At 51.9% G+C, this 144,179-nt stretch overlaps 2 protein-coding genes across 2 annotated transcripts in view; both read left to right on the forward strand.

Moving 5' to 3' along the window:
• Window positions 1-21,136: 21,136 nt before the first annotated feature.
• On the forward strand, window positions 21,137-114,290 carry MYRF (myelin regulatory factor). The gene is given in 29 exon segments (XM_061552506.1): window positions 21,137-21,365; window positions 46,965-47,222; window positions 84,804-84,885; window positions 86,568-86,975; window positions 87,628-87,689; window positions 88,203-88,740; window positions 89,718-89,821; window positions 91,538-91,688; window positions 92,126-92,321; window positions 92,606-92,682; window positions 93,639-93,749; window positions 95,813-95,903; window positions 96,423-96,623; window positions 99,325-99,433; window positions 101,043-101,152; window positions 101,762-101,791; window positions 101,793-101,920; window positions 102,652-102,778; window positions 103,549-103,637; window positions 104,065-104,139; window positions 105,404-105,483; window positions 105,621-105,815; window positions 106,515-106,688; window positions 106,999-107,211; window positions 107,890-107,977; window positions 108,359-108,433; window positions 108,845-108,941; window positions 110,125-110,199; window positions 111,776-114,290. Coding segments are annotated over 28 exon segments (3,831 nt in total). The 5' UTR covers window positions 21,137-21,365; window positions 46,965-47,164; the 3' UTR covers window positions 111,863-114,290.
• Window positions 114,291-138,040: 23,750 nt separating this feature from the next.
• Window positions 138,041-144,179, forward strand: part of LOC133343773 (charged multivesicular body protein 2a) — a 13,484-nt gene continuing 7,345 nt past the window's right edge. Inside the window, exons 1-4 of the mRNA XM_061553595.1 lie at window positions 138,041-138,271; window positions 141,923-142,100; window positions 142,960-143,139; window positions 143,738-143,868. Coding sequence (XP_061409579.1) covers window positions 141,933-142,100; window positions 142,960-143,139; window positions 143,738-143,868 — 479 coding nt within the window. The 5' untranslated portion in view covers window positions 138,041-138,271; window positions 141,923-141,932. The remainder of the gene's footprint in view (window positions 138,272-141,922; window positions 142,101-142,959; window positions 143,140-143,737; window positions 143,869-144,179) is intronic.

The raw sequence follows: 144,179 nt of genomic DNA on the forward strand, positions 1-144,179 counted from the left end.
ACGATGATACAATGGCACGTAGAATGGAAATAATACAATAATAAAAAACACCCCATCCGAAATTTCGATTTAAAGCTTTCGTGACTGCAGGGATTCATCTTCTTGGTTCTTTCGGTAAAGTCACGTAGAATGGAAATAATAAAATAATAAAAATAAAACATAATAAAATAATTCTCACGACGTTTCGGCCACAACGCAAAGCAGCCGTCCTCAGGTGGAGAACAGGCCTGTCCAAATTTAACGGGCAGAGCGTCACGTGCTGCGAAGAGCACGTGGGCTCGTAACGATGATAACAATGGCACCGGTATTGTTCGTAGGCGTCTGTTGTGTTACGTTGTGTGCTCATGTTGTGTTAAATAAACAACACAGAACGTGAATTGTTGACGATGGCCAGGTACCGTCAGCAGTGGATGAGCGAAACGGACTGTAAAATAATGTGAACGTTTGACGTTCACTTTTTAAATGTTTGCATCGTTTTAATAATCCCACTTGCAACTCATCACAGAAACCGTTTGCAAGCGAAACAGACTCCTCTGGTTTAAATGAAGTTAATCTTATTACTGTACTGGGAAAATGTGTGTCCACACGTGTGGCCACATGTGCCACTGGGGAGACAAAGGCGGCCGGGCGTGGTGTTGGCCACCCACCCCCTCGTGTGACGTGGCCGGCCTTCATAGGTGCTCGCTAACAGCACTTGCCCCAGCAGTCTGTTAAGGCTATACGGAGGGATCTTTACCCTTGTCCACACATAGGGGCCGTCCATAAATGACGTCACGCACCTAGGGGGGGGGGGGCAAACATTTGTGACGATGTGTAACGAGGAGGGGGGGTGAGAAATGTGACGTCACATCAAAATACGCAACTTTAAAAAATACAGACAACACGTTCTACTTAATTAAATAGACTTTTTAATAAATGTTTTCTCCTACAACATCAGAGTACAGCGGCTCATTAAATACGCACTACAATAACAATAGTTTAAAGCGATTTGAAGCATGTTTTATTTTGGGGGGGCAGAGCTTTGTGACGTCATGTTTGAGGGGGGGGTCTGACTTTTTGTGACGCCGTGTGACGAGAGGGGGGGGGGGTCAAAAATCGTCCAAAATCGCGTGACGTCATTTATGGACGGCCCCTAACAGCAGCAGCACAATGATGATGATGATGGCGGGTTCTTTCCCCATCTGCGTATTGTCAGGGGCGCCAATGAAGAACATCGCAACAGAGCAAAAAAAAAATAAACCCGCAAATGTAACAAAAAAAATGACACAACATAACAGCCTCAAAAACATCTCGTGCAACGCATTACGGCGAATTGACACTTGACAAGAGTTGTAGCACCAGTTTAGCGAGCTCGGCTTCACTATACGGTCCACGGCTCGGGCATCTCTTCCTTACTGTACGTCATCGTAAAACAAATAAAACTTTGAAGAGCGGTCCATTTAGGGGGGCCTTGAGGTTAGACAATATACCACGTTTCTGGGCCACCCACCCACCCACCAAACACACACTCATTCAGTTTCCTGAAATCCGAGTGTGACGACGAAGAGATGCCTGTGCGCAGTTCGAGATGTTGTTAGAGGAGAGAAATGTAAGAGGGGGAGACTCAGTTGTAGAAAGACGTGAGGAGAGAGAGATGCGGAGCAGATGCAGTAGAGAGAGAGTTCATTGATTAGGTAGAGCCCTGTGAGCCATTCGGCTCTTGAATCGGGTGCAACTGCAACAAACAAAAAACTAAAAATTTCGATTTAAAGCTTTCGTGACTGCAGGGATTCATCTTCTTGGTTCTATCGGTAAAGTCACGTAGAAGAAAACATCTTAAAGTGACTATGTGACTAAGTGCAAACAGAAAATCCAAGAAAAGACAGATAAATATTGCATAAAAAGCACCGTACACCAACGCTGTGTGCAAAAATGCCAGTGGGATGCAAGTCAAACAACAACAACCACAAGACAACTTAGATTAAGGCCATCAGTTTTACTCCGTACTACAACAAACAAACATGGCCAAACCAAAAAACTTTTCGAAATCACCAAAATAAAGCCATGAAAGCAATGAAACAGTGATCATAGAGAGAGAGAGATCACGTGGCTGGCGATGTTTAATTCGCTGGCCACGTCTGCTGGGTTTTGAATTCGTGCTGACGATGATATTTGACGCACATCCACGGCACTGTATTATCCATAATTGAGCGAGAGGGGGGTGGGTTTCTTTGAGATCAGATCGTGTAAATATATAAAATGTGAAACACAGCCAACTAGTAAGGGTTGTAACGTAAACAAAGCCTGTCAATTCGTTACCAGTACAGCCACACCGGTGTGTTGGAGAGTGAGCCCACGACATTAACATTTACAATTCCGAGTGCTGGGTTTACTCTCCAACACACCGGTGTGGCTGTACTCGTAACGATTTTGCATGTTTTGATTACTTTGCGGGCAGGTAGCTTCTAAGAAAAGAGCTACACGGCTCGGCGGGTCTTACCTGGTAACAGGAAATCAGTTTAGTTTGAGTCAATTTATAATCTCCTCCTCGCCGCGAGGGCTGGCTGGCTACGAAAATAACACTGGTCAACAAAAGAAAAACATTTTTTTCTGGCCTGGACTTTTGCAGCTGTTCTCGACTAATTTCAGGGTGCCGATTCCAAATCTGATCTCAGATTTGCTCTATCACATCTCATTTTGATGCTATCGGCATACCCCATTTTCATTGATTTTACCCGAAATTAACTCTGTCACTTATGATTGCAAGTTGTTGCGAGTCGGTGACTGCTTTAGTGTTAAAATATGGTGCTGTATTTTTAGGATAGTGTATTTATAATATAATTTTATGTCGATATCCACATTTATTTAATATTTTTCTTCTGCAGTTTTTATTGAAAATGCAATATTTGATATCTCAAAAACCTGATGTGATAGACAAAACTGATGCCAGATTTGGAATCGGCACCCCAAAATTACCTTAAAACCGTTGGAATACCTTATGCCAGAAAGAAGTGTGTTGACCAGTGTAATCGGCACAAGGCACTGGCCCTAGAGCACGAGGTACGGCTACCCGTGGCCCTGCGTTATTGGCACGGCCCATCGATATCCCTGTAACCGGAGCCGTCTCTACGTTACTGCGACAGGCGTTGATGTGGTCACAGGGTTGCCACTTTTTTTTTTCAAAAGATTTCCCCGGACAGTCTTTGCATTTGGGCATCTTCTGTGTTTCCCAGGTGGCAACAGCGATTGGTTTCTACCCAGCTGTGGGTGGGTGGCGGGGCGTGTTGTATTGACCTGTCAGACGATCCCTGTATAAAGGCAGAGCCGTCGCGAGGGTGCACGGCGAATCGGGGCGACCGCCCCGGGCCCCGCGCTTTGGGGGGGGGGGGGGCGCGAATCAACGTCACGATGTCAGGTGGGAAGCGTCGGGGAGGGGGCGGGGGCACAGTGTAAGTCGCCCCGGGCCCCGCACCCCCCTATGGGCGGACCTGTACAATGGGCACGACCATTAGAAAGAAAATATTTCCTACACAGCCATCTGGAGCCACTGTCAGCTGATTTATGTTGTTATTGATAATCTTCCCAACGACGCTGGTGGTTACTTTGAGTTATTCATACTGTCCCACACAATTGTTTGTTGTAGACTGCGGTCTGCGTTTTACCTGGGAGGACTGACACACACACGTGTACAAACCTACCAACATACATTGTAATCTAGCTGTCCCATCTTCCAGGGGAAATTCTGAATGTAAACCAGTGGCTCTGAACATCTACGGGAGCCTTGTACCCCTTGGGCTCTCAGCCGTTAACACAAATTGTCATGTTAATAAACACGTAGGATGTCATGCTCTTTGGTTCTTTCGGTAAAGTCACGTAGGTAGAAAAATAAAACTAAATGAAAAAAAAATAATACATCACGACGTTTCGATCGCAACACAAGCGGTCGTCCTCAGGTGGAAAGAATAATTCAGAAAAAAAACACAAAGTATGAATCCTTGCAGTCACGAAAGCTTTAAATCTAGAAATAATCCAGCAGTGGAACTGCTGAATCAGCGAGAGAGCTGTTGATTAAATAAAGTAGTTGTACGTACGTGGCCGTGCGTGCACCCCGGGTTAAGAACCACGGGTCTAAAACAAAGGACTGGTTCGGCTCAGGGATTAAGTGCGTACCTGTTAACTCATGAGTGCCAACCTTGTTACAGACAAATTCAAACCTTATGGGTCATCCCCGTGCCTCTTATAAATCTCAACGTTCATCCTACAAAATGCCATCACAAGGGAGAAACACAAACAAATACACAAAATAGATTTTTTTTTGCCCGTATTGAAACGGCTGTATGCCGTATGGACCTGAAAACTCAATTTCCCTGTACGAGAATATGCGCTTAAACCGCGTGGCTTGACACGGTATATAATTGGCAAAAGGAATAGGAATCGACGGCGAGATATGAGCGGCACAAACAACACGGCTCGCAACGACCCAATGTTTTTTTTTTAAATGACCCCGCCAATGTTAAAGGAAACATTCTCTGACAACAACAACAAGAAGGCTGCAGGCAATTCGAACAACACCAGAGCGGCCCGCGCGCGCTGTCCAATGTCGGGAGTGTAAGTTAACAACAACAATAACAACAACAATAACAACAACAAAAAACCCAACACAATGCACCGGGGGGTGGGGTGGGGCGAATCTCTGGGATGGTAGCACGTGGCCGAGACCACGTGACGTGTCAGGGTCAGGAACGGGGGGGGGGGGGGCAGGTGACGGCGGTGCTGAGTTCGGCGATAAGAAAGGCACAACAACAACAACAAAAAACAACCCCACAAAATTATTTTGCAAAAAAAACCCATGGGGATTCCAAGATTATTCAGTGGGTCCCCCACCCAAAGTTCAAAGTTCATTGATTAAGGAGAGCCCTGTGAGCCATTCGGCTCTTGAATCGGGTTCAACCGCAACAAACAAAAACATTAACAAGAAAACATCTTAAAGTGACTATGTGACTAAGTGCAAACAGAAAATCGAAGAAAAGACAGCAAAATATTGCAGAAAAAAATCACCGTACACCAACCCTGTGCAAATATCCCAGTGGGATGCAAGTCAAACAACAACAACAACCACAAGACAACTTAGATTAAGGCCATCAATCTAACTCCGTACTACAACAAACAAACATGGCCAAACCAAAAAACTTTTCGAAAATCACCAAAATAAAGCCATAAAAGCGATGCAACAGTGATCATAGGAACTGTGACCGAATTTTCACAATAAACTACGTAAACAACATGTACTACCAAACTCTGCAGCCATAGGAGCATCAGTGGGAGTATCACCACTTATCCGTGATGCAAATATGAGGGTGCCCTAAATAGAACTCGCGTCCACATATATGATGACTTGATAAAAAAGTTAATTCTCAGAGCACGATTTAAAACTACTGCAAAGTCTAAGTAGTCTATTAACCGAATTATATTCGGTACAACTGTGTATATAATCTTGAGTTGAAGCTTTCGTGAGTGCAGGAATCCATACTCTTTGGTTCTTTCGGTAAAGTCACGTGGGTAGAAAAATAATAGATCACGACATTTCGATCGCAACACAAGCAACCGTCTTCAGGTGGGACAAAGATCCCCCGTATAGTCTTAACAGACTGTTGGGGCAAGTGCTGTTGGCGAGCACCTATGAAGGCCGGCACGGCACACGAGGGGGTGGGTTGCCAGCGCCACGCCCGGCCGCCTTTGTCTCCCTAGTGGCGATGTTTACGCATCGCACCAGCTACTCATTTGAGGCTGAGTAGGATATGCCCAGGAACGGTTCAGACAATCGTCACCGATGTTGCGCCGTGAGCGGGAATCGAACTCGGGCAGGCCCGGATCGTAGCGCGGCGCGCTGACCGCTGCACTACCGCTCGTTGGTTTTGGTGGTGGCCATCCCACCACCAAAATCAACCACCAACCACTTTGTTTCGTGGCAGCGCATACCACAATCGCGTGTTTCAAATGGCACCGTTTGCTCGGCAAAAAGCCGAGACAATGCCGTGGCTGTAATAGGTTGTTCCAATTCACCAGTTTTTGTGGGACAATACCTGCCCTTGCCTCGATCGGAAGAGTTGTTTGATTATTTTGATAAAATTATCGATTGGATGGTTACAAAGTGCGCGCGCGTGTGTGTGTGTGTATATATGCCCAGTGAACATGCCAACGATGGGTCCCGATCCAATCAATGGTTTACTGGGAGGGGGGAGTTCAGTCTGGATAACACTTTCATGAGTGGCCCCCATGCATGGCAGGTGCTATAGGCTGCTTCGGTGCTTCGCGGTGAGCAGCAGATCGAGGGCAAGGTTAGGAACATCCATTGCCCCGTACTTCCATGCTCTCTCCGGCTTCACCAGCGCGGTGAAGTATGCTTGATTAAACCGGCCCTCCCTCGCCACCACGACGACTCACAGAGGCGTGGGTAACCCCTCATCCAGCAGTGGAGTGGCTCTACAGATCCTGTACGCGGTGTACGGGCAGCACATTGAATCGCTTGTCTTGAACTAATTAATTATTTGGCGATGCTGCCGCTACGACTGACTCCGTGAAGCTACGTTTAGCGCAAAGGAAACTCGACACACTCGTAAATATACTCTGTTATAGGTGTCGCTTCGGGCAAAGGGCCTTCATTATTTGAGTCACGGGATGTCAGACCAAATTGCCGGCACGTCGCGGTAATGTGCTTTGTTGTTGTGCGTGTACCCGAGACTTTTATTTATATATATTTTTTTCTTTGCGCTGGGACATTCAGTAGTATTCGATGACAAACAGCTCCGCTACAGGGGTAATGGTGTGTGCGTGTGACTAACACACATCTTGCAGCGAACATCAACTCACTCTTTCACTTCTTGTGACCCTATTCGCCGGATTACAAGGCGCTTCGGGTGAAGTTATACATTGTCCGTGAAGCTATAAGAGACAAAGATCCCCCGTATAGCCTCACCAGACTGTTGGGGCAAGTGCTGTTAGCGAGCAGCATCTGTGAAGGCTCGCACGGACACAGAGACAAAGATACCCCGTATAGCCTTAACAGACTGTTGGGGCAAGTGCTGTTAGGGGCGCAGCACCAATGAAGACCGGCACGGACACACAGAGACAAAGATCCCCCGTATAGCCTCACCAGACTGTTGGGGCAAGTGCTGTTAGGGGAGCATCACCAATGAAGGCCCGTACGGACACACAAAGACAAAGATCCCCCGTATAGCCTCACCAGACTGTTGGGTCAAGTGCTGTTAGCGAGCAGCACCAATGAAGGCCCGCACGGACACACAGAGACAAAGATACCCCGTATAGCCTTAACAGACTGTTGGGGCAAGTGCTGTTAGCGAGCAGCACCAATGAAGACCCGTACGGACACAGAGACAAATATCCCCCGTATAGCCTTACCAGACTGTTGGGGCAAGTGATGTGGCCAGCACCACGCCCGGTCAAGTTTTTCTCTCCAGCGGTGTTGTGGTGTTTGAAACACACCGCACACCCGGTACTCATTGGAGGCTGAGTCGACCTAGGGGAGGTCCCCTGCGCCAGTTCAGATAATCGTCACTTGGTGTTGTCCTTGAGAGGGAATCGAACTCGGGTCGCCGGGGGTTCCTCGATCTGGTCTCGGCAGATTTTGATCGAAACCACAGAACGTAAAGTTGCTTCTTTTATTTTAACCGCAGGAAATCGTTTATTTCCACATATACATCTACGGCATTTTGTCACGTGATCATTCCTGCATTGTGTTATTGCGCCAGAGTAAAAAAACGTGGTGAGCCATTGATTGACACCCCCACTAAATCATAGGTAGACATTGGTGTGTCGAGACAACTACCATTGCGTCTCCTACGCCTCGACACGTCTCCTTTAGCGATCTCAATGAAGCTCGTGAATTATTTTCGCACTCTCCCCCCATCCGCAAGCTGTAGAGCCATCGCATCAACAATACAATATGTTAACGCGCCTGTTGAGAATTAAGGGGGGGGGGGGGAGGGGGGGAATTAGTGGGCCATCTACATCTGGATCACTCTGTACGTTTATATTTTAAGTGGTTACCGACCACAACACTGATTGCTGCTTTCAGCGAATGTTCGCATGCAGAGAGACGCGGCGCTGACGTTTATTCCCCCGCGCACAATTTTTTTTCTCCCGCACGGTATCCATGCCGCAGTCTGCTCAGTCGCGCACAATTTTTAAACCCTTTATATTAAGTTCACTTGCTTGCGCGCTTACGACCGTGCAAATCTTTCGGTCGTTTTTTTTAACCCACTTCCCGTGATCCAATCGAGCTGACATTTTGCACACAGACTCGTTGTGCGTGACAATTTATTTTCGTGAAAATTTTTTCCATAACTTTACACTTTTTAGGAATTTATTTATTTACCAATTGCTTAATGGTGGCAGACAATCATCTGACCCATAGGTGGCAGTCATCTCAAGCCAGAGGACGAGAGGACTCTAGCCGCCACGCATATAAAGGATTTATAGTGAAAAACTTTATTTTTACGGGTTAATTTTTTTTTCTCCCGCACGGTATCCATGCCACAGTCTGCTCAGTCTGCTTCCCTGCCGCTACTCGCAGGTGAAGATTCGCTGGGTCACGGCGCTGTGTTGTGTCGGTCCGAGCGTAGTCGACACTGGATGTGTCGAAACTGGTCCTTGCCTATAAACCATCCGGCAGTTCGCCCTGCTGATGAGACACTGAGTGTCGAAACCGCACCAGAGTTTGTGCTCGCTTTGAATAAATGAGGCTGGAATGTTTCTTGTTGATATCCCAGAAAGGTCGTGCAGCGGATGGGATCATGTGTGTGCATAACAGCTGTAATATTCACATTACACCCACACAACCTCACCGAGTACACACATGATGAATCACCCATACTGCCTTAAGCCAACTGCACTGCAGGTCACAGCAACACACTCACCAAGCCACCCACACACTCACCAACTCACCCACTCACTCACCCACCCACACACTCACCAATCCACTCACCCACTCACTCACCCACTCACTCACTCACTCACCCACTCACTCACCCACTCACCCACCCACACACTCACCAATCCACTCACCCACTCACTCACCCACTCACTCACCCACTCACTCACTCACCCACTCACTCACCCACTCACCCACTCACTCACTCACTCACCCACTCACTCACCCACTCACTCACCCACTCACTCACTCACTCACCCACTCACTCACCCACTCACTCACCCACCCACACTCTCACCAATCCACTCACCCACTCACTCACCCACTCACACACTCACCCACTCACCACTACACTCACCCACTCACTCACTCACTCACCCACTCACTCACTCACTCACCCACTCACTCACTCACTCACCCACTCACCACTACACTCACCACTACACTCACCCACTCACTCACCCACCCACCGATGTAACGCGTACACCACCGCTCCCCAACCCACTCACCCACCCACTCACCACCACTCACCCACTCACTCACCCACTCACCACTACACTCACCACCACTCACCCACTCACTCACTCACCCACTCACCACTACACTCACTCACACACTCACCAATCCACTCACCCACTCACTCACTCACCCACTCACTCACTCACCCACTCACTCACTCACTCACCCACTCACTCACCCACTCACTCACCCACTCACTCACCCACTCACTCACCCACCCACACACCCACACACTCACCAATCCACTCACCCACTCACTCACCCACTCACTCACCACTACACTCACCCCTACACTCACCCACTCACTCACTCACCCACTCACTCACCCACTCACTCACTCACTCACCCACTCACCACTACACTCACCACTACACTCACCCACTCACTCACCCACCCACCAATGTAACGCGTACACCACCGCTCCCCAACCCACTCACCCACTCACTCACTCACCCACTCACTCACTCACCCACTACACTCACCCACTCACTCACGCACTCACTCACCCACTCACTCACCCACTCACTCACCCACCCACCGATGTAACGCGTACACCACCGCTCCCCAACCCACTGACCCACTCACCACCACTGCAGGTCACACACACACACTCACCTCTATGCTTCTTCACTTTGCAATTCGCTCCTCTAATTATCATCATCCATTACACAACAACCGCCATTCGCCACTAAGTGGCGGTGACGTCACCACGGCGCTTGTGCCAGGCTAGGTTCACGTTGAGGCCACGTGAAGTGTTGAACGCCCGCTGGCAGGAGGTCACGGGGCAGACCCAGCAGGTGCCACGGGTCGACTGATTGAGATGACTGGCTGATGCACCACCTGTGCCCCCCACTGTCGCAACTTGCTGTGCTTTAGCCACCCGGCGCTCTGCTCGTTGTTGTGAGCGTCGCTCCTCTGCCCTCCGTTGTTGCTGGAGGGCGACTGCCTCCAACTGCCCAGTATCACCACCACCACCATTACCATCACCACCATCACCATCATCACCATCATCACCATCATCACCACCATCACCACCATGACCACCATCATCACCACTACCACCATCACCACCATTACCATCATCACCACCAGCACCACCATCATCACCACCACCACCATCACCACCACCATCACCACCACCATCACCACCACCACCATCACCACCACCATCACCACCACCACCATCACCACCACCATCACCACCACCATCACCACCATCACCATCACCACCACCATCACCACCATTGTCTCTTGTCCTCCAGCGCGTATCTACAACAACTGGGACGGTGCTGTTTGTTACTGGCCGCTTGCCGTGTTGGACCTCTGGGCCTGTGCTCGGCAATTGTATTCATACAGAAGGGGGTTGGGATGGGAGGGGGCTCGTGTGGTCACGAAACCTCCCTCTTGTTCAAACGAAATGCAGATGTTGCCATCTGCTGTCAACATTCCAATAGTGCATCCATCCAGTTTCATGATAACCATATTCTTTGCTTCTTTAGGGAAAGTTACGTAGGTTCACACCTGATTATGATTGCTCGTGTTGCAATCGAAACGTCGTGATTTAATTTACTTATTTGCATTTTGTATTTTTATTTTATTTTTTCACCTACGTGACTTCGCCGAAAGAACCAAAGAATATGGATCATTTGCAGCCACGAAAACTTCAAATCTAAAATTAATGATAACCCTCCACAATTGTGACCTACGTAACTTTCCCTAACCCTAACCCTAACAAGAGAATATAAAAATGGCATTTCGCAATGTCGATTTCCAATTACTGCAGCTGTGGCAGCAGCGGTTGTGTCATGGAGAGACTCGCCCCCCCCCCGCCATAGGAATGTGGAATGTCCCACTATGGATAGTAATGTCGCCGATGAAACTCCTTGCGCGTGACGAATCGAGAATAGAACCGACGGGGGAGCGCCTGGCGGGGCTGCAAGGAACCTGCGGACAAAGTCGTGCAACGTTGTCAACGTTTTTGCCCGCTGTTCAACATCTTCCATCCCCCTCCTCCTGCCCCCCCCCCTCTCCTCCTGCCCCCCCCTCCTGCTCCCTCCATACTCCTGCCCCCCCCCTCCTGCTCCCCCCACCCCCTCCTCCCACCCCTTATCCTCCTCCACCTCCTTCTGTACCCCCTCCTCCTGCCCCTCCTGTCACCCCCCACCCCATCCTCCTCCTCCTCCCCCTCCTCTTGCTGCTCCGTTTTGTTGTTATCGTTGTTATTGTTGTTATTGTTGTTGTTAGTGTTGTTGTTAGTGTTGTTATTGTTGTTATTGATGTTGTTATTGTTGTTATTGTTGTTATTGCTGTTATTGGTATTGTTGTTATTGTTGTTATTGTTGTTGTTATTGTCGTTGTTATTGTTGTTGTTATTGATGCTGTTGTTATTGTTGTTATTGTTGTTATTGTTGTTATTGATGTTATTGATGTTGTTGTTGTTATTGTTGTTATTGTTGTTGTTATTGTTGTTGTTGCTGAAACCCCAACTCTATCGGCGCATTTGCCCGCGTGACGCGGCTGCTCGGTTTGCCTTCGTCTCAGTCGGGTGGCGGAGGGCTCCAGCGACATCATCACGCCTCACATTCATCACTCCTCACGCGACCTGACCCAACAAAAACAAATATATATGTAACATTTATAAATCGATGGCACCGGTCGCGAAAGCCTGCAAGTATTTTTTTAAAATTTAAAATTAACCTACGTGACTGCAGGAATTACGTTTCGATCGCAACACAAGCGACCGGCTCGTGGTTTTTTGTTAATTTTTTAAAAAAAACTAATTTTGAACCTATCCACGTGACTTTACCGAAAGACCCAAAGCATATAAACCTACGTGTTAAGTCGGAGTTCTCCGGTCGATTAATCGGCTTAATCGACAAATCGTCGTTTTATAGTTAAAGCCACGGGTAACTGAGACACAACATCGATGCTCAGATAAACACGCGAAGCGCATCCCGCAATTCCACTCGCGTCTTGCGCTGCTGATCATCCGTCGCTCGCGCGGACGAACCGCGCCGGGTCGGTGAACTCCACGTCCCCGCCGCTGAAGCCGCCCCCACGACAACGGCGGGCTACAGAGGGGCGCCTGAGATAAACCGATTCGAGTGCGTTGACACCGAACGGGCGATCTTACATTGAGGAAGCCGCGGGTGCCGTGCGCTTTTCAAATCGAGATGGGGAACTCGTTTCTCTACCACCGATTTTATTTTTGTGTTCAGGTGGCGGTTGGCTACGTACGGTGCGAAAGAAGTTCAGCACACATAAATCAATAACGCACGCGGCTTCGACAAGCCTGCGTTTAACCAGTGGACGCTGCCCGCCCATGACCCGTGGCTCAGAAACAGGGTCGTGGACGAGAGAGAGAGATATTTTTAGGGGCTACGCTAAATTTCGATTTAAAGCTTTCGTGACTGCAGGGATTCATCTTCTTGGTTCTTTCGGTAAAGTCACGTAGAAGGGAAATTATTAAATAATAAAAATACAAATAAAACATAATAAAATATTTTATTATGTTTTATTTTTATTATTTCCCTCCTACGTGACTTTACCGAAAGAACCAAGAAGATACCTCGCCTGGTGTGCAGGAGATCGTGGGTTCGATCCCGACCCTAACACCGGTGTGTTTGGAGTCTGCGCGTCTCTTATCCCCGTGGTCGCGTGGATTTTTCTCCCGGTTTCCCCACCACCACCCCCCCTTCACACATTTAGAATCAACATGAACGCGTTTAGAGTAAATTCGGCCGCTCGACATTTCCACGTGGCGATCAGCGCTTTCGTTAAAGCTGTCACTTGGGATGGCGAGGCCGCTTCTGAAAAAGAGCTGCCATAGAGCTCAGTGGCGCATTAGGGGCCGTCCATAAATGACGTCACGCACCTATGGGGGGGGGGAGTCAGACATTTGTGACGATGTGTGACGAGGGGGGGTGGTGAGAAATGTGACGTCACATCAACATGCGCAACTTTAAATAAATATAGACAACACGTTCTACTTAATTAAATATGCTTTTTAATAAATGTTTTCTCCTACAACATCAGAGTGCAGCGCCGCATTAAATACGCACTACAATGACAATAGTTTAAAGCGATTTGAAGCATGTTTTATTTGGGGGGGGGGTGGCAGAGCTTTGTGACGTCATATTTTAGGGGGGGGTCTGACTTTTTGTGACGCCGTGTGACGAGGGAAGCGGAGGGGGGGTCAAAAATCGTCCAAAATCGCGTGACGTCATTTATGAACGGCCCCTTACCTGGTAAAAAAAAAGAAAAAAAAATTAGTTTTAGTCTAATTTAGTCTCTCTGCTCCCCATCCCTTGCTCCGAATCTTCTGCTCCGGCGTCGATTGAGTTTCAATATGTGAGAGAGAGAGACTGAAGATTGCCGTGGAGGAGACGGTGGGAGTCAGAGGGGGCGGCTGGGCGGGCGGGCTGGGCCGGCGGGCTGGCGGCAGGGGCTGGCGGGGTGGGGTGACGGTGGCTTGCGGGGTCACGCGGAATCGCGGTCAATGACCGCACCGCCGAGACAACGTCCTGCGGGTGCTTGGTCGGGTGTGCACGACGCATGCGTCGAGCGGTCGAGAGGAAACGGGAGATGAAAGTGGGCGACCAACGAGGGAGGGAGGCGTGGAGGAGGAGGAGGGTGGGAGACGGAGCGGGGATGACATCGGCTGCTGTGCACGACCACCATCTCGAGGTGGTGGTGGGTGAGTGGTGGACAGGGGATGTCCTCATTCAGCGCTTGGATTTCTACTGCGCTCGTTTCACGCAGGAAAGCCTCGGTCGAGTCCATAATTTTTTGTTCATTTTTCAGGATGATCCTGACAATTTTTTTCGTAAGAGTTGGCGATGGTTGATGCGTCTAACACCCCCCCCCCCCCGCCGCCACTGAGTTCAAGTTTCATTTATTAGGTATAGCCCTGTGAGCCATTGGGCTCTTGAATCGGGTGCAACCGCAACAAGCAAAAAAGAAAAACATGAACAAGAAAACATCTTAAAGTGAATATGTGACTAAGTGCAAATAGAAAATCCAAGAAAAGACAGCAAAATATTGCAGAAAACGCAGCGTACACCAACGCTGTGTGCAAAAATTCCAGTGGGATGCAAGTCAAACAACAACATCAACAACAACCACAAGACAAGACTGAGTGACGGCCAAGACTCTTGCGGACCACATTAACGGGATCTTTAACTTTCAATTTCTCGACAGACCTGTTCTCCACCTGAAGACGGCTGCTTGCGTTGTGGCCGAAACGTCGTGAGAATTATTTTATTATGTTTTATTATTTATTATTTTATTATTCTCCTTCTACGTGACTTTACCGAAAGAACCAAGAAGAGGGATCGTTAACGTCCACTATGCAGCAGTCGGCACGTGGCGGCAGACGTGATGGTGTTGTTTTTATTACGGCTCATCGTACACCCGCAGTGATAACCAGGGCGGGCGTTGTAATCGAACCGCGAACGCCTGCAACGAGCGGTGAGCGCGCTACCACTAGAGGGCGTGTCACGAAGCAGTGGATTGACCATGGCAGCTGCCGCTGCTGTTGCTGCTGATGTTGTTGATGTTGTTGTTGATGTTGTTGATGTTGTTGTTGCGATCCAAACCTCGAGGGGTTGCCAATAAACTGCAACTTGAGTCACTACCTATGAGATCTTCACTTAAAACTGCTCTAGAGGAGTTGTACACCCCGAGCTGCCACTGCAATTTAGTGGCCTAAAATACTATGTTTCGCTCCGGATGATCGCTGCAAAGTATGCAAAGTATGATCTGTGTTTTGATTTAGTGTGCTGATCTTAAAGGTGCATTGAAAAATGTTGATACTCCGACTGATGCTCCTACTCTTGTGGAGTGACTCATGCAGCCAGCTATGGCTGCAGAGTTTGGTAGTACATGTTGTTAACGTCGTTTATTGTGAAAATTCGGTCACAGTTCCTATGATCACTGTTTCGTTGCTTTTATGGCTTTATTTTGGTGATTTTCAAAAAGTTTTTTGGTTTGGGCATGTTTGTTTGTTGTAGTACAGAGTTAGACTGTTGGCCTTAATCTAAATTGTCTTGTGGTTGTTGTTGTTTGACTTGCATCCCACTGGGATGTTTGTGCACAGCGTTGGTGTACGGTGCTTTTTCTACAATATTTTGCTGTCTTTTCTTGGATTTTCAGTTTGCACTTAGTCACATAGTCACTTAAAGATGTTTTCTTGTTCATGTTTTTGTTTTTTGTTTGTTGCGGTTGCACCCGATTCAAGAGCCGAATGGCTCACAGGGCTATACCTAATCAATTAACTTGAAACTTGAAACTCTAGGGGGGTGACAGGGCACGCGAATCTCGCGTAGACAACCCGGGCGTGCGCGCAACCCTCTGAATCGACGTTGCATCGAACTCACCGTGTTGGACACGTGGCCCCATGTTGCCTTCATAGTGCGAGGCGGTTTAATGAATAACTCAGAGGGAGCTGTTTCCTCAATAAAAAAAATGACACTGTTTGACTTTCCATCACACCCCCCCCCCCGAACCCCTGTCACTGTGTGCACAGAGATCCCACGCGGCTCCGACTCACCACCACCAGCCCTGTCCCCGTGTCGCCAAACAGATCTCCCAACTCTTCCCCCGGTGTGCCGAGTAGCATCGATTCGGGCAACAGCGTGGCCACAATCATCCCATTGTGCGTGGCGAAGCAAAAAATGTACAATGTTTGGGGGGTGGGGGTGGGTCTGTTTGCTGGGTTTGTTTGGGAGAAAGTATTTTAAAATATCTCCACGACACATTTTTACCTGTGTGGGCCTTTGCCTATTAAAACAAAAATATATATTAGACTCAGAATTTATCCTGTATTTATACTGTATATAGAATGTATTTGTATTTTATGTATACTGTATGCATACTGTGTATTCTGTCTTGATACAATATATACTGTATATATTGTCTTTACACTATGTATAGTGTTTTTATTTTGTAATTTTGACTATTTGTATTGGAGGAATCAGATGAGCTATGAAGCTCCAATAGGGGCGAGTAAGAAAGTTACAACAACAAACAGTCTAAAAACACAATAGGAGTGCAAAGTATAGGAAAGGTAATCACATCGCCCGAACACAAACAAATAAAACTCTAAACCATTCCCATCCTACCAGCCAAAGCCCACCGGGTTATTAACTTAATTTTCCAGAAGCAACCTGGCCACAAATGATAATAGCCCAACAAAAACGTGGCCTGTCATTTGGACATTTACAGCAGCAAAATAATCTAAAATAGTCTCAACGCATGTCTCTAAAAGTGGAGGTAAAAACCCAGAGGACCCGGAGAAAAAAAACCTCAACGCGACTACAGGGAGAGAGAGACACAGACAAACTCCAAATATACAGCAGCAGGCGTCGGGATCGAACCCACGACCTCCTGTATACCAGGCGAGGGAGTTAACATCTCCTAGCCACCGTGATGATGAGAGAGAGACACACACACACTCTAAATATACAGCAGCAGGCGTCAGGGTCGAGATCGAACCCACAACCTCCTGCATACCAGGCGAGGTAGTTAACATCTCCTAGCTACCGTGATGATGATGAGAGAGAGAGACACACACACTCCAAATATACAGCAGCAGGCGCCAGGGTCGGGATCGAACCCACGACCTCCTGCATACCAGGCGAGGTAGTTAACATCTCCTAGCCACCGTGATGATGATGAGAGAGAGAGAGACACACACACTCTAAATATACAGCAGCAGGCGTCAGGGTCGGGATCGGGATCGAACCCCCGACCTTCTGCATACCAAGCGAGGAAGATAGCGTCTGGCCGCCGCGGTGCCCCTGCAACAAATAGTGCCAGTTCACAGCGGTGATTCAAGCAAGGCTGACTCAGTGGACGACGACGACACACTGAATGTCGAAATCGGTTATTGTCTCGAAGCGCCCGGCAGCCTACCAGCATTGTTTCCAAGCGAACCTCTGACGATGCCCGCACCACCTTCGATGAGCTACGTACGGTACGAAATATAAGTCGAACATAAAAGATAGAGATACCCCGTGTAGCCTTAACATACTGTAGGGACAAGTGCTGTCAGCGAGTGGCACCTATGAAGGTTGGAACGGTACACGAGGGGGTGGGTGTGGCCAGCACCACGCCCGACCGCCTTTGTCTCCCCAGTGGCGATGTTTGCACACTGCACCGGGTCCTCAATTGAGGCTGAGTCAACCTAGGGGAGGCCCAGGACCGGTTCAAATAATCGTCACCAGTGTTGGTCCGTGAGCGGGAATCGAACGCGGGTCGCCAGGTGCGTAGCGCAGCACGCTAACCGCTGCGCCACCGCTCCCCACCGCTAAGTCGAACACGCAAACACACACATGCAAGCGATCCTGACTCTGCTGCCGATGAGATGCTGGATGTCAAACACCGGCGCAGGCCGTCCGTGTGTGACTGATAAGATGTGTAAACAATTGTTTTACGTGGAGGGACAGATGTGGGAAGGTGTACACTTTGCTTGTTTACGGGCGTGCTACGAAGAAAGGCGATTGCCCCACAACACCGCCAATGAAGTCTTCCTGCTAAGGCCACACACACAGTGTTGTTGTTTTTTTGACACGGAACGTGTTGGATTGTTGTTGAATGCGCATCGCTGCCAACGCAGCAGCAGCAGCAGCGAAACTACCTGAATCATTTAACGCAGAATGGGCAAATATATTTCGTTGCAACAAAAAGGGGTCATTTCGGAGGGCCAGTCGTTAACCTACTTGTTGTACTGCCTTCCCAAAGACGCCACTTTGCCCTGTTACATTCCTAGCCAAACGTGGCCCTTAGCCAGTGTCTTAAGACAACGTGCACATAGCCTGGCACAAGCGTCGTGGTGACGTCACCGCCACTTAGTGGCGAATGGCGGTTGTTGTAAGACAAACACATTCCTGCGGAGGGAGCTGGTAGGAACGTTGGGTTGCTCGGTCAATGGCCAGGGTCAACGGCGGCGTGGTGTATTCCGCAAATATGCCCAACTGTGAGGGCGGGCACAAGCCGGCGTGAGTAGGTTAAACGTTGAGTTTTATAAGGGCACCACGGGGTGACCAGCCCCTCCCCACCCAGCCCCACCCCTCCCACCGCCCACCCAGCTCCACTCTCCCCACCCAGCCCCTCCCCACCCTCCCCTCCACCCAGCCCCACCCCTCCCACCCCCCACCCAGCCCCACCCTCCCCACCCAGCCCCTCCCACCCTCCCCACCCAGCCCCTCCCCTCCCCACCCAGCCCCTCCCCACCCTCACCTCCCCACCCACCCAGCCCCTCCCCACCCTCCCCTCCATACCCTCCCCTCCCCACCCAGCCCCTTCCTGCACGATGGACGGACACAACAATCCCCTGTGGGCTGGTGTAACCAGGAGGTTCCTACCAGTACAACATTTCTAACCACTCTGATCGTCTCGCGACCAAAGGGAAAAGAAAGTAACAGGACTTTTCAAATCGAAAAAAAATCGCAGCCTTTGAGATTTCCTAATCGCATTGTTTCGAATTGCGATTTCGATTTGAAATCGATTAATCGTTCGGCCCGAGTCGACGCGCGTGCTCAACGTAGCAGGCTGCGTGGGAAATGCGCCCTCTGGCGGTCAGCTCACGGGCACTGCACAGACAACAACAGGGGGGGGAACAGCAGAGGTCGCAAACGGGTTTTGATTCCTTACCCGTACCCGGCCGCACCAGGGTCGCAAACGGGTACCCGTACCCGGCCGTACCCGTACCCTACCCGTACCCGGCCGGGTACGGGTATCGGGTACCCGATTGCGACCTCTGGGATGAAGCCATGTTGCAAGCGCGGGTGGGTTGATTCTAGGAACTTGAATTGTGAGAAGAGACAAGACGTTGAGAAATGAGTGACAAACGGTTTCTCACCAGTGACTCACGGCCCACCCGTACCCGGCCGCACCAGGGTCGAAAACGGCTACCGGGTATCGGGTAGGGTACGGGTATCGGGTACCCGGTTGCGACCTCTGGGGAGCAGTGGCGTGGCCACGATGGTTGTTGGCACATTGCGCTCAGACTGAACGAGGGCGACTCGTGTCCCGTGCCCGGTCACGGCAACGTCAGTGGCTCGGAGAGTGATGCCGGCTTCTCGGCCACTCAGCACTCCCGCCAGCCGGAGCAGTTAAAATTGGAACAGCTGGACATTTGAATGGTTAATTGTCAAATGCAGCGCAGCAGTTGAATTTCCAAACACCAGAATTTAATCGTTACCGCTTCTTGGTTATTTCGTTAAAGTCACGTAGAAGGGAAATAATAAAATAATAAAAATAAAACATAATAGAATACAATTCTTTCCGACAGACCTGTTCTTCACCTGAGGACGGCTGCTTGTGTTGTGGCCGAAACGTCGTGAGAATTGTATTTTATTATGTTTTATTTTTATTATTTTATTATTTACCTTCTACATGACTTTACCGAAAGAACCAAGAAGATGAATCCCTGCAGTCACGAAAGCTTTAAATCGAATTTTAATTGTTACCATTTCCGATTTGTATAATTTTGGAATGGTTGAATTTCAAGCGGTTGGATTTTTGATTGAGTTGCCATTTTCAATAGTTACGATTAACGAACGGCTGACATTTCCAGCAGTTGGATTTCGAATAGCTGGATTTTTCAATAGTCGCATTTCGATACAGTAGTTTGATGTATGAACAGTTACAATTTTAAAACTCGACATAATTAAAATCCTGACTTAATTGACAGTTGACTTCGACTCGTCGGAATTCCGAATTGTTCCAGTCTTCGAATCGACCAGTTGACTTCTCGGAAACGTTGAACATTTTAAAGCGGTGAAAATCCCGAATTAGTGTCTAAAAATAATAATAAAAAGTTTGGAGGGTCGTCATTTCCGACGAGTCGAACGTGTGAATGGATACGCGCATCGCGCGCTTTATTTACTGAGCTCACTCTGGACAGTCCGCACCTACCCCAGCCCAGCCCAGCCCACCCCAGCTCACCCCAGCCCACCCCAGCCCACCCCAGCCCACCCCAGCCCATCCCACCCAGCCCAGCCCAGCCCAGCCCACCCCAGCTCACCCCAGCCCAGCCCAGCCCACCCCACCCCACCCCACCCCAGCCCATCCCACCCAGCCCACCCCAGCCCACCCCAGCTCACCCCAGCTCACCCCAGCCCACCCCAGCCCAGCCCACCCCAGCCCACCCCAGCCCACCCCAGCTCACCCCAGCTCACCCCAGCTCACCCCAGCCCACCCCAGCCTACCCCAGCTCACCCCAGCTCACCCCAGCCCACCCCAGCCCACCCCAGCCCAGCCCAGCCCACCCCAGCCTACCCCACCCCACCCCAGCCCACCCCAGCTCACCCCAGCTCACCCCAGCCCAGCCCAGCCCACCCCAGCCTACCCCACCCCACCCCAGCCCACCCCAGCCCACCCCAGCCCACCCCAGCCCAGCCCACCCCAGCCCACCCAGCCCACCCCAGCCCACTACAGCCCAGCCCGCTCTGGTGGGGACGACGCCCGTGCGTGGGTGGTGGTGATGGTGGCAGGGCGCCCGGCACGCACCAACATTTGCGTCACGGGCAGAGAGAGAGAGAGGAGGGAGGAGGGAGGGAGGGGGGAGGGAGGGAGGGGGGAGGGAGCGGAGCGGAGAGAGCGGGAGGGGGTGGGAGGGAGGGGGGAGGGAGGAGAGGGAGGGAGGGTGGAGGGAGGGAGGGAGGGAGCGGGCAGCAGCGCACAGACTGATCGGGAGGCAGTCGAGGGAGCAAGCGACGGAGAGATTTCGAACAGCCACCAACCAACTCGTTTGATCGCTCGCCATCGTCGCCATCATCACCATCAACCCGACGCAAGCCCTGGGATTTAATCGTTGCGGTTATTCGCGTGGAGAAGAGGACCCTCCGTGGCTGTGCCGCTGAGTGGTGAATCCCGGACTCTTCTCGACAGAGCGCGCTCGACTGCGCTAGAGGTGATGCGTGCGCGCGCGCGTGGGTCCGTGGTGTCCGTAACCATGTCGTGAGTGATCGGGCGCAATAGGTGCTCGCTAACAGCGCATGCCCCCCCCTCCTCCCCTAAAAAGAGGTAAATGCGGGGTTTGTGTTGTGTAGGTTGTGTATCATGTATGTGGCGATGGGGGTCAATGATCTGTGTCGGGGGGGGAGCGGTGGCGCAGTGGTTAGCACTGCGCTACCAATCCGGCCACCCGACCAGTAACAAACGGCGTTGTTTTGAACCTCTCCTGCGACTCTCCTAGGTCGACTCAGCCTCAAATGAGTAGCCGGTGCGGTGTGTAAACGTCGGCGCTGGGGAGACAAAGGCGGTCGGGCGTGGTGCTAGCCACCCACCCCCTCGTGTGCCGTGCCGGCCTTGATAGGTGCTCGCTAACAGCACTGGCCCCAATAGTCTGTTGAAGGCTATACGGGTGATCTTCATATGTAGATATATGACTTTGGTTTTGTTAAACCGTGTACAGGTGGTAATGTGTATACGTGTGAATATGTATGTTGGTGTATGGGTGGGTGAATATGTAACTGTGTGTGTGCGCTACGAACCAATAGACCAAAGTTCTATTCCCCGGTTCACGGCCAACGTCAGTGGCACTCGGTAACGTAACTTGCCTTGGGGTCTCCTTTAGGTCGACTTAGCCTCAAATGAGTACCCGGTGGGGAAAGCATTGGCGCTGGGGGAGACAAAGGCGGTCGAGCGTGGTGCTGACTTACACCAACTCGCCTTAATAGGCGCTCGCTAACCGCACGTGGGGACTGTGCAGATGTGTGTATTGGTGGTGGTGGTGATTTTGCGGCATTGATAATATAATTAATCGTTTTAAAGCTTTCGTGACTGCAGGGATTCATCTTTTTGGTTCTTTCGGTAGAGTCACGTAGAAGGGAAATAATAAAATAATAAAAATGAAACATAATAAAATACAATTCTCACGACGTTTCGGCCACAACGCAAGCAGCCGTCCTCAGGTGAAGAACAGAGCTGTCGGAAAGACAGCGTCTGAATGTCTTTCCGACAGACCTATTCTTCACATGAGGACGGCTGCTTGCGTTGTGGCCGAAACGTCGTGAAAATGATTTTATTATGTTTTATTTTATTATTTTATTATTTCCCTTCTACGTGACTTTACCGAAAGAACCAAGAAGATAATTAATCGTATCGATCATTTGACACCTAACGTACGTTTGATTGTGATGATGATAATGATTATCACTCGATACGCGGCTGTGTTGCTGATGTGATGACGATGAAGCCATCGAATGTGATTCGGTGCAAAGGCTCGCCCCGTTGGAAACTCCCTTGAGATATGGGTCCAGTGTTGGTTCAATATACGCGACTTGATGTTGATAATTGATCGATAAAAATTGACGTCGGTCATGAGACTTGTCGATGATACTGATGGCGATATTTGACGACAAGTGGTACGGCAATTGAGTAATAATGATGGCGATTTTTGATGATTATGGTAATCTGGCTGCCGCCTGATGAAGCTGGTTGTAATTACTGGCGACACGTCGTACTCATATTGTAAATGTTGCGGCTTGGCTCTCCAACACGCCGGTGTGCTGTACTAGTATACTACACTATACACTACACTATACACTACTATACACTACACTACACACTACACTATACACTAGTGCTGTACTAGTGACGAATTGGCACGTTCTGTTTACGTGACAACCCTTACTCATGGGCTGTGTCGGGGTGGTGGCGGGTTTAACGACACATTTATATTTACGCGATCTAACCCAACAAAAACTTGTATTATGGTAATTGATTGATTGATGATAATAACGACGATACGTGATGATGACGTTTATTATCTGACATGATTGATATTGTTGTACGTAACATGTTATCGTCATGTATTCATTTAACACATTTACGTAGCGGAATAATTTCTATGTCCGCTTTACCCGTGAGGCCATAGTCATCACAGCATTATGTGTGTTGAACTTCTTTCACACCGTACGTAGCCAACCGTGCTAATCGGAGGTGCGGGGAAGGACAAGAAACGAAACACAAAAAGCATTTATAAGGAAATGCGTTTCCAAGTCGAGACTTAAAAGTTGCAAAGCTTCAACGGCGTCCTCATATCGGCAGGGAGGAGCGTTCCAGACGGCCACAGAAGCGCATCTGAAAGCGCCGCCGCCTTTTGTTCGACGGCTCAGCCAAATGGATTAAGTGATGCAAATGGATTAAGTGCACACCATTAGCAAGGCGAGTTAGCAACGTGTGTGGATATATACATAGACACACACGCACACAAAGATATCGACATAGGTAACAAAAAAGCAAAGGCACTCGCAATGAGTTGGCTGGGAAACGCGAAGATCGTGCAGACCGCGAACGGAAGACACAGAGGCGCGCGCGAGTAGATGCGTGGTCAAGCTCAACACGCAGCAGAGGAGTGAAGCAGTTGGCGGAGGAGAATTTCGCGACCGATACTCTCCATCATCACGGGACCTCCTTTTCCAGTACCAAAATGTGATAATAGGTTTTCCCCATTTTTTTCTGGCAACTAAACGTGTATATGCTTGGTTCTTTCGGTAAAGTCACGTAGAAGGGAAATTATAAAATAATAAAAATATAAAACAATACAATTCTCACGATGTTTCGACTGCAACACAAGCAATCATCATCAGGTGTGAAATCCACAGCAAGAAAATGTCAAATTTCACATTTTTCTTGTTTACACCCCCCCCCCCCCGAATCCTATAGAACGGCCAATATTTAATCCACGCAGAAACGATCACGGATTAATAATATTGACGTGTTTAAGCAAACAGATAGTCCACCGCCGGACTATCTAACTCAGTTGAAGGCCAATGTAGACACATTATTATCGAGGCTCCCCCCCCCCCGTTTCCTATGCGCACATTGTCAGTAGATCCCCCCATACGCAAGCACACGCATTTGGGTGAACCCCCCCTCCCCCCTTCCATGCGTAACGTACTAAGTGGATGGCCCTTAAGGCTACACGGGGGTGGGAGTCGTTGTCTGTGTTGTGTGAGTGCGTATGTGTGTCAGTGCGCGCGCGTGTGTGTGTGCGTGTCAGTGCGTGTGTCAGTGCGTGTGTCAGTGCGCGTGTGTGTGTCAGTGCGCGTGTTTGTGTGTGCGTGTGTGTGTCAGTGCGTGTAGCAGTGCGCGTGTTTGTGTGTGTCAGTGCGTGTGTGTGCGTGTCAATGTGTGTATCAGTGCGCGCGTGTGTGTGTGCGTGCGTGTGTGTGGGGAGCGGTGGTGTAGCGGTTAGCGCGCTGCGCTACGAACCTGGCGACCCGAGTTCGATTCCCGCTCACGGCCAACACCAGTCACGATTATCTGAATCGGTCCCGGGCATCCCCTAGGTCGACTCAGCCTCAAATGAGTACCCGGTGCGGTGTGTAAACATCGCCACTAGGGAGACAAAGGCGGTCGGGCGTGGTGCTGGCCACCCACCCCCTCGTGTACCGTACCGGCCTTCATAGGTGCTCGCTAACAGCACTTGCCCCTAAAGTCTGTTAAGGCTATATAGGGGATCTTTGTGTGTCCGTGCGCGTGTTTGTCGCGACTGAATGGGCTGCGGTTACTCCAGTAAATCCACTCGTACTGGCCGTATGTAAACATGGGTACCGTACTCACTAAAACGATTTACTATTTTTATTGGAACAGGTAAGACACCACTGAACGATTATAGCTCTTTGTCAAAAGCGAGCTGGCCACAAGTGACAGTTAAACGAAGTGGCTCATTTACAGCGGCAGCCAAACACTGAACGCGCGACGTTGATGCTAAATGCGGAGGGAAAATCCGGAGGACCCGGAGAAAAATCCACGCGACCACGTGGAGAGAGAGAGAAAAAGAGTGAGAGAGAGAAAGACACGCAAACTCCAAATATACAGCAGCAGCAGACGTCAAGGTCGGGATCGACCCCGCGACCTCCTGCACACCGGCGAGGTAATTAACATCTCCTAGCCACCGTGGTGATGATGATGATGAGAGAGAGAGGGAGACACGCAAACTCCAAATATGCAGCAGCAGCAGACGTCAAGGTCGGGATAGACCCCGCGACCTCCTGCATACTAGGCGAGGTAGTTAACATCTCCTAGCCACCGTGATGATGATGAGAGAGAGGGAGACACGCAAACTCAAAATATACAGCAGCAGCAGCAGGCGTCAGCGTCGGGATCGACCCCGCGACCTCCTGCACACCAGGCGAAGTAGTTAACATCTCCTAGCCACCGTGATGATGGGAGAGAGAGACACTTAGTGAGGGCGGCGGGGGGAGTGCGTCTTATAATCCAGATGAAATTATACGTCGTTAAATTTCGGCTTTCCCACCCCCACCCCCTTTACGATGATTGTAGAATGTTCGTATCGATTCCATAGATATATGTGTACACCGTAGAACGCACGGGTTACAGACGATTTTTTTTCGATTTAAAGCTTTCGTGACTGCAGGGATTCATCTTCTTGGTTCTTTCGGTAAAGTCACGTAGAAGGGAAATAATGAAATAATAAATATAGCGATGTTATTTAATTATAATAGTATATTAATTAATTATGTATTATTTTTATTATTTTATTATTTCTCTTCTACGTGACTTCACCGAAAGAACCAAGAATATTACAGACGATCTCTTAACACGTGCACCGCTATAGAGGTACATTCAGTATTCACGTTCGGGAAACGATTTCGCGATTAGCAATCATTGCGACGTCGTCGAATGAAAATCGTCGAGAGGCAAAGGGGGGATGGGGATTTGGGGGGTGGGGGGGGGCACGCAAAGTTGTTGTTACGAAGCGTTCCAGCTGAGCCTTCGAGCTGTGCGCGTGCTGCGTCCGTACGGAGGTGGTCGGCGGGTAGGCGGAGGGGAGTTCACAAACTCATTTGCCTATTTACAAATAGCCCGCGTGGCGCTGATGCTGATGATGCTACTTGTTGTTGTTGTTGTGGTTTGTAATCTGAGAGCGTTGAATAATCAGCGGATCAATCTGGCCGAGGTTTTTCGAGTCGCGAAACGAATTAGCTGGTGGTGGTGCTGCTGCTGCTGATGATGATGCTGATGATGCTGCTGCTGATGATGATGCTGCTGCTGCTGCTGATGCTGCTGCTGATGATGATGCTGATGATGCTGCTGCTGCTGATGATGCTGATGATGCTGCTGATGATGATAATGATGCTGCTGCTGCTGATGATGCTTCTGCTGCAATTGCTAAATTACTCGCTGTGGTGCACACGCACAATTATTGTTATCCATACTCGTTGGTTCTTTCGGTAAAGTCACGTAGATAGAAAAATAAAATTAAAAATATATCACGACGTTTCGAGCGCAACACAAGCGGTCGTCCTCAGGCATAATAAATAACACAAATATAACGCAAATATAACACAAATATAACACAAATAACACACAAATAACACAAATATAACGCAAATATAACGCAAATATAACACAAATAACACACAAGTAACACAAATATAACACAAAAATAACACATAAATAACACAACTATAACACAATTTTAACACAAACACAACACAAATATAACACAAAAATAACACAAACCGAACACAACAATGACACAAACATAACACGGAAACAACACAAAAACAACACAACAATAACACAAATATAACACAAAAAATAAAACAAAAATAACACAAATATAACACACAAATGTAACATTTTGTTGTAACAGCTCTCTCGCTGGTCCTGCAGCAGCTCCACTGCTAAATTATTTGTTTCCGCCTGAGGACGACCACTTGTGTTGCGATCGAAACGTCGTGATTTATTATTTTTTAATTTATTTTTATTTTTCTACCCACGTGACTTTACCCAAAGAAACCAACGAGTGTGGATGCCTGCAGTCGCGAAAGCTCCAAATCAAGCTTTTTTTTATTATTCGAATTATTATTCTGATAAATGATCTCCAGTGGCGCGCAATTAACAATCGAAACAAAAAACTCGATGCGTTAACGACACTGAACGTGGCTGAATGATGCCTATCAACAAGGATATTAATAATTCACATTTATTCGGCGCATTTGATTTTTAGATCCCCAAGCAATTCGGCTTAGGGGCCGTCCATAAATGACGTCACGCACCTAGGGCGGGGGGGGGGGGGTAAGACATTTGTGACGATGTGTGACAAGGGGGAGGGGGGTGAGAAATGTGACGTCACATCAAAATGCGCCACTTTAAATAAATATAGACAACACGTTCCACTTAATTAATAAATGTTTTATCCTACAACATCAGAGTGCAGCGCCACATTAAATACGCATTACAATGACAATAGTTTTAAGCGATTTGAAGCATGTTTTATTTTTTTTGGGGGGGGGGGGCAGAGTTGTTGTTTTTGTTTTTGTTGTTGTTGTTTTTAAATCGAAAAACAAATGGTCCATTGTTTCTAGAGCAGTGTCTCTTCTTAGCTTAGGGTGCACGCAACTACCTGGAAAGGGGGGGGGGGGGTCAGATTTTTTTTTAGAAGGTAAATCATCGAAAACACAAACTAGGCAACGGCACGTGAGTGCCAACTTTGTTTAATCAAACCCACGTATTGATTAACATTCCATACATTGTTTTAACGATTGAGAACCAAAGGGGTGCAAGGCTGCTGTAAAGGTTAAGAACCACTGCACTACATTATACACAACTATACACTACACTATACACTACGCTACTATACACTACACTATACACTACACTACTATACACTATGCTATACACTACACTATACACTACTATACACTACACTATACACTACGATACACTACGCTATACACTACTATACACTACATTATACACTACTATACACTACACTACGATACACTACTATACACTACACTACTATACACTACACTATACACTACTATACACTACGCTATACACTACACTACTATACACTACACTATACACTACACTATACACTACACTATACACTACTATACACTACACTATACACTACGCTATACACTACACTACTCTACACTACACTATACACTACACTACTATACACTACACTATACACTACATTATACACTACTATACACTACACTACGATACACTACACTATACACTACTATACACTACGCTATACACTACACTACTATACACTACACTATACACTACTATACACTACACTATACACTACGCTATACACTACACTACTATACACTACGCTATACACTACGCTATACACTACTATACACTACGCTATACACTACACTACTATACACTACACTATACACTACGCTATACACTACACTACTATACAATACAGTATATACTACGCTATACACTATACACTACACTATACACTACACTACTATACACTACACTACTATACACTACACCAGTGGTTCTTAACCTGGGGTGCACGCACCCCCTGTGGATGCACGATGCCCTTTCTGGGGGGGCGGGGGGGTAGCGAGACGTGGACAGATTTATTTTTTCGAAGATAAATAATCGAAAACACAAATGAAGCCACGGCCACATAAGCACCAACTTACTGTGTTTCATCAAACCTACGTACGCCATTTGATTAACATCCTACAATTTTATTTTACGATTGCTGCAGCAAAGGTGAAGAGCCCCTCGGTTTCGAACATCGCCAGAATGTTCTTTAAACGTCGGCGTGCATCACAGTGGCTCTGTTTCAAACTCGCACAGCGTGAACTCCACCGCTGGATGAGGGCCTCGCACATACCATGCGGGTCGTGATGGGTGCTAGTTTGACCATGCTTCACCACACACTGGCCAGTGCTGATTGGTTGAGGAGGTGGGGTGGGGGTGGGGGCATAGAAGTACAGACGTACCTCGCTTAGCGTGCGACACGCATGCCTGTGCGCAAGTCGAATCGCGCTGTGTGAAGTCGATTTTCCCATAGACCTTCATGTTATAAGGGGGGGTTGTGGTGCGTTACCAAAGACAATTAAGTTTCGTTTCGTAATAAAATTTTAGCCCTGGATTTGCAAAATACGTATACATGTAATACTTAATAATAAACATTTTTTTCTAACATTAAAAAACACTTCAGTGAGTAGTTTAATCACAATTAAGAATACTTAATATGAAAAGATTGCTACTAACAAAGACTACTTCTGACTTAAAACTTTCGTGAGTGCAGGAATTCATATTCTTGGTTATTTCGGTAAAGTCACGTAGATAGAAATGAAAATAAAAAAATGAAAAAACCCACGACGTTTGGATCGCAACACAAGCGGTCTTCATCAGGTGAAAGAATCAATAATATAAAGACGACTACTTCATCATCATCATGGGACCTCCCTTGCCAGTACCAAAATATGAGAATATCACTGGTCAACACGATTTTTCTGGCATAAGGTATTCCAACGGGTTTAAGGTAATTTTGGGGTGCTGTTTTTGTCTATCACATCAGGATTTTGAGATATCAAATATTGCATTTTCAATAAAAACTGCCGAAGAAAAATATTAACCCTAAATGTTGATATCTACATAAAATGATATTATAAACACACTATCCTAAAAATACAGCACCATATTTTAACACTAAAGCAGTCACTGATTCGCAACGACTTGCAATCATAAGTGAAATAGTTAATTTCGGGTAAAATCAATGAAAATGGGGTATGCCGATAGCATAAAAATGAGATGTGATAGAGCAAATCTGAGATCAGATTTGGAATCAGCACCCTGAAACAGCTGCAATAGTCCAGGCCAGAATGTTTGTTGTTGTTGACCAGTGTAGGTTTCCCCTTTTTTCTGGCAACAAAACAGCTGTGTTAAGTTGTTAAGACACCAAACTGAAACCTTTGTACGAGGAATCATGCCACTGCCTTAACCACAATACTTGTGGTCAAGAATGTAAACACTTCCACAGCTTCTCGATTTAAAGCTTTCGTGACTGCAGGGATTCATCTTCTTGATTCTTTCGGTAAAGTCACGTAGAATGGAAATAATAAAAATAAAACATAATAAAATAATTCTCACGACGTTTCGGCCACAATGCAAGCAGCCGTCCTCGGGTGAAGAACAGGTCTGTCGAGAAGACAGAGACATTCAGACTCGTCGTGAGAATAATTTTATTATGTTTAATTTTTATTATTTTATTATTTCCCTTCTACGTAACTTTACCGAAAGAACCAAGAAGATGAATCCCTGCAGTCACGAAAGCTTTAAATCGAAATTTAATCAGAGACTCTAACGAAAATTGAGGGAAATCAAAAAATAATTTTAACCGTTCGGATGGCTCCAGATTTAGTACCGCTAGTAAGCTAATCATCAAATGGCACATTGTTTAAATGCACGCTTTAAAAGGTCGCCACCCGTCAACGGGGATTACCTGTGAGCGGACAATCAACAGGTGCTGATATCTTGGTGCACACAGCAACCACAGGCGGTACAAAAACAATGTGCATGCATAATGCACGCTGATTACCTAATGAATAACCCAGCTGTAATGAATACGCATTGTCACTTATATGCATCCATATTCTTGGTTCTTTCGGTTAAAGTCACGTCGAAGGGAAATAATAAAATAATAAACATTTAACATAATAAAGTAAAATTCTCACGACGTTTCGGCCACAACGCAAGCAGCCGTCTGCAGGTGAAGAAACAGAGCTGTCAGAAAGACAGTGTGGACCACTTTGTGCGTCTTTCCGACAGACCTGTTCTTCACCTGAGGACGGCTGCTTGCGTTGTGGCTGAAACGTCGTGAGAATTTTATTTTATGATGTTCTATTTTGATTATTTTATTATTTCCCTTCTACGTGACTTTACCGAAAGAACCAAAAATATGAATCCCTGCAGTCACGAAAGCTTTAAATCGAAATTCCCCCCCCCCCCCACCACTTCGCACACGTGACGTCATCACATCTACCGCTCTGTTTATGGCTGTCGCCTGATGATGCCGGTTGTAATTATTACTGGCGAAACGTCACCGTGCGCTCACGTTGTAAACGTCGTGGATTTGCTTTGCAATGCACCGGTTGTGCCGTACCAGCAACGAATTGGCCACGTTCTGTTTCACGCGACAAACCTTACTAAATTGGCTGTGTTGTGCGGTGGCGGGTTTAACGACACATTTATATATTGATAGGAGTTTTCCCCTTTTTTCTGGCAACAAAACTGACACCTTTCGCAAGGAATCATGTTTACATTAACCACAATACTTGCGTTGTCTTTGAACTGTGCGCCTTTTGGCGTCATCTGGTCGAACACCATATGAGACTAGGCTCTAGAGAAAGCTGTCTCTGGTGTGGACCAATCAGTTTCAAGGACGATGCATAAATTATCAGAGTATTGTTTTTTGTTTGCATTTGACTGCAAGTATTGTGGTTAATGTAAACATGATTCCTTGCAAAATGTATCAGTTTTGTTGCCAGAAAAAAGGGGAAAAACCCCTATTAGTATATTTTGGTACTGGCAAAGGAGGTCCCATGATGATGACACATATATATATACAAAAAAATTAACCCGTAAAAACAAAGTTTTTCACTATAAATCTTTTATATGCGTGGCGGCTAGAGTCCTCTCGTCCTCTGGCTTGAGATGGCTGCCACCTAATGGGTCAGACGATTGCCTGGCACCATTAAGCAATTGGTAATTAAATTTAATTTATTTTTTCCTAAAAAGTGTAAAATTTTGGAATTTTTTTTTCACGAAAATAAATTGTCACGCACAACGAGTCTGTGTGCAAAATGTCAGCTCGATTGGATCACGGGAAGTGGGTTAAAAAACTACCGAAAGATTTGCACGGTCGTAAGCGCGCAAGCAAGCAAGCAAGTGAACTTAATATAAAGGGTTTAAAACCTGCATCATGAGTGTGACGCATGTCTCAGAGCGATGAATCTCGCTACTGTGAATCCGCACGATTTTGCCGGGTTGAGAGACACGTTATGGGAGGGACGCCTGTACATTGCCACGATATATTTAGTTTCTACTTAGTTACATATATATATGCATAGATGCAATATGTTTCTGATTTGCAATGCAATACATATCGGGTGGCACCTCCGATTTGCATGGCTGGCTACGTATTGTGGAAAATCATGACAAAACACACACACACACACACATGATGCTTGCCTTCTCTTTCGGCATGAATTTATGGACTTTACAAAGAAATAATTATTGCAGGTTAAATACGCAATGACAGACGCGCTGTGGTCGTTGCGATGTTGGTGGTGGTGATGTTGGTGGTGGTGGTGATGTTGGTGGTGGTGGTGGTGATGTTGGTGGTGGTGGTGATGTTGGTGGTGACGTCACCGCCACTTAGTGGCTAATGTCGGTTGTTGTTGTTGTTGATGTTGGTGGTGATGGTGGCAGTGACGACGACGACGGCGACGACGGTGTTGACGATGGTGATTGAGACTGTAAATGAGCGGTCTTTACAGGTCACCGCGTCTGGCGGAGGCGTTAGGCGTGGTGACCTCCTGACCCCCACCCCCTCCCCACCCCCCACTGACCTCGCTAAGTGGCCGAGGATAATGGGACGCATTGGCTTCGCTCGGGAGAGAGAGCACGCGCGCGCTGGGTGATCTGTACCACTCGCCGTGGCTTAGCGAGGAGCGTAAATCCGCGTAAACGAGGGGGGGGGGGGGGCTTTCACTCGCCGTCGAGCGAAACTGCGTTGCGCGCTCGCAACGCAGCCAGGTTCGGTTGCACAACGCCCGCGATGTACCTGTTGCGCAAGATGCTGCTGCGGCCGGGAGTTGATCTCATCGAAATGTTCACATTTTATTGGAGGGCATTCACTCAACGGCGGCTTGATGTCGTTCGAAAGGCGGTGGCGGCGGCGGAGGAAGAAAGATTTACGTGGCAGGGGCGTGCTTGCAAGGATTGATGATACGCGATACGCTCTTGGCTGCTACGGCTACGAAAATTGTTTTTATGTCGCCAGGTTAGATTTCGATTTAAAGCTTTCGTGACTGCAGGGATCCATCTTCTTGGTTCTTTCGGTAAAGTCACGTAGAAGGGAAGTAATAACTGAGCGGTGAGGCTCTGGTTTCGGAAGCGACTTGGTCACTAATGAGAGCTCAATGAAAGTGGCTCATATCATCGCGTGGACATTTATAGCAGCGATGTTGATTTTAAATGTGGAAGGGAAAAAGCCACACGACCACGGGAAGAGAGAGAGAGAGAGTGACACGGAAACTCCAAAATATGCAGGCATCGTCAAGGTTGAGATCGAACCTACGACCTCCCGCATACCAGACGAGGTAGTTAACACGAAGGGATGGGACGGAAAGGAGTGGAGGGGCGAGATATGAACAGCGTTTGTTCATCTTGTTGTTATCCCTCTTATTCTTAGTTTTTTTTCAGTAAAATTTATAAAAGTAAAATAAAAATAAAAATCACGACGTTTCGGAGGCAACACAAGCTTCCGTCTTCAGGTGGAACCGTCACAGCACGATAGCTGTGACGGTTCCTTGATACAGCAATCGTGCTGTGACGGTTCCACCTGAAGACGGAAGCTTATGTTGCCGCCGAAACGTCGTGATTTTTATTTTATTTTTTATTTTACTTTTATAAATTTTTATTTTTTACCTACGTGACTTTACCGAAAAAACCTAAGAATATGAATCATTGCAGTCACGAAAGCTTCAAATCTAGAGTTATCCGTCTCTCTGCGTGCCACGAATGTGGCTTAGGAATAGTTTACACTGTGGACAAACACGCGTGGAAATTCCACGCAGGACAGGAGTCTGCCCATAGAACAACCATTTGCTGACTTCCCAACAAAGTTGTACCTATTTTAGCGGCCCAGGATGGACGTATGGATGATGGGCTGAGTCAACCCCCAAGCCAATCAGAGTGTGAACTCGCGTCCCGCTGGTCGGAGTCGTCGATCACTGAGACAGAGAGAGAGAGGGAGACACAGATCTGTCGATCACTGAGACAGAGAGAGGGGAGAGACACAGATCTGTCGATCACTGAGACAGAGAGAGGGGAGAGACACAGATCTGTCGATCACTGAAACAGAGAGAGGGGAGAGACACAGATCTGTCGATCACTGAAACAGAGAGAGGGAGAGACACAGATCTGTCGATCACTGAGACAGAGAGAGGGGAGAGACACAGATCTGTCGATCACTGAAACAGAGAGAGGGGAGAGACACAGATCTGTCGATCACTGAAACAGAGACGGGGGGAGAGACACAGATCTGTCGATCACTGAAACAGAGAGGGGGGGAGAGACACAGATCTGTCGATCACTGAAACAGAGAGAAGGGGAGAGACACAGATCTGTCGATCACTGAAACAGAGAGAGAGGGAGAGAGACACAGATCTGTCGATCACTGAAACAGAGACGGGGGTAGACAGATCTGTCGATCACTGAAACAGAAAGAGGGAGAGAGACACAGATCTGTCGATCACTGAAACAGAGAGGGGGGAGAGACACAGATCTGTCGATCACTGAAACAGAGAGAGGGGGAGAGACACAGATCTGTCGATCACTGAAACAGAGAGAGAGGGAGAGACACAGATCTGTCGATCACTGAAACAGAGAGAGAGGGAGAGACACAGATCTGTCGATCACTGAAACAGAGAGAGAGGGGGAGACACAGATCTGTCGATCACTGAAACAGAGAGAGAGAGAGGGAGAGACACAGATCTGTCGATCACTGAAACAGAGACGGGGGAGAGACACAGATCTGTCGATCACTGAAACAGAGACGGGGGGGAAGACACAGATCTGTCGATCACTGAACGAGGACCGGGGGGGAGAGACACAGATCTGTCGATCACTGAAACAGAGAGAGAGGGAAAGACACAGATCTGTCGATCACTGAAACAGAGAGAGGGGAGAGACACAGATCTGTCGATCACTGAAACAGGAGAGAGGGAGAGACACAGATCTGTCGATCACTGAAACAGAGAGAGGGGGGAGACACAGATCTGTCGATCACTGAAACAGAGACGGGGGGAGAGACACAGATCTGTCGATCACTGAAACAGAGAGAGGGAAAGAGACACAGATCTGTCGATCACTGAAACAGAGAGAGAGGGGAGAGACACAGATCTGTCGATCACTGAAACAGAGAGAGAGGGAGAGACACAGATCTGTCGATCCTGAAACAGAGATGGGGGGAGAGACACAGATCTGTCGATCACTGAAACAGAGAGAGGGGAGAGACACAGATATGTCGATCACTGAAACAGAGAGAGGGGAGAGACACAGATCTGTCGATCACTGAAACAGAGAGAGGGGAGAGACACAGATCTGTCGATCACTGAAACAGAGATGGGGGGAGAGACACAGATCTGTCGATCACTGAAACAGAGAGGAGAGGCACAGATCTGTCGATCACTGAAACAGAGACGGGGGGAGAGACACAGATCTGTCGATCACTGAAACAGAGAGAGAGGGAGAGACACAGATCTGTCGATCACTGAAACAGAGAGGGGGGAGAGACACAGATCTGTCGATCACTGAGACAGAGAGAGAGGGAGAGACACAGATCTGTCGATCACTGAAACAGAGAGAGGGAGAGACACAGATCTGTCGATCACTGAAACAGAGAGAGAGGGAGAGACACAGATCTGTCGATCACTGAAACAGAGACGGGGGGAGAGACACAGATCTGTCGATCACTGAGACAGAGAGAGAGGGAGAGACACAGATCTGTCGATCACTGAAACAGAGACGGGGGGAGAGACACAGATCTGTCGATCACTGAGACAGGAGAGAGAGGGAGAGACACAGATCTGTCGATCACTGAAACAGAGAGAGGGAGAGACACAGATCTGTCGATCACTGAAACAGAGAGAGAGGGAGAGACACAGATCTGTCGATCACTGAAACAGAGAGAGTGAGGGAGAGACACAGATCTGTCGATCACTGAAACAGAGAGGGGGAGAGACACAGATCTGTCGATCACTGAAAACAGAGAGACAGGGAGAGACACAGATCTGTCGATCACTGAAACAGAGACGGGGGGAGAGACACAGATCTGTCGATCACTGAAACAGAGAGAGGGGAGAGACACAGATCTGTCGATCACTGAAACAGAGAGAGGGGAGAGAGACACAGATCTGTCGATCACTGAAACAGAGAGAGGGGAGAGACACAGATCTGTCGATCACTGAAACAGAGAGACGGGGGGAGAGACACAGATCTGTCGATCACTGAAACAGAGAGAGGGGGAGAGACACAGATCTGTCGATCACTGAAACAGAGATGGGGGGAGAGGCACAGATCTGTCGATCACTGAAACAGAGAGAGGGAGAGAGAGACATATATGTCGATCACTGAAACAGAGAGAGGGAGAGAGACACAGATCTGTCGATCACTGAAACAGAGAGAGGGGGAGAGACACAGATCTGTCGATCACGAAACAGAGAGAGGGAGAGACACAGATCTGTCGATCACTGAAACAGAGAGAGGGAGAGACACAGATCTGTCGATCACTGAAACAGAGAGAGGGGAGAGACACAGATCTGTCGATCACTGAAACAGAGAGAGGGGAGAGACACAGATCTGTCGATCACTGAAACAGAGAGAGGGAGAGACACAGATCTGTCGATCACTGAAACAGAGAGAGGGAGAGACACAGATCTGTCGATCACTGAAACAGAGAGAGGGAGAGACACAGATCTGTCGATCACTGAAACAGAGAGAGGGAGAGACACAGATCTGTCGATCACTGAAACAGAGAGAGGAGAGGGAGAGACACAGATCTGTCGATCACTGAAACAGAGAGGGGGGGGGGGGAGAGACACAGATCTGTCGATCACTGAAACAGAGAGAGGGGGGAGAGACACAGATCTGTCGATCAACTGAAACAGAGGAGAGGGAGAGACACAGATCTGTCGATCACTGAAAACAGAGAGAGAGGGAGAGACACAGATCTGTCGATCACTGAAACAGAGAGAGAGGGAGAGACACAGATCTGTCGATTCACTGGGAAACAGAGAGAGGGGAGAGACACAGATCTGTCGATCACTGAAACAGAGACGGGGGGGAAGGGGGGGAGAGACACAGATCTGTCGATCACTGAAACAGAGAGAGGGGGAGAGAGACAGATTTGTCGATCACTGAAACAGAGAGAGGGGGGGAGAGAGACACAGATCTGTCGAATCACTTGAACAGAGAGAGGGGGGAGAGACACCAGATCTGTCGATCCTGAAACAGAGAACGGGGGGAGAGACACAGATCGGTCGATCACTGAAACAGAGAGAGGGGAGAGAGAGCAGATTTGTCGATCACTGAAACAGAGAGGGGGGAGAGACACAGATCTGTCGATCACTGAAACAGAGAGGGGGGGAGAGACACAGATCTGTCGATCACTGAAACAGAGAGAAGGGGAGAGACACAGATCTGTCGATCACTGAAACAGAGGAGGGGAGAGAGGAGAGACCAGATCTGTCGATCACTGAAACAGAGACGGGGGGAGAGACACAGATCTGTCGATCACTGAAACAGAGAGGAGAGATGGAGAACCAGATCTGTCGATCACTGATGAAACAGAGACGGGGGAGAGACACAGATCTCGTCGATCACTGAACCAGAGAGAGAGTGGGAGACACAGATCTGTCGATCACTGAAAACAGAGAGAGAGAGGGAGAGACACAGATCCTGTCCGATCACCTGAAACAGAGAGCGAGAGGGAGAGGACAACAGATCTGTCGATCACTGAAACAGAGAAGAGGGAGAGACACAGATCTGTCGATCACGGAACAGAGAGAGAGAGGGGAGAGGAGAGAACAGATCTGTCGATCACTGGAAACAGACGAGGGGGAGAGACACAGATCTGTCGATCACTGGGACAGAGAGAGAGGGAGAGACACAGATCTGTCGATCACTGAAACAGAGAGAGGGGAGAGACACAGATCTGTCGATCACTGAAACAGAGAGAGGGGAGAGACACAGACTGTCGACACTGAAACGAGAGACGGGGGGGAGAGACACAGATCTGTCGATCACTGAACAGAGACGAGGGGGCATGAGCACAAGATCTGTCGATCACTGAACAGAGATGGGGGGAGAGGCAAAGATCTGTCGATCACTGAAACAGAGAGAGGAGAGAGAGACAGATATGTCGATCAGCTGAACAGAGAGAGGGAGAGAGACACAGATCTGTCGATCACTGAAACAGAGAGAGGGGGAGAGACACAGATCTGTCGATCACTGAAACAGAGAGAGGGAGAGACACAGATCTGTCGATCACTGAAACAGAGAGGGGGGGGGGGAGAGACACAGATCTGTCGATCACTGAAACAGAGAGAGAGGGGGAGAGACACAGATCTGTCGATCACTGAAACAGAGGAGAGAGGGAGAGACACAGATCTGTCGATCACTGAAACAGAGAGAGAGGGAGAGACACAGATCTGTCGATCACTGAAACAGAGAGAGAGGGAGAGACCACAGATCTGTCGATCACTGAAAACAGAGAGAGGGGGAGAGACACAGATCTGTCGATCACTGAAACAGAGACGGGGGGAGAGACACAGATCTGTCGATCACTGAACAGAGAGAGGGGAGAGAGACAGATTTGTCGATCACTGAAACAGAGAGAGGGGGGGAGAGAGACACAGATCTGTCAGATCACTGAAACAGAGAGAGGGGAGAGACACAGATCTGTCGATCACTGAAACAGAGACGGGGGGAGAGGGGAGAGACACAGATCTGTCGATCACTGAAACAGAGAGAGGGGAGAGAGGACGATTTGTCGATTCACTGAAACAGAGAGGGGGGAGAGACACAGATCTGTCGATCACTGAAACAGAGAGGGGGGGAGAGACACAGATCTGTCGATCACTGAACAGAGAGAAGGGGAGAGACACAGATCTGTCGATCACTGAAACAGAGAGAGGGGGAGAGACACAGATCTGTCGATCACTGAAACAGAGACGGGGGAGAGACACAGATCTGTCGATCACTGAAACAGAGAGAGAGAGGGAGAGACACAGATCTGTCGATCACTGAAACAGAGACGGGGGAGAGACACAGATCTGTCGATCACTGAAACAGAGAGAGAGGGGAGACACAGATCTGTCGATCACTGAAACAGAGAGAGAGAGGGAGAGACACAGATCTGTCGATCACTGAAACAGAGAGAGAGGGAGAGACACAGATCTGTCGATCACTGAAACAGAGAGGAGAGAGGGAGAGACACAGATCTGTCGATCACTGAAACAGAGACGGGGGAGAGACACAGATCTGTCGATCACTGAAACAGAGAGAGAGGGGAGACACAGATCTGTCGATCACTGAAACAGAGAGAGAGAGGGAGAGACACAGATCTGTCGATCACTGAAACAGAGAGAGAGGGAGAGACCACAGATCTGTCGATCACTGAAACAAGAGAGAGAGAGGGAGAGACACAGATCTGTCGATCACTGAAACAGAGAGAGGGAGAGACACAGATCTGTCGATCACTGAAACAGAGAGAGAGGGAGAGACACAGATCTGTCGATCACTGAAACAGAGAGGGGGAGAGACACAGATCTGTCGATCACTGAACAGAGAGAGGGGAGAGACACAGATCTGTCGATCACTGAAACAGAGAGAGGGGAGAGACACAGATCTGTCGATCACTGAGACAGAGAGAGGGGAGAGACACAGATCTGTCGATCACTGAAACAGAGAGAGGGGAGAGACACAGATCTGTCGATCACTGAAACAGAGAGAGGGGGAGAGACACAGATCTGTCGATCACTGAAACAGAGAGAGGGAGGGACACAGATCTGTCGATCACTGAAACAGAGAGAGGGGAGAGAGACAGATCTGTCGATCACTGAAACAGAGAGAGGGGAGAGACACAGATCTGTCGATCACTGAAACAGAGAGGGGGGAGAGACACAGATCTGTCGATCACTGAAACAGAGAGAGAGGGAGAGACACAGATCTGTCGATCACTGAAAAAGAGAGAGGGAGAGACACAGATCTGTCGATCACTGAAACAGAGAGAGGGAGGACACAGATCTGTCGATCACTGAAACAGAGAGAGGAGAGACACAGATCTGTCGATCACTGAAACAGAGAGAGGGAGAGACACAGATCTGTCGATCACTGAAACAGAGAGAGGGAGAGACACAGATCTGTCGATCACTGAAACAGAGAGAGAGGGAGAGACACAGATCTGTCGATCACTGAAACAGAGAGAGAGGGAGAGACACAGATCTGTCGATCACTGAAACAGAGAGGGGAGAGACACAGATCTGTCGATCACTGAAACAGAGAGAGGGAGAGACACAGATCTGTCGATCACTGAAACAGAGAGGGGGAGAGCACAGATCTGTCGATCACTGAAACAGAGAGAGGGAGAGACACAGATCTGTCGATCACTGAAACAGAGAGAGGGAGAGACACAGATCTGTCGATCACTGAAACAGAGAGGGGGAGAGACACAGATCTGTCGATCACTGAAACAGAGAGACAGGGAGAGACACAGATCTGTCGATCACTGAAACAGAGAGGGGGAGAGACACAGATCTGTCGATCACTGAAACAGAGAGAGGGGAGAGACACAGATCTGTCGATCACTGAAACAGAGAGAGGGAGAGACACAGATCTGTCGATCACTGAAACAGAGAGGGGAGAGACACAGATCTGTCGATCACTGAAACAGAGAGAGGGAGAGACACAGATCTGTCGATCACTGAAACAGAGAGGGAGAGAGAGACACAGATCTGTCGATCACTGAAACAGAGAGGGGGGAGAGGCACAGATCTGTCGATCACTGAAACAGAGAGAGGGGGAGAGACAGATCTGTCGATCACTGAAACAGAGAGAGGGGGAGAGACACAGATCTGTCGATCACTGAAACAGAGAGAGGGGAGAGACACAGATCTGTCGATCCACTGAAACAGAGAGAGAGGGAGAGACACAGATCTGTCGATCACTGAAACAGAGAGAGGGAGAGACACAGATCTGTCGATCACTGAAACAGAGAGCGGGAGAGACACAGATCTGTCGATCACTGAAACAGAGAGAGGGGAGAGAGAAGACACAGATCTGTCGATCACTGAAACAGACGAGAGGGAGAGACACAGATATGTCGATTCACTGAAACAGAGAGAGGGGAGAGACAACAGATCTGTCGATCACTGAAACAGGAGGAGGGGAGAGACACAGATCTGTCGATCACTGAAACAGAGGACGGGGGGAGAGACACAGATCTGTCGATCACTGAAACAGAGAGAGGGGGAGAGACACAGATCTGTCGATCACTGAAACAGAGATGGGGGGAGAGGCACAGATCTGTCGATCACTGAAACAGAGAGAGGGAGAGAGAGAGACATATATGTCGATCACTGAAACAGAGAGAGGGAGAGAGACACCGATCTGTCGATCACTGAACAGAGAGAGGGGGAGAGACACAGATCTGTCGATCACTGAAACAGAGAGAGGGAGAGACACAGATCTGTCGATCACTGAAACAGAGAGAGAGGGAGAGACACAGATCTGTCGATCACTGAAACAGAGAGAAGGGGAGAGACACAGATCTGTCGATCACTGAAACAGAGAGAGGGAGAGACACAGATCTGTCGATCACTGAAACAGAGAGAGGGGAGAGACACAGATCTGTCGATCACTGAAACAGAGAGAGGGAGAGAGACACAGATCTGTCGATCACTGAAACAGAGAGAGAGGGAGAGAACACAGATCTGTCGATCACTGAAACAGAGAGAGAGGGAGAGACACAGATCTGTCGATCACTGAAACAGAGATGAGAGAGGGAGAGACACAGATCTGTCGATCACTGAAACAGAGAGGGGGGGGGGGGATGAGACACAGATCTGTCGATCACTGAGACAGAGAGAGAGGGAGAGACACAGATCTGTCGATCACTGAAACAGAGAGAGGGGGAGAGACACAGATCTGTCGATCACTGAAACAGAGAGAGAGGGAGAGACACAGATCTGTCGATCACTGAAACAGAGAGAGAGGGAGAGACACAGATCTGTCGATCACTGAAACAGAGAGAGAGGAGGAGAGACACAGATCTGTCGATCACTGAAACAGAGAGAGGGGAGAGACACAGATCTGTCGATCACTGAAACAGAGACGGGGGGAGAGACACAGATCTGTCGATCACAGAAACAGAGAGAGGGGAGAGAGAGACAGATTTGTCGATCACTGAAACAGAGAGAGGGGAGAGACCACAGATCTGTCGATCACTGAAACAGAGAGAGGGGGGGAGGAGAGACACAGATCTGTCGATCACTGAAACAGAGAGAGGGGAGAGACACAGATCTGTCGATCACTGAAACAGAGACGGGGGGAGAGACACAGATCTGTCGATCACTGAAACAGAGAGAGGGGAGAGAGACAGATTTGTCGATCACTGAAACAGAGAGGGGGGAGAGACACAGATCTGTCGATCACTGAAACAGAGAGGGGGGGAGAGACACAGATCTGTCGATCACTGAAACAGAGAGAAGGGGAGAGACACAGATCTGTCGATCACTGAAACAGAGAGAGGGGGAGAGACACAGATCTGTCGATCACTGAAACAGAGAGAGAGGGAGAGACACAGATCTGTCGATCACTGAAACAGAGAGAGGGAGAGACACAGATCTGTCGATCACTGAAACAGAGAGAGAGGGAGAGACACAGATCTGTCGATCACTGAAACAGAGAGAGAGAGGGAGAGACACAGATCTGTCGATCACTGAAACAGAGAGGGGGAGAGACACAGATCTGTCGATCACTGAAACAGAGAGACAGGGAGAGACACAGATCTGTCGATCACTGAAACAGAGACGGGGGGAGAGACACAGATCTGTCGATCACTGAAACAGAGAGAGGGGAGAGACACAGATCTGTCGATCACTGAAACAGAGAGAGGGGAGAGACACAGATCTGTCGATCACTGAAACAGAGAGAGGGGAGAGACACAGATCTGTCGATCACTGAAACAGAGAGACGGGGGGAGAGACACAGATCTGTCGATCACTGAAACAGAGAGAGGGGGAGAGACACAGATCTGTCGATCACTGAAACAGAGATGGGGGGAGAGGCACAGATCTGTCGATCACTGAAACAGAGAGAGGGAGAGAGAGACAGATATGTCGATCACTGAAACAGAGAGAGGGAGAGAGACACAGATCTGTCGATCACTGAAACAGAGAGAGGGGGAGAGACACAGATCTGTCGATCACTGAAACAGAGAGAGGGAGAGACACAGATCTGTCGATCACTGAAACAGAGAGAGAGGGAGAGACACAGATCTGTCGATCACTGAACAGAGAGAGGGAGAGACACAGATCTGTCGATCACTGAAACAGAGAGAGGGAGAGACACAGATCTGTCGATCACTGAAACAGAGAGAGGGGAGAGACACAGATCTGTCGATCACTGAAACAGAGAGAGGGAGAGACACAGATCTGTCGATCACTGAAACAGAGAGAGGGAGAGACACAGATCTGTCGATCACTGAAACAGAGAGAGGGAGAGAGACACAGATCTGTCGATCACTGAAACAGAGAGAGAGAGGGAGAGACACAGATCTGTCGATCACTGAAACAGAGAGGGGGAGAGACACAGATCTGTCGATCACTGAGACAGAGAGAGAGGGAGAGACACAGATCTGTCGATCACTGAAACAGAGAGAGGGGAGAGACACAGATCTGTCGATCACTGAAACAGAGAGAGAGGGAGAGACACAGATCTGTCGATCACTGAAACAGAGAGAGAGAGGGAGAGACACAGATCTGTCGATCACTGAAACAGAGAGGGGGAGAGACACAGATCTGTCGATCACTGAAACAGAGAGACAGGGAGAGACACAGATCTGTCGATCACTGAAACAGAGACGGGGGGAGAGACACAGATCTGTCGATCACTCAAACAGAGAGAGGGGAGAGACACAGATCTGTCGATCACTGAAACAGAGAGAGGGGAGAGACACAGATCTGTCGATCACTGAAACAGAGAGAGGGGAGAGACACAGATCTGTCGATCACTGAAACAGAGAGACGGGGGGAGAGACACAGATCTGTCGATCACTGAAACAGAGAGAGGGGGAGAGACACAGATCTGTCGATCACTGAAACAGAGATGGGGGGAGAGGCACAGATCTGTCGATCACTGAAACAGAGAGAGGGAGAGAGAGACATATATGTCGATCACTGAAACAGAGAGAGGGAGGAGAGACAAGATCTGTCGATCACTGAAACAGAGAGAGGGGGAGAGACACAGATCTGTCGATCACTGAAACAGAGAGAGGGAGAGACACAGATCTGTCGATCACTGAAACAGAGAGAGAGGGAGAGACACAGATCTGTCGATCACTGAAACAGAGAGAGAGGGAGAGACACAGATCTGTCGATCACTGAAACAGAGAGAGGGAGAGACACAGATCTGTCGATCACTGAAACAGAGAGAGGGGAGAGACACAGATCTGTCGATCACTGAAACAGAGAGAGGGAGAGAAACAGATCTGTCGATCACTGAAACAGAGAGAGGGAGAGACACAGATCTGTCGATCACTGAAACAGAGAGAGAGAGGGAGAGACACAGATCTGTCGATCACTGAAACAGAGAGGGGGGGGGGGGGAGAGACACAGATCTGTCGATCACTGAAACAGAGAGAGGGGGAGAGACACAGATCTGTCGATCACTGAAACAGAGAGAGAGGGAGAGACACAGATCTGTCGATCACTGAAACAGAGAGAGGGGAGAGACACAGATCTGTCGATCACTGAAACAGAGACGGGGGGAGAGACACAGATCTGTCGATCACTGAAACAGAGAGAGGGGAGAGAGACAGATTTGTCGATCACTGAAACAGAGAGAGGGGGGGAGAGAGACACAGATCTGTCGATCACTGAAACAGAGAGAGGGGAGAGACACAGATCTGTCGATCACTGAAACAGAGACGGGGGGAGAGACACAGATCTGTCGATCACTGAAACAGAGAGAGGGGAGAGAGACAGATTTGTCGATCACTGAAACAGAGAGGGGGGAGAGACACAGATCTGTCGATCACTGAAACAGAGAGGGGGGGAGAGACACAGATCTGTCGATCACTGAAACAGAGAGAAGGGGAGAGACACAGATCTGTCGATCACTGAAACAGAGAGAGGGGGAGAGACACAGATCTGTCGATCACTGAAACAGAGAGAGAGGGAGAGACACAGATCTGTCGATCACTGAAACAGAGAGAGAGGGGGAGACACAGATCTGTCGATCACTGAAACAGAGAGGAGAGAGGGAGAGACACAGATCTGTCGATCACTGAAACAGAGACGGGGGAGAGACACAGATCTGTCGATCACTGAAACAGAGACGGGGGGGAAGACACAGATCTGTCGATCACTGAAACAGAGAGAGAGGGAGAGACACAGATCTGTCGATCACTGAAACAGAGAGACGGGAGAGACACAGATCTGTCGATCACTGAAACAGAGAGAGGGGAGAGACACAGATCTGTCGATCACTGAAACAGAGACGGGGGGAGAGACACAGATCTGTCGATCACTGAAACAGAGACGGGGGAGAGACACAAATCTGTCGATCACTGAAACAGAGACGGGGGGGAGAGACACAGATCTGTCGATCACTGAACAGAGACGGGGGGAGAGACACAGATCTGTCGATCACTGAAACAGAGAGAGGGAGAGACACAGATCTGTCGATCACTGAAACAGAGGAGAGGGAGAGAGACACAGATCTGTCGATCACTGAAACAGAGACGAGGGGAGAGACACAGATATGTCGATCACTGAAACAGAGAGAGAGGGAGAGACACAGATCTGTCGATCACTGAAACAGAGACGGGGGGAGAGACACAGATCTGTCGATCACTGAAACAGAGAGAGGGAGAGACACAGATCTGTCGATCACTGAAACAGAGAGAGAGGGAGAGACACAGATCTGTCGATCACTGAAACGAGAGACGGGAGAGACACAGATCTGTCGATCACTGAAACAGAGAGCGGGGAGAGACACAGATCTGTCGATCACTGAAACAGAGAGGGGGGAGAGACACAGATCTGTCGATCACTGAAACAGAGACGGGGGGGAGAGACACAAATATGTCGATCACTGAAACAGAGACGGGGGGAGAGACACAGATCTGTCGATCACTGAAACAGAGACGGGGGGAGAGACACAGATCTGTCGATCACTGAAACAGAGAGAGGGAGAGACACAGATCTGTCGATCACTGAAACAGAGAGAGAGGAGAGACACAGATCTGTCGATCACTGAAACAGAGACGAGGGGAGGAGACACAGATCTGTCGATCACTGAAACAGAGAGAGGGGGAGAGACACAGATATGTCGATCACTGAAACAGAGAGAGAGGGAGAGACACAGATCTGTCGATCACTGAAACAGAGATGGGGGGAGAGAGACACAGATCTGTCGATCACTGAAACAGAGAGGAGAGGCACAGATCTGTCGATCACTGAAACAGAGACGGGGGGAGAGACACAGATCTGTCGATCACTGAAACAGAGACGGGGGGGAGAGACACAGATCTGTCGATCACTGAAACAGAGAGGAGAGACACAGATCTGTCGAGCAAGACTGGCCGTCTTCCAGGTCTGCAATAAACGCATCTTGAGTTTGTCTTCGGCTGTAAGCTCGTCGCTAGGTGGTCTCCTGACGACGGCTCCCCTCCCGTGTCCGTGTGCAGGCCGCGCGGCCCGAACGGGCATCCCCGGCTCGATCCGTGGAGGAGGGTGGGGGTACGTGGGGTGGCGACGGTGGTGGTAACCGTGGTGGAGCTGGAGGTGGAGGAGGAGGTGGAGGAGGAGGAGGAGGAGGTGGTGGACGAGCAAATCGGAGGCCTCGATGGACCTGCTCGGAGTGGCCCCGTGACGGACGCCGCTCGCGATGGACATTGTCGACGAGAATGAGGCTCTCAGCCGCTTCTTCGAGAGGACGGGAGCCGGTGAGTGAGAGCGGTCGGGGCGGGCGGTGGACACGGTTGGGTTCCACGATTGCGAGCGCGAGAGAGCGAGAGCGAGAGAGCGAGCGGCGGATTCACGGTGGCCGCGATGGAGACGCGGCCACCGGTTCACGCGTGGGTGCCCACGTTTTGAGGCTTCGAGGGCCCCGTTCGCCCGCTGTTTTGTGGCCGTGTCGGAGAAGGCGGGCTGCGCGTTCAGTCTGAGTCTCTGGTGTGCGTCTATGGGTGTCGAAGTCTGTGGGTCTCTGTGCACGTCTGTGGGTCTCTGTGAAAGTCTGTGGGTCTCTGTGTAAGTCGGTGGGTCTCTGTGTAAGTCGGTGGGTCTCTGTGTAAGTCTGTGGGTCTCTATGTAAGTATGTGCGTCTCTGTGTAAGTCGGTGGGTCTCTGTGTAAGTCTGTGGGTCTCTGTGTAAGTCTGTGTAAGTCTGTGGGTCTCTGTGTGAGTCTGTGGGTCTCTGTGTAAGTCTGTGTAAGTCTGTGGGTCTCTGTGTAAGTCTGTGGGTCTCTGTGTGAGTCTGTGGGTCTCTGTGTAAGTCTGTGTAAGTCTGTGGGTCTCTGTGTAATTTGTGTAAGTATGTGGGTCTCTGTGTGAGTCTATGGGTCTCTGTGTAAGTCTGTGGGTCTCTGTGTGAGTCTGTGGGTCTCTGTGTAAGTCTGTGGGTCTCTGTGTGAGTCTGTGGGTCTCTGTGTAAGTCTGTGTAAGTCTGTGGGTCTCTGTGTAAGTCTGTGGGTCTCTGTGTAAGTCTGTGTAAGTATGTGGGTCTCTGTGTGAGTCTATGGGTCTCTGTGTAAGTCTGTGGGTCTCTATGTAAGTCTGTGGGTCTCTGTGTAAGTCTGTGGGTCTCTATGTAAGTCTGTGGGTCTCGTTGGCCTGCGCGATGCGGGTGAACCCACAGGCAACACGGGGAGGGCTCCCCCAATGGCTTGGCCTGGCGGTCGTTGGCTTCGACTCACGGAGACCCCCAAACCCTCCCCCCCCAGCAGTGGTAACAGCGGTCAGCGTACGGCCGTGTTTGGAAGCCGGGGAGGGAATCATTGGAGTCGATGCGAGAATGTGTTCCTCCTCCTCCTCCTGGCAGCGAGCGAGCGAGCGGTCAATAGCTCTAAGTGGTGAAACTGCTCCGTCATGTTGACTCAAACCATTAGGGGCCCTTGATAATCTCATAAATACTGACGCTGGCGTTCGATATCAACCGCTGAGCGCGACATTTATTTGTTTAGGCAGGAGGCGAAAAGTGAGTTATGCATCTGCGGTGGCTCTGCGAGTTTTGTGAGCTCACGTGAACTCTCACTCACCCACTGACTCACTCATCCACTCGCTCACTCACCCACTGACTCACCCATCCACTTGCTCATACACTCACTCGTCCACTGATTCACCCATCCACTCGCTCATAGACTCACTCGTCCACTTACTCACCCACTCACTCACTCACTCATCCACTCACTCACTCACTCATCCACTCACTCACTCACTCATCCACTCACTCATCCACTCACTCATCCACTCGCTCATCCACTTACTCACCCACTCACTCACCCACTCATTCACTCATCCACTCACTGATCCACCTACTCATCCACTCATCCACTTACTCGTCCACTCACTCATCCACTCACTCGTCCACTCACTCATCCACTCACTCGTCCACTCACTCATCCACTCACTCATCCACTCACTCACTCACTCACCCACTCACTCACCCACTCACTCACCCACTTATTCATCCACTTACTGATCTACCTACTCATTCACTTACGCACCCACTCAATCAACCACTCATTCATCCACTCACTCGTCCACCTACTCCCCCACTGACTCACCCACTCACCCACTCACCCACTCACCATCTCACCCACTTACCCACTCACCACCACACCCACCACACTGCTGGTTGCCCGACTTCTCTCTCTCTCTCCGGTTCTTCCCTCGCACTGCTCCACTGTGGAGTTCCCTCCTCCTCCTCCCGTCACCACCACCATCACCACCACCACCATCACCACCATCACCACCACCACCGCTGCAGTCTCCATCGCGACACTCCGCCCGAACTCTGCTCGCGTCCTCGCTGAGCTCCACCTCGCTCCATCTCCCCGGTGGAAGTGCCCTCTCTCTCTCCCCCGAGTTGTTTCCCTACTTTGGCTGCCACTCCGGCGTTAGCCTCAACCGTCATCATCATCAACGTCATCGTCATCATCATCGTCATCATCATCGTCATCATCATCATCGTCATCAACACAACCACGTGTACCCTGGTGGAACGAGTGGACTGTTCCACTCAGCTACCCCAACACAACCACGTGTACTCTGGTGGAGCAAGCAGACTGCTCCACTCAGCTACCCCGATACAACCACGTGTACCCTGGTGGAGCGAGTGGACTGCTCCACTCAGCTACCCCAACACAACCACGTGTACTCTGGTGGAGCAAGCGGACTGCTCCACTCAGCTACCCCGACACAACCACGTGTACCCTGGTGGAGCGAGTGGACTGCTCCACTCAGCTACCCCAACACAACCACGTGTACTCTGGTGGAGCAAGCGGACTGCTCCACTCAGCTACCCCGATACAACCACGTGTACCCTGGTGGAGCGAGTGGACTGCTCCACTCAGCTACCACCACAAGTGCCGTGGAACGGCTCACAACGCTATCACGATAGCGAACGTCACTCTGCTGCTGCTGCTGTATTTTTTGTCCAAACGCCGTTTGGAGAGTGGACGCAGGGCGCAGCGTGGAGATTTGCGTTGCGGCTTCAGCGATGCGTGTGCTCCGTGTGAGATGGCCCATCTCGACTGGCTCCAGGCCTCAGCAGAGTAAGAAAAACTGACTAACTAACTCACTAACCTTAACTCTTTTTTTTAAGTATGAAAAGTAAGAATAGAGGTTTTTTTTTACCCCTCTGAGCAATAAAACGGGAGTTGTGTTAAGATGTTCAGACACCAAAATAGAAACCTTTTTGCAAGAAACCACACACAGTACTTGCAGACAAAAACACGCTCTGATAATACGTGAATTATATTGTTGGTTATTTCGGTAAAGTCACGTAGAAGGGAAATAATAAAAAAATAAGAATATAAAACAATAAAATCCTCACGACGTTTCGATTGCAACACAAGCAACCATTCACAGGTGTGAAAACCACAGCAAGAACATTTGAAACAAGTGCACGGCTGTGCGCACGCACGCGGGCACGCACGCGGGCACGCACGCACGCACGCGGGCACGCACGCACGCGGGCACGCACGCACGCGGGCACGCACGCACGCACGCGGGCACGCACGCACGCACGCGGGCACGCACGCACGCGGGCACACACGCGGGCACGCACGCACGCGGGCACGCACGCACGCGGGCACGCACGCACGCGGGCACGCACGCACGCGGGCACGCACGCACGCGGGCTGGCGGGTGGGAAAAGCCACCATCGATGGGAACTTCCCGTGCCGACCCTTCAGAGCCCAGTCGGTCGATCGATCGATCGGACTGATCAGACCGTTGCGTTCCGGCCGTTTTGGACGAGCACCTGCTCCGTCGATTTGACGACCACCGGTTTCGCCGATTAGCCAACTTGGGAGTTCCCCGATCCCCCCCACCGCCCCGGCAAACACAACTTAAACTCTGGACCCGCTGCAAAGCGCGCTGGGTGTTGCTCGCGGTCAAACGACGACCGCACAGAACCACGGCGGATCGGGAATCAAGAACAACGATGACGTCTGGTAGTAGGGTTTTACCCTTTCAGCTGGTACAAAAACTGACACCTTTATACAAGGCATCATGTTTGCAATAACCACAACACAAGCAGTCAAAATGCAAACAAAAAGAAAACAACTCTGATAGTTTTGTTTGGGTCTCTATGTGAGTCTATGGGTCTCTACGTGAGTCTATGGGTCTCTATGTGAATCTATGGGTCTCTATGTGAGTATATTAGTCTCTATGTGAGTCTATGGGTCTCTATGTGAGTCTGTGGGTCTCTATGTGAATCTATGGGTCTCTATGTGGATCTATGGGTCTCTATGTGAGTCTATGGGTGTCTATGTGAGTCTATGGGTCTCTATGTGAGTCTATGGGTCTCTATGTAAATCTATGGGTCTCTGTGTGAGTCTATGGGTCTCTATGTGAGTCTATGGGTCTCTATGTGAGTCTGTGGGTCTCTATGTGAGTCTATGGCTACGTGAGTCTATGGGTCTCTATGTAAGTCTATGGGTCTCTATGCGAGTCTATGGGTCTCTATATGAGTCTATGGGTCTCTATGTGAGTCTATGGGTCTCTATGTGAGTCTATGGCAACGTGAGTCTACGGGTCTCTATGCGAGTCTATGGGTCTCAGACGGAGCCGAACCCAATTGATCGGCTGCGGGCTCGCGGCTTTCTGTCCGTTTCGGGACATCTACCTGGCGCGGTGGTGCTGGTTTGTAGCAAACGTCACGTGCACTGGGAGAGAGAGAGAGGCGGGGAGAGAAAGGCGGCCGGGCGGGCGTGGTCCTGGACCCCCCCCCCCCCTTCACCGCACAGGTGCGACGTCCCCGGCCTTCACAGATGCTGGTTCAACAGCTCTGGCTCCTGCGTGGGTGATCTTGGGGAGTGGGAGTTGTGTGTGTGCGGCATGAGTATCGTGGACGTGTGTACACGCGCGTGTGTGTGTCATGATTGCTGTGAACGTGTGCACGTGTGTGTGTGTGCGGCTTGAGTGTTGTGAACGTGTGTGTGTGTGTCATGAGTGTCGTGAACGTGTGTACGTGTGTGTGTGTACGTGTGTGTGTGGCATGAGTGTCGTGAACGTGTGTACACGCGTGTGTACGTGTGTGTGCGGCATGAGTGTCGTGGACGTGTGTGTGTGTGTGTCATGAGTGTCGTGGACGTGTGTGTGTGCGGCATGAGTGTCGTGTACGTGTGTACGTGTGTGTGTGTGTCATGAGTGTCGTGTACGTGTGTGTGTGTGCGGCATGAGTGTATAGCTAAGTCTCTAGGGGGGATCTTTGTCCTCGGAGCGGTGGTGCAGCGGTTAGCGCTTACGCTGCGCTCGGAGTTCGATTCCACTCGCTCAAGGCCAACACCCGGTGACGATTATCTGAACCTGCGTCCTGGTCCTCCCCTAGGTCGACTCAGCCTCAAACGAGTACCCGGTGCGGTGTGTAAAAACATAGCCACTGGGGAGACAAAGGCGGCCGGGCGTGGTGCTGGCCACCCCCCCCCCCTCGTGTGCCGTTGAGCCTTCGTTTGGTGCTGCTCGCTAACAGCACTTGCCCCTGCAGTCTGTTAGAAGCCATACGAGAGGGGTGGGGTGGGGGTGATCTTTGTCGTCTTCGTTGTGCCCAGTGTGTGTGCATGTGTGCGTGCGTGTGTGCGTGTGCATGTGTGCGTGCGTGTGCGTGCGTGTGTGTGTGTGCATGTGTGCGTGTGTGTGTGTGTGCATGCGTGCGTGTGTGTGTGCGTGCGTGTGTGTGCGTGCATACGTGCGTGTGTGTGCGTGCATACGTGCGTGCGTGCGTGTGCGTGCACACAGGCGCGTGAGCGTCAGAAGCAGATCCCTCGCCGTGTTTGCGTTGTGTCCTTGTACCTTGAGTCTGCCACACACAGAGAGAGAGAGAGAGGGGGGGGTAGTGGGGGTTATTAAAGAGCGGCTCTCCGTTATCTCTGTGCCGGTGAACCATTAACCCACCGGGCGTGTTTGCAGGAGCCATAGCACCCCAGGTATTCGCCGCTCCGCTGCAAGCTGAGAAGAACAAATTTGAAAGGTCGCCGCCGGTAACGCCTTTGTGTTTTTGACGCGCTTATCTCTGAGCCGAACTGTATTCGGGGTGAAAATACGAATTACGCCGCTGCAAAATTATTTGTTTTTTTTATCCAAAATGTCATGGGGGTAACAGTGACGCCGATGAGCCACTGGTTGTCGCGACCGGTGGTGAAATCTACGCAACTGCCAGATGGCCGCGCGGGCACATTTCTTTTTGTGATTTCCCACGTGGGAAGAAGTCGTCGTGTCTGCCTGCCGATCCGATCTCAGCCCGCTTCGTCAGTTTGAATTTCGATTTAAAGCTTTCGTGACTGCAGGGATTCACTTTCTTGGTTCTTTCGGTAAAGTCACGTAGAATTGAAATAATAAAATGATAAAAAATATTTTATTTCGTCAGTTTGCTTCGGATAAATCCCGGCTCTGAGAACAAGCGCGGCGATCGGGGCCGAGCGCAGGGCGCTGGTGCCCTCTGTGGATGGGACAGGCAAGTGGTGAGTTCTGCCACGTCACAGAAGCGGCTTTGTGACGTCACAGAGCTAGCACTGTGACGTCACAGCGGGGGACCGTTCCGTGACAGGGTGTTGCGCCGCTCGCCGGCAGAGTTCCAAACGGAAAACGACTTCGTCTCATGGCGCGACAAAGTGATAACTCCATCATCATCATCGACATCATCGTTGTAAGCCATAATCTATCCACTGCTGGATGAAGGCCTCACCCCCCCCCCCACCACCGTCACCATTTCCAGCGACCGCGACGACCGACCTGACGCTGCCACACGACGCGAGAACGGCTTCCCCCCCATTGGCTGCCACTCCGCCGTCTCGACCGCCACTCGTGACGCGTCCATGGGAACGGAGTCGGCGGCAGAAATAACAAGAAAAAATATAAGAAAACGACTGCCCGGAGGGGGAGGGGGGAGGGGAGTGTGGGGGAGGGCGGCTAACCAAACAAAAAAATAATCGTCGAACGTAAAATGGACGTTCGCCAACAATGGGCGATTCGACAGCGCCCTTTGACCCCGCGTCCGCTCTGCGGTTACTGTCCATGACATAGCCGCGTGAGCCTCGTAGCCAATCGCCGAAGATCGTTGTTGCCCCCCCCCGCCCCCCCCGCCCCCCGTGTTGTTATTGTGTCGAGCCGCACGCTTGTCCCGCCATGTCCTCGCTCCGCTATCGGTGACCCCACCGCTGCCACCCCGCGGTGGACGCACCTGGAGGCGCGCTGCGTACAAAGGCCGCTCGCGCCTTTCGCAGGCGGTGACGGCGCTGAGAATGGTGACAATGGCGGCAATGGCGGCCATGGTCACGGTGGCAGCGTAGGGAGCGGTGGTGTAGCGGTTAACCGCGCCGCGCTACGAACCCGGCGACCCGAGTTCGATTCCCGCTCGCGGCCACCAACGCGAGCGACGATTATCTGAAGCGGTCCTGGGCCTCCCTTACGTCAACTCAGGCTGAAATTAGTAACCCGTGTAAACATCGCCGCTAGGAAGACAAAGGCGGCCGGGCGTGATGCTGGCCACCCACCCCCTCGTGTGCCTTGTCGGCTTTCATAGGTGGCACTTGCTAACAGCACTTGGCCTGTTTGACGCGTAAGCTTCCGCGAACAATATTATCCACAATATTTTTCTGGGTTAGATCGCGTACATATAGATGTGTCGTTAAAACCACGCCAACACCCGACACAGCCAATTAGTAAGGGTTGTGCTGTAAACAAAACGTGCAATTTAGTTACAAGTTCAGCACACTGGTGTGTTAAGAGAGTAAACCCACAGCATTTACAATTCGATTGTACGACGTTTCGCCAGTAATTACAACGAGCATCATCAGGCAACAGCCTGAACATTGATTGTGTTTGAACCCGTGGGTTTACTGTCTCTGTGTGGGGTGGTGGCGGGTTTACCGCCACATTTATATTGACATGATCTAACCCAAACCCTCCCACACCCCCTCTATTAAGCACTTGGCTCCAACAGTCTAAGGCTATATGGGGTACCTTTGTAGATGTTTTGTGTGAGTGTGCATGAGTGTCTTTGTTTGCGTCCGCTAAGATGCGAATAACTTAATTGACGCCAGGCACAAATCCGCGGTGCGTTTTCATCTCCGGTGCCTCTCTTAATACGGATAAGGGTAATAATCATTCATTTAAACATTACGTCCAATAATTACAGCAGGCGCACACGTGCATATCTCTCTCTCGCAGTACCCATTTATACGGCCCATTGAGAGTGAATTACTCGATACCATCACTCACTACAAATGCTTATCACGCAATGTTTACAATTATTGGCCTCATGAAGAAATTGGCACCGGGAAAGGGGATGCCGACATATCCCAGGTGGGTACCGATGAGTGAAATATCTAAAAAAAAAAGCACTCAGCACGTATTGCAGGTTACATCTTTAAAAGGGGCCTTATTTTTCGATTTAAAGCTTTCGTGACTGCAGGGATTCATCGTCTTGGTTCTTTCGATAAAGTCACGTAGAAGGGAAGTAATAAAATAATAAAAATAAAACATAATAAAATAAAATAATTATTTTATTTTATTATGTTTATTTTTTTAAATAAAATAATTATTTTTTTTTATTATGTTTTATTTTTATTATTGTATTACTTCCCTTCTACGTGACTTTACCGAAATAACCAAGAAGAGGGGCCTTATTGACGAATGGGTTGATGTTAGTGTTGTGCATTGTTCATTTGTGCACCACTGGCAACGCAGCAGCGCCACCAACCAACAAAACCATTCGTGAAATATCAGCATCCTTTGTGCTCCTAGACTCACGCGGGCCCTAAGTTTGACGCGAAAATTTTCGATTTAAAGCTTTCGTGATTGCAGGGATTCATCTTTTTGATTCTTTCGGTAAAGTCACGTAGAAGGGAAATAATAAAATAATGAAAATAAAACATAATAAAATACAATTCTCAGGACGCTGTCTTTCCGACAGACCTGTTCTTCACCTGAGGACGGCTGCTTGCGTTGTGGCCGAAACGTCGTGAGAATTGTATTTTATAATGTTTTATTTTTATTATTTTATTATTTCCCTTCTACGTGACTTTACCGAAATAACCAAGAAGACAGTGTGGTTGTGTTACTAATAAATGGTGCATATATTCGCACTAGAAAAGCATTAGTTGTTAAACCTTGTGAATGTTACTGGGTCACGATTGGCTTAGGGATAAATGTGTGGTACGTTAGGCGAAGTCCTTCATTAACCTCTCAGAATAGGCAGGCACGTGATTCAATTGCCAAAGTATTATTTGACGCAAAACAACCATCGCCAAGGTCGCCGTGAAGAAGCACAATCAATGAGCAGACCCAACGATGATTCCTCTTTCACATATCACGCCTGAACGCTTCTAACTGCTGCTCTGCACGTATTGGATTTCTATGCTACTGTTACCTTCATTATTCAACAGGGAAGCTAAATATTTCGAAGACCCGCCTCTTCCTCGTAAGGCACGCCCTTTTCCTGCATAGGCCCCTCCCCTTTATGATTAGGCCACACCCCTTTCTGAACAGACCCACCCCTTTCTGAACAGGCCACACCCCTTTCTGAACAGGCCACACCCCTTTCTGATCAGGCCACACCCCTTTCTGAACAGGCCACACCCCTTTCTGATTAGGCCACACCCCTTTCTGATCAGGCCCCACCCCTTTCTGATCAGGCCCCACCCCTTTCTGATTAGGCCACACCCCTTTCTGATCAGGCCCCACCCCTTTCTGATCAGGCCCCACCCCTTTCTGATTAGGCCACACCCCTTTCTGATCAGGCCACACCCCTTTCTGAACAGGCCACACCCCTTTCTGATCAGGCCCCACCCCTTTCTGATTAGGCCACACCCCTTTCTGATCAGGCCACACCCCTTTCTGAACAGGCCACACCCCTTTCTGATCAGGACGCGGTTTCATCTCTTCCATTTTCGCGTCAGCGCCTTTCCTTTTAGGCCCCGCCCCCTTCCTCTTTAGGCCCCTCCCCTTTTCTGTTCAGGCCCCGCCCCTTCCCCCCACACACACGGGGGGGTTGGGCTGGTTTTGGTAGCGGTCGGGGTTGTGACGGGGGGAAGGTGTGAGCTCGTAGCCAGGGGGTAGGGCGCAGTGGAGGTGGGGGGGCAGTAGAGGTGGGGGCAGTGGAGGGGGGGGGGCAGTGGAGGTGGGGGGGGCAGTAGGGGTGGGGGGGCAGTAGGGGTGGGGGGGGCAGTAGGGGTGGGGGGCAGTAGGGGTGGGGGGGCAGTAGGGGTGGGGGGGCAGTAGGGTGGGGGGGCAGTAGGGGTGGGGGGGGCAGTAGGGGTGGGGGGGGGGCAGTAGGGTGGGGGGGGCAGTAGGGGGGGGGGGGCAGTAGGGGTGGGGGGGGCAGTCAGGGGGGTGGGGGGGGCAGTAGGGGTGGGGGGGGCAGTAGGGTGTGGGGGGGCAGTAGGGGTGGGGGGGGGCAGTAGGGGTGGGGGGCAGTAGGGGTTGGGGGGGGGGCAGTAGGGGTGGGGGGGCCGTAGGGGTGGGGGGGGCAGTAGGGGTGGGGGGGGCAGTAGGGTGGGGGGGGGCAGTAGGGGTGGGGGGGGGGCAGTAGGGGTGGGGGGGGCAGTAGGGGTGGGGGGGCAGTAGGGGGTGGGGGGGCAGTAGGGTGGGGGGGGGCAGTAGGGGTGGGGGGGGCAGTAGGGGTGGGGGGGGGCAGTAGGGGTGGTGGGGGGCAGTAGGGGTGGGGGGGCAGTAGGGGTGGGGGGGGCAGTAGGGGTGGGGGGGCAGTAGGGGTGGGGGGTCTAGTAGGGGTGGGAGGGGGCAAGTAGGGGTGGGGGGGGCAGTAGGGGTGGGAGGGGGAGTAGGGGTGGGGGGGGCAGTAGGGGTGGGGGGGCAGTAGGGGTGGGGGGGCAGTAGAGGTGGGGGGGCAGTGGAGGTGGGGGGGGCAGTAGGGGTGGGGGGGGGGCAGTAGGGGTGGGGGGGCAGTAGAGGTGGGGGGGCAGTAGGGGTGGGGGGGTGGGGCGGCTTCACCATGACGACCAGGGCAGCAAGAGATACAAGACAGCAGACGTCACATAAAAATGCGCAACTTTAAATAAATATAGACAACACGTTCTACTTCATTAAATAGACTTTTTAATAAATGTCTTCTCCTACAACATCAGAGTGCAGCGCCACATTAAATACGCACTACAATGACAATAGTTTAAAGCGATTTGAAGCATGTTTTTTTTTTAGGGGGGGGGGGCAGAGCTTTGTGACGTCATATTTGAGAGGGGGGGGGGGTCTGACTTTTTGTGACGCCGTGTGACGAAGGGGGGGGGGGGTTAAAAAATCCTCCAAAATCGCGTGACGTCATTTATGGACGCCCCCTTGGCACGCGATGGTCGTACTAGTGACGCTCTCTCCTCCCCCCGCATCCTACAGGCCACGGGTGGGCAACCTTTTACTCTGCCAAGGGGACATTTGGATATTTATAACAACATCATTCGCGGTCCGTACAAAATGATCAACTTAAAAATTTTGCCCGTTGTTATATTTGCCCAAACATTTCGATTTAAAGCTTTCGTGACTGCAGGGATTCATCTTCTTGGTTCTTTCGGTAAAGTCACGTAGAATGGAAATAATAAAATAAAAAAACATAATAAAATAATAAACATTAAAATAAAACATAATAAAATAATTATGTTATTATGTTTTATTTTCATTATTTTATTATTTCCATTCTACGTGACTTTACCGAAAAAACCAAGAAGATTTGCCCAAACATTTAATTAACTCGCTCCTAATGCGATGGCTGGAACCGCTTCTCTTTGGTGAGGCATGTGATGTTAGCTGCTGCTATTGATGATGTTGCTGTTGCTACTCGCAACTGCTTTTCCAGGTTTGCTCCTAGACTTGTTGAATTTCGAGTCCCGCCTGTGGTTGCCTTGGCAGGGCCAGAGACCAAATGATTTCGCGGGCCTTGTACGGCCCGCGGGCCGGACGTTCCCCAGCCCTGCTACAGGTGATCTTTGGTCTAACCCCTCCCCCCTCCCCCCCACGGCGCTATCAGCCAGCCTCGCCTTGACCTTCGAACCCTGCCTCGGCGGGTTATCGCTGCCGAATGTCAAATTGCTCTTCGAGTCATCCTGCAGCACCGCGAGCGGCAGCAGCAGCGGCAGCAGCAGAAGGACAGAGGCGTCGTCCCTTCACCTGACTGCGATTCCAAAGGCGGCAGGTGTCGGCATCGACGTTTTGATCTCAGAATGTGAGCGTGCGCAGATAAAGAGACACCCCACCCCCCTCCCGTGTCGCCTCAAGTGCTGTTAGCGAATAGCTAACACCTGTGAAGGCCGCCACGGTACACGACGGGGGGGTGAGTGGTCTCGCAACCACGCCCGCCGCCCGCCCGTCCGCCCGTCCGTCTTTGTCTTCCCAACTGGCGATGTTTACTACACAACCGCAGCAGGTGCTCGGGCGAGGTCTGCGGCAGAGGTCGCAAACGGGTTTTGATTCCTTACCCGTACCCGTACCCGGCCGCACCAGGGTCGCAAATGGGTACCCGTACCCGTACCCGGCCGAGTACGGGTACCCGTTCCCTACCCGTACCCGTTCCCTACCCGTACCCGTACCCTACCCGAAATGAGTGACAAACGGTTACTCACCAGTGACTCACGGCCTACCCGTACACGTACCCGGCCGGGTACGGGTAGCCAGGTATCGGGTAGGGTACGGGTATCGGGTACCCGGTTGCGACCTCTGGTCTGCGGTGGGAACGGGAAGCACGTCGGCACAGCTGCGATTACACTCCTCGGGAGAGCCAAACGCGGCTGAGCGTGCAAACTCTACCCGCTGTCATTTATGGACGCATGGAGGCAGGACAGCAAGTAGGTCCGGGAGGTTTCGCGTGGCTTTTTTACGCCGTCACCACCACCCCCACCCCACGCCACCCCTGCCCCGCCAGTGGAGCAGACGGTCACGTGGAAAATAATCGCGGAGGCATTTCGCCCAAATCCAGATTAGAGTGTCGCGTACGTGGGTCACGTGTGCGCGTGCGTGTGTGACGTGTGTGTGTGTGTCACGTGTGTGTGTGACGTGTGTGACGTGTGTGTGTGTGACGTGTATGTGTAACGTGTGTGTGTGACGTGCGTGTGTGACGTGTATGTGACGCGTGCGTGTGTGTGTGTGTGTGTGACGTGTGTGTGTGACGTGCGTGTGTGTGACGTGTGTGTGACGTGTATGTGTGACGTGTGTGCGTGTGTCACGTGTGTGACGTGTGTGTATGACGTGTGTCCGTGTGTGACGTGTGTGACGTGTGTGTGTGTGACGTGTATGTGTGTGACGTGTGTGTGTAACGTGTGTGTGGGACGTATATATGTGTGACGTGTGTGCGTGTGTCACGTGTGTGTGTGGCGTGTGTGTGTGACGTGTGCGCGTGTGACGCGCGTGCGTGTGTCACGTGTGTGTGTGACGTGTCCGTGTGTGACGTGTGTGTGTGACGCGCGTGCGTGTGTCACGTGTGTGTGTGGCGTGTGTGACGTGGGTGTGTGACCTGTGTGTGTGTGACGTGTATGTGTGACGCGTGTGACGTGCGTGTGTGACACGTGCGTGTGATGCGCGTGCGTGTGTCACGTGCCACACGCACGCCCGCGTGTGCGTCGTCACACACGCTGCGCTACGAACCCGGCCGTGACCCGAGCTCGACTCCCGCTCACGGCCACCAACGCCGGTGACGATGATTCTGAGCCGGTCCTGGGCCTCCCCTAGCCGTCACGTGACGGTGGCCCCACGCGGCTGCTGTGATCCAGCGCCGTGGAGGCCGCGGCGAGGGGCTGGTGGATCACCGCACAGACGCCGCGAGCCTCCCCCTCCCGTGAGCGTCGAGCAGCCCTACCCCTGGCTCGCCAGGAGGACACGTGAACTCCACCCGTTCCGTCCGCGTGGGATAGAGCGTTCCACCCTCGCACACGGGCGCGTTGTCCGGGCGCTCCGGTGTCGTCCCACGTATAAACACTCGTCAATCGCCCGGTGACACCTTGCTATGGAGAGGCATGCCGAGCTTGGGACGTTGTTGATAGTGCCGGCTCCTCGTCGCGCAACTGCTGCTGCTCCTGCTGCTGCTACTCCTGCTGCCGCTGCTGCTACTGCTGCTGCTGCTGCTGCTCCTGCTGCTGCTCCTGCTGCTGCTGCTCCTGCTGCTGCTGCTGCTCCTGCTACTGTTGCTGCTCCTGCTGCTGCTCCTGCTGCAACTGCTGCTGCTGCTCCTGCTGCTGCTCCTGCTGCTGCTGCTCCTGCTGCTGCTGCTGCTCCTGCTGCTGCTGCTGCCGCTGCTGCTGCCACTGCTGCTGCTCCTGCTGCTGCTCCTGCTGCTGCTGCTGCTCCTGCTGCTGCTGCTCCTGCTCCTGCTCCTGCTGCTGCTGCTGCCGCTCCTGCCTCCTGCTGCTGCTGCTACTGCTCCTGCTGCAACTGCTCCTGCTGCTGCTGCTCCTGCTGCTGCTGCTCCTGCTGCTGCTGCTCGTGCTGCTGCTGCTGCCGCTGCTGCCGCTCCTGCTGCTGCCGCTGCTGCTCCTGCTGCTGCTGCTGCCGCTGCTGCCGCTCCTGCTGCTGCCGCTGCTGCCGCTGCTGCTCCTGCTGCTGCTGCTGCCGCTGCTGCCGCTCCTGCTGCTGCTGCTGCTGCTCCTGCTCCTGCTGCTGCTGCCGCTGCTGCCGCTCCTGCTGCTGCTGCTCCTGCTGCTGCTAATGCTGCTGCTGCTCCTGCTGCTGCTACTGCTACTGTTGCTGCTCCTCCTGCTGCTGCTGCTGCTGTTGCTGCTGCTGCTTGTGCTGCTGCTCCTGCTGCTCCTGCTGCTACTGCTGCTGCTCCTGCTGCTGCTGCTGCCGCTGCTCCTGCTGCTGCTACTGCTCCTGCTGCTGCTCCTGCTGCTGCTCGTGCTGCTGCTGCTGTTGCTGCTGCTACTGCTCCTGCTGCTACTGCTGCTGCTGCTCCTGCTGCTCCTGCTGCTACTGCTGCTGCTCCTGCTGCTGCTGCTGCCGCTGCTGCTCCTGCTGCTGCTCCTGCTGTTGCTGCTGCTGCTGTTCCTGCTGCTGCTGCTCCTGCTGCAGCTGCTCCTGCTGCTGTTCCTGCTGCTGCTCCTGCTGCTGCTGCTGCTACTGCTGCTGCTGCGACTCATCAAGAGTGTGGCTCTTTATGAGTCACGGTGCTTGAGCAGCAACAGCGACCGCGGTCCCGGCCGCCTCTGCTGCTCAGCGACAGCTCCTCCGAGTCCTTGACTGAGCGAATGTTTCTCGTCTTCGTCTTCTTCGTCTTCTTCGTCACAATAGCAGAGCGCCAACTCGCCTGAGCGTGGTAGGGTGGTGGCAGCGCTGGTGAGAATCTAACGCCAGTGACTTCGCAGCGGGAAGGGCTCCTCGTCTGGGTTCGATTCCCGACCCGGGCGCCGCCTTTCTGGCCTGGCGAGCGTGAGTGTGAGAATGAGTGTGAGAGTGTGTGAGTGAGTGCGAGTGAGTGCGAGTGAGAGTGCGAGTGAGAGTGTGAGAGTGAGTGTGAGAGTGTGTGAGAGTGTGCGAGAGTGTGCGAGTGAGTGCGAGTGAGAGTGTGAGAGTGTGTGAGTGAGTGCGAGTGAGTGCGAGTGAGAGTGCGAGTGAGAGTGTGAGAGTGAGTGTGAGAGTGCGAGTGAGTCCGTCTGCTACAGCAGAGGTGTAGGAATTCCAACAAGACCTACATCTCTGCTTTATTGACCTCGTCAAGGCCTATGATACCAGCACTAGGCCTGGGCTCTGGGTTGTTCTTCGTGCTTTCGGAGTCCCTGACGATCATTAAGGACCTTCATGATGGTGAGCGGGCCCGGGTAAAACTACGTGGCCGGGAGTCAGAGCCTTTCCCTGTACACCTTGGGGTGCGACAGGGATGTCCTCTGGCTCCCACATTATTTAACATATATTTTGATCACGTAGTTCGTGAAGCCTTCAATAGCTGTACCGGGGGAATTTCCATTTGGTACAGATATAATGGGAGGCTGATCGATGCCCGGGTGTGATCAAGGGATGGCTCCCTATTGGTCAACCACGTTATGTATGCCGATGATTTGGTAATAGCTGCTCATTCAGAGGAGGAGTTGGAGATGCTGCTGCTGAGACTGAAGTTTGCCACTAAGAGGTGGGGCCTTACCATCAGCCCCACCAAAACTAAGCACCTGCCTGGGTATTTTGTACCATCGGAAACTCCACCCCCACAACTCCCAATCGGTGATGGGGCAGTTGTGGAGAGCGTGGAGAGTTTCCCATACCTGGGCAGTGTGCTTATGACCGGCTCCAGTTTAACAGCAGAGGTCTCACTCCGAATCAGTCAAGTGGCAATATCTTTTCATCGGTTGCGTAACGCTGTGTGGAAGCTACCTGGTCTGTCGCTCCGCACGAAGCTTCAGGTCTTCTCGGCCACGGTCATTCCCTCCCTTCTCTACGCTTGCGAAACGTGGACCCCCCTAATGGAGCATCTTCGCCGGTTGGAAACATTTAGGCTGGCCTGCCTACGATCCTTCCTGGGTTTAACCAGGCTGGATTGTGTGAGGAACTCACAAATCCTTGAAAGATCTGGGCAAAGTCCCATCGGTGAGCTCCTCCAGCAGGCAAGGCTGCGTTGGCTGGGTCATGTAGCCCGCATGTCCAGCCACTGCATGCCTAAACAGCTTTTGTTCGGCCGGATCGAGGGGGCTAAACGGGCGCGGTACAGGCTAGAGAAGAGATGGAGTGATGTGGTACAGGAGGACGTGGAGCTGAGTGGACTTGCCGATGACTGGTACCAGCGGTGTCAAGATCGGCCTGTGTAGAGGAGGCTCGTGAAGGACGCTACTGGGCAGTTGGAGGCAGTCTCCCTCCAGCAACAACGGAGGGCGGAGGAGCGACGCTCACAACAACGAGCGGAGCGCCGGGTGGCTAAAGCACAGCATGTTGGCACAGTAGGGGGCACAGGTGGTGCATCAGCTAGTCATCTAGGTCATCTCAGTCAGTCGACCCGTGGCAACTGCTGGGTCTACCCCGTGACCTCCTGCCAGCGGGCGTTCGACACTTCACGTGGCCTCAAGGTGCACATGGCCTTGCACAAGCGTCGTGGTGACGTCACCGCCACTTAGTGGCGAATGGCGGTTGTTGTTGTTGCCCTGTATGCCTACAGCAAACGTACAAAGACAAATGTTCCCAATGTTAGCATACACGGGCCCTGTTAGGGCAAGTGCTGCTTAGAAAGTTACACCTATGAAGGCCCGAACGGTACACGAGAACGGGCTGTGGTGTGGCCAGCACCACGCCCGGCCGCCTTTGTCTCCCCAGTGGTGAAAGTTGCACACCCCACTAGGTACTCATTTTAAGGCTGAGTCGACCTAGAGGAAACCCGACACCGGTTCAGATAATCCTCACTGGCGTTGGTGTCCGTGAGCGGAAATCGAACTCGGATCGCTAGGTTCGTAGCGAAAGCGCGCGCACTTCCCACACACACAAAGATAAAGATCCCCTGTATAGCCTTAACAGACTGTAGGGGCAAGTGCTGTTAGCGAGCACCTATGAAGGCCGGAACGGTACACAAACGAGGGGGTGGGTGGCCAGCACCACGCCCGACCGCCTTTGTCTCCCCAGTGGTGATGTTTACACACCGCACCGGGTACTCATTTGAGGCTGAGTCGACCTAGGGGAGGCCCAGGACCGGTTCAGATAATCGTCACTGGTGTTAGCCGTGAGCGGGGATCGAACCCTGGTCGCCAGGTTCATAGCGCAGCGCGCTAACCGCTACACTACCGCTCCCCATAAACACCCCCACGCACCACACACACACACACTCTGACACACACTCTGACACACACACACGTGGCTTAGGAATAGCACACACACCAGCTCACATGCCGCTAAGCCAGATTAAGTGCAACGCGTCTTCGTGGGACGGCTGCTTCGAGTGGGCATGAGAATAATAAAAATAGATCCCTCATTGTTGGAATAGTTGAGACCGCTGAGCGGATCTCGCGTAGCCAATCACAAACGCCCTGGCGTCGCCGTGCAGCGACCAATCATCATCGTCATTGCCATGATGACGATCGTCTTCGTCATCATCATCATCGTCGTCGTCGCTATTGTCATGATCGTCATTGTCGTCATTGTCGTCGTCATTAATTCTATATTTGAAGTTTTCGTCACTGCAAGGATTCATACTCGCTTGTGTTGCGCCCGAAACGTCGCGATTTAATTTATTATAATTTTTTTTACCGACGTGACTTTACCGAAAAAACCAAGGAGTATGTGAATAATCTTCTTGGTTCTTTCGGTAAAGTCACGTAGAAGGGAAATAATAAAATAATAAAAATAAAATACAATTCTCACGACGTTTCGGCCACAACGCAAGCAGCCGTCCTCAGGTGAAGAACAGGTCTGTCGGAAAGACAGCGTCATTAATGCTATATATATATTACAAAGTTCGTTCCCATCAGTCTATTCACGTCACTTCATTGCTACTCTCTTCCTCAGTTGCGCTGCTTCCAGTGCAGATCATATAAATTGGAGCTTTTATCCAATCAGTTTTTCCACCTGTGCTGCTGTCTCCGCCTCTCCGGGTGAAACATCTACCCTGAGGCCTTCAGAATGTCGAGTGAATCCCCTCCGCTGTTGAAGCAAATGGGGACGATGTTGTTGACCGTCATATTATTTAACCAATCAGATGTCGAGTTTGCTATTGTGGGCGTGTTCTTTGACACGTTGGAGCCTTCTAGCTGGCCTAGCCGCCTCCGATAGCATTTTTCGTGTGGCGTGATCGGGGGCCAGTTAGCTACCTGAAGTAAAACTAGCTAGCACGTAACGTAGCATCATCTAAGATTTATTTAAACTTTCTTTCGTGACGTTTAGATTTTTAGATGGAGTGCCTTAGATTTTTTTTCCATGTTATTTGTGTTTTACGGCATTTTTGCTTGCTTGGTGGTCGTACGAGTAAATGTGACTGGTTGTTGTGAGTTTGCTCTTGTTGCTTTGGTAATGACATTGATTTTGGCTATGCGATGTCTATTTGTGATGCAGCATCCTGTCATGCTGCGTAATAGTGGTACATCCTTGATGGTTTCAGTCACCGTGTATTCATGCCTCTGCTGTTAGTGTATTGTAACTCTCATAGGTGTTGTGCCTCGTGTTAAATCAATTTATTCCACTCGATAAAGGTTACTGTCACTGTGAATGTCGGGTGGCTACGTCGAATGACAACAGCCTATAGCCCTAGTGTCATGGTGAGGTTGTTCGAAGGCGGCTTAATTGCGGGAGGGTAGCACCGAAGCATCTCTAAAACACCGGAGAAGAGCCGCCGATGACCGAGGATGATAAACGGAGAGCGGCAGCCACGGGATGGAACGCGTCCGAGATCCGGGAGGAGGTCCGTCCACCGTGGAGGAGACGGAGCGTCGATGGAATCGGCTCCTTGTGTGGATCGTCACGCCGACAGGGTCGCCGGCAGGCCTTGATCCAGCAGTGGATTGACCATGGCCGCCGCTGCTGATGATGATGATGGTGCCATTTAAAAATCAAACCGTATGGAACGTTTTTGCTTGAACGGGAATTTTTTTTTTTTACGATTCGCTGTTATTCTTTTACGCAATGGCGTTCACGATTTTACGAGCCACTCTCAGCGGGGTCAACGGCATCCCCCGCCCGCGCTCGACGGTTTACACCCCCCCCTCCTCCAGCGCAGTAAAAACTCCCCTCGCTCCCTCCCTCGCTCGCTCGCCGTTCCACCGCACGCTTCGCCTGCCGTCGAGTCCCGACGCCTCCCCCGGCTCGCGTCGAATGTTTGGCGAGTGAGACGGTGGATGAGCGACATCCCGTTCCTAGGCTCACGCAGAGAATGGCGGAATCGGATAGAGAAAATCGCAGATTCGCACAGAGACTCACACAGAGACCCGTAGACTCACACACCCAGAGACTCACACAGAGACCCGTAGACTCACACAGAGACCCGTAGACTCACACAGAGACCCGTAGACTCACACAGAGACCCAGAGACTCACACACCCAGAGACTCACACAGAGACCCGTAGACTCACACAGAGACCCGTAGACTCACACAGAGACCCAGAGACTCACACACCCAGAGACTCACACAGAGACCCGTAGACTCACACAGAGACCCATAGACTCACACAGAGACCCGTAGACTCACACAGAGACCCAGAGACTCACACACCCACATACTCACACAGAGACCCAGAGACTCACACACCCAGAGACTCACACAGAGACCCGTAGACTCACACAGAGACCCAGAGACTCACACACCCAGAGACTCACACAGAGACCCGTAGACTCACACAGATACCCGTAGACTCACACAGAGACCCGTAGACTCACACACCCAGAGACTCACACAGAGACCCGTAGACTCACACAGAGACCCAGAGACTCACACAACCAGAGACTCACACAGACACCCGTAGACTCACACACCCAGAGACTCACACAGAGACCCGTAGACTCACACAGACACCCGTAGACTCACACAGAGACCCATAGACTCACACACCCAGAGACTCACACAGAGACCCGTAGACTCACACAGAGACCCGTAGACTCACACAGAGAGCCGTAGACTCACACAGAGACCCGTAGACTCACACCGAGACCCGTAGACTCACACAGAGAGCCATAGACTCACACAGAGACCCGTAGACTCACACAGACACCCAGAGACTCACATAGAGACCCGTAGACTAACACAGAGACCTGTAGACTCGCACAGACACCCGTAGACTCACACAGAGACCCATAGACTCACACAGAGACCCGTAAACTCACGTACCCGTAGACTCACACAGACACCCGTAGACTCACACAAACACCCATACCCTCACTCGGACATGCATAGCCTTCACATGGAACCACAGATGTCGTGATCTGGGTTGGGTACATGTGCGCCGGATGGAGGATAGGGTAAGCGACTCTGAGGTTGAGAACAGGAGGAGGTCGCGATGGGTGGCTCACGCGTGCCAGGTGCAGTCGCCAAGACGGCAGAGGTCACAACCGGGCACCCGATACCCGTACCCTACCCGAAACCCGGCTACCCGTACCCGGCCGGGTACGGGTAGCCGTTTGCGGCCCTGGTGCGGCCGGGTACGGGTACGAGTAGGCCGTGAGTCACCGGTGAGTAACTGTTTGTCACTCATTTCGGGTAGGGTACGGGTACGGGTAGTGTACGGGTACCTCTACCCGGCCGGGTACAGGTACGGCTACCCGTTGGCGACCCTGGTGCGGCCGGGTACGGATACGGGTAAGGAATAAAAACCCGTTTGCGACCTCTGCAAGACGGGCATTGGAGCTTGGACACAAAGGGGAAGAGCTACAGCAAATCTGCGTCGACGCTACGTTACGTTTCTCCAGTAATTCGCTAACTGGAATGTGTTCGGCTCTTCTCCGTCGACAGATAACCTCGGCAGAAGACGGAACATCGTCACACCCACAGACACATCGCGCACACACAGATTCACACATCTGTAGTCACTGACACGCCCACCCGTGTAAGATGCGCACTTGAGCAGAGGCAAAGATCCCCCGCGAAGTCCACATAGACCGGCGGGGCAAGTGCTGTGAGCGAGCACCTACAAAGGGTTGGAACTGCACACAAGGGGGTAGCGTGGCCAACACCACGCCCGGCCGCCTTTGTCTTCCTCAGAGATTGGGTTTTATATACAACGCATAAGGTACTCATTTGAGGCTGAGTCAACCTATGGGAGGCCCAGGACCGGTTCCGATATACGCCACTGATGTTGGCCACGAGCGAGAATCGAACTCGGGTCACCGGATTCGTAACACATTGTGCTAACCACTGCGCCACCGCTCCCCTGGCCGGTACATAGACGCGCGCACGTGCGCTCACAAACACGCATGACATATCTCATCTTCACGTTGGTTCCACTCTTTATTTATTTATTTATACAGTCCAAAATTACTTTAACACTCGTCTTTCACCCACGATGCCAGCTGCCCTATCACCCACGTCACCAACAGCGTCAGCATCAACAGGACGACCATCACCGCCGCCACCCCCAACAACAACACAGCCATCACTGAAAACTCCACCACCACCACCACCATCATCATCATCATCGCTACCACCACCGTCATCACAAATAACAGCATCACCACCAGCAACACCTGAAACCACCAACAACAGCACAGCCGTCACTAAATAACACCACCATCATCGCCCCAATCGACAACACAAATGAAAACACCACCACCACAATCACCACCACCACCACTACCACCCCAGGAGTCTATAAAATAATTGGTACTGCCTTTCTGGATAAAAAAATGCCCGCCATGGGAATGTGGAATTTCCACCGCTGGCCCTGTGCTGCTATTAGAGATGAGTGCCGCCCCCCCCTCTTTGATTTGCGTTTGACCTTTGACACGGCGCTGGCCTTGCCGGCGATTATTACCTCACCCGTGACCGTTACAGTGGGCCCATAATGGCCAGGTTCTTGCGACAGAGCGAAGGTTCACGGTAACCATGGCGGGCAAGGGAAGTCACCGGCGGAGAGGGTAAAGTCCGTGACCAGCGACCATCCCACAGGGCTCTGCAGTGGACAGCACCACCCAGCCCCAAGCATGAAACCTACCCATAATCTGTAGGCTTCAGACTAATTTCTACCCATAATCTATAGGTCTCAGACTAATTTCTACCCATAATCTATAGGTCCCAGACTAACTTCTACCCATAATCTATAGACTTCAGACGAATTTCTACCCATAATCTATAGGCCTCATGCTAATTTCTACCCATAATCTATAGGCCTCAGACTAATTTCCACCCATAATCTGTAGGTCTCAGACTAATTTCCACCCATAATCTGTAGGTCTCAGACTAATTTCCACCCATAATCTAAAGGCCTCATGCTAATTTCTACCCATAATCTATAGACTTCAGACGAATTTCTACCCATAATCTATAGGCCTCATGCTAATTACTACCGATAATTTATAGGCCTCAGTCTAACTTCTACCCATAATCTGTAGGCTTCAGACTTAATTTCCACCAATAATCTATAGACTTCAGACTAACTCTTACCCATAATCTATACGCCTCGTGCCAATTTCAACCCAATAATCTATAGGTCTCAGACTAACTCCTAACCATAATCTGTAGGCCTCAGTCTAACTTCTACTCGTAATTTCCTAGGCCTAAGCCTGACATAACCCCAACTTATGGCCCTATCCGCTAACTACGACCAACTAACCGCCCATCTCCCACATCTAACCCCTGACCCCTGCACCCCTAACCCTGAACTGTAACCTCCAGCCCAGATCATCTCCTAACATCAATACCTAACACCGAGCCTCTAAACCCGCACTTCTCATTTCCCTCTGGCGCGGCCATAACCTCCCCGACCGCGCCAACCGATAGAAATCCTTCACCTGCGTCTGGCGCCGGGGTTCGGCAAAGCCGCGGCTACGGAGCCGGCGCGATGCGGCTCTTCCCGGGACCCCTTCGCGACCTCGATTCATCGCGGACCCACCACCGTCTCGTATTCACCGCACGGTCCATTGCGGCTCTTGGAATATTGAGGGGTTCCTTTTTCTGTTGGTACCGAATTCGTAAATGATCAGAACAAATTTGCTCATCCCCGTTACGTCGTCTGGCGAGTCACCTCCGCCGGTTGCAATACGCCCAGCATCGTGGGTCGGTGCCTGCCCTGGTCACTCAGGCCTCTGTGTGTCCAGCAAGCGGGTCCCTGGGCAGCCCAGGCAGCCAGCCATCACTGCCTCTCCCTGCAAGCCTGCGAGACCGTTGGCAGACTGCGCTGGTCTCGACGCGATCCACAAAACCCACCTCTCTACGTCTCTCTCCGTGTCCCTTTGTGAGCGTGTCGTTTCTCTCCCCGAGCGCCTCTCCTTTTGTCCCTCGGTCTCTGTCCCTTTGACTCCCTTTGTATTTCTCTGTCTCTCTCCCCCCCCCTCTCGGTCTCTCTAAAAGACGCGTCTTCTTGTCCTCCCCATGTTCGCTTGCACCCATCAGCGCCCTCTCTCTCTCTATCTCTGTCTTTGTCTGCAGGTCGCGTCTGCGAATGCTCTCCTGAATGATAGTCTTTGGTTATTTCGGTAAAGTCACGTAGTTAGAAATAAAATAAAAATAAAACGCATCACGACGTTTCGACCGCGTTGCGTTGCGATCGAAACGTCGTGATTTGTTTGATTTTTATTTTATTTCTACCCACGTGACTTTACCGAAAGAACCAAACAGTATGGATTCCTGCAGTCACGAAAGCTTCAAATCAAGATCTCTCCTGAATTCTCACCTGGTTACACAAAGACAACGTCACTCTCTCTCTCTGCTATTGTCTTTCCGTCTCTACACAGCCGCCTTTGAGCTCACACTCCCCACCACTCCCCACCACTCCTCACCCTCCCCGCACTCTCTCTCCCCAGCGCACTCGCCCCCCTCACTCTCACTGCACTCGCTCTCTGCTAATCCTCACCCTCTCCACGCGCCCCCACCACCACCACCACCTCACCCTCACCACCCTCACCACCCTCGCTCTCTCTCACTCGTCCCCTCTCGCCCCGGCTGCTTACAGTGTTTTTTAGCCCGGACGAATTCCTGCGCATTGAGCCACATTCCTCATTAATCAGCCCAGCCATGGATAATGGATTTCTAGGGCACAGGTCCGAAGAAGGGGGTGTGGGAGCGCGCCCGCGCGCGTGTGTGTGAACGCGCGTGTGTGTGAACGCGTGTGTGAACGCGTGTGTGAACGCGTGTGTGAACGCGCGTGTGTGTGAACGCGTGTGTGTGAACGCGCGTGTGTGTGAACGTGTGTGTGAACGCGCGTGTGTGTGAACGCGTGTGTGTGAACGCGTGTGTGAACGCGCGTGTGTGTGAACGCGTGTGTGTGAACGCGCGTGTGTGTGAACGTGTGTGTGAACGCGCGTGTGTGTGAACGCGTGTGTGTGAACGCGCGTGTGTGTGAACGTGTGTGTGAACGCGCGTGTGTGTGAACGCGTGTGTGAACGCGCGTGTGTGTGAACGCGTGTGTGAACGCGTGTGTGAACGCGTGTGTGAACGCGTGTGTGAACGTGTGTGTGTGAACACGCGTGTGTGAACGCGCGTGTGTGTGAACGCGTGTATGAACGCGTGTGTGAACGCGTGTGTGAACGCGTGTGTGAACGCGTGTGTGAACGTGTGTGTGTGAACACGCGTGTGTGTGAACGTGTGTGTGTGAACGCGTGTGTGAACATGTGTGTGTGAACGCGCGTGTGTGTGGACGTGTGTGTGCGAACGCGTGTGTGAACATGTGTGTGTGAACGCGCGTGTGTGTGGACGTGTGTGTGTGAACGTGTGTGTGAACGTGTGTGTGTGAACGCGCGTGCGTGTGAACGTGTGTACGGGGAGCGGTGGTGCAGCGGTGAGCGCCGCTCTCTCGCTACGAACCCGGCAGAGAGCCGAGTTCGAATCCCGCTCACGGTGAACGCCGGCGACGATTATTATCTGAACCGGTCATGGGTCTCTCCCCTAGGTCGACTCAGCCTCAAATGAGTACCTGGCGCGGTGTGTAAATATCCCCACTTGGGAGACAAAGGCGGCCGGGCGTGATGCTGGCCACCCACCCCCTCGTGTGCCGTGCCGGCCTTCATAGGTGCTCGCTAATAGCACTTGCCTCAACAAGTCTGTTGAGGCTATACGGGGGATCTTTGTCTTTGTGTCTTTGTGGAGCGGAGGCGCAGCGGTTAGCGCCACACTGCGCTACGCACCCGGCAGAGACCCGAGTTCGATTCCCGCTCACGGCCAATTACGGTGGCAGCGAATATTTGCACCGGGACCTTGGCCTTCCCTCTGTTGACTCAGCCGTAATGATTGAATGCTTGGTGGGCGGTTTGGAGGTTTTCAGTTTTCTGTTTCCATCGGTGCACGTGGCCATGACGGAACAAATGAAGCCCCTCCGTGACCCATCTAAGAGATCCCTCACGATGCCTGTCGTACACCCTCCACCACCCGACACATTCAGCGACTCAAAATCGTCACGTGAACGAGGTGGCCAATTTAACGCCACATCAGCAGCACCCACCGCCCCCCCCCGGTAGCCCGACGTTTCGCTGCGAGCCACAACCAGGCGTCAGCAGGCAGTTGCCAGACTTGTGAAAATGACCTCGAGTCTTGCGCCTTGAATCCGTCGTGAATTGATATCCAAAAACATCACGCCGCCGCTGCAGCTGCTGCCGCTGCTGCTGCTGCTACTGCTGCTGCTGCTACTGCTGCTGCTGCCGCTGCTGCTGCTGCCGCTGCCGCTGCCGCTGCTGCTGCTGCCGCTGCTGCTGCTGCCGCCGCTGCTGTTGCTGCCGCTGCTGCTGCCGCTGCCGCTGCTGCTGCTGCCGCCGCCGCCGCTGCTGCCGCCGCCGCCGCTGCTGCTGCTGCTGCTGCTGCCGCTGCTGCTGCTGCCGCTGCTACCGCTGCCACTGCTGCCGCTGCTGCCGCTGCTGCTGCCGCTGCTGCTGCCGCTGCTGCTGCCACCGCCGCTGCTGCTGCAGTAATATATTGGCCACATTGTTTAAATGACTTTTCACAGTAATTTGTCCGAGCCAAATTTCGTCCCAGGGAAATGTATTCTCTTGAATATTTGATGAATAATAGCGGAGGGGTTTTTTTTGGGGGGGGGGGGGGGTTAGATCACGTAAAATATGAATGTGTCGTTAAACCCGCCACCACCCGACACAGCCAATTAATGAGGTTTATCGCGTAGACAAAACATGGCAATTCGTTACTAGTACAGCACACCGCTGTGTTGGAGAGTAAACCCGCAGCATTTACAATTCGATTGTACGACTTTTCGCCAGCAATTACAACGAGGATCATCAGGCAAGAGCCTGAATATTGATTGTGTTAGAGCTCTGTTTTTTAATTCATTCTGTAACACGGATGTTTTTTTGATGATGCCAATTGTTGTAATTGCCGGCGAAACGTCGTACTCGAATGGTAAATGTTGTGGGTTTACTCTCCAACACACGGGTGTGCTGAACTAGTAACGAATTGGCCGGATTAACGACGCATTTATTTTTACGCGATCTAACCCACGCAAAAAAAAACCTCTATTCGGGCTGTTTTGCTCTGATCGCTCGCTTGGGTTGCTGTTTTGTTGCTCATATTTCTCTTTGCCTAGTTGCTTTCCTTCGTCTTCTTGGTTCTTTCGGTAAAGTCATGTAGAATGAAATAAAAAAATAAAAAAATAAAACATAATAAAATAATATAATATAATTCTCACATTATGTTTCGTTTTTATTATTTTATTATTTCCATTCTATGTGACTTTACCGAAAGAACCAAGAAGATGAATTCCTGCAGTCACGAAAGCTTTAAATCTAAATTTTATTATTTTATTATGTTTTATTTTTATTATTTTATTATTTCCATTCTACGTGACTTTACCGAAAGAACCAAGAAGATGAATCCCTGCAGTCACGAAAGCTTTAAATCGAAATTTTATTAAGTTTTATTTTTATTATTTTATTATTTCCATTCTACGTGACTTTACCGAAAGAACCAAGAAGATGAATCCCTGCAGTCACGAAAGCTTCAAATCGAAATTTTATTATGTTTTATTTTTATTATTTTATTATTTCCCTTCTACGTGACTTTACCGAAAGAACCAAGAAGGTGAATCCCTGCAGTCACGAAAGCTTTAAATCGAAATTTGCCTTCCTCCGTGTTGCGTTCGAGGATTTCGTAAAAGCGGCGACCCAGGCCACCGTCTCCAGCGAGCGCCACCCCGATCAATCCCGTTGCGTTCTCACCCCCCGGTCACGCAAAATCAACGCGAAGTTTGAGCGTCAGTCTCAGTGGCAACGGCTTTGGGAGATACCTTCATCCAGCAGTGCATCGCTCGTGGCCGATGCTGATCAACGCCCCGCGGGTAACAATCCTCGCAGGTAGAGGAATTTAAAGTGCACTCTTAGTTCTTTCGGTAAAGTCACGTAGGTAAAAAAAAATGAAATTAAAATTAATAAAAATAAAATAATAAAATCACGACGTTTCGGAGGCAACACAAGTCTCCGTCATCAGGTGGGACCGTCACAGCCAGATTTGCTGCATCACTTGACCGTACGAACTAAGAGTATGAATCGTTGCAGTCACGAAAGCTTCAACTCTAGAAAGAATTTAAAGTGCTCGAACCTTCAACTTTATTCCAGATGTTTAAAGTCGCTGCGTTCTGTCAACTCAGCAGCCGTCATAAAAGAAAAGAAAAAAACTGCAAAGGCAGCAGTCGCTTTTGTCAAAGCCCTTGCTCGTCCTGCGCGTTTATAGCCTTTTTGCGTATCATCCGGCATGATCAGCCACGGTGTAACCACTGCTGTATGAAGGCACCTCCCAAGCCGATGGCATTTCTCATGGTCACGTGAATCAACAATCAGAACGGTGAGCTTTAAATGTGCAGTTAATGGATTGATCAATCATCATTACTGCCACTGCAACCATCACCATCGTCACTATAATTAGCACGACCATCACCATTACCACCACCACCATCATCATCGTCGTAATCATCCATTATCATCATTCTCAGTCATCCATCACCATCATCCTCCATCACCACCATCATCCATCCATCATGCTCATCATCACTGGGGTCGTTAAAACGTGGAACACCACTGTGTCAGAACAGCGGTATGTCCTACGGGCGGACTGCTTCTCGCCATGAGAATGTGGAATGCCCCCCCCCCCTCACTGGTGCTCTCATTTTGGTGGAGGCGCTACACTCTGACCTTTATAGAAGGGGGCGCGTGGGGGGGGGGGGGCTCCTTTTTTTTTGAGTGGCCCATCAGCTGAGTGAGTTTTTTTTTCAACTCACGGAGGGGAAGGAATTCGTTCGCAAAGCAAACTCGGGCCCCGATTGTAAAACAAACACTCTCGCAAATCTCCCACCGACTCTCGCGACCGCCGCCACGCAGAGCACCGCCTGCCGCCGCCGCCGTCACGTTCCCGCAAGGCGACACTTCGTGAGAACACTGCCAGAGGTGGCCCAGGGTCAGAGATGATTAGAGAGGGTTCAAATCCGAGTTTTCAGCCACTGCCTTGTGATTAGACCGGGTTCGCAAGTGAAAGTGAGTTAGATGGTGTCACCACCACCAACACCACCAACACGAATATTACTATCGCCCCGTAAATATTATCGCCATCACCACCACCACCACGAGTGTTAACACAACCGCCATAAATATTATCACCAGCAGATTTGAAGCTTTCGTAACTGCAAGGATTCATATTCTTAGGTTTTTTTTCCGGTAAAGTCACGTAAACAATTTTTTTTAATAAAAGTAAAATAAAATAAAAGTCACGACGTTTCGGAGGCAACACGGAAGCTTGTGTTGCTTCCGAAACGTCGTGATTTTTATTTTATTTTTATTTTACTTTTATTAATTTTAATTTTTTACCTACGTGACTTTACCGGAAAAAAACCTAAGAATTTCCACCACCACCACCGCCGTCACCGTCACCACGTTCACCACCGCCAGCAGCACCGTGGGGGCCGTGGAAGGCGCTCTGAGAGTGAGCGCGGTGTTTATCCGCTTGGAATGCTTCGCAATAACACGCGGAGAGGGGTCCCGCCGTCAAACACGGGACCGCCGCTCGGCATTCCCGCGCGGTCCCGTGTTTAAACGGCGCATCCGTCAGTGTCGGCGCGGCTTTTACGCGCCGAGTCGCGTTCCGTCTCCCTCCCGCCGCCGGCGGACCCCATCTTCTCCTCCCGGCAGTTTCCGGGAGCACGTAGCCGAATCGATATTGGTTCAGCACGAGCAGAGAAAAAAAACCACCGCTCTGTATCCGCTCTCTGAATTCTGAGCAGGACTGGCTCTGCGGCCCTGGGTCAGAGGTCTCAAACGGGTTTTGATTTTGTACCCGTACCCGGCCGCACCAGGGTCGCAACCGGGTACCCGACACCCGTACCCTACCCGATACCCGTACCCTACCCGATACCCATACCCGATACCCGTACCCTACCCGATACCCGGCTACCCGTACCCGGCCGGGTATCGGGGAGGATACGGGGACGGGTACCCGATTGCGACCTCTGGGATGAAGCCATGTTGCAGGCGCGGGTGGGTTGATTCTAGGAACTTGAATTGTGAGAAGAGACAAGACGTTGGGAAATGAGTGACAAACGGCGACTCACCAGTGACTCACGGCCTACCCGTACCCGGCCGCACCTGGGTCGCAATGGGGTACCCGATACCCGTACCCTACCCGATACCCGGCTACCCATACCCGTACCCGTCCAGGTACGGGTAGCCGGGTATCGGGTAGGGTACGGGTATCGGGTAGGGTACTTGTATCGGGTAGGGTACGGGTATCGGGTACCCGGTTGCGACCTCTGCCCACGTGACCGGCGTGCGCGCTGCGTAGGCCCGAGGGCCGCGTGGTTGGTTCTGTCGGCAACGCGCTCAGCCGCGGGAAAGGTGGTCGGCCCGGCGCAGGCCTGGGAATGTGGAGTTGCGCGAACGTGCCCGTGATGTCGCTGTGGACGTGCGGGCAGCGTGGGCGGAGGGCACTTTGGTTGTGGTGGTTGGTGATGACGGTGGCGGTGATGATTGTGGTAGTGATGACGGTGGTGCAGGTGGCGGTGGTGGCGGTGGTGGTTTGTGAGGCAGTCGACCGCCGACAACATCGGCGGGCGGAGGAGCGACGTTCACAACAACGAGGGGAGCGCCGGGCGGCTAAAACGCAGCAAGTGGGCGCGGTGGGGAAGCACGGGGCGGTGCGTCTGCCCACCGTTGAGCAATTGGCGTTTCGCTGGTTGTCGCAACAAATCTGGCAGCTCCTTGATGCCGCTGGCTGTGACTGCACGCGAAACGTCGGACTTCCCAATAGTTCCACGGTGTGCGGATTGCCCTCCGGCACGAGCGGCGTCGGTAAATACATCGGGCGCGTTCGTTCACCGTGTGACAACTGAATGAATTGGCCGTGTCGGGCGGTGGAGGGCCTACGACACGACAGTTCACTTCGGCGACATGCCCGATATTAAAAACTTTCATGGATCGAGACATCGGTCGCGAATTCCTACTTGGGAAAGAAACATGCCCAGCGATTTCTCTCCTCAAGAGAGAAAAAAACGGAATCGCGGAGGAATCGAACTGGTGAAGAGACGATGATCGGCGAGGTGATCAGGGAGGTGATGAGTCAGGTGATGAGGCAGGTGATGAGTCATGTGATGAGGCAGGTGATGAGTCATGTGATCAGGGCTCGAGTGTTTGGCGACTCTGATGGAATGCTTCGCTCCGGGCAGATCATCGGCCCACGCACACTCAGCTCCCGCGACGTCACTTGGACGTTCGTGTGAGAGCCACTTGGCGAGAGAGAGACAGAGAGACGGGTATAGAGACAGGGAGACAGAGAGACGGGTATAGAGACAGAGAGACGGGTATAGAGACAGAGAGACAGAGAGACGGTATAGAGACAGAGAGACAGAGAGACGGGTATAGAGACAGAGAGACGGGGACAGCGACAGAGAGACAAAGAGACACGGGGATAGAGACAGAGAGACACGGGGAGAGAGACAGAGAAACAGAGAGACGGGGAGAGAGACAGAGAGACAGAGAGACGGGAAGAGAGACAGAGAGACAGAGAGACGGGATAGAGCCAGAGAGACAGAGCCACGGGGTTAGAGACAGAGACACGGGGAGAGAGACAGAGAGACAGAGAGACGGGATAGTGACAGAGAGGCAGAGACACGGGGATAGAGACAGAGAGACAGAGAAACAAAGAGACGGGGATAGAGACAGAGAGACAGAGAGACGGGGAGAGAGACAGAGAGACAGAGAGACGGAGAGACGGGGATAGAGACAGAGAGACAGAGAGACGGGGAGAGAGACAGAGAGACGGAGAGACGGGGAGAGAGACAGAGAGACGGGGAGGGAGACAGAGAGACAGAGAAACAGAGAGACGGGGAGAGAGACAGAGAGACAAAGAGACAGAGATACAGAGAAACAGAGAGACAGAGCCACGGGTTAGAGAGAGAGACACGGGGAGAGAGACAGAGAGACAGAGATACACGGGGATAGAGACAGAGAGACAGAGAGACAGAGACACGAGGATAGAGCCAGAGAGACAGAGAGACGGGGTTAGAGACAGAGAGATGGGATAGAGACAGGAAGAGAGACAGAGAGACAGGGAGACAGAGAGAATGACAGAAGTACAGTGAGAGACACGCAGTTGTTGAGCCAAGGCCCGCACCACCAAGCGGCCAGCAACGAACAGCACCGTCACTGTTGTAATGGATAGGAGTGTGACGAGTTTCTCAAATTGTGCAAGGTTATTGTTGTTCTTATAGCTTGGGGGGAAGAGAGACCATGATGATGATGATCATTGAAGGAGAGAAGATGCAGAGAGACAGAATGGGTGGGTGCGTCGTTGGGTGATCGAGTGGGTGAGTGGGTGGGTGAGTGGTTGGGTGAGTGAGTGGTTGGGTGAGTGAGTGGGTGAGTGAGTGGGTGGGTGAGTGGGTGAGTGCGTGGTTGGGTGATCGAGTGGGTGAGTGGGTGGGTGAGTGGTTGGGTGAGTGAGTGGGTGGGTGCGTGGTTGGGTGAGTGAGTGGGTGAGGAAGTGGTTTGGCGAGTAAGTGGGTGGGTGAGTGGTTGGTTGAGTGAGTGAGTGGTTGGCTGAGTAGTTGGGTGAGTGAGTGGGTGGGTGGGTGAGTGGGTGGGTGAGTGGGTGGGTGGTTGGGTGAGTGGGTGGGTGAGTGGGTGGGTGGGTGACTGGGTGGGTGGGTGAGTGGTTGGTTGGGTGAGTGGGTGGGTGGGTGAGTGGGTGGGTGGGTGAGTGGTTGGTTGGGTGAGTGGGTGGGGTGGGTGAGTGGTTGGTTGGGTGAGTGGGTGGGTGGGTGAGTGGGTGGGTGGGTGGGTGACTGGGTGGGTGGGTGAGTGGTTGGTTGGGTGAGTGGGTGGGTGGGTGAGTGGGTGGGTGAGTGGTTGGTTGGGTGAGTGGGTGGGTGGGTGAGTGGTTGGTTGGGTGAGTGGGTGGGTGGGTGAGTGGGTGGGTGAGTGGGTGGGTGGGTGGCTGAGTGGTTGGTTGGGTGAGTGGGTGAGTGGGTGGGTGGGTGAGTGGGTGGGTGGGTGATCGAGTGGGTGGGTGAGTGGGTGGGTGAGTGGTTGGGTGATCGAGTGGGTGGGTGAGTGCTTGGGTGAGTGGTTGCGTCTGTCACACCGAGTCCTGAACGCGTGCGGATGAATCGGCGAGTGAAGTTCACGGGAACAGTAACCGTGGCGATCGCGACAGACGCGTGATAAGGGGGCGACTGACCATCCGGGATTTGACCTCGCGACCTTCCGAGCCCGCAGTGCCCCGGGGTCACTCGCTGCGAATGACCCCCCCCCACCACCCATCCCTATTTTAATTTTTATTTTCCACGGATTTGACCGAGGGCCGTGCCCAGCGACGTCGACATTCCTCTTCCCGTAACCGAGAGAAGCGGCGGAGCGCCTCTTCGTTTACGAGGCGAGCGGGCGAGCGGCACGGAGGTGATTCATGGAGTTGTCGACAAACCGAATGCCGGAGCGTGTGGGATGTGTCTTCTCTGTTTTCCGTCACGAATCGCATCGCCCCCCCCCTCCACCCCCCACCACCACCACCACCACCCCCCCCCACCACCACCACTCCCCCCCCACCACCACTACCCCCCCACCACCACTACCCCCCCACCAATACCCCCCCACCACAACCCCCCCCAACACCACCACCCCCCCCCCCCACCACCACCACTCCCCCCCCACCACCATCCCCCCCCACTACCACCACTCCCCCCCCCACCACCACCACCCACCACCACCACCACCACCCCCCACCACAACCCACCACCACCACCACCCCCCCCACCACCACTCTCCCCCACCACCCCCCACCACCACCACCCCCCACCACCACCACCCCCACCACCACCACTCCCCCCCCACCACCACCATCCCCCCCCACGACCCCCCCCCCACCACCACTCGCCCCCCCACCACCACTCCCCCACCACCACCACCACCACCCCACCACCAGCACTCCCCCCTCCATCACCACTCCTCCCCCCACCACTCCCCCCCACCACCACCCCCCCCCACCACCATTCCCCCCCAACACCACCATTCCCCCCCCCACCACCACCCCCCCCCCCACCACCACCACCCAACTTGGCTGAGCGTACCCACACGATCCCTCTGCGGTGGTAACAGCGACGTCGAAGATTCGACCCCCCCTAGCCGCGTTCGACTCCCGCTCGCGTTATTTAACAATCAGCGGCGATTATTGTCTGAACCTGTGCTGCACCCCCCCCACGCCCGCCCCTCCTCTAGGTCGACTCAGCCTCGAGTGAGTACCTGGCGCGGTGTGCGAACGTGGGCGTGGTGCTGGCCACTCACGCCCTCGTGTGCCGTTGGCGGCCTTCGTAGCAGAGGTCGCAAACGGGTTTTGATTCCTTACCCGTACCCGTACCCGGCCGCACCAGGGTCACAAATGGGTACCCGTTCCCTACCCGTACCCATACCCTACCCGAAATGAGTGACAAACGGTTACTCACCAGTGACTCACGGCCTACCCGTACCTGACCGCACCAGGGTCGCAAACGGCAAACGGCTACCCGTACCCGGCCGGGTACGGGTAGCCGGGTATCGGGTAGGGTACGGGTAATCGGGTACCCGGTTGCGACCTCTGCTTTCGTAGGCGCCACTCGCGAACCGCCCCGTGCGTTCTGTGCAGGCGACAGGGTGGGGTGGAGTGTGGGTCACTTCCAAGACGTGCCGGTCGGCTTCGTGGTAGAGTGGATCTCCCACGCTGTCGAGAAGAACGCTCTTTCTTTCTCTCTCGAGCTCCCTCGAGCTCCACACTTCTGCCAGCAGTTGCTCGAGAGAACACTTGCGTGCCCTCCGCCTTTACCTTTTGCCTTCCCAGTGTTAAAAACAAAACGCACACTCGTAGGAGTCAGGAATGAAGGTTGGGCGATGGGAGGGGGGGGAGCGGTGTGGAGAGCCGCTTCTGGCCTCCGTCAAGTGGCGCCGCGTGTGCTCGCTGACAGCCTGTTGATGTCCTTGTGCGAAATGACAAAAAAACACAAAGACTAAGATCCCCCTCCACCACCACCCACCACCCCACTACCCCACCTCCCCCGTGTAGCCTTTAGCAAACTGTTGGGGCAAGTGCCGTTCGTGAAGCACCTGTGGAGGCCCAGGACCGGTGCAGATAATCGTCACCGGTGTGAGCGGGAATCGAACTCGGCTCTCTGCCGGGTTCGTAGCGAGAGTAGCGGCGCTAACCGCTGCGCCACCGCTCCCAGCACGCGCGTTCACACACGCGCGTTCACACACGCACGCGTTCACACACACAGCGTTCACACACACGCGTTCACACACGCGTTCACCACACACGTTCACACACACACGCGTTCACACACACACACGTTCACACACACACGTTCATACACACGCATTCACACACAAACACGTTCACACACGTTCACACATACACGTTCACACACACACGCGTTCACACACACACGCGTTCACACACACGCGTTCACACACACACGTGTTCACACACACACACGTTCACACACACACACGTTCACACACACGCGTTCACACGCACGCGTTCACACGCACGTTCACACACACACACGCTCCCACACCGCCTTCTTCAGACCTGCACCCTAGAATCCGTATAGCCTTTAACAGACGGTTCGGGCAAGTGCTGTTGGCGAGCAGCGCCTATGAAGGCCGGCACGGCACACGGGGGGGGGGGGGTAGGTGACCAGCCCCACGCCCGGCCGCCTTTGTCTCCCGAGTGGCGCTGTTTACGCATCGCACGAGGTACTCATTTGGGGCTGAGTCGACCTCGGGGAGGCCCACGACCGGTGTAGATAATCGTCACCGGTGTTGGCCGTGAGCAGGAATCGAACCCGGGCCGCCGGGTTCGTAGCGCGTCGAGCTAACCGCTGTGCGTGCCCACACACACTTGTACACACACACGTACACACACACATGCGTACACACACACACACACGCTCACACACACACGTGTACACACACACACACGTACACACACACGCACACACTCACACACACACGTACACGCACACACACTCACACGTACACACACACACACACGTACACACACACATGCGTACACACGCGTACACACACACGTGTACACACACGCACGCGTGTACACACACACACGTACACACACACATGCGTACACACGCGTACACACACACGCACACACGTGTACACACACACGCGCGTACACACACGCACACACACGTACACACGAACACACACACCTGTACACACGTACACACACGCGTACTCACGCGTACACACGAGCACACACACACATGAACTCACACATGCGTACACACGCGTACACACGAACACACACCTGTACACACGTACACACACGCGTACACACACACGCGTACACACACACGCGTTTACACACACACGTGTACACACACACGTGAACACACGTGTACACACACACGTGAACACACGTGTACACACACGTGTACACACACACACACACGTGTACACACACACACACGTGTACACACAACAAAGATCCCCCGTATAGCCTGAACAGACTGTAGGGGCAAGTGCTGTTAGCGAGCACCTATGAAGGCCAGAACGGTACACGAGGGGGTGGGTGGCCAGCACCACGCCCGACCGCCTTTGTCTCCCTAGTGGCGATGTTTACACACCGCACCAGGTACTCATCTAAGGCTGAGTCGACCTAGGGGAGGCCCAGGACCGGTTCAGATTATCGTCACTGGTGTTAGCCGTGAGCGGGAATCGAACCCGGGTCGCCAGGTTCATAGCGCAGCGCGCTAACCGCTACACTACCGCTCCCCACACACACGTGTACACACACACACACGTGTACACACACACACGTGTACACACGTGTACACACACACACACGTGTACACACACACGTGTACACACACACACACGTGTACACACACACACGTGTACACACACACGCGTACACACGCGCGCACACGCGGCCTCTATTCTTCGCTGCTCTCAAACTCGTGACTCAGCAGCGAACGATGGCTGAAATAAAAAATAAACAGAGAGAGACACGTTCTCTCCCAAGTCTTCACGAACGCCCCGACCTACTCTCCGCTCGTCCAAACATCACTAAAACACTCTCATCACCGAACGTTTCGTTTCAAGTTTTGGAATTCACATATACGTGTTTTTTTTTCCAGGCCACCACCGCCCAGAGACACCCTTCAATCATATCCTTTGTTTTATTTTTGTACAAATCTCTTAAAAAATATATATATTTTTTAAAAATGTGCATTTAAAACGTCGAAATCCGTCGAAGGTGGAACGTCTCGTTGCGGTCATGGCGAGCTCGATCCGATGCAGCAGTGCGGCTGGGAGCTGAGCGCTCCAGCCCAGACGTGATCAGCAGCAGCAGCAGCGGCGGCGGTAGCAGCAGCGGCGGCGGTAGCAGCAGCGGCGGCGGCAGCAGCAGCGGCGGCAGCAGCAGCGGCGGCAGCAGCAGTAGTAGCAGCGGCAGCGGCGGCAGCAGCAGTAGTGGCGGCAGCGGCAGCAGCAGCAGCGGCGGCAGCAGCAGTAGTAGCAGCAGCAGCAGCGGCGGCAGCAGCAGCAGCAGCGGCAGCAGCGGCGGCAGCGGCAGCGGCAGCAGCAGCAGCAGCAACGGGATGATTTTCCAGTTGTTGTTTTTCGTGCCGGAGCAGTAAAAATGTTCGAAGTCGACGGTGAAAACGTGAACCCCTTTCACTGCGCTCGGAGAATTCCTGGCGTCCCCCCCTCCCCTCGCCCCCGCTCTGCGTCCTGGTCGTCCGTAGCCCCTGAACTCTGACCCTGGACGCGTCTGGCATTCCTGTTCACCGCAGGTCCAGAGACGGGACAAGACCTGGACATCTCCAACATAGACACCTCCATTCTCGAGCAGTACATCAACGAAAACGAGGACCTGTGAGTATGGCGTGCTTCTTGCATTTCTCTTTCACGTCCATGGGAACGTGGAATTTACACCGCTGGCTTTGGACCACCGTTTGAAACGGACGACGTTCTTCTTTTGGGGGGCTTTTTGACGGAGCGCTCGGTCTGGCGGTGGGAGGAAGGTCGTGAGTTCAAGTTCGGGGTCGTGGGGTCGACTCGGCTCATCGTCGCCATCAATTGTCGTGACCCCTACAGGATCGATAGAATCGGTATTCCGAGGAGGGTGGGTGGGGGGGTAAGTTGCCTTTGTTATCCTGGTGCTCAGACCACTTGATTTGTCTGTTGAGCTGCACACACCATCACCATCACCACCATCACCATCACTACCATCACCATCACCACCATCACCATCACCACCATCACCACCATCACCAACACCACCATCACCATCATCATCACCACCATCACCACCATCATCACCATCACCACCATCACCACCATCACCATCACCACCATCACCACCATCACCATCACCACCATCACCACCATCATCATCACCACCATCACCACCACCATCATCACCATCACCACCATCACCATCACCACCATCACCACCATCACCACCATCACCACCAGTGCGGTGCCGACGCTGCGCCTGATGACGTCGCTCCTCGTCAGCGCGGGGACGGAAACCACAGGGCCTCTGGCCCCCACGTGAGCCCTCTGGCCCCCACGTGGGCCAGAGGGCCCCCCACCACGTGGGCCTTCCAAGAGCGGCCGTCCCACGCGCGAGCGGCAAAAAGAAACTGAAGAATAATCCCGAACACCGATATAGACAGTTTCAGTTTTTATTGTAAAAAACGTCATCTGAAGATTGCGCGATGTTCCGCACACACACAAGACAAACAGCTGCTCCGTAGAGCCTCTCTCCACATTCTGCGGCTTAATTCTCGCCAACGCCTCCCCCCCCCCCCCCCCCCCCACGAAAAAAACAAATCCCATTTTTCCGCACCGCGGCGACGTTTCCCACCATTGCGAGCAAGCGGCCCAGAGGCCCGGCCCGGCCTTTATGACCGCCGCCGCCTGCAGCTGCAGCAGCTGCTGCTGCTGCCCGCGAGACGGCTTTTGGTGCGAGACTGTCAGCGGCAAGTGCCGCGCTGGATCCGGCAATTTGAAGGCTTCCTGAGCTCCCCCCCCCAACCCTCTCGTCGCGCGGTGCCAGGGGGCACCTCGCCAGCAAGAGCACGAACCCCCCCCCCCCTCCCGGCTTAAACCCGTCCAGTTTGGGCGTTGTGAGTGTGCCAAGCCAGCAAAGTCTTGGGCTAGCCCCCCCCCCCCCAACCGTGACCCTAATTACACCAGCCTCGACCCTACGCCGAACCCGCATTACTGTCAACCGAACGAGGAGCCGTCGCCCGAATTACCGTGGAACTAATTGCTCCCCAACCCCAGCCATACACCCGACCCGAATTATAGTGACCATCGAATTACCCCCGACCCTCATCCTGAGTAGACTAGCCGTGATTGCACGAGCAGTGGCCACCCGCCTAACTCGAATTACATTGCACCCAGAAAATACCGGGAACACGACGACACAACCACAGAGAATACGGCAATGAGACTTCACCCACGGAGAGAATACGGTAATGAGACTTCACCCGGAGAGGCTAATCGCTGGTTGGGGGCGTTTGCGCCTGCTCTGCTCTGCCCCGCAGCGGCGTGGCGGAGCTGCCGGCCGGCGCGTCGCACGCCCCCTGCCCGACCCCAGGACACGCCGGCCACCCCGGCCACCCCGGCCACGCTGGCGGTGCCGGGGCCGCCACCACCGCGGCCGGTGCCGCCCCGCGCCACGGGGCCCTCGCCGCGGCGGCAGCCTCGCCTCCGGCCGACGGGCTCGCGGCACGCGGCCCACGCGGACCCCTCGCTCCGCAGCTGCAGCAGCAGCTACAGCTGCAGCAGCAGCAACAGCAGCAGCAACAGCAGCAGCAGCTGCAGCAGCAGCAGCAACAGCAACCTCCGCTACCGCTACTGCCGCCCGGCACCAACAGCAGCCTCCTGGGCCACGGGGAGCTGCGCCGGTTGCACAGCGCCCCCGCCCAGCGCACCGCACCCTACCGGCCCGGGTGAGGCTCAGCGGGGCACCGTCGGCGCTCAGGGCGCTCAGGTGTCGATGGGGACACCTCGCTCACCGTCTGCTTCGTCTGCGCGGAATAGAGCGTTGCCCCCTCGCCCGCGAGGGTTGTCTCCAGGCGCTCCGGTTTCCTCCCACGTGTGAACACACGTTAATTGGCCGATAGCAGCTTCATACGTAGAGGATTGCAGAGCTTGGGGGCTGGCTGGGGGGGAAGGGTCGGAATTTGGTGGCAGCTCTTCGCGTGGCTGCTGCCGCTGCTGCTTGCACCGCTCGTCTGCGCGGCATCGGCGGCGCGTTACAGGTTTCACAAATTGTTGTTTTGTGTTGCTGTGCCACCTGCTGTGCACCAAAGAAGATTGTCGGCTTCTTTGCAATCGGTGCGCGCTCCCGGCTAAACGTGACGTGCGGCCTTCGCGACGGCATCGCGCCGCCCAGACGCGCAGGACATATTCACGAACGTCGCGACCGCCGCCTGATGATGCTGGCTGCGAGCGCCGGCACCGCTCTCCTGGCAGCGCTGACGAGGCGGCGGCGATTGGTCGGCCGCGTCTGTTTGCCACGCGACGACGACCTTGTTCCTCGGCCGCTGTGAGTCGGGCTCGTCCGTGACGGTGCGTGGCTGCGCTGTCGTTCCCCGGCAGGAATCTCCCGGAGTCGCCGCCGGACTCCAGCTCGGAGGCCTTCTCTCCGCAGCAGATGGACGGTGAGTAGCGGGGCCCTCCCCCTCATCTTGACACGCCGTTTACAAACGGAGAATAACTCACCGCAGTTCCTGAGCACGGGGGCGCAACAAGGGCCACCAGGGCGTTAGGCGGGCGGCAACAGACGGCACCGTCAAAATCGATCGAGGAGTTTGGGGGGAAGAGACGATGGTGATGATTTTGGGAAGGGATTCCCAAGTGGAGCAGTGAAAGGGAGGAAGTGGACAGGTCAGGGTTGGGACCTGCAGTGTGGAGGAATCTGTAAGTCAAATTTACGGGAACAGCAACCACGCTGGTAGCAATGGAAGAGTGATAGGACGGCGACTGACTCGGGTCCTGGCTCGTGAATCAAAACAGTTCTGGATATCCTCCTCCTCCTCCTCCCCCTCTTCCTCCACCTCCTTTGCCTCCTCCTCCCCCCCCCCCCCCCACCTTCCACGCCTCCCACGACTCCTCTCACCCGCCACGTCTCCCCGCCCGTCGTCGTTGTTGTTGTTGCCGTTGCCTCCCCACAGAGACGCGACTCCAGCACCTGACGCCGGACAGCTTCTGCCAAATGTCGAGCCCGCTGGCTCACCCCCACGCGCACCTGCAGCAGGGAACGCACCCACACGTCCACGCGCACCTGCGCCAGCAGCATCAGCAGCAGCAGCATCAGCAACAGCAGCAGCATCTCCATCATCAGCCTCAGCCGCCGCAGCAGCAACCGCAACAGCAGCAACCGCAGCCGCAGCAGCAACCGCAGCAGCAGCCGCATCAGCCGCAATACTCCCTCCCGCCCCAAGTCCACATTTCGCCGCACACGCAGATCACGCACCACCCTCACCACATGATGCCGCATCGGACCGCTGCCCCGACCATGGGGTTGTCTCTCAACGTGCAGCAGCAGCAGCACGCGGCAAGTCCGGCCGCTTACTACGGCCGGGAGGCGCCTTACGGGCCACCGGCTTACCCGCCAGCGTCTCAAGGGTGCAACCCGGCACTGGACGTGAACCATCAGCAGCAGCAGCAGCAGTCGCATGTCCTGCAGCAGCTGTTGCAGCCGAACGCTGAGTGAGTGTAACGATCAGCTGCTGGATGAAGGCCTCCACCCCCCCCCCCCGCCGCCCAACGTTTTACGGGCGAACCCATTTCCCGGTTGAAACGCTCGCTCGCATTGACGACGATATTGACAATAGCTATTGTGATAAATCCAAATTTCGCCACGCGGCCGGTGGCAGCTGTCGGGAGTTAAATTTACGGGCGTATTTGTGAGCCGGCCATGTTCAGCGCTGGTTTTGCTTCCCAGTTGTAGGCACCGACGTTCCAATCGACCGGTTCCTAGTTTTCTCCGGCGCAGGTCCCTCGTAGCAAAACGACGAGAGGTCGTTACGACATCAAACCTGTCAACCACTAATCAGTGCCGACGTTACTACAGGCCAATTCAGACCTTATTGGTCACCCCGTGCGCTTATCAATCTCAACGTTCATCCTACAAAGTGCCCATCACAAGGGGAGAAACGCAAATCGACAAACACATTTTTTGCCCGCGTTGAAACGGCTGTACGCCACGTGCACCCGAAAACTCACCTTCCCTGTACGAGAACACGGGGGTTGTAAACCGTACGGGGCTTGACAGCGGTGCGACATCGCTCGCGACCCCACATTGCAGACGGGCGGAGCCGATGCGTTTGTGTCGACCCCCCCCCACCCCCCCGGCACTGTCCAACGGTTCACCAAGCGGCGGTGTGGCCGGCGGTCAGCGCCACGCCGCCGCCCATGACCCCCCCAGTTCGATTCCCGCTCACGGCCAACGCCGGTGACGATTGTCTCAAGGGGTCACGGGCACCCTCGAAGGTCGACTCAGCCTCGCGTGAGCACCCGGGTGCGGTGCGCGGTCAACGTCGCCACTTGGGAAGACAAAGGCGGCCGGGCGTGGTGCCGGCCACCCACTTCCTCGCGCGCCGTGCCGGCCTTCGTAGGCGCTGCTCGCTGACGGAGCTTGTCCCCGACAGGCGGCTGAGGCTATGCGGGGACCTTTGTCTTTGCAGTCCGATGGTCCACCAGGCGAAGAAGCGGAAGCACTCGGACTCCCCCACGAGCACGCTCACGGGGCACATGTTGAGCAGCCTCAACCCCATCAAGCAGGAGCCAGGTGAGCCGCTCGCACAGGGACTGCGGTGAACTTGAGCCAGGTGAGACGCTCACACAAGGACCGTGGTGAACTTGAGCCAGGTGAGACGCTCGCACAGGGACCGCAGTGAACTTTAGCCAGGTGAGACGCTCGCACGGGGACCGCGGTGAACTTGAGCCAGGTGAGACGCTCGCACGGGGACCGCGGCAAACTTGAGCCAGGTGAGACGCACGCACAGGGATCGCGGTGAACTAGAGGAGCCAGGTGAGACGCTCGCACAGGGACCGTGGCGAACGCGAGAGACGATGGGAACAGCGTTGCCACCGCTTCCTTCCTCCTGCCAGATTCTGAGATCTTCAAGGACCGCAATTTCAGTCTCATTGTCATCGTCGTCGTCGTCGTCATCATCACCGCAATCTCTACCACTGTCTGGCTTTAGGTCTACTCTTCCCCTCGGCAGCCGACCTCTGGGTGCCACTCCAATGCCCGCCTCTGGAATCTGCGGTGTCGAATGTTTCAGCGTTCAGATGTGTGCCCGATGTACAGGGATACCTCGCACTTTCCTCTGGTTAGGGGACCAGAGCATGGGCGAATGTCAAAGCAGAGCCTTGATTTAGCCTCGCAGGATTTATCTTGGCCGATTATGAATATATTAAAGCACAACAATTCAGCATTTTACGGTAATCAGAAAAACAAGCACAGTATGAATACTGTACACGTCGTTTATAATCACGAAAATAACGATGGACACCGTAGTATTCTACTGTCATCACGAAAATAACTACGAATTGTCTACAGTATAATTACGTGCAGTATTAACAATACGCGAATAGACACAAGTACAAGAGATGCTCACCGGACGACTTCTGTTCAAAGACCGAACGGGAAAGACGCAGGCGGAAGGTTGGCGATGAAATCGCGCGGGAGAGGAAAAGCCGCGTGGACGAAACTTTTGAAACGCGGTCGTAGTTGAAAACGTCCGAGAAAGCGAAGCACACTGTTTGTTTTTTTCGGTAAAGTCACGTAGGTACCTACGTAGGTTTACAGACAAAACCAAAGAGTATGAATCCTTGCAGAACAAAGCGCGGCGAAGGCCCCCAGGGTGTCGATTGAGCCACGGCAGCGTGGGGGGGGGGGCAGCTGTAGTGCGGACAGCCGTCCTGCTCCTCTGTTCTAAGTGGCTGCTTGTCTCTCCTCTCCTTCCTTCTCAGCCTCTTTGACTGCTCACCTCTTTGTCTGTGTGCAGGTAAGCCGCTGCCTTTCGATGCAACTTTCCATTTTCCTTTTTGAAAAAACGAAAAACACGTTGATTTACATTTCTCAACCCCCGCCCCCCCCCCCCGCTCCCTGCCGCGTCCCGTGCGCTCCTCTCCCCGGAGAGTCTCCAGGAGGGTCCTGACACATGGAGACGTTTGGCTAACGTCTTGTTAAATAAAGAGCGTTTTGGCTTCAAGTGGCAGGACCGGAGAAAGCGGGGAAAACCCAGCACGGCGCTGCATTACGGGGAGGGGGGGGGGTAGGCACTCTCGAAACTCCACACAGATAGATTCATGATGGTGGTGATGGCGACGATCTCTTGGCCACTTCAAGGTGTAACCAGGCAGTCTTCCTGCGTGAATGTTTGTGTCTGTGTGTACGTGTGTGTCTGTGTGTACGTGTGTCTGTGTGTGTACGTGTGTGTGTGTCTGTGTGTCTGTGTGTGTGTCTGTGTGTGTCGCTCGCTCGCGCGCGGCGCAGGAATGATCGGCGACTGCGGCAGCGACGTCTACAGCTACGACTGCGACAGCCTCAACGGCTCCTACCTGGACCCCAGCTACCAGTGCCTCAAGTGGCAGCCGTTCCAGCAGAACAAGTGGTGCTCGCTGCTCGATGGCTCCTGCAAGGAGCTGTGAGCCTCCACTCCTCACCCCGCACGATCCTTGCGTTCCCGTCGGGGCTCCATCCTCAGTTTTGGCGTTCGACTTTTTTACGCCGCCCCGAATCACGTGCTGAGATCCGACGCCTCGTGAGCAAGGGTCGTCCACGGCGGCGTGGCGGTCGACACGCGCGTGGCGACACGGCGCGCACAAACACACCAACACGAAGAGCACCCTCACCAGGCCGATGGGGGCGCGTGCTGTTAGCCAGTGGCACCTGTGAAGGACGAGGGGCCGGTGGGCGGTGGGCTCTACCCGCGGGTAAACCGAGCGCGGCGATAATTGCATGAAAAATAAATCTGTAAGCCGTCACGGGGGTCCTCGCCGGGCGAGGCGCCCGTCGTCACGCTCTGTCGTGGATGTCGGTGACCCCTGCCCCCTGCCCCCCCGCCCCCGCCCCCCGCGCCAGGCTGATGCCCACGTACCGCGTGGACGCCGACAAGGGCTTCAACTTCTCAGTGCCGGACGACGCGTTCGTGTGCCAAAAGAAGAACCACTTCCAGGTGACGGTGCACGTGGCCATGATGGGGTTGCCGCGCTTCGTCAAGGCGCCCGACGGCACCAAGCCCGTCGACTGCTTCTACATCAAGCTCTACGGGGTCAAGGTGGGCACGTGGGGTCAAGTGGGGGGTCAGGTGGGGGGTTAAGTTGGGGGTCGAGGTGGGGTCAAGTGGAGGTCGAGGTGGGGTTAAGTTGGAATTCCATGAGGTCAGAGTTGAGTATGGGTGGGCTTCGTGGGGTCAAAGTGGGGCCCATAGGTTCAAGGTGCTGCAGGACATTATTGTAAAACTGCTTTTTCACCCAGAAAAGCATCGTTGAGTCTTAAGGCTCTTTCCCAAGAGGGTCCTGCCAAATGTTTTCTGCGTCTGTGCGTGCGTCTGTGCTACAGATGGAGGCCACCAACCAGAGCATCAACATCGAGCAGTCGCAGTCCGATCGCAGCAAACGGCCCTTCCACCCAGTCAGGTGAGGACTCGCACGCGCCAGTACACACACACACTCACCAACACACACACACACTCACCAATACACACACACTCACCAATAAACACACACACACACACACTCACCAATACACACACACTCACCAATAGACACACACTCACCAACACACACTCACCAACACACACACACACACTCACCAACACACACACACTCACCAAGACACACACTCACCAACACACACTCACCAGTACACACACACTCACCAATAGACACACACTCACCAACACACACACACTCACCAACACACACACACACACTCACCAGTACACACACACTCACCAAGACACACACTCACCAATACACACACACACAATCACCAACACACACTCACTACCAGTACACACACACACTCACCAACACACACACACCAGTATACAAGGGTCCCCCATAACGAACTGTTAGGGGCACGTGCTGTTCGCCAGCCCCTCACAATGGCAGCACGAGCGGGTGGCGGTGTGTCACCCTACCCTGCCGTTACCACGTTAGCCTGCTTCCCCTTCACCTGCAGACGTTCTGTCACCCATTTACCCCATGCCTGGATGCTGACTTGCCACGTGTGTGCATGTGCGCGTGTGTGTGCATGTGTGCGTGTGTGTGTGCGCGTGTGTGTGCATGTGTGCGTGTGTGCGCGCGTGTGTGCGCGCGCGTATGTGTGTACGTGTGCGTGTGTGTGCGTGTGTGTGTACGTGTGTATGCGCGCGTATGTGTGTACGTGTGTATGTGTGCATGTGTGCGTGTGTGCGCGTGTGTGTGCACGTGTGTGTGTGTGCGTGTGTGTGTGCGCGTGTGTGCGTGTGCACGTGTGTGTGTGTGCATGTGCACGTGTGTGTGTGTGCATGTGTGCATGTGCGCGTATGTGTGTACGTGTGTGTGTGTGCGTGTGCGCGTGTGTCTCGTGACCCCGCCGTGACCCCCAGGGTGGACCTGCCGGCGGACCAGATGACGAAGGTGACGGTGGGGAGGCTCCACTTCAGCGAGACGACGTCCAACAACATGCGCAAGAAGGGCAAGCCCAACCCGGACCAGCGGTGAGGCCCGGGGCCGGCTGTGCCGTGTGTCTGATGGGTGTGGTGTCTGGTGTGGTGTGTGTGTGATGGGTGTGTGTGTGATGGGTGTGGTGTCTGGTGTGTCTGATGGGTGTGGTGTCTGGTGTGTGTGATGGGTGTGGTGTCTGGTGTGTGTGATGGGTGTGGTGCGTCTCTGATGGGTGTGGTGTCTGGTGTGTGTGATGGGTGTGGTGTCTGGTGTGTGTGATGGGTGTGGTGTCTGGTGTGTGTGATGGGTGTGGTGTCTGGTGTGTGTGATGGGTGTGGTGTCTGGTGTGTGTGATGGGTGTGGTATCTGGTGTGTGTGATGGGTGTGGTGTCTGGTGTGTGTGATGGGTGTGGTGTCTGGTGTGTGTGATGGGTGGTGGTGTCTGGTGTGTGTGATGGGTGTGGTGTCTGGTGTGTGTGATGGGTGTGGTGGGTTGTGTCTGATGGGTGTGGTGTCGTGTGTGTGATGTGTGGTGCGTGTCTGATGGTGTGGTGTCTGGTGTGTGTATGGTGTGGTGTCTGATGTGTGATGGGGGTGTGGGTGTGGTGTCTGATGGGTGTGGTGTCTGGTTTGTGATGGGTGTGGTGCGTGTCTGATGAGTGTGGTGTCTGGTGTGTGTGATGGGTGTGGTGTCTGGTGTGTGTGATGGGTGTGGTGGGTGTGTGTGTCTGATGGGTGTGGTGTCTGGTGTGTGTGATGGGTGTGGTGCGTGTGTGATGGGTGTGGTGTCTGGTGTGGTGTGTGTGTGATGGGTGTGGTGCGTGTGTGATGGGTGTGTGATGGGTGTGGTGTGTGTGTGATGGGTGTGGTGTCTGGTGTGTGATGTGTGTGGTGCATGTAATGGGTGTGTGTGATGGGTGTGGTGTGTGGGTGATGAGTGTGATGGGTGTGTGTGATGGGTGTGGTGTGTGTGTGCGTGTGATGGGTGTGTGTGTGTGATGGGTGTGGTGTGTGTGTGATAGGTGTGGTCTGTGTGTGATGGGTGTGTGTGATGGGTGTGTGTGTGTGATGGGTATGGTGTGTGTGATGGGTGTGGTCTGTGTGATGGGTGTGTGTGATAGGTGTGGTCTGTGTGTGATGGGTATGGTGTGTGTGATGGGTGTGGTCTGTGTGATGGGTGTGGAGCGTGTGATGGGTGTGATGTGGGGTGTGTGTGATGGGTGTGGTGCGTTTGTGATGGGTGTGGTGTGTGATGGGTGTGATGTGGGGTGTGTGTGATGGGTGTGGTGTGTGATGGGTATGGTGTGTGTGATGGGTGTGGTCTGTGTGATGGGTGTGTGTGATAGGTGTGGTCTGTGTGTGATGGGTATGGTGTGTGTGATGGGTGTGGTCTGTGTGATGGGTGTGGAGCGTGTGATGGGTGTGATGTGGGGTGTGTGTGATGGGTGTGGTGCGTTTGTGATGGGTGTGGTGTGTGATGGGTGTGATGTGGGGTGTGTGTGATGGGTGTGGTGTGTGATGGGTATGGTGTGTGTGTGATGGGTGTGGTGTGTGTGTGTGTGTGATGGGTGTGGTGAGTGTGTGATGGGTGTGGTGTGTGATGGGAGTGGTGTGTGTGTGTGATGCGTGTGGTGTGTGTGATGGGTGTGGTGTGTGTGTGTGATGTGGTGTGTCTGGCGAGTGTGTGATATGTGTGTGTGGCGTGTGTGTGTGTTGGTTGTGTATGGCGAGCGGTAGTGTAGCAGTTAGTGCGCTACACCATTGACGATTATTCGAACCGGTCCTGGGCCTCCCCTAGGTCGACTCAGCCTGAAATGAGCACCTGATGCAGTAGGTTAGGGTTAGGGTAGGTAAACATCGCTACTGGGGAGACAAAGGCGGCCGGGCGTGGTGCTGGCCACCCACCCCCTCGTGTGCCGTGCCGGCCTTCACAGGTGGCTCGCGAACAGCACTTGCCCCAACGGTCTGTTAAGGCTACACGGGGGATCTTTGCCTGTGTCTGTGTATGTACGGTGAGTGTGGGTCTGGCAATTGCAGCAGCTCCTGCTAGTGCTGAGTTGTGTTCGAGTCGTCGAGTTAATTGCCGCCCTCTCACCCCGGTGTGTGTGACGAGCAGCTACTTCCTCCTGGTCGTGGCGCTGCATGCTCACTCGCAGGGACAGGGTCACATGCTCGCCGCACAGGCCTCCGAGAGGATCATCGTGCGGGTGAGTGGCCCCCTCGGCTACAGCTCCTCCACGCTGAGACTCACCACCTCTCAGCTACGGCTCCTCCATTCTGAGACTCACCACTCCTCAGCTACAGCTCCTCCACGCGGCCACGCTGAGACTCACAGCCTCTCAGCTATAGCTCCTCCACACTGAGACCCACAGCCCCTCAGCTACAGCTCCTCCACACTGAGACTCACCACCCCTCAGCTACAGCTCCTCCACGCTGAGACCCACAGCCCCTCAGCTACAGCTCCTCCACGCTGAGACTCACCACCCTCAGCTACAGCTCCTCCACGCTGAGACTCACCACCCCTCAGCTACAGCTCCTCCACACTGAGACTCACCACCCCTCAGCTACAGCTCCTCCACACTGAGACTCACCACCCCTCAGCTACAGCTCCTCCACGCTGAGACTCACAGCCCCTCAGCTACAGCTCCTCCACACACGGCCATGCTCGCTACAAGCGGCACTCGTCCCGTTGTAACGGACTGCGGCCCGCGTGCCCCCTCGGCCAGGCGTCGAACCCGGGCCAGTTCGAGAACGACTCGGAGGTGCTGTGGCAGCGCGGCCCGCAGGGCGACACGGTGTTCCACCACGGCCGCGTGGGCGTCAACACGGAGCGGCCCGACGAGGCCCTCACCGTGCACGGCAACATCAAGGTGGCCGGCTCCATCCTGCAGCCGTCGGACGCACGCGCCAAGGAGCACATCCGCGACGTACGTACCGCACACACGCAGTTAGTGTGTGTGTATGTGTGTCACTGTGTGTGTGTCATTGTGTGTATGTGTGTCACTGTGTGTGTGTGTGTGTCACTGTGTGTGTGTCACTGTGTGACATCATAACAACAGTCTGGACCACTGGACGGGTTCCGCAGGACTGGAAGGATGCCCTGGTGGTCCCCCTCTTTAAGAAGGGGGACCGTACCGACTGTAACAACTACAGGGGCATCTCACTCCTCAGTGTGCCGGGTAAGGTCCTGGCAAGGATTATTCAACATCGCCTTGCTAGGCACGCTGAGGAGGGGCTTGCGGAGCCCCAATGCGGTTTCAGGAAAGGGCGGTCCTGCACAGATGCCATATTTTCTGTCCGTCTGCTACAGCAGAGGTGTAGGGAATTCCAAAAAGACCTACATCTCTGCTTTATTGACCTGGTCAAGGCCTATGATACCATCAGTAGGACTGGGCTCTGGGTTGTTCTTCGTGCTTTCGGAGTCCCTGACCCTCTGCTCACGATCATTAAGGACCTTCATGATGGTGAGCGGGCCCGGGTAAAACTACGTGGCCGGGAGTCGGAGCCTTTCCCTGTACACCTTGGGGTGCGACAGGGATGTCCTCTGGCTCCCACATTATTTAACATCTATTTTGACCGCGTAGTTCGTGAAGCCTTCAATAGCTGTACCGGGGGAATTTCCATTTGGTACAGATATAATGGGAGGCTGATCGATGCCCGGGTGCGATCAAGGGATGGCTCCCTATTGGTCAACCACGTTATGTATGCCGATGATTTGGTAATAGCTGCTCATTCAGAAGAGGAGTTGGAGACGATGCTGCTGAGACTGGAGCGTGCCACTAAGAGGTGGGGCCTTACCATCAGCCCCACCAAAACTAAGCACCTGCCTGGGTATTTTGTACCATCGGACACTCCACCCCCACAACTCCCAATTGGTGATGGGGCAGTTGTGGAGAGAGTGGAGAGTTTCCCATACCTGGGCAATGTGCTTATGACCGGCTCCAGTTTGTCAGCAGAGGTCTCACTCCGAATCAGTCGAGCGGCAATATCTTTTCATCGGTTGCGTAACGCTGTGTGGAAGCTACCTGGTCTGTCGCTCCGCACGAAGCTTCAGGTCTTCTCGGCCACGGTCATTCCCTCCCTTCTCTACGCTTGCAAAACGTGGACCCCCCTAGTGGAGCATCTTCGCCGGTTGGAAACATTTAGGCTGGCCTGCCTACGATCCATCCTGGGTTTAACCAGGCTGGACTGTGTGAGGAGCTCACAAATCCTTGAAAGATCTGGGCAAAGTCCCATCGGTGAGCTCCTCCGGCAGGCAAGGCTGCGTTGGCTGGGTCATGTAGCCCGCATGCCCAGCCACCGCATGCCTAAACAGCTTTTGTTCGGCCGGATCGAGGGGGCTAGACGGGCGCGGCACGGGCTGGAGAAGAGATGGAGTGATGTGGTACAGGAGGACGTGGAGCTGAGTGGACTTGCCGATGACTGGTACCAGCGGTGTCAAGATCGGCCTCAGTGGAGGAGGCTCGTGAAGGACGCTACTGGGGAGTTGGAGGCAGTCGCCCTCCAACAACAACGGAGGGCGGAGGAGCGACGCTCACAACAACGAGCGGAGCGCCGGGTGGCTAAAGCACAGCAAGTTGGTACAGTAGGGGGCACAGGTGGTGCATCAGCCAGTCATCTCGGTCATCTCGGTCAGTCGACCCGTGGCACCTGGGTCTGCCCCGTGACCTCCTGCCACCGGGCGTTCGACACTTCACGTGGCCTCAAGGTGCACTTGGCCTGGCACAAGCATCGTGGTGACGTCACCGCCACTTAGTGGCGAATGGCGGTTGTTGTGTTGTGTCACTGTGTATGTGTGTCACTGTGTGTGTGTGTGTCACTGTGTGTGTGTCACTGTGTGTGTGTGTCACTGTGTGTGTCAATGTGTGTGTGTCACTGTGTCCGTGTGTCACTGTGTGTGTGTGTGTCACTGTGTGTCCGTGTGTTACTGCGCTATGAACCCGGCGACACGGGTTCGATTCCCGCTCACGGCTAACACCAGTGACGATTATCTGAACTGGTCCTGGGCCTCCCCTAGGTCGACTCAGCCTCAAATGAGTACCGGGTGCGGTGTGTAAGCATTGCCACTAGGGAGACAAAGGCGTTCGGGCTTGGTGCTAGCCATCCACCCCTCGTGTACCGTTCCGGCCTTCATAGGTACTCGCTAACAGCACTTGCCCCTACAGTCTGTTAAGGCTATACAGGGGATCTTTGTCTTTTGTGTGTTACTGTGTGTTACTGTGTGTGTTACTGTGTGTGTTACTGTGTCTGTGTTATTGTGTGTTACTCTGTCTGCGTGTGTTATTGTGTGTGTTACTGTTATTTTTACTGTGTGTGTGTGTTGCTGTGTGTGCCGGGAAAGGTCCTGGCAAGGATTATTCAACATTGCCTTGCCTGGCACGCTGAGGAGAGGCTTACGGAGCCCCAGTGCGGTTTCAGGAAAGGGCGGTCCTGCACAGATGCCATATTTTCTGTCCGTCTCCTACAGCAGAGGTGTAGGGAATTCCAACAAGACCTGCATCTCTGCTGTACTGACCTGGTCAAGGCCTATGATACCATCAGTAGGCCTGGGCTCTGGGTTGTCACCGTACTTGGTGTCTCTGGCTGTGTCTCTGCGTGTCCCACTTGTGTGTCCGTGTCCCTGTGCAGGTGGACACCACTGAGCAGCTCAAGCGGATTTCGCGGATGCGTCTCGTCCACTTCCAGTACAAGCCCCACTTTGCGGAGACGGTCGGCGTGGAGGTGTCACCGCAGACCGGTGACTCACTCGCTCGCTCACTCGCTTACTTGCTCACTCACTCGCTCACTCCCTCACCCACTGGCTCCCTCAGTCATGAGAAATTAGATCACTCGCTCGCTCACTCACCCACTCGCTCCCTCACTCACTCACCCACTTGCTCCCTCACTCATGAGGAACTCACTCATTCGCTTACTCACTTACTCCCTCACTCACTCGCTCCTTCACTCATGAGGAACTCACTCACTCGATCTCTCGCTCACTCACTCCCTCACCCACTCGCTTCTTCACTCATGAGGAACTCACTCACTTGATCGCTCGCTCACTCACTCACTCGCTTGCTCCCTCACTCACTCGCTCCCTCACTCACTCACTCATGAGGAACTCACTCACTCGATCTCTCACTCACTCACTCACTCGCTCCCTCACTCACTCACTCCCTCACTCACTCACTCATGACTCATGAGTGAGTGAGTGAGGGAGCGATTGAGTGAGTGAGGGAGCGAGTGAGTGAGTGAGCGAGCGATCGAGTGAGTTCCTCATGACTCATGAGGAACTCACTCACTCGATCTCTCGCTCACTCACTCCCTCACTCATGAGGAATTCAATCACTTGCTCTCTCCCTCATGGGACGCTCACTCACTCACTTTGCCGTTCTCACTCACTCACTCGCCCACTCACTCCCTCACTTATGAGGAACTCACTCACTCGATCTCTCGCTCACTCACTCGATCTCTCGCTCACTCCCTCACTCACTCGCTCCCTCACTCATGAGTAATTAACTCATGGGACGCTCACTCACTCACTTTGCCGTTCTCACTCACTCACTCGCCCACTTGCTCCCTCACTCATGAGGAACTCACTCACTCGATCTCTCGCTCACTCACTCCCTCACTCACTCGCTCCCTCCCTCACTCACTCACTCATGAGGAACTCACTCACTCGATCTCTCGCTCACTCACTCGATCTTTCGCTCACTCATTCCCTCACTCACTCACTCCCTTACTCACTCGCTCCCTCACTCATGAGTTATTAACTCATGGGACGCTCACTCACTCACTTTTCCGTTCTCACTCACTCACTCGCCCACGTCGAGCGCACAGTGGCCCCTCGGAGGTCAAAGACGCTGAGCCGGCACCACTGAGAGCCTGGGTTCCACTCCGCTGCCTGTGTTTAAACCAGGTTCTCAAGAGTAGCGAGACCCATCACCATGCACAGATAACCATAGGCTCACATAGACTGAGCTGTGATTAAACAGGGTTCTGCATTTCTTGTGTTAATCTCAACACCTGATGCCAATAGCACAATTCATTACTTAATTAGGGGGAGGGGCCGCCTGAGTGGCAGGTAGTCCAGCTTGGTGACAAGTTTGCGGGTGGGTTGAGAGGCAAAACATTAAAATTAACAAGATACTGTGCTAGAGCATGCCTTTTAAAAATATATATGAAAAAAAAAACGTAAATTATTTCACAAGGTAAGTGTCAACGTTAAAACTCTCGCAGCGAGCGGGGTATGACGGCGCATGACGCAGTGTGCGTGACGATGCGTGCGGTTATCGTGAGGCTCATACGCACAGAACATGTGGATTACCATTGTTCACTAACAGTTAATTTCTCTCCGCACAATCCAGGCGTCATCGCCCAGGAGATTCAAAGAATCATCCCGGAAGCCGTGAAGGAGACCGGAGACATGGTCTGCAACAATGGAGAGAGGATTGAAAACCTCTTGGTGGTTAACCAGGTGGGTGATGATAAGCTAGGTCAGCAGCAGGCTTTGGTGATAGGCCTCCGTGGCAGGCCTTGGTGGGAGGCTGTGATGGTAGGTGGTAGGTTTGGTGGCAGGCTTTGGTGGTAGGCGTTGGTGGGAGGCTGTGATGGTAGGTGGCAGGTTTGGTGGCAGGTTTGGTGGTAGGCTGTTGTGGTAGGGCTTGGTGAGAGGCTGTGATGGTAGGTGGCAGGTTTGGTGGCAGGCTGTGGTGGTAAGCCCTGGCGGTAGGCCTTGGTGAGAGGCTGTGATGGTAGGTGGCAAGTTTGGTGGTAGGCTTTGATGGCAGGCCCCGGTGGCAAGTCTATCGCGACTTGCTGGGGGACAGTGGCAGACAAGTTGGTGGCAAGTCGGCACGTAGATAGGTCAGTGGCAGGCGTGTTTGTGACAGATATACAACTCAGGCTGTAGGTGGCAGGCTGGGCAGGTGGGTTGGTGGCAGGTAGACAAGGTCGGTCGATTAGCCTGCTAATGTCGGCTTTGTGGCAGTAACCGTGACTCCGTGGCAGCCTGTCCATCCATCTACTGCTTGTCCGCCTGTCCGTCTGTCTGGCTGACGGTGTTTGTGCGTCTGGTGTGTGGCAGGACCGGCTGTTCATGGAGAACGTGGGAGCCTGTGAAGGAGCTGTGCAAGCTCACGGACAACCTGGAGACGCGCATCGACGAGCTGGAGCGCTGGAGCAAGAAGCTGCACCTGAAGCGGCTCGACAGCATCAAGTCGAGTGTGAGCGCAGGAACCGCGAGGTCAGAGAGGGTGACGCAGGTCACACACGCGCACGCACGTACACACACGCACACCACGCACGTTTGAACGCACGTGTGTGTATGCATGCACTCACACACGCACGCACACATGCACGTACACATCGCCGCTACTGATGGTGACGCCGCTTCTACTCATCCTGCTCATGATAATGAAGCTGCTGCTGCTGATGTTGATGCTGATGATGATGCTGATGGTGGTGCTGCTGATTATGCTGCTGCCACTCATGATGATGCTCCAACTGGTGCTGCCGCTGATGATGCTGCTGATGATGATGCTGCTACAGCTATTGCTGCTACTGGAAGTGTTGCTGCTGCTGCCACTGCTGTTGTCACTTCTGCTACTGATGTTACTGCTGATGCTGCTACTCTTGCTGCTGCCACTGATGCTGCTACCACCATCGACGGTGATGATGGTGCTGGTGATTATGCTGCTGCTGATGATGCTACTGCTGCTACTGCTGTCGTTGCTTCTGCTATTGCTACTCCTGTTACTGCTGATGCCGCTACTGACACTGTTGCTGCTGCTGCCGATGATGATGATGGTGGTGGTGGTGATGATGATGATGACGGTGATGATGATGATGATGACGGTGGTGGTGATGATGATGACGGTGGTGATGATGATGATGGTGGTGGTGATGATGATGATGATGGTGGTGGTGGTGATGATGATGATGACGGTGGTGATGATGATGACGGTGTGCCCACAGTCAAGGGGGCAGTCAGTTTAGCCGGGCGGGCAGCAACTTCAGCCGAGGGGGCAGCAGCAGCAGCAAAGGCGGCCATCGAAAACACGGCTCGCTGCCCCACAAGCCTCCAAGCAAGGCCGGCGCCAAGGTACGCACCCGCACACGGACCGGGGAAGACGAACCATGGCCTACGCACGGGAGCCCCGGGGTTCTCTGGGATCTGGCAGGCCTGCCTCTGAAACGCAGATTAGATTTTATTTGATTTTTTTTTACGATATGGAAATTCATCGGATGACCGGGCTTCCGGTTTAATCACAGCCCAGTCTACGCGAGTCTGGTTCTCTGTGTCAGCCCATGGGTCTCTATGTCAGTCCAAGGGTCTCTGTGTAAGTCAATGGGTCTCTATGTAAGTCAATGGGTATCTATGTAAGTCCATGGGTCTCTATGTAAGTCAATGGGTCTCTATGTCAGTCCATGGGTCTCTTTGTCAGTCCATGGATCTCTATGTAAGTCCATGTATCTCTAAGCAAGTCTATGTATGCGTGTGGCTTGTTCGCGTGTGGCTCATGCACGTGTGTGTGTGGGTTCTGTGTGTGTGTGCGTGTGTTCTGTGTGTGTTCTGTATGTGTGTGTGGGTTCTGTGTGTGCGTGTGTTTTGTGTGTGTGTGCGTGTGTTCTGTGTGTGTGTGTGGGTTCTGTGTGTGTGTGTGCGTGTGTTCTGTGTGTGTGTGCGTGTGTTCTGTGTGTGTTCTGTATGTGTGTGTGGGTTCTGTGTGTGTGTGTGCGTGTGTTTTGTGTGTGTGTGCGTGTTGCTTGTGTGTGTGCGTGTGTGTGTGGGTTCTGTGTGTGTGTGTGTGGCTTCTGTGTGTGTGTGCGTGTGTTCTGTGTGTGTGCGTGTGGCTTGTGTGCGCGACGCAGGCTCAGGCTAGCCAGCCTCACCCGGGCTGTCTGGGTCAGAGGTTCCTGCAGGGGACGATCATCGCGCTCGTGGTCATCATGGCGTTCAGGTGCTGGCGCCAGATCAGCGGCACGGATCCCACACGGGCCAGACGCACACAACAACGACAGCAACATCAACAACAACGCACGCAACAATGCACACAACAACGCACGCAACAACAACATGCACGAACAACGCACACAACAACAACGCATGCAACAACAACAACAACAACTCGCAAGAACAACACACACAACATACAACAACACACAACAACAAGAACGCACACAACAACAACGCACACAACAACAACATGCCAGAACAACGCACACAACAACACACAACACCAACGCACACAACAGCACACAACAACGCACACAACAACGCACACCACAACGCACACGACAACAATGCACACAACAACAACGCACAACAACACACGACACGTAAGGTTACACGTTTGCGGGGACCTTTGTCTGTGTGCGTGTGCGCAGTGTGGTGTCCATGTCGACGCTGTACATCATGAGCCTCAAGAGTGAGGACAGCTCGTCCGAGAAGGAACTCGCCGAGTAAGCGAGCATCGACACCACCGTTGTTTATTGTTGTGGTTAGTGTTGTTGGTGTTAGTAGTATTGTTAATATTGTTGTTATTGGTGTTGTTATTGTTGATGTTATTGTTATTACTCTTGGCTTCTTTCGGTAAAGTCACGTAGATGAAATTTTTTAAAAATAAATAAGTGATTTTTATTATTTTTTTTCACCTACGTGACTTTATCGAAAGAAGCAAAGAGTATGGATTCCTCGCAGTTATTGTTGTTGTTATTATTGTTGTTGTTACTGTTATTGTTGTTATTATTGTTGTTGTTGTTTATGTTATTGTTGTTGTTATTTTTGTTATTGTTATTGTTGTTAGTATTGTTGTTGTTATTGTTGTTAGGTTATTGTTATTGTTGTTGCTATTATTGTTGTTGTTATTGTTGTTGTTATTGTTGTTGTTATTGTTGTTGTTATTGTTGTTGTTATTTTATTGTTATTGTTGTTGTTATTGTTGTTGTTATTGTTGTTGTTATTGTTGTTATTGTTATTGTTGTTGTTGCTGTTGTTATTGCTGTTATTTTTGGTATTATTAAGATTCCGCCAGTTTGCCCAGGAGAGTCCTGCCAGGTTTGGCGCAGGAGGCCAGGGCGGCGGGTGGCGGTGGTGGGGGAGGGTGGTGATGCTACTGCTGTGCCTGGTCCCAGCTGAGTGACTTGGCCACACGCGTGTCTCATTGTTCAGCATTATGGGGCGGTGTTGGCCCACACCGGCTACGTACGTTGTGCGCCTTTTATTTTAGCCATGGGGAGGAAACCGGAGAACCGGGAGGAAAACCCCACGCAGAGCAGGGGGAGAGAACCTGAGTCAGGAATCGAACCTGGGCCCTTCTCGCTGGGAGGCACGAATGACACCCCGCCCCCCCGCGTTAGAATTATCCCCCGATTTTTTTCAAAATCCCGATTGTGCTGTTGGCGACGCTTCATCACGAGACGTCGAATCCATTGGGAGTTCTCGCTGCTGCGGTGCGACGACAACGACGACGGAGCGGTTAAACACGGCGGCCACAGACGCAGGGTCGCGCCAAACGGACATTGCGGGAATCTTGTTAGCGGAACCCGACAGCGAAAGATAAACGGGCGGCAGCCCGAGTTGGATCCGAGATCACGTCTGGGCGGTCAAGTCAAGGGCTCTAAGGTGGGCAGCTGTTGAGGTAGCAGTGGAAGATTCCTCGTTGCCACGTGTACGACGGCCGCGAGTAGACACGTGTTTTATTGTCTTCGCTCCCTACCCCAGTAGCATTGTGTCGAGCACTTCCAAATACTGGACGGGCTCACAGCCGGCGACGCAACCGCCGAGTAATTACACCACGCTGCCAAGTGAGTGCACGCACGCACGCACGCGCACGGCACAGCACTTGCCCCAACGGTTTGTTCGAGGCTACGCCGGGGAGGGGGGACCTTTGTCTGTGCGTGCGAATCGCTGTGCCGCTGGGCGTGCGCCCGGCTCCCCGCAGGTGGCGAGCTCCCGTGCATCGACCTGTGCTTCAACCCCCCCTGCCGGCCCATGTGCTGCCCACCGCCCACCGCTGCCCCATCCACGGCCGATCTCTCAGGCCACAATCTCACCTCCACCGCCGCCGCCTCCTCCTCCTCCTCGTCGTCATCGTCGTCCTCATCATCCCAAGCCTCCTTGCCCAAGCTCTCCGGCGGTGAGCGTTGATGTGGAATGAATCGACGGAGGTTGGTGGATCACGCACGGTGTTCGTGAAAAACTTGTTTATATCTTGAGCTTTCGTGACTGCAGGAATGAATATTGTTTGGGTCTTTCGGTAAAGTCACGTGGATAGGTTCAAATTAATGGAAATAAAATAAACAAACAAAAAAACCTACGACGTTGCGATCGCAGCGCAAGCGATTGTCATCAGGATGAAAAAAATAGGGGGAAAACTGCCGAAGGCCAGCTCTTTTAAAAAGGTTTAAAATGGGCGTAGCCCAAGGTCATAAGCATCACTAGCACCGCCCACTTCGTTTATGACTTGCAATCCAGAGCTCGCCGGTTCGACTCCATCTCTGTCCTTCCACCAACGAAACTAACCACGTTTAGTCGAGCGGCTGGCCGCGTGTGGTGGGGTAAAAAGTGTGGTCACTCCGCACACCTCCCAACACGCCTGGCCCGCGCGGAGAGTCAGACCTAACAAACTACCCTGGAGCTCCGCTCTCTCTTCCGCGAGCGATTGAGGGGCTGCGCGTTTACCTCTGACCACCACTGGAGGACGATGGCACTTTTGAGTGGCAGATTCGTGCCAGAACGGCGCCGTGCATTTAAGCAAAAACTCAAATAAACTGGACTTTCCACGACCACCAAAAATAAACTCGGCTTGCCGCTGCCGCGTCATTTCTCCCCGCAGGCCCGCGCTCCCGCCCGGGCGTTCGGCCCAAGTCGATGCCGTCTCCCGACGGCCCCAACGGTGCCAACGACGCCCTGCCGGCCCGCCCCACCAAAGCGCTCGTCCATCTGTTCGCACGCCGGCACGGAGCCGTCGCCCGCGGCGGCGGCGGAGGCTCAACCACGCACGCCAAAGGTAGTCCGGCCGGTAGCTCAGCCGCACCGGCCGTGCGCCACGGTCCCCTCTCGACCGAGGAGCTCCCAACTCTTGTCTCGCCGCATCTCTTCTATGTGTTGTGCACCCCTCCTCCACCGACACGGCCAATGAATACGAAGCGATGGAACCAACGCGCCGGGTGGCGACCGCTCCGTCTGCTTCAGCAGCACGACCGGCCGGTGCCGTTGCCGGAGAGCGATCCGCAGCGCCGCGCGCTCAACGATTTCGGCAACAGCCGGCTGTGACCCCCGCCGGAACGCCCCAACCGTTAAATTGCGCTTGTGCCTAGGGCCACCGCTGGGTGGCGGAGGCCTCCTCGACTCGATGGTCGGAGCGGAGAGGCAGCGGTCGCCCCTCCCGAGTCCCGCTCCTGGGTCAGCGGTCGACGGCGGGGGCGGGACGAGCGCGCCGGCCAATCAGACGGCACCGCGGGCCGGGGGCGGAGCCGGGGGGCGGCGGAGAAGGAGCAAGAGGAGGAGGAGGAACGTGGGGGATGTCGACTGTAAGCTTGCTGACGATGGTGATGATGCTGATGACGCTGATGGTGATGATGGGTGACGATATTGACGGTGATGATGGGTGACGATGATGCTGATGATGCTGATGATGGTGACGATGCTGATGATGCTGACGGTGATGTAGATGGTGCTGACGATGATACTGATGATGCTGATGATGGTGACGATGCTGACGATGATGCTGATGATGTTGATATTGACGGTGATGATGGGTGACGATGATGCTGACGATGATGCTGATGCTGACGGTGATGCAGATGGTGCTGACGATGATACTGATGATGCTGATGATGGTGACGATGCTGACGGTAATGATGATGCTGACTATGGTGACGATACTGACGATGATGATGGTGGTGATGGTGACGATGCCGACTATGGTGACGATGATAGTGATGGTGACGATGGTGGTGATGGTGGTGATTTTGGTGATTGTGGTGACTGTGGTGATGGTGACGATACTGACGATGATGGTGATGGCGGAGATGGTGGTGATGATGGTGATGGTGACGATGATGGTGATGGTGGTGATGGTGGTGATGGTGACGATGATGGTGGTGATGGTGACGATGATGGTGATGGTGGTGATGGTGACGATGGTGGTGATGGTGACGATGGTGGTGATGGTGGTGACGATGGTGATGATGGTGGTGATGGTGCAGGGACTGACACCAGAGCACGGAGCATTCAGATCCTGGAGAGTCAGCTGACCATCGACACCAACTACTGTGTCGCTGGGGCTCCGTGCGGGTGAGCTTACGCACTCACTGCCTCGCTCACCTCCTCACTCACTGCCTCGTTCGCTGCCTTACTCACCTCACCGCTAACCTTTTCACTCACCACCTCGCTCACCGCCTCGCTCACCCGCAGCTGCTGGCTGACGTAGCTCCGTCTCGAAATGCCAATGGGCCCGATGGGGCGACAGCTTCATTTCATGTTGACGTGGACATACGGAGAGGAAACCGTGCCGAGTCATCTGTGCGTCTCGTTGTTGAGTTCCTCTCGCTGCTGGTAACACCGATGTGTGTACGTGTGTGTGTGTGCGTGTGTACGTGTGTGCGTGCGTGTGTACGTGTGTGCGTGCGTGTGTACGTGTGTGTGTGCGTGCGTGCGTGTGTGTGTGCGTCACAGGAAGGGCAACTACACCATGGTGATTCCCATCAGTGGCGAAACCCCGCCCGACCAGCTTATCCGACTTGAGCTCAAGTAGGGGCTTACAACAACAACCAACAACAACCAACAACAATAAACACAACAAGAACACAATAATTTCACCCTTAAAATTCTCGCAACAACAACAACAGGCACAACAACACAACAGCAAGCACAATAACACAACACTCTTGCTATGAACCCGTCGACCCGAGTTCGATTCCCCGCTCACGACCAATAACAATGGCGAATATGCGAACGGGTCCTGTGCCTGCCCCAAGTCGTCTTCAGCCTTAAACGAGCAGCCGGTGGGGTGCGTAATTAACGTCGGCACTGGGGAGACAAAGGCGGCCGGGCACGGTACCGTCGGCCACCCGTCCCGCCGCTAGCTAGCGGCTCTTGCCCCGAAAGCGGTCCCGGTGAAGGCTACGCGGGGGACCTTTGCCTTTGCCTGTGTGCGTGCAGCACGTCGGAGCCGCTGCTGATGTACATGTGTGACGCGGAGCAGACCGCACCCTGCCTCGCCAACGTGCCCCGCCCCGAGCTGCTGCGGAGCACGCAGGTAACGGGGGGTGGGGGTGGGGGGGTGGGGGGGGTGGGGGGGGGGAGTGGTGGTGGTGGGGGGGTGGTGGGGGAGTGGTGGTGGTGGTGTTGGGGGTGGGGGGGGGAGTAGTGGTGTTGGGGGGGTGGTGGGGGGTGGCAGGGGGGGTGGTGGTGGGAGTGGGGGGGGGGTGGTGGGGGGGTGATGGTGGGGGGGTGGTGGTGGTGGGGGGGGGTTGGTGGTGGTGGGGGAGTGGTGGTGGGGGGGGTGGTGGGGGGGGTGGTGGTGGTGGTGGGGGAGTGGTGGTGGGGGGGGGGTGGTGGGGGGGGGGGTGGTGGTGTTGGGGGTTGGTGGTGGTGGGGGTGGTGTTGGGGGGTGGTGGGGTGGCGGGGGGGGAGTGGTGGTGGTGGTGTTGGGGTGGTGGTGGGGGTGGGGGGGGGAGTGGTGGTGGTGGTGGGGGGGTGGTGGTGGTGGTGGGGGGGAGTGGTGGTGGGGGTGGGGGGGTGGGACCGGGCCGGCGACGTGACGGCCCGGCAGGGTAGCGTGGTCGGGCCGCTCGACGTTGCCGAGTTTCGCGGTTCGAGTCACGTGGGCCGCCCTGGTTAACACCGCGCCCTGCGCGTTCACCGCTAAATATTCCCCACGGCCGCTCTCCCCGCCACCTCTGGCGCAGTCCGCAGAAGAGCCGGGCGTTGCGTGGTCCAAACTTGCCAAATTTGTTAAATGACACCGCTAAATCTTGACTTAAAGCTTTCATGACTGCAGGAATCCATATTCTGGGTGTCTTTGGGTAAAGTCACGTAGATAGGTTCAAAGGAAATAACACAAAATAACAAAAAACTACGAGGAGCGGACGCAGTGCGGCGGGTGGCACAGCGCCACGAGTTGATATCGTGACAACAACAATAACAACAACGATGATAATAGGGTTTTCCCCTTTTTTTGGCCACAAAACTGAAACCTTTTTACAAGGATTCATGTCTGCGTTAACCACAATACTTGCAGTCAAAATGCAAACAAAAAACACACTGATAATATATTGACATTGTCCTTGAAACTCATTGGTCCACACCAAGGGACGGCTTTCTTTTGACCCTTGACCCAATTGGTTGCTCGACCAGAGGACGCCAAAAGGCGTCCACAGCTCAACGATGATAACAGCCCCAACTTGCACTCTGTGGTGATGTCTGGCGCGCGTGTCCAGGGCTACCAGCACACCTGGGACCTGCTCGTCGCGCCCTTCTACCGGAGCACTTACCACTTCAGGGTCGTCGTGGTGGTGAGTGCCTCCTCGCGCGCTGGCCCAATTCTCCAGGAGAAAGCTTTTGTCTTCCGGACGACAGCGTTTGGAAAGTTGTTATGGACAGACGGCCGGGGCAGGAGTGGTGACGGTGGCCACGCTGCACGCGGCCGCCAGTAATCCGGCACCGTGCAGGCAGCGGCGCGGGGGTTGGTAGATCACCGCGCACAGATGTTGCGAAACTCCCTTCGCCGTGCGCGTCGATGAGGTGCCAAACCCTGGCTCGTCAGAGGGCGGTACAGTCAAGTGCGGACTCATCTCCATCTGTTCCATCTGTACGGGGATCGAGCGTTGCCTCCCACACGTGCGTGCTCCGGTTCCATCTGATACTTATCAGCAGCCGTCGTTAATTGGCCAGGATACGGTAATCAGCGGCAGCTACGATGCACCATTGGAACCTCATTTGCCAGTAGCAAAATATGATAATTGTTTTTTTACCCTTTTATTTGGCAACAAAACTGACGCCTTTTTTTACAAGGAGTCATGTTTGCATAGACCACAATACCTGCAGTCATAATGCAAACAAAAAGCATAACTCTGATAATGTATGTACTGTCCTTGTGAGACTAGGCTCTAAGGAAAGCTGTCTCGGGTGTGGACCAATCAACTTCAAGGACAGTGCATACATTATCAAAGTTATGTTTTTTGTTTGCATTCCGACTGCAGGTATATTGGTCAATGCAAACATGACTCCTTGTAAAAAAGGCGTCAGTTTTGTTGCCAGATAAAAGGGTAAAAAAACCAATTATCAGGTACGATGCAGTTTGCATGAACGACGCTACGGCGTAACAACGCTCGTTCTTGTTACCGTCACCACGTCCCTGCGATAGCAATACACAATTTTTCGATTTAAAGCTTTCGTGACTGCAGGGATTCATCTTCTTGGTTCTTTCGGTAAAGTCACGTAGAAGGGAAATAATAAAATAATAAAAATAAAACAATAAAATACAATTTTCACGACGTTTCGGCCACAACGCAAGCAGCCGTTCTCAGGTGAAGAACAGGTCTGTCGGAAAGAATTGTATTTTATTATGTTTTATTTTTATTATTTTATTATTTCCCTTCTACGTGACTTTACCGAAAGAACCAAGAAGAACAATACTCAACTTCCACCACCGGCTCTGCAGGGCTGTAAACAGGAGTTGTGCACCTCAGCAAGCTTCTGACTTAACTTATTATTATTTATTTACCAATGTTGTGGGTTTACTCTCCAATACACCGGTGTGCTGAAGTAGTGACTCATTGGCATTTTTTCTTTTACGTGAAAAACCTCACTAATTGGCTGCGTCCGGTGGTGGTGGCGTCTTTATAACGACACGTCGATATTTCCGCGATCTAACCCCAAAAAAAAAATCTTCACGGTTAAAAAAACATCTTCTATTACCGTCGACTGGACGGCCAGCTTGCTGAGCTCGAGAGCAAAACCGGCCAATCGATCGGCCACTCGGCCCCTCGGCCTGGCGGCGACGGGCCCCCCACGGCCTCCCGGCAGCCCGCGGGCCTCCCGCCTGGCTCAGAGGCGTCACTCGCGTGGCTCCCCTCCCCACCCCCGCAGGGCCTGGCGGACTGCGGCACGAGCGCTGGGCAGGCCGAGGCCACCTTCACGGACTACCACTTCGTCTTCCAGCGCATCTGCACCTGAGCTGCGCGAGGGACGAAGAGACGAACCCCAACCGCAGCGCCACGAGCACCACCTGGGCCCGCCCGCTCGCTCTCACGGCAGCCTCTCTCTCATCCCTCTTGCCTTGTCCCTTTGTCCCTGTCCGTCTGTCGCTGTCCTTCTGTCTCTGTCCGTGCCCACTGACTACTAGGGCCGCAGACGCGCTGCGGATGTTGGGGGTGTGTGTCTCCTCCCCCCACCACCACCGCCGCCTCTGCTAAGCGCTCTTCCCGGTCGTTGTTGGGTTCCTGGGTAGGTGGCCGACACGCCAAGAGCCAGGGGGCCGCCAATGCCGCAGATTTCAGCGACGGGGCGGACGGTGAGGTCGCTTCGCCTCTACTGCGGTGGCGGTGGTGGTAGCGGTGGTGGTGGTAGCGGTGGTGGTGGTAGCGGTGGTGGTGGTGGTGGTGGTGGTGGCGGTGGGGGCGGTGGGGGTGCAGTCGTACTGGGGACCGGGCGGGGGGCTCTTACTACGAGTGGACAGCTCCCGACCGGTGCTGGCTGGGTAGAGTGGAGGCACGATCTGACCAAGTTGGCCCCCACTTTCTCACGGATCACAGGAGCCCTTCTCAGACGTGGATCTTGAAACCTCCCAGGGAGGAAGGTGCAGGGGGGGGAGGGCGGCTACGGATTTTTTAGGGTCCTACATTCATAAAACAAAACCATTGAGTGTATTCGTTCTGATAAATAATAATAAAATAGTAAATTCGGGGCTCAAGGTGGGGGGTGGGGCGGGGCCATCGCCCACGTGACCCCCTACCCCTTGAGGGTGCCCCCCTGGGAACTCTGGGTAATCTCTGGTCACGGGACGCACGAGGCCCGGACCACACTGGGTCGAGACGATTTCGACTCCTGTTGCCACGGAGACATTAAGTCGTCACAAGCACCGTCTACTCAGCTGCCGCTGCTGTCCTACTGCGTAACTCAGCGGCTCCGTCACACCGATCGGCGTTCGCGTCGCCCTCGTCGACGGGAGAATGATGCAGACCTCAACATATCGAGCGTGGCTGCCTGCTAGCCACGTGTACGCGACCGGCCATGACGGCCTCGCAGCGGGGGAGCTTCTGGCCAAAGTGGCCCCCACACACAAAGGCAGAGACCCCCCTCCCCCCCCGTGTAGCCTCAACAGACTGCAGGAGCAAGTGCTGTTTGCGGGGTAGCGCCCACTAAGGCCGACACGGCACATGAGGGATTGGTGTGGCCGGGGAAACCACCCCCCCCCCCCCGTACCACCTTCTTCTCGCCCAGTGGCAATGTTTACACAGTGGTGCACCGGCTACTCATTTGAGGCTGAGTCGACCTAGGGGACGCCTGGGACCGGCTCCCTATATATTCGTCGCTGGTGTTGGTGGCCTTGAGCGGGAATCGGGTTCGTAAGCGCAACGCGCCTAACCACTACGCCACCGCTCCACTCCCCGCTCCTCAGTGACGCACGCACAGAGGGACCCGCCTCCACGTGGCAAGGGACTGGAACCCTACGGCTCACGAGCCACCACGAGGGTAGCCACACACGACGCTCGCAAATAATTGTATTCGTCACTGCAAGCAACTTCAGTTCATTTAGCTCTGCACTAATCGGGTTCTAGAGGGAGGGGATCTTTTAGGCTTGGCATCGTCAACTGCAAACACCGCGCTTCTCGTAGTGCCACACACAGTGCATGCCCCACGCCGGGTTGTGACGAACCCCACTCCGCGTTCCATCGTGAATGCTCCATGCCGGGTCACGGTTGTGAACACACCACTCCATAAATTTCGATTTAAAGCTTTCGTGACTGCAGGGATTCATCTTCTTGGTTCTTTCGGTAAAGTGACGGAGAAGGGAAATGATAAAATAATAAAAATAAAACATAATAAAATAATTCTCACGACGTTTAGGCTACAACGCAAGCAGCCGTCCTCAGGTGAGGACGGCTGCTTGCGCTGTTTGCGTTGTAGCCGAAACGTGAGAATTATTTTATTATGTTTTATTTTTATTATTTTATTATTTCCCTTCTACGTGACTTTACCGAAAGAACCAAGAAGATGAACACCACTCCATGTTCCATCAAGTCCACGCCATGCCGTGTTGTGGTGTACTTTTTTTTGTTTGTTTCACGAAATGGGTTATCGCTTAGCGAGGTTCATGATAATTTTCCAAATATAAATTTGTATCGTCTTGTTTCATCGTTCGTTAGGTTGCAAAATGCGTTTAAAGCAACTTTCCGCTTGAGTTGCGGTGGGGCAAAATGTGGGTACTCACCACCCCCTCATCTCTTACAACACACACATCTGACCAGTGTGGTCGCGGAGCGAGCAATTGGCAGGACCGCAAACTTTCCTTTCCGCGGTTGAAAATATTGCATCCAGTCCCCGTGTGTCATTCGAAGAAACAATCGACGTGTGGTGTCTTGCATATAAAATGTAAAGTCAACGTTCAACGATCCGTCTTCTTTCGTATTGGCAAGGTGGCGTTTTTGACGTCACCTGTGTTGGGCGTCGAGGTTGTCAAACCATTCCGGTGGCCTGGCTCCGTGGAGGCTGCGTGGATCGTTGGTGACACTGCCCTCAGTGTGGCACCACGTGACACATGCTCTGTGAGTCAGTGGTGCGGGGCGGGGCAGTGTGGCACCACGTGACCCATGCTCTGTGAGTCAGTGGTGCGGGGCGGGGCAGTGTGGCACCACGTGACCCATGCTCTGTGAGTCAGTGGTAAGGGGCGGGGCAGTGTGGCACCACGTGACCCATGCTCTGTGAGTCAGTGGTGCGGGGCGGGGCAGTGTGGCACCACGTGACCCATGCTCTGTGAGTCAGTGGTGCGGGGCGGGGCAGTGTGGGACCACGTGACCCATGCTCTGTGAGTCAGTGGTGCGGGGCGGGGCAGTGTGGCACCACGTGACCCATGCTTTGTGAGTCAGTGGTGCAGGCGGGGCAGTGTGGCACCACGTGACCCATGCTTTGTGAGTCAGTGGTGCGGGGAGGGGCAGTGTGGCACCACGTGACCCATTCTCTGTGAGTCAGTGGTGGCGGGGCGGGCAGTGTGGACCACGTGACCCATGCTTCTGTGAGTCAGTGGTGCGGGGCGGGGCAGTGTGGGACCACGTGACCCATGCTCTGTGAGTCATGTGTGCGGGGCGGGGCAGTGTGGCACCACGTGACCCATGCTCTGTGAGTCAGTGGTGCGGGGAGGGGCAGTGTGGGACCACGTGACCCATGCTCTGTGAGTCAGTGGTGCGGGGCGGGCAGTGTGGGACCACGTGACCCATGCTCTGTGAGTCAGTGGTGCGGGGAGGGGCAGTGTGGGACCACGTGACCCATGCTCTGTGAGTCAGTGGTGCGGGGCGGGGCAGTGTGGGACCACGTGACCCATGCTCTGTGAGTCAGTGGTGCGGGGCGGGGCAGTGTGGCACCACGTGACCCATGCTCTGTGAGTCAGTGGTGCGGGGCGGGGCAGTGTGGCACCACGTGACCCATGCTCTGTGAGTCAGTGGTGCGGGGAGGGGCAGTGTGGCACCACGTGACCCATGCTCTGATTCAGTGGTGCGGGGCAGTGTGGCACCACGTGACCCATTCTCTGTGAGTCAGTGGTGCGGGGCGGGGCAGTGTGGGACCACGTGACCCATACTCTGTGGCCCGTCGGCTTGCCAGGTGTCGTAGGTCGAGTGGAACTGCGAGGTGTGATGGCCAGGAGATGGCGAGTTCGCTGGCTTTTCCAGTTGTCCGGATCTCCCGGGATTCCACCTCGAACGCCACGAAGCGAAGCTCTCATCGCTCACGGGAATTCACGGCCAAGCGTCCCAAAATGTAGGCAGGACCCTCTTGGAATAGGTCTTGAGACTCGGGGCTTATCTGCGGGGAAAAAAAAACAATCGGCATTGTGATTGGCAATTGGACGCTTTGGGTCTATAATTGGGACCCTTTTTGGCAGCATCAAAGTATGGAAATATAAGAATAGATTTAATACCCTTTTCTGGCAATCAAACAGGAGGTGTTGAGATGTTCAAACGGCAAAACATTTTGTAAGAAATCAAGTTGCTGCATTGACCACACACAGTGCATGTGGTGAACACGCAAACAAAAACACGCTCTGATAATTCCACTGGTCAACACACTTTTTCTGGCATAAGGTATTCCAACGGTTTTAAGGTAATTTTGGGGTGCTGATTCCAAATCTGGCATCAGTTTTTGCCTATCACATCAGGTTTTTGAGATATCAAATATTGCATTTTCAATAAAAACTGCAGAAGAAAAATATTAAATAAATGTGGATATCTACATAAAATGATATTATAAACACACTATCCTAAAAATACAGCACCATATTTTAACACTAAAGCAGTCACTGACTCTTGCAATCATAAGTGACAGAGTTAATTTCGGGTAAAATCAATGAAAATGGGGTATGCCGATAGCATAAATCTGAGATCAGATTTGGAATCAGCACCCTGAAATAAGTCGTAAACAGCTGCAAAAGTCCAAGCCAGAAAAAAAATGTTTTGTTGTTGTTGACCAGTGGTGTAATACGTGTGATGATGCATTGTGTTTGAAACTGATTGGCCTTTACCAGAGACGGCCTTCTTCATGGCACAGTCTCACCAGTGTCAGGTTGGAGAACAACACCACAAGGCGAACAGGGCAAAGACAACGCACTATCGGAGCATTTACAGCACGGCTGTTGAAAAATCTCGTTAAATATGAATTTTTATATATATACAAAAAAAACTTACCTTAAGGGGCCGTCCATAAATGACGTCACGCACCTGGGGGGGGGAGGGGGTCAGATATGTGTGACAGATGTGTGACGATGGGGGGGGGGGGGTTTGAGAAATGTGACGTCACGTCAAAATGCGCAACTTTAAATCAATATAGACAACACGTTCCACTTAATTAAATAGACTTTTTAATAAATGTTTTCTCCTACAACATCAGAGTGCAGCGCCACATTAAATACGCACTACAATGACAATAGTTTAAAGCGATTTGAAGCATGTTTTTTTTTTTGGGGGGGGGGGGGGCAGAGCTTTGTGACGTCATATTTGAGGGGGGGGGTCTGACTTTTTGTGATGCCGTTGTGACGAAAGGGGGGGGGGGGGTCAAAAATCATCCAAAATCGCGTGACGTCATTTATGGACCCACACTTACCCCTCCGTTGGGGGCGTCGGGGGTGGGAGCAGAGACCCTGAATATGGCAAAAACAGTGGCAGTACAGCAAGCAGGGCTGCAGGATTTTCTCCTACGAACTTTCGAAGGTTATCATCATCTTGTATGCATGGTGGTCTATTTCCAAAACCCTGCGTTCCACTTTCTTCCCACACTGAAACCAAACTCGCTCGCGGGTTCCACGCACGGATATCCCAATGCTGGGCCTCTGTTCTGTGTTATGCACACTGGTAGTACGGTCGTTATCTTTTGAAGGTAAAGATTGTAATTGTAATCGGTGGGATGAACGACGTTTGTGAAGACTGGCAACAAAAAAATCCGCGTTCATGTGGTCGTGATGTGTGGTGTTGTGTAGACAGACGCTTCTATTTTTTTCTCACGTATTGGCAGTTAAGCATATGGCTCAGTCTTTTGACTATTTAAGTCACTTACACTGTACATATATTTTACATACTTATCGGACAACCGTTGGTTGGTTATTGTCAAGACACCTTTCAACAAGTTAATGCTGTAATAAGAATCTTTAAGAAGTACAGTACTTTGTTCAAATTATATTTTAGGGAGGCAGGGTGGACGGGGGGGGGGGCTTTGACAATCTAATTACACACAACCTGTGATTTCACTGACTTGAAGTTGATCAATCATCATCACGGCAATTCAACTCCTTCGCTTGAATGAATCCCGATCACGAATCGCTTAAACAAAGTCAAGCCATAGCAATGTATTGACGTCCATCACTAACCTACTGCATCGTGACCAAATCAGCCAGAACCCTCCCGGTCTCATCGGACCTCGGGAAAGCTAAACAGGGTTTTTTTTTAAATCCTTTATATTAAGGTCACTTGCTTGCTTGCTTAGGACCGTGCAAATCTTTCGGTCGTTTTTTAACCCACTTCCCGTGATCCAATCGAGGTGACATTTTGCACACAGACTCGTTGTGCGTGACAATTAATTTTCGTGAAAATTTTTTTCCAACATTTTACACTGTTTAGGGAATTTTTTTTTTATATTTAATTACCAATTGCTTAATGCTGGCAGACAATCATCTGACCCATAGGTGGCAGCCATCTCAAGCCAGAGGACGAGAGGACTCTAGCGCCACGCATCTAAAGGATTTAGAGTGAAAAACTTTGTTTTTACGGGTTAATTTTTTCTCCCCCCCCCCCCCAGCCTGGCTATAAGTACACAATTACAATCCAACCGGACGTCGAGCAAAACTCAACAAACCACCGCTGTGGTCCTAGGGCCGGGCCTAGTAATCAAACTGCACTGTATATAGTTTACAGATTATTGTTTTCTTGTACATTGACAATGACAGTGCGATGTGATGTGTGTTCCGTTCGACTGCCGTCATGATTCTATGCTATTCGACGCTTTCCATCGGTGGTTCTTAACTTTCTACTGCACCCTTGCACCCCTATGGATTCTCAATCGTAATTATTTTTTAAATATCTAGAATTGTTAATAAACACGTAGAGTTTGATGAAACAAGTTGGCACTTACGTGCCCGTGGCCTAATTTGTGTTTTCGATTATTTTTTGACTTCTAAAGAAACATCTGCTTCACATCTCGCTACCCCCCAGAAAGGGCATCTCGCACCCACAGGGAGTTCGTGCCCCTCGGGTTAAGAACCACTGCCATGCACTCTAATTCCTGCTATTGCTGTATCATTGCGTACGATTAGTGCTGCGTCCGCATATGTACATTAGATACACACACGCATCAATATAAGCGCTTTTTGAAAAAAAAATGTAATCGGGAACGGGTTTTTATACGTAAAAAAAAACATTATTATTAATATCGGTGGAGATAGAAACACACAATCTGTTAAATTCGACATACATCATAAAACACAAACTTGTCCTTCTGTGAGTTGGTCTCACGTGTCAGTGAGGAGGACCGGGTGTCACGCGCACGAGGGCCGAGTCAGGCAGGGGCCCTCACTCCTCTCGCGAGCCACCAGGGGGAGCCGTGGCATTGATCGTGAGCTGCAGCGAACCACCGATGGCTTCTAGATTTGAAGCTTTCGTGACTGCAAGGATTCATATTCTTAGGTTTTTTCGGTAAAGTCACGTAGGTAAAAAATTTAAATTAATAAAAGTAGAATAAAATAAAAATCACGACGTTTCGGAGGCAACACAAGCTTCCGTCTTCAGGTGGAACCGTCACAGCCACGACAGCTGTATCACTTGATACAGCAATCACTTGATACAGCAATCACTTGATACAGCTATCACTTGATACAGCTATCGTGCTGTGACGGTTCCACCTGAAGACGGAAGCTTGTGTTGCCTCCGAAACGTCGTGATTTTTATTTTATTTTTTATTTTACTTTTATTAATTTTAATTTTTTATCTACGTGACTTTACCGAAAAAAACCTCAGAACACCGATGGCTTCTTTACCCGTAGAGGTTAAAAAGATCTTCCGTCACTGAAATACGACGCGACTCAAGATTGTGTTAAACACGTCTTCGGGGCCGTCCATAAATGACGTCACGCACCTAGGGGGGGGGGGGGGGTCAGACATTTGTGACGATGTGTGACGAGGGGGGGGGAGTGAGAAATGTGACGTCACATCAAAATGCGCAACTTTAAATAAATATAGACAACACGTTCTACTTAAATTTCGATTTAAAGCTTTCGTGACATGCAGGAATTCATCTTCTTGGTTCTTTCGGTAAAGTCACGTAGAATGGAAATAATAAAATAATAAAAATAAACATAATAAAATTATTCTCACGACGTTTCGGCCACAACGCAAGCAGCCGTCCTCGACAGACCTGTTCTCCACCTGAGGACGGCTGCTTGCGTTGTGGCCGAAACGTCGTGAGAATTATTTTATTATGTTTATTTTTATTATTTTATTATTTCCATTCTACGTGACTTTACCGAGAGAACCAAGAAGACGTTCTACTTAATTAAATCGACTTTTTAATAAATGTTTTCTACAACATCAGAGTGCAGCGGCACATTAAATACGCACTGCAATGACAATAGCTTAAAGCGATTTGAAGCATGTTTTATTTTTTTTGGGGGGGAGGGGCAGAGCTTTGTGACGTCATATTTTAGGGGGGGGGTCTGACTTTTTGTGACGCCGTGTGACGAAGAGGGGGGGGGGGGGTAAAAAATCGTTCAAAGTCGCGTGACGTCATTTATGGACGGCCCCTTCCCCAAACTTCTCAATGTTTTCAAAATCAAAGAGTTTGGTGGTGGTGCTGGTGTTGGTGTAGTGAACAACAACATAACTCGACACGCTCATCGACCGGTGGTTTAGTGGTGGTTTAGTGGTGGTTTAGTGGTGGTGGTGGTGGCCCTCGTTGGCCATTGAGCACGTGCCCGTTCTCGGAGGCGCGTATTCAAGCAGACCCCTCGCAAGAAAGTGAAGGAGATGTCTGTTTAAATCCTTTATATTAAGTTCACTCGCTTGCTTGCTTGCGCGCTTACGACCGTGCAAATCTTTCGGTCGTTTTTTAACCCACTTCCCGTAGAGCTGACATTTTGCACACAGACTCGTTGTGCGTGACAATGTATTTTCGTGAAATTTTTTTTTCCAAAATTTTCCACTTTTTAGGATTTTTTTTTATATTTAATTACCAATTGCTTAATGGTGGCAGGCAATCATCTGACCCATAGGTGGCAGCCATCTCAAGCCAGAGGACGAGAGGACTCTAGCCGCCCGTTTCAAAGACCAATGTGGGCTGGGTTGTGGCCCATTGAACACGCATTTAAAGGATTTATAGTGAAAAACTTAGTTTTTACGGGTTAATTTTGTTTTTTACTCTTTGTTTTTTTCGGTAAAGTCACGTAGATAAAAAAATAAAATAAATGAAACCAACTAAATTAAATCACGACGTTTCGGGCGCAACACAAGCGTCCTTCTTCAGGTGGGGACAACGTAGCCAAAGCACAACCGTAAAATTTCGATTTAAAGCTTTCGTGACTGCAGGGATTCATCTTCTTGGTTCTTTCGGTAAAGTCACGTAGAAGGGAAGTAATAAAATAATAAAAATAAAACATAATACAATTATTTTGTGTTTTATTTTTATTATTTTATTACTTAAAATAAAAGTATTTTATTATGTTTTATTTTTATTATTTTATTACTTCTCTTCTACGTGACTTTACCGAAAGAACCAAGAAGATGAAAGCATAACCGCGAAAGTCTTTTGCTAAACGAATTTGGTGCCTGTAAATGGATGACCATCGAATACTTAAAACGAAAACTCATACGTCTGCGATACGGGTGGGAGCCATCCGCGAATTCATTACACTTATGTAAACCCTTTAATTGGCCGACAAAACACCTTAATACGCAGAGGAGTGCGGAGCTCGGGAAAATTGTTGGTAGCGCTGGGTTCATCACGTGGCTGCCGCTTGCTCCTCGTCTGCCGTACCTCCTCTGGGTGCCTCTGAGTCGTCCCCTCTCTCCCCACTCTCTCTTTCTCTCTCTCTCCCCGAGTCGTCCTCTCCTTTTCTTAACGATCAGTGGAAACAAGAAGATGCTCGGTGTAGTCGGCACTTTGCTTCGCTCATCATTTCGTTTTTTTTTACTTTGCTTTATGTAAACCCCCACCTCTCGCTCACTCTCTCAGTCACTCTCTCGCTCACTCTCTCGTTCACTCTCTCGGTCACTTTCTCGGTCACTCTCTCGGTCACTCTCTCGGTCACCCTCTCGCTCACTCTCTCGGTCACTCTCTCGGTCACTTTCTCGGTCACTCTCTCGGTCACCCTCTCGCTCACTCTCTCGGTCACTCTCTCACTCACTCTCTCGGTCACTCTCTCGTTCACTCTCTCGGTCACTTTCTCGGTCACTCTCTCGCTCACTCTCTCGCTCACTCTCTCGCTCACTCTCTCGCTCACTCTCTCGCTCACTCTCTCGCTCACTCTCTCGGTCACTCTCTCGGTCACCCTCTCGCTCACTCTCTCGGTCACTCTCTCGGTCACTTTCTCGGTCACTCTCTCGGTCACCCTCTCGCTCACTCTCTCGGTCACTCTCTCGCTCACTCTCTCGGTCACTCTCTCACTCACTCTCTCGGTCACTCTCTCGCTCACTCTCTCGGTCACTCTCTCGCTCACTCTCTCGCTCACTCTCTCGGTCACTCTCTCGCTCACTCTCTCGTTCACTCTCTCGGTCACTCTCTCGGTCACTCTCTCGCTCACTCTCTCGCTCACTCTCTCGGTCACTCTCTCGCTCTCTCTCTCGCTCTCTCTCGTTCTGCACGCAGCCCTTCTCGCAGTCCGACGGCCTCCGACGGGTAGCTCATATCAGCATGCAGAGCTCCCCGTCATCTGCCACAGAGCACACGGCCTCCATCGCCCACTGCTCCTTGAAGGCCGTTCTCTCCTCTGTCTCGCTGGCTCGTTCGATTGCCCTCTCTCTCTCTCTGCGAGAGCGAGGAGCGGCGATAACGCAACTGTTACAAGTGACTTTATCGGCGCGGGGAAAGAAACTCGTGGGAAATTCATCGGAAGAACAGCGCCGCGGGTCATTGGGAGTTTTCGCGGACACTGCAACTGCCGCGGGTATCGGGAGGTTTTTAGTTTTTCTTCTTCGGCGAGGTGTTTTCTTTTTTTGTTCTCTCAACTGTATTTGTTGCGTCTGAAGGTGTGGATTTTACCGATGGCATTGCCCGTGTTCGTAGTTCGTCTTGTTGATGTTGCCTGGAGACGGCGAGAGGGGCTTCCGCAGAGCGATGTCTGCATCACAGAGAGCCACTTACCGGACGTCTGTGAAAATAGAGCTTTGTGTTTCGAGTTAAAGCTTTCGTGACTGCAGGGATTCATCTTCTTGGTTCTTTCGGTAAAGTCACGTAGAATGGAAATAATAAAATAATACAAATAAAAACATCCGAGCTTAAATAGTCGCTCCAAGCCTGGGGCGTGCCATTCAGACTCTGTCTTCTCGACAGACCTGTTCTCCACCTGAGGACGGCTGCTTGCGTTGTGGCCGAAACGTCGTGAGAATTATTTTATTATGTTTTTATTTTTATTATTTTATTATTTCCATTCTACGTGACTTTACCGAAAGAACCAAGAAGATAGAGCTTTGTAGCTCATCGGATTCCTCCAGAGTAAACAAATATTCTGACTCTGGGTATAGACATAGCTCCATCACTATTCACCCAGCCAAGCGGAGAACACAGGCTTAGATATCGCTCTTACAACAACACCGGCATGTATTTAATGAAGCACAATTGAAAAGAAATATTACGGATATCCTATTAAGATAATAATTGAAATGAAAATTTAAAAAAACTTTAATTATTTTGTCTGGGATGATATTCTAGTGGAGACCCGGGTTTCTGTTTAACAACATCAAATTATCTGTAACGCAGATATCAAAATAAACAATAACAATGAATCACTCGTGTGAATTACACGATAATTAACCTCCAAGCTAATAATGTTGAGCTGATAACAGTGGTGGTGGTGTTGGCGGCGCGGAGATTCGTGCCACTCAGTGCCGGATGATCCTCGTAGCAAATAAGTAGCTACACGTGTAGTAGCTGCACGTGTAGTAGCTGCACGTGTAGTAGCTGCACGTGTAGTAGCTACACGTGTAGTAGCTACACGTGTAGTAGCTACGGGCCCCGCACTTGCAAGGGCCCCTCGCTAAATGCTTTCAAGCTATCAATTCCGGTTCAGTGATTCTGCACTTGCTCTATTACTCTAGTACTATACTGCCTTCAACTTTTACGAACGACTGGGTGTTTCAGGTTAACGATTTGTCGCATTATCTGGCTGTGTAGAAAATGGAAAAAATACAATTACTTTACTGTGCAAGTTAAAAATGTGCGTGTTTTAATATTTACGTGTTTTTTTTTAAGTTAGGGCCCCTTTATAACGTAATTCTACAGGCCTCGCATTAGTTTCATCCGGCACTGGTGTCACTGCGCTCTCCACCGATCTTCCTGCGCTGAAATGAATTCCGAGCCACGGCTGACATCAGTAGCGAGTGCTATCTGAACCAGATTCCATCCCCCTTCCCACTTTCTCATTCAGCAAATCCTCAATCACTGTCACGGTACGGAGAGGCCTTCATTCAGCAGGGGACTTGCAAACGCGCTGTACCTTCATTATAATTGTTCAAGTGAGAGTATCTTTCTTTTACCTGAACAAACAACGTAAGTACGCTCGTCACATTTCGATTTAAAGCTTTCGTGACTGCAGGGATTCATCTTCTTGTTTCTTTCGGTAAAGTCACGTAGAAGGGAAGTAATAAAATAATAAAAATAAAACATAATAAAACAATTCTCACGACGTTTCGGCTACAACGCAAGCAGCCGTCTTCAGGTGAAGAATGAGACACTACCAAACTAGGAGCTTATATATAAGCTGCATTGGGGGTTGAAGAGCGCCTTAACAAAAAGAATGTGCATGTGAAGAGGGATTTAGCATATTCATGGAAAATGCGTAGGCGTTGGGCGGGGGGGTGTCAAAGTCATATTATGCCCATGCATTATGCAGGATCAGCAGCAACCAAGGGGGGTGCAGGGATTAGCAGTAACAAAGGAAAGGAATGTTAATGATATGTAGCTGCAGTTACTCAACAACACGTAGAAAACTAAAGTATAAACTACATAAAAAACTAAAGTATAAACTGCATCGCACCATCAGTATACTTACTATACTCTATAATAAGCTGAGTTACTAACAGCAAGTAATACATTACAATTTTACCTCGTAAAAATTCTATAATATGCTTCCATCTAAACCTTATTCTCTTACATCACACGGGCATATACCGTACTATATACTGCCATAGATAAACCCAACATTAAATTATATACTGTATTGCTGTAAACCAACCTATATCTTATACATTTAATATCACACTATGTATTATTCTACACACCCTAATGTGTATCGAAATGGTTTATTACGTCCTTCCAATGATTGCTGAGCCAGAATCCATCTTCTCGGTTAAAGTTGTCTCTGTGTTTGTATATGTGGATCGCCTCATGAACGAATCTCTCATGATAGCCAGATGGCTTGCAGAGAACCTCTGTCTTGGAGAAGTCAATATCATGTGAGCCCACTGAGTTGTAACAGTGATCTGCCACGGCTGAGGTGTTAGTCCTACCGTGTTTCAGGTCAGCTTTATGTTCACGGATGCGGTCCGAGACATGTCGTTTGGTTTCCCCAATGTAACTGCTACCACAGAGGCAACTTAGTTTGTAGACGCCAGGGTACTGTATGTCTGGAACCACATCTTTTACAGACGGTACCAGATCACGGATTTTATGTACTGTGTTGAATCGGACCTGGATCTTGTGTTTAATCAGGATTTTGGAGATCTTTTTTGTGACCCCAGCAATGTAGGGTAAGGTGATGGTCTTGAAAGGCTCCTCAACAGGATCCTTCTTGATGGTTGGAGTGATGGCTTTGCGGATTGTATAGTCGGAGTAACCATTTGCCTTAAGAGCTTGGCGTACGTGTTTGAGTTCATTGGAAATGTGTTCATGGTCGGAGATGCATTGGGCTCTATGATATAGAGTCTTGATGAGGGAATTCTTCTGAGATGGATGGTGGTGGGAATCCGGTTTTAGATAAGCATCCGTGTGGGTGGCTTTCCTGTAGACAGAGTGGCTCATTGAACCATCAGGTCTCCTTTTGATTAGGACATCCAAAAAGGGTAGCTTGCCATCATTTTCGACTTCCATGGTGAATCTGATGGCTGGGTGTATGGAATTGATGTGGTCGAGAAATTGGTCTAGAGCAGGCCGGCCATGTGGCCAGATGACAAAAGTGTCGTCTACGTACCTCTTCCATAAGGTCGGGCGTAGAGTGGCAGTCTGGATGGCGTCCGTCTCAAATTTCTCCATGAAGATGTTGGCTACAACCGGAGATAGGGGGGAGCCCATTGGGGTGCCCTCAATTTGCTTGTAGAAGGTTCCATTCCAGGTGAAGTATGTATTGGTTAAGCAGTGTCTCACCAGGGGGGGTACCCCAGCATTCAGTCCTTGATGAACCAAGTCTTCAATGATTGCGATGGTGTCAGGCACAGGTACCTTGGTGAACAAGGAAACCACATCAAAACTGACAAGCAGGTCGTCTGGGGACAGCGCAATCCCCTTGATTGTCGATACCAGGTCAGTAGAGTTTAGTACTGCAGAGGTGGTTTTTCCAGTGAAAGGCCGTAGGATTTCGGACAAAAAACGAGCCAGTTTGTAAGTGGGGGAGTTGATAGTAGAGACAATGGGACGAAGAGGTGTATCTTCTTTATGTATCTTTGGCAAGCCGTACAATCTTGGTGGTCTGGCTGCAGAAGGTTTCAACGAGAACTGTTTGGTCTGATCAATTAATGCGGTTGAAGCAGAAATGATGTTGTTGGTTTTGGAGACGAGGCTGTTGGTGGGGTCTCTTTTTATTTTTGTATAGCTGCCATCGTTTAGTAGTTCTTGAATTTTGTTGTTGTATTCTATTTTGTCCATGATGACAGTGGCATTGCCTTTGTCGGCTGAGAGGATGACAATGTCATCCCTCTTTTTTAATTGAGCTAATTCAAAACGCTCCTCTTTGCTGATGTTGCTAGCTGGCATCTTAGCGTTTTTGAGGGTTACAGAGATTTCGGATCTTGCTACGTCTGCAGCGATGTGACTCAAGCCCTTGAGAGCTACATCTACTCGACCAATTATATCATTAACTGGTATGTGTCTAGGTGTGACTGCAAAGTTTAGTCCTTTAGCTAAAACGGATTTCAAACCTTCAGAAATAGGACTGTTACTGCGATTAATTACGACTTTGTTAATATCTAGCTTTTCAATGTGTGGGTCCGGTTTCTTGTTTGAGAGGCGATTGAATTTGGAAATCAAGTTGTCCTTACATTTAGTCGACATAGCGGCAGCTGAAGAGGCAGTCATTTTTTCCACATGTTCCCAATCCGATGTGGACATTGTTACACTCAAAGATAAGTGTGATTTGTAGAGTGTCTTGTCTAACTGATCTAGTTCGGTGCGCGTAAGTCTGATTTTCTCTGAGATAAGAGCTAAGCTAGTTCTAGACAGAATTCGTTTCGCATTAGAAGAAGTTACAGCAGCAGATGTTAGTGTAAATGCGTTTGGTATTACCTTAGAGTCGCGGCATCTCTTCAGAAAGGTGAGAGACTCGATTAGCTGAGCCTTCTTATCCCGGAGCTTGTTGAAGGATCTCAAAGTTATGTGGAAACCCTCCCCGTAGAGGCGGTTAAATTTCGATTTAAAGCTTTCGTGACTGCAGGGATTCATCTTCTTGTTTCTTTCGGTAAAGTCACGTAGAAGGGAAGTAATAAAATAATAAAAATAAAACATAATAAAACAATTCTCACGACGTTTCGGCTACAACGCAAGCAGCCGTCTTCAGGTGAAGAATGAGACACTACCAAACTAGGAGCTTATATATAAGCTGCATTGGGGGTTGAAGAGCGCCTTAACAAAAAGAATGTGCATGTGAAGAGGGATTTAGCATATTCATGGAAAATGCGTAGGCGTTGGGCGGGGGGGTGTCAAAGTCATATTATGCCCATGCATTATGCAGGATCAGCAGCAACCAAGGGGGGTGCAGGGATTAGCAGTAACAAAGGAAAGGAATGTTAATGATATGTAGCTGCAGTTACTCAACAACACGTAGAAAACTAAAGTATAAACTACATAAAAAACTAAAGTATAAACTGCATCGCACCATCAGTATACTTACTATACTCTATAATAAGCTGAGTTACTAACAGCAAGTAATACATTACAATTTTACCTCGTAAAAATTCTATAATATGCTTCCATCTAAACCTTATTCTCTTACATCACACGGGCATATACCGTACTATATACTGCCATAGATAAACCCAACATTAAATTATATACTGTATTGCTGTAAACCAACCTATATCTTATACATTTAATATCACACTATGTATTATTCTACACACCCTAATGTGTATCGAAATGGTTTATTACGTCCTTCCAATGATTGCTGAGCCAGAATCCATCTTCTCGGTTAAAGTTGTCTCTGTGTTTGTATATGTGGATCGCCTCATGAACGAATCTCTCATGATAGCCAGATGGCTTGCAGAGAACCTCTGTCTTGGAGAAGTCAATATCATGTGAGCCCACTGAGTTGTAACAGTGATCTGCCACGGCTGAGGTGTTAGTCCTACCGTGTTTCAGGTCAGCTTTATGTTCACGGATGCGGTCCGAGACATGTCGTTTGGTTTCCCCAATGTAACTGCTACCACAGAGGCAACTTAGTTTGTAGACGCCAGGGTACTGTATGTCTGGAACCACATCTTTTACAGACGGTACCAGATCACGGATTTTATGTACTGTGTTGAATCGGACCTGGATCTTGTGTTTAATCAGGATTTTGGAGATCTTTTTTGTGACCCCAGCAATGTAGGGTAAGGTGATGGTCTTGAAAGGCTCCTCAACAGGATCCTTCTTGATGGTTGGAGTGATGGCTTTGCGGATTGTATAGTCGGAGTAACCATTTGCCTTAAGAGCTTGGCGTACGTGTCAGTTTTGATGTGGTTTCCTTGTTCACCAAGGTACCTGTGCCTGACACCATCGCAATCATTGAAGACTTGGTTCATCAAGGACTGAATGCTGGGGTACCCCCCCTGGTGAGACACTGCTTAACCAATACATACTTCACCTGGAATGGAACCTTCTACAAGCAAATTGAGGGCACCCCAATGGGCTCCCCCCTATCTCCGGTTGTAGCCAACATCTTCATGGAGAAATTTGAGACGGACGCCATCCAGACTGCCACTCTACGCCCGACCTTATGGAAGAGGTACGTAGACGACACTTTTGTCATCTGGCCACATGGCCGGCCTGCTCTAGACCAATTTCTCGACCACATCAATTCCATACACCCAGCCATCAGATTCACCATGGAAGTCGAAAATGATGGCAAGCTACCCTTTTTGGATGTCCTAATCAAAAGGAGACCTGATGGTTCAATGAGCCACTCTGTCTACAGGAAAGCCACCCACACGGATGCTTATCTAAAACCGGATTCCCACCACCATCCATCTCAGAAGAATTCCCTCATCAAGACTCTATATCATAGAGCCCAATGCATCTCCGACCATGAACACATTTCCAATGAACTCAAACACGTACGCCAAGCTCTTAAGGCAAATGGTTACTCCGACTATACAATCCGCAAAGCCATCACTCCAACCATCAAGAAGGATCCTGTTGAGGAGCCTTTCAAGACCATCACCTTACCCTACATTGCTGGGGTCACAAAAAAGATCTCCAAAATCCTGATTAAACACAAGATCCAGGTCCGATTCAACACAGTACATAAAATCCGTGATCTGGTACCGTCTGTAAAAGATGTGGTTCCAGACATACAGTACCCTGGCGTCTACAAACTAAGTTGCCTCTGTGGTAGCAGTTACATTGGGGAAACCAAACGACATGTCTCGGACCGCATCCGTGAACATAAAGCTGACCTGAAACACGGTAGGACTAACACCTCAGCCGTGACAGATCACTGTTACAACTCAGTGGGCTCACATGATATTGACTTCTCCAAGACAGAGGTTCTCTGCAAGCCATCTGGCTATCATGAGAGATTCGTTCATGAGGCGATCCACATATACAAACACAGAGACAACTTTAACCGAGAAGATGGATTCTGGCTCAGCAATCATTGGAAGGACGTAATAAACCATTTCGATACACATTAGGGTGTGTAGAATAATACATAGTGTGATATTAAATGTATAAGATATAGGTTGGTTTACAGCAATACAGTATATAATTTAATGTTGGGTTTATCTATGGCAGTATATAGTACGGTATATGCCCGTGTGATGTAAGAGAATAAGGTTTAGATGGAAGCATATTATAGAATTTTTACGAGGTAAAATTGTAATGTATTACTTGCTGTTAGTAACTCAGCTTATTATAGAGTATAGTAAGTATACTGATGGTGCGATGCAGTTTATACTTTAGTTTTTTATGTAGTTTATACTTTAGTTTTCTACGTGTTGTTGAGTAACTGCAGCTACATATCATTAACATTCCTTTCCTTTGTTACTGCTAATCCCTGCACCCCCCTTGGTTGCTGCTGATCCTGCATAATGCATGGGCATAATATGACTTTGACACCCCCCCGCCCAACGCCTACGCATTTTCCATGAATATGCTAAATCCCTCTTCACATGCACATTCTTTTTGTTAAGGCGCTCTTCAACCCCCAATGCAGCTTATATATAAGCTCCTAGTTTGGTAGTGTCTCATTCTTCACCTGAAGACGGCTGCTTGCGTTGTAGCCGAAACGTCGTGAGAATTGTTTTATTATGTTTTATTTTTATTATTTTATTACTTCCCTTCTACGTGACTTTACCGAAAGAAACAAGAAGATACGCTCGTCACATCAGAGACAGCTTTCTTTTAAGCCGAGTTTCAAAACGGTGTTAGACCAGAGACGAGGCTCAAAAGAAAGCTGTCTCTGGTGTGGACCAATCAGTTTCAAAGACAATGCATATACGATCAGAGTACGTTTTGTATTTGCATTATGACCACAAGCATTGTGGTTAATGCAGACATGATTCCTTGTAAAAGGTTTCAGTTTGGTGTTTTAACATCTTAACACAGCTGTTTTGTTGGCAGAAAAAAAGGGGGAAAACCCTATTCTCATATTTTAGTACTGGCAAAGGAGGTCCCATGATGTCGGCAATATTTATTTATGAACGGGGATATGGAAGTAGAAACGAAATGTTTGATGTGAGAGCCTTTCGACGCGAATCGCGAAATGCAGTCGTGCTTGCTGTCTGCTTTTGCGCCGAGTGGTATGCCCAGGAATAAATAAATACTCTTAGTTTTTTCGGTGAAGTCACGTTGGTAAAAAATGAAATTAAAATAAATAAAAAATAAAATAATAAAAATCACGACGTTTTGGAAGCAACACAAGTCTTCGTCATCAGGTGGGACCGTCACAGCTAAATTTGCTGTATCAAGTGAGAAATTTAGCTGTGACGGTCCCACCTGATGACGGAGACTTGTGTTGCCTCCGAAACGTCGTGATTTTTATTATTATATTTTTTATTAATTTAAATTAAATTTTTTACCTACGTGACTTTACCCAAAAAACTAAGAGTATGAATCCTTGCAGTCACGAAATTTTCAAATCTAGAATAAATAAATACACGTCCAACGCTGAATTAACATTCTCTAACGGTCACGGGCAATCAAACGAGTTCGTCTTTCTCTCTGTACACCGTCGACTCGCTCACTCCACGGCGGAGACGCGGCCGAAACGAAGGCGCCGTCGTGGGTGGTACGATGCTGGTGCGTGACGACGCCGGACGCGTCGTGAGCATTCTGTTCGAACGAACGCAGACTTTTTAGAGTCGTGACTTCAACGCGCCTGCAACGATGGCGAGGCGATCGTGAAATGAAACAAACAAACAAACACAAAAAAAAATCACCGCTATAAACGAATGCACCGACGAATAAAAGCATTGCGCGCAATTCGGAAACGCGCCTCCACCCGTGATTGTGTGGGGCCGTCGGAAATGAAAACGAAGAGTGGAGGAGGCACGCTCCTTCCCCTCGATTATGGAGCAGCTCGCAAGGAAGTCTGGCGGCAATGTTGTCTTCGCTTACCCAGGAGAGTCTCGCCGAGTCACAAGACTCGTTGTCGGGAGGCTCCTGCCCGGTTTTCGCGGCAGAGGGGAGTGGTGGCGCGGGGGGGGGACGATGCAGCAGCAGCTGCTGCTTGCCACGTGGGATCTCAATCGAGTGATTTACAAGTAGTTTTTCAGAATTGGGATGTGGTTTTGGTTTTGGCCGACACACCGGTTCCACTGTGTGTGGTTTTTTTTTATTGAGCTTTGGGATGGAACCCGGAGGAACAACGGGGGTGTTGGGAGCATACAACTCCACGCAGAAAATACCCCAAAATTGGATATCAAACCCAGGGCCTTCTCGGTCCGAGGTACGAGCGAAGCCACCGCACCACCCACCGTGCTACCCGAGCACCGGTGTCCGAGACGGATGCCGAGGAATGTCACCGCGAGGCAGGCGAGGAGAGGAAACCGCCGACGATCGGAGGAGAAGATGGGCAAGGTGAGCGACGTGGATGCTGAGTCGGGCGAAATCGATTTCGCGCTGCGCGGGGCGCGCGCGTGTTGCAAGGACGGGGGGGGGGAGGGTTAGGAGTGGGGGCAACTTGGGAGCTTGGGAAGAGGAGATGGCAGATGGGAGGTGGTGTTTTAGAGGCGATTTGACGAGGACGGCCGCGATGGGTTGGAACGCGTGTGCAGCATTGGAGGGGGGGGGGGGGAAGGCCTTCAGTGGGAACACGGCCGCGAGTGTGTGGCGCGTCTTTATAACGCGTTGTAGCTGTACACGAGACGATCACATTCATACTCTTAGTTCTTTCGGTAAAGTCACGTAGGTAAAAAATGACATTAAAATTATTAAAAATAAAACAATAAAAATCATCGCGCCCGGCCGCCTTTGTCTCCACCAGTGGCGATGTTGACTACACACCACCGCACCAGCTTGACCAGTGGCGTAGCTAGGATATTTTGCGCCCGGGGACGAACCACTTGATACAGATTTTTTTTGCTGTGACAGTTTCACCTGAAGACGGAAGCTTGTGTTGCCTCCGAAACGTCGTGATTTTATTGTTTTTATTTTTTATTAATTTTAATTTCATTTTTTACCTACGTGACTTTACCCAAAGAACTAAGAGTATGAATCCTTGCAGTCACGAAAGCTTCAAATCTAGAACGATAACATTCGTCTGGCTGTAACGCGGCCCCCGTCTTAACGACAGAAGTCGTCTCGCCGGTGCATTTAAATTCCCCGACTCGGGCGCTTTACCGTGTGGAGTTTGTATTCTCTCCCCCTGGTCTGGGGGTTTCCTCTGGGTTTCACCGGTTTCCTCGAATCGCTCAAACAACACCACACAATGTCACCGGTGTGTTGGCCAAACATTCGAATGCTGGGAGGAAAAAACCCCAAATAGCTGTAAATTTATATGATTTGAAGCTTTCGTGACTGCAGGAATCCATACTTCTCTAGTTCCTTCAGTAAAGTCACGTGGGTAGAAAATAATAATAATAATAATAAAATAAAACAAGACGTTTCGGTCGCAACAAAAGCGTCCGTCTTTTTCTCACCTGAAGACAAACGCTTGTGTCGCGACCCGAAACGTCGTGTTTTATTTTATTTCATTATTTTATTTATATCTACGTGACTTTACCGAAAGCACCAGAGATTACCGCTGTAAATGACTCAATCGGGATGACGACTAGCAACCTCGCCCTCTGCTGTGAGAAAAATACAAACTGGCAGGACCCTCCTGATAAATGAGGTCCGTAGACTCCGTGATGTTTCTCTCATGCAGGGGGTAAGCAAGCGTAGTAAGAATAACTTCGTGGCCGGAGCGTATTTAATACCTTTAGAAATACCTCTTGCCATCAAGAAAGTAACCATATAAATATCTCGTAAGGGAGGCTCTCACCCCGCCGCCGCCGCCCCGATGCACCGCGAGCGAGATGAAAGATGACGCGCCTGCCACCGTAACTCACGGAGCGCCCATTGACGCTGTCCGTGGAAGTACTTGGGGGTGTTTTATGGTTCCACTTGGCAAGATGGTGACACTTAAAAGCGGCGGAAAATCGAACCAATCACCTGATCGATCGAAATCAACCAGCCCAAGCCAGTGCAATAAGTGGAGGCAACCTCGCTTTGTATTTCAAGTTTTCAAGTTTCATTTATTAGGTATAGCCCTGTGAGCCATTCGGCTCTTGAATCGGGTGCAACCGCAACAAACAAAAAACAAAAACATGAACAAGAAAACATCTTAAAGTGACTATGTGCAAACAGAAAATCCAAGAAAAGACAGCAAAATATTGCAGAAAAAGCACCGTACACCAACGCTGTGTGCAAAAATCCCAGTGGGATGCAAGTCAAACAACAACAACCACAAGACAGAGACGCGTGATATTGGCGATACTTCTGCGTTGGCAGATATGCTCATGAGCTAGATGCCAATGTCGAGGTCTGCTGCTGGGACGCGATGAGAGGACGTCGCGGAGGTGAGATGTTAACTCCCTCGCCTGGTATACAGGAGGTCGTAGGTTCGATCCCGTCGCCGACGTCAGCATATTTGGAGTTTGCGTGTCTCTCTCCCCGTGGTCACGTGGATTCTTCACTGCACCACCGCTCATCGTTATCTCTTAGATTATCAAGATGTTTCCAGCAACAAAGACAAAGATTTGCTGAACGGTATTTCACAGACTCAAGGGGGTGGGTGGGCCACCACCACGCCCGGCCGCCTTTGTCTCCCTAACGCTGCTGTTTACACACCGCAACAGTCGGCGCTCTGCGAACAGCTCAGTCGATTTTTCGATTTAAAGCTTTCGTGACTGCAGGGATTCATCTTCTTGGTTCTTTCGGTAAAGTCACGTAGAAGGGAAGTAAAAAATAATAAAAATAAAACATAATAAAATAAATTTCGATTTAAAGCTTTCGTGACTACAGGGATTCATCTTCTTGGTTCTTTCGGTAAAGTCACGTAGAAGGGAAGTAATAAAATAATAAAAATAAAACATTATAAAATAATTCTCACGACGTTTCAGACGCTGTCTCCCCGACAGACCTGGTCTTCACCTGAGGACGGCTGCTTGCGTTGTGGCCGAAACGTCGTGAGAATTATTTTATTATGTTTTATTTTTTATTATTTTATTACTTTCCTTCTAACGTGACTTTACCGAAAGAACCAAGAAGCTCAGTCGATCCAGAGGAGGCCAGGTTGAGATGTTCAGTCACGGATGTTGACCCTGAGCGGGAACCGAACTCGGGTTGCCGGGTTCGAAGGGCAGTGGTGGCAACCACCGTGCCACTGTTTCTCGCATTTCCAGAAGTAAACACGCGCGCCACGTGCATCACATCCAATACAAATCCCGTCCATTATTGCGGCCCTCAAACCCTTAACCGCATTGGCCATAAATCATGGCGTGTATGAGGCCAATGTAATTAATTTAAGTCGTTGCGTGATGTTATTAATAATAGAGAAAACCACAATTGGAATCTGGCCCGGCACAAGCCACGGCAACCTGCAATGAACCCACTGTTTTGGGAATGATATGTTTAATGAATTACTGAAATAACTCGTTCATTATTTATGAGTACCTTATATGCCCGGTGCACAAAAAGCCAGGTGTAAGATTAAAGGGGGAAGAAAAAAAATCATCCTACGGTGTATGTTGCACGTAGCCGAACCGTGCTAATCGGAGGTGCGTTGATTCGTACGGGTCACGCAACTGCAGTGTTTTGTTAAATACATCGCAGTGAGAAGTTGCTCCGTCTCCTCTGCTGCCATATAATAATAACAACGTCATTGTAGATAGCGTCATTCATGCTAATTACATCCCACAACGCCACGGCTCATAACACAGTGTGCTAACCACTGCACCACCGCTCCAAAAAAGACAAAAATCCGCCTTATAGCCTTCACAGACTGTTGGGCCAAGTGCTGTTAGCGAGCTCATATGAAGGCCAGAACGGCACACGAGGGGTGGGTGGCCAGCACCACGCCCTAGTGGTGATGTTTGCACATCGCACGAGGTACTCATTTGCGGCTGAGTGGACCTAGGGGAGGCGCAGGACCGATTTAGATAATCGTAATTGGTGTTGGCCGTGATCCAGAATGGACCTCGGCTTGCCGAGTTCGGAATCGAACTCGGGTCACCGTGTTCGTAAAGCAGTTTTTTTTTTATAGCAACCACCGTTAAGCGTGCCTGGCACGGCGATGTTGAATACATTTTGCCAGAAATTTATTTTTTTGCCACACTGAGTCGTTGTAGAGATGGCCCTATACAGGCACGCCTCTACTTACGAACGAGTTCGGTTCCAGAGGTCTGTTCGTAACTCGATGCGTTCGCAAGTCCAACTTTACTCCTGTCGATTGCAAACATGGTGTACGGCGTGTACACTAAACACGGGGAATGGCTTTAAGAGTTGTATAATCTCCTGCAGATGTAGATGCATACTGGTTATTCACGTTCTGTAGATGTAGATGCCACTGGTTCTTCACGTTCTGCAGATGTAGATGCATACTGGTTATTCACGTTCTGTAGATGTAGATGCCACTGGTTCTTCACGTTCTGCAGATGTAGATGCCACTGGTTATTCACGTTCTGCAGATGCAGATGCCACCACCGCCATTTATTGCGCGGCGGTTGAACTTACAACTCTCGTTCCGAACAGGCGACTGGACATACGGACAGGTTTGTTCGTATCTCTGAAAGTTCGTAAGTAGAATGTAAGTAGAGGTGTCTCTGTAACTGTTACAATCAGTGCGGTACTCCTCATAAATAAATATAATATATATTTTTTAAGCACGCTATTATGAAATGTACTAGTAATGGAAGAACTCCACGACTCCAGGAAGTGGCCCCGAAGCTTGCCATAACGTAAGGGACCGTGGCCGATTACAGCCAACGTCAGTTGACCGTGGACAATTAGACCCAAGCCGAAACGTCACAGAATTTTATTATTATATATTTTTTATTTGCTATGATAGAATATAGTATTGTCATCAGTATGACATAAGTATACCAAGTTTGCAGTCGATACCACATTGGGAAGTGGGTTAAAATTGAGTTACAAGATTTGAGGATACGACAACGACAACAACAGAGTGAGTTAAATGAAAGCGTGCAAAAAGGGGACCACCAGGGCATGCCTCCAGTCCTACGGAAGCCATCGCTGTGTGTGTGGTCCAGCGAGTTGTAAAGACGTCGCCACCCTCCCCTAAGCAGCAGCTTGGGCTGTCATCTCTGCCCGGAACTTTTTCTCGCCTCGTTCCTCAGTAGCCAGCCGCTCACAGGCGGAGTTGCTGCTTCCTCCAATATTTGAGACGGCGCAGACTGAGCAAGGTCAACCCCCCACCGTGACCCCAAATAGCTACACCCGATACCTGTTCGTTTTAATGCAACTTTAATTGTAATTTGACGTACTCTTAGTTCTTTCGGTAAAGTCACGTAGGTAAAAAATGGGGGGTGGGGCTGGATGGGGAGGGGCTGGTCACCCCGTGGTACCCTTATAAAACTCAACGTTTCACCTATTCACGCCGGCTTGTGCCCGCCCTCACAGTCGTCCATATTTGCGGAGTACACCACGCCGCCGTTGACCCTGCAGGCCATTGACCGAGCAACCCAACGTTCCTACCAGCTCCCTCCGCAGGACAATGTGTTTTATACTGGAGGAATCCGATGAGCAATAAAGCTCTTCTTCACAGATGACCCGGGCCCCCTTCCTCTGGGCTATGGCGTGCCCCCCTCCCCCTCTCAACACGCCACCCCCACCGCCCCCTCACCCTCTGCACGCTGGGCGGCGCATGGCTTCCAGCCAGCAAAACCTTGTCTTTCATAATAACAACGCGACCGCGTCGTGTGAGAGGTTTTATTAATATCTGCAGACATCTACAGACACTGCCCCTTGGTCATTGACAAACGCCTCGCTCGTTAATTAGACGACGCTGGTGGTGGCCTCCTGCTGCCGAGGTCTCACTGTGGCTACACGAGATGCCTCTTTAACCCCCACCCCCTCCCCTCCCCCTGCAGCCCCCACCCCTCGTGCCCCCCATACCCCCCTCCTCCCCCCGCGCACCCCTACCTCCTCCTCCCCGCAACCCCCTGATCGCCCCCTACCCCCTCCCCTCCCCTCCCCATAACCCCCACCCCCCGTGCCCCCCATACCCCCTCCTCCCCCCACCCCCTTCCCTCACCCCCCTTACCCTCTCCTCCCCCCACCCCCTTATCCCCTCCTCCCCCCACCCCCCTTACCCCCTCCTCCCCCCACCCCTTCCCTCACCCCCCTTACCCCCTCCTCCCCCCACCCACCTTACCCCCCCTACCCACTCCTTCCCCCGCAGCCCCCACCCCCCGCGCCCCCCTTCCCTCCCCCTCCCCCCTTCGCAACCCCCACCCCTCACCCCCCCCCTACCTACCCCCCTCCCGCGTCGGTCACGCGGCCGCGCCTCGTGACGCGCCTTGGTGACGTCACGCCTCGCCACGCCCCTCGCGACGTAAACCCGGAAGAAGAAGAAGCAGACGACGAGGCTGTGGTGCTGGTGGTGCTCGTGGAGGCCTTTGACGCGCATCTCTCCCGCTCGCCGCCTCACCGCGCACCTCCTGGACGTGTCCCGTGGCCTCTCCGCGTTGCCGCTGTCGCGTTCCCGTCGCCGTCCCACGTACCTCGCCGCTGCTGTGGAAGTTATCGCGAGGCGAGCGGACAGCTTTTGAGGTGCGTGTGTGCGCGCCCCTCTCCCACCCCCCAACCTTTCGATGGACGCAGCAGCCCGTCTGTAGAGGGGGCTGCTGCTGCCGTCGTTCGTCGTCGTCGTCTTCCTCGTCGTGGCCGAGGTGTTTGCGATGGGCGAAGGGACGACGCCTGCACCCCCCCTCCCCTCTCCCCGCGAGCGTGGCGCGGGTCTCAGTGGGTCGCTCGCTCGCCCGTCCGCCCCCCCGTACGGACCCCGACGTAAGGCCCCCCACCAGGGGGGGGGGGGGTCCACGTTTATTTGGCGTCGCAAGTGCACCTAGCCTGGCACACAGGCGCCGTGGTGACGTCACCGCCGCTTAGTGGCGAATGGCGGCGGCTGTTGTTGCTGTTGTTGTTTTGTTGTTGCTGATGTTGCTGCTGTTGTTGCTGCTGTTGTTGCTGCTGTTGTTGTTGCTGCTGTTGTTGCTGCTGTTGTTGGTGTTGTTGTTGCTGCTGTTGTTGCTGTTGTTGCTGTTGTTGTTGCTGTTGTTGTTGCTGTTGTTGCTGCTGTTGTTGTTGCTGTTGTTGCTGTTGTTGTTGCTGTTGTTGCTGTTGTTGCTGTTGTTGTTGTTGTTGCTGTTGTTGCTGCTGTTGTTGTTGCTGCTGTTGTTGTTGCTGTTGTTATTGTTGTTGCTGTTGTTGTTGCTGTGTGCATGGTCGATCGCCACCGCCCGTAAGACGCCCTCGCTCGTGCTCTATCTCCATGGTAACTGTTACCTGGGGTGGTGGGGTGATGGTGCTGGTGCACCTAGCATGGCACGAGGGCCTTTGTGACGTCACCGCCACTTAGTGGCGACTTGGGAAGTGTGGGGGGAGCGGTGGCGCAGCGGTTAGCGCAGCGGGGCCCTGGAGTGTTTCACAGCTGATGAACCCTTTACGGGTTGACAACCCACGTGCTCTTGCACAGAGACATTGAGTTGTCGTTGTCCATACGGCGTAGAGCCGTGTCAATGCGGGCAGCAACAACAACAACAATTGTCTCTAATTGTGTCTCTCTACTCGTGATGGGACTTTGCCGGATGGACATTGAGATTCGTAAGGGGGCAGGGGGTGATCAATAAGGTCTGAGTTGGTCTGTAATAAGGTATGGGGCACTAACAAGGGTATGGTATTGTATTTTATTACGTTTTATTTTTATTCTTTTATTATTTCCCTTCTACGTGACTTTACCGAAAGAACCAAGAAGATGAATCCCTGCAGTCACGAAAGCTTTAAATCGAAATTTAATGGTGTGGTAGTGAAACACCGGTACAGAGACACTTGGGTAGTGAGACACTGGCGGTGAGATACAGAAACACTGGGGCAGTGCATGCTTGTCAACCCATACAGGTTACCACACGTATTCTCGTGCAGAAAAATGTCGTATTTCAGGTCCATAACGGCGTACAGCCGTTTCAATACGGGCAAATAAATAATATTGTGTGTCTATTTGTGTTTCTATACTTGCGATGGGACTTTGTAGGATGAACGCTGAGATTTGCAAGTGCACCAATACGGTCTAAATTGATCTAATAAGGTAGGCGGCACTGATAAGGGGTTGACAGGTATGAGGGTATTTGGCCTCCTCTTCCACACTGTTCTAGTATTTGTTCCTCGGCAATATCCGCGCTGTACGACCCCAAAAAAACTTGGGAGATGTAAGTATTTATTTATTTATAAACTCCATCGCTTCTATAAATAGCCTGGGTGGTGGTGTCATCATTGCAAAAGCATGACTCAATACACAAACTCTTGCGCCATATGGCGAGTGAGCACCCAACGTCGCCACAACGTTACGGTCGACGTCACCCACCGGACGTGTTTCCCCAATCGGAGGCGCGGTGGGTAACGTGACCGACCCCCCCCCCCGGCTGACTGACCGGCAGGGCAGTCGCGATGACAAACAACGCAGCGACAGCCATTCAGCGTCACCTGCCGATGCAGATCGCGTCGTTCCGACAGCCCTGCCGACGACGATCTGTGCGACAGGCTTTTTGCTGTGTCCGCGGCTATTCTAGCGCCTAATAAGTAATATTTGAAAATGACTTTTAAAAAAAACACGCTTTTATGAGATGTGCTAGTAATGGAATAACTCTACAACTCCAGGACGTGGCCCCGAAGCTTGGCATAACGTAAAGGGCCGTGGCCAATTACAGCCAGCGTCAGTTGAGCGTGGACAATTAGACCCAAGCCGAAACATAACATGTAAAAAGGAATGTAAAAAAATATTTATTTTTTATGATAGAGTATAGTATTGTCATCAGTATTACGTAAGTATACCAAGTTTGCAGTCGATACCACATTGGGAAGTGGGTACAAATTGAGTTATAAGATTTGAGGATATGACAACAACGACAACAACGACAACAACGACAACAACGACAACAACAACGACAACTACAACAACAAACAGAGTGAGTTAAATGAAAGCGTGTAAAAAAAAAGAGTTCAACTCCCAGGTCTGCGTCGAGGAATGCGGAGTCCGTTGACGCTTTGCGTATTGAACGTTTTCAAAAGTGTGGTTCGACCGAGTCGCGACTCCCAGCTCACGTGAACACGAGAGGGCTTGCTTGCGGTCGATGATGTTGCTTCGTGTGTGTGTGTGAATCGCTCTTTGTCAAGGCGCTCTTCCTCCCCTAACCCAGCTTAAATATACGCTGCCAAGCTTGGTGGTGCTCATTCAGACGCTGTCTTTCCGACAGACCTGTTCTTCACCTGAGGGACGGCTGCTTGCGTTGTGGCCGAAACGTCGTGAGAATTGTATTTTAGAATGTTTTATTTTTATTATTTCCCTTCTACGTGACTTTACCGAAAGAACCAAGAAGATTCTCTTGCCCCGTCACGCGGTTTGCCCTGCGTGCTCGTTGTGGCGCTCTCCCATTCCGCATTCGGTTTTATTCTTTCAGTGACGGGGGGAGGGGGGTGGGGGGTGAAATTATTTTGGAATGCGTCATAAAGTTCACGTGGCTTGTCATGTTGCGGTGGCCGCAGTGCACAGACGCGCGCGCCGCGGTGCTAAGAGGGGAATGGTCCACAAAGCTGGCGATGTTTTTTTTTGTTTGCCAATGGCAGCGTGATGAACACACGTCTGGACGCTCTCTTGGAGTTCTCGCTTGGTTAAACAGAGCAGGCCAACCTCACTTGTATCTGCGGCGTGCACGCGCGCCAGCTTGAATGTTTCCCTGTGGGCTTTAATCTGAGTTCATCTGTCGACTTTGGACGTTACGATCAAGTGGCCTTGTCTTTAAGAGTGGACTGCTCTTCTTTTGTTGACAGGGCAGGATGTGTGTGGGGAGGCGATGGGGGGGGGGCAGCAGCACTATGAAGGGGCCTGACTCCATAGACTGCTCGTCCCTGCCCCCCTTTCCATCCCCACTCATTTATTTTTGTTTTATTTTTTAAACCCCCAAAGACACATCGGAGCACCCTACGGCACAGCCAGGGAAAACCTGCTCGGCACGTGTGACCGAGGAAACCGGTTGGGGAACCGATTACCGGTTTCCGCGAAATCACGAACCGATAAATAATTTCCAGTGGAATTTTAGTCAGAAGTGGGGGGTAGCGTACCCACAATTAACCCCACCACGCGTGAGCTGCCTGCCGACTTACCGTGGATGCTGGGTGGTGTTCTCGTCGTCGTCGGTGTTTCTGCAGAGACGCAGCCATGGACCGCCTGTTTGGAAAGAGAAAGACCCCGGAGCAGATGCTGCGGCAGAACCAGCGAGCCCTCACGCGCGCCATGAGGGACATGGACCGCGAGAGACAGAAGCTGGAGATGCAGGAGAAGAAGATCATCGCTGACATCAAGAAGATGGCCAAAGCCGGCCAGATGGTGAGGGCGCATGGAAATCGTTTGGTGGCGGTTGGGAATGGGACGTGGGAGGAAAACGCTGGGAGGTTGTGATGGGTGGGACACGTGTGCAGGGTGGAGGAGGATAAGGGTCGGCAACTTTGAGTTTGAGAATTGAACGTGCCGATCTCCATGTGACAGACACACTCTCTCTCTGTGTACGTGCCTCTATTTCTCCATATCTCTCTCTGTGTCTCTATTTTTGTCTCAGCTCTGTCTCTGTGTGTCTTACGCCCTTCATGTGTGGATCTTTCTGTTTTTGTATTTGTCTCTCATCTCTGCCTCTCTATTTGTGGCTCTGTGTCTTGGTCTCTGTGTCTTACTTTCTTCGTGTGTGGATCTCTCTCTGTCTCGCTGTTTCTACGTGTCTCGTTATTCCTGCCCGTGTCTTTCGCCCTCTGTGCGTCTCTGTCCCCCGTGTCCATCTCCCTTGTCGCGTTTCCCATCGCCCTGACCCCATCGCCCTGACCCCATCGCCCTGACCCCATCGCCCTGACCCCATCGCCCTGACCCCATCGCCCTGACCCCATCGCCCTGACCCCATCGCCCTGACCCCATCGCCCTGACCCCATCGCCCTGACCCCCATCGCCCTGACCCCATCGCCCTGACCTGACCCCATCGCCCTGACCCCATCGCCCTGACCCCATCGCCCCTGACCCCATCGCCCCGACCCCATCGCCCGACCCCATCGCCCCGACCCCATCGCCCCGACCCCATCGCCCGACCCCATCGCCCCGACCCCATCGCCCCGACCCCATCGCCCCGACCCCATCGCCCCGACCCCATCGCCCCGACCCCATCGCCCCGACCCCATCGCCCTGACCCCATCGCCCCCGGCAGGATGCCGTCAAGATCATGGCCAAGGACCTGGTCCGCACGCGGCGCTACGTCAAGAAGTTCATCATGATGCGAGCCAACATCCAGGCCGTGTCCCTCAAGATCCAGACGCTCAAGTCCAACAACGCGATGGCCCAGGCCATGAAGGGCGTCACGAAGGCCATGGCCACCATGAACAAGCAAGTAGGTGCCCTGGGCCCCCGCTGCCTCGCACGCGCCGTGTCTCGCGAGCACTTGAATCGCGCTTAATCGATGAACGAATCGGCGGGTTTATAGTTTCAAGTTTTTGTTTTTGTTTTACCAAACAAGAATTTTGTGCGAGTGACCCGGGTCACCAGAATGACACGAAATAACTGTGCAATGAAGCAAACGAATAAATGCGTTAAAGACGAAATTCCGACTCTATGCCTGCGTCTCTATGGAGGCCCATAGTTAACGGCAGAGGTGGGACAAAGTCATTGTTATGCAAGTCCAAGTCGAGTCTGAAGTCATCAAATTCATGACTCGAGTCTGACTCGAGTCCAAGTCACATGACTCGAGTCCACACCTCAGAGGTGGGACAAAGTCATTGTTATGCAAGTCCAAGTCGAGTCTGAAGTCATCAAATTCATGACTCGAGTCTGACTCGAGTCCAAGTCACATGACTCGAGTCCACACCTCTGGTTAACGGGGGGTGGTCGTTAAGAAGGGGGTTCTACCGCTTTCGTGTCTGCACCTCGCGATCCCATCGCGGCTCGTGACCGATGACTCCGCTCCGTCGGCACGCGTGTCGCACACCCAGCTCAAGCTGCCGCAGATCCAGAAGATCATGATGGAGTTTGAGAAGCAGTCGGAGATCATGGACATGAAGGAGGAGATGATGAACGACGCCATCGACGACGCCATGGGCGATGAGGACGACGAGGAGGAGAGGTGAGGGGGGGGGGGGGTCGCGTGCGCCGCGTTGGGGAAGCGCCCACCGCGATTGTCATTTGTCACGATCTGATAGATCGTCGTCATCGTCGTCTTCAATCAGCCGTGGTCAGTCCCCTGCTGGATCAAGGCCTTGTCCCCAAGCCACCGTCACCTCTCGCGATCCTATTGTCCTATAGGGTAACAACCTGGATTATCCCTAATATCGTGAGCTAAGAATGTGAGTGTTTCACGTGCGTGACGTCACTCCACGTCGACCAGCCCCCCGTCATTAATAATCATGAACAGGTGGGGTCCTTCTTCTTGGTTCT

Source organism: Lethenteron reissneri, chromosome 2 (genome assembly GCF_015708825.2).
Source record: "Lethenteron reissneri isolate LAM-NWPU_2019-01 chromosome 2, ASM1570882v1, whole genome shotgun sequence".
NCBI classification, from domain to species: Eukaryota; Metazoa; Chordata; class Hyperoartia; order Petromyzontiformes; family Petromyzontidae; genus Lethenteron; species Lethenteron reissneri.